Source organism: Hemicordylus capensis, chromosome 3, assembly GCF_027244095.1.
Source record: "Hemicordylus capensis ecotype Gifberg chromosome 3, rHemCap1.1.pri, whole genome shotgun sequence".
NCBI classification, from domain to species: Eukaryota; Metazoa; Chordata; class Lepidosauria; order Squamata; family Cordylidae; genus Hemicordylus; species Hemicordylus capensis.
In genome coordinates this window covers 277610139-277754317 of record NC_069659.1, presented here as the reverse complement: position 1 = coordinate 277754317, position 144179 = coordinate 277610139, and the positions used below count along the sequence as shown (strand labels likewise).

Genomic DNA, 144179 nt, shown 5'->3' with positions numbered 1-144179 from the left:
GAGTCACCAGTCTCCCTTCTTGCAGGCCCTGAAGTTTTCCCTATTGGCTGAACAAGTTCAATCCTGCTTGGCTGATGAAATCTGATGGGCTCCCATCCCAAAGTCTTACCACCCCAAGGCAAACAGCATCTGTCTTTCAATAGATGAAACAAAGCATCTGAAAGCATTGATTCCTGAACAGACAGCACCACTTATATCATGCCATAGTATAGAACTGTCTAAATAAATGACTTCATAGGATCAATACTGCAAAGCAGATACAGAGCCTGAAGAGAGGCAGAAGAGAGGGCACTCTTTGTCAAAGCTTTTATTGTTGTTTTGGCAATTTAGAAAAAACACCTCAGATACACTTAACTGTCTCAGGAAATGAAAGGAGTGCAAACAGCTGTAAAAAGGCAGTCCTGAAATCCTGCTTCATTATTATGTGAACTCCTTTCATCTTCGGTAACTATAATCATCCTCCTAGTAACTTACCAGTTAAAGCTGGAACTCAAGACATTCTGTAGAGCCCAGAGCACAGGCTGTTAACACTGAAACTAAGGAATATTGGTTAGCCAATACCAATAAAAGGCCATTGTCTTATACCTAGATGTTGGAAAGGATCACACATTTTAGAGCTACATCAACGCAGCTTGCCCCAAAGCTTATACAAGACAATTGGAATTTGAATTCTCTGTCAGGAACTTTAGGGGTTGAACAAATAGCTGGCCTGAGTTGGGGACCTAGACTGAAGTGCTACCTGAGACAATGAGACTATTCACATGACACGAGCCACCTGGGGTAATCCAAGCAGCTCATGTTGTTGTCTGGAGTGCTGGGAGTCCTTAGCTAAGCAGGGTCTGCCCTGGTTGCATATGAATGGGCAAAGACAATGGAATTCATCTGTTGGGGAAGCAGGCAAGCTTCTGCCTTACCCACAGACCTCTGCAAGTGGCAGTGTAAGGTCGAGTGCACAACCTCATTGTGTCTTAGGCCTAAGAGCTCTCTTCAAGTGCAGAAAGGAATGGGAATGCCATCAAATACTGTGATTTGCCAGCCTAGCAGTGTGAAATCTCTGTACTGGCCAAACCAGGTAAATACTGGAATCCATAGTGCTTGAAAACTAAGGTTGTGTTTGGACATAACGCCAAACCAGAGTCAAATGTGCCAGAGGTTTCAGTTTGTGGTCGTCTGAATGCATGAAACTACCGTTTCATTACCCAACCATGACCTGTTTTTTTTAACTCCAAACCTGAAATTGAACCTTTGGTTTGTAATGAGTTTCGCTGCCAAAACCTCAGGTTGGAAGGTGACATTGTGTCATCCAATTTCTGCTGCCACCACAACCTTGGTTTTGTGCGCAAGCTCTTCTCTGAGAGAGGCTGGCTCAGAGCAGCTCACAAATGTGTCAGTTCTAGGGTGGATGCATTTCTCACTGGCTGGCTGCCAGAGCTGATGCCCCACCCTCAGCTGTCTCCATTCTCTTACTGCCAGTGCTTGGCAACAGGGATGCCATGTCCCTGCAGTTCCCGGATTTAAAATGAAAGGCACGCATTGGTGGATGCCCACTTTCTGCTGCGTGTTTTGGAACTCGGGTATTCATCGGCAAGAAAGGGATATTCGAACAAGGTGGTGACATCTGGAGAATTCCCCAGTGATCCATCACTGTGGGGCTTTGTGAAAAAACACAAGAGCTCTGGCAACACCCAAGCATGCAGTGCATTCCACAGCACTCACGTTTCTATTGCCCTCACACGCCCCCACATCCTCCCATCATTAGAACAGGGGCCCCTGTGCTGCTGTATTTCCATGGGGGTGGCTTCCCTCCACACCAAAGTCCCTCCAGTCTCCTACCATTCTTGTGTTGTGCGCTGTGGGGGTTCTGGTTTATTAGACTTGACAAACGTGCTACAGTGCCGCTGTCCTAAGCTGTGTGTGTGATGTGTGATGTGGCTGTGGTTCAGGGGATCAGTGTGATATGCCAATGCACCCTTGGGCAGCAGACATCGGAGGCAGCCGGGCAGTGGATATTTGAAGAGACACAAAAGGAGGCAAAGCAGGGTTATCTTTTGTGCATTTTATTTAAGGAGGAGGTTTCAAGAACTGCAAAACACTGCCGGTTCCTGCAAGGGAAGAACTAGTGCTTCAGATGTGTTCAAGAAAGAAGTCCATCTATTAGGGGAGAGATGAGAGGAGGGGATGGTCAAGCGGTAGGGGAGGGGGGAACTGTGTTTGGTCAGTGGTGGCCTTCAAAGGTCCATGGCTTGGCTTTCCCATCCCACAGGCTATAATGTTATTTATTAATACCCTCATGTGAAGAGACCAGGTTAGTAACACACATCCTGCTCCTCAAAACCCCTGCTTTGGAAATCACCACCAGCCATGTAGTCCCAGTGTCCAACCACTGATTCACCATCCATGACTGGCACTGCCACTGGAACCACCACCAAGAGTGGTAGCAAGCATGACTTGTCCCCTTAGCTAAGCAGGGTCTGCCCTGGTTGCATATGAATGGGAGACTAGAGCAGGGTGGATTTGATTTAAATCAAACTGATTTAAATCATGATTTAAATCACGATTTAAATCACTAGCAGGGTGGATAAAAATCAAAAAAATCCGATTTAAATAAAAAAAAATCCTATTTAAATCAAAAAAATCCCATTTAAATAAAAAAATTCCATTTTTTTTTGATTTAAATTGGATTTTTTTATTTTTATCCACCCTGCTAGTGATTTAAATCGTGATTTAAATCGTGATTTAAATCAGTTTGATTTAAATCAAATCCACCCTGGACTAGAGTGTGTGAGCACTGCAAGATATTCCCCTTAGGGGATGAAGCCGCTCTGGGAAGAGCAGAAGGTTTCAAGTTCCCTCCCTGGCTTCTCCAAGATAGGACTGAGAAAGATTCCTGCCTGCAACTTTGGAGACACCACTGCCAGTTTGTGAAGACAATACTGAGCTAGATGGACCAATGGTCTGATTCAGTATATGGCAGCTTCCTCTGTTCCTATGAGAGCAGCCAGGTTGGGGGTGGAGGCAAGAAGGTCCATGTCAAGTTGTACATGAAGGCAGAGACTGGAGTGATGGTGGACCTCTGGACCTCAGAAAGTGTCCAGTCACAAGGACCAGTCACAGGATCAGTTCAGGAATGAGTCCATGTTCTATTGGATATCCCAGCAGATGGCACAGAGGGGATTCCAAAGCACAAGGGCACAGTGAAAGGAGAGACTCCAGCACCTAAAGAAGAAGTTCAAGGAGGTGACCACCCGCAACAGGATGTCTGGAGTGGAGACAAAGATCATGCTGCATTATGACCAGCTGGCATCAGTCCTCCTGGATAGGAGGGATGGGATGCCCAGGATCCCATACCCTTGGCCCTACATACAGCCATGCCCACGTTCATGGCTCAGGCCACAGAGGCTCCAAGTTGCTCTGGGGTACAAGGCCAACCATGTGGGGCTCCCTCCACAGTGCAGCACACAGATGGTGCTGCTGCCACTGAAGCTTCCCAGGGAGGCAAAGAGCGCAGTGCACCTGTATCCGTGCAGTTTGTAGATGCTGTGGGAAAGCCCCTCCAGTCTGGCCTGTACTCTATGGACTCTGAGAAGGAAGACAATGAGACACAAATAGGGGCCCTGCAGTACCTTACGCCCTCCCACTACTTTGACAAGAAGAACCAGGGTTCCCTGCTAGAGAGGGAGCATATTCAGAGTGCTACAGTTGACACAATCAGTTCCCTGGAGCAAACACAGGACATGTAGCAGTCGGATGGACTGTTCACACACAACCTTGCAGATGTGCTCTCCAGGATGGGCAGTAGAAGGACTTTTCAGGGGTTCCAGACAGCCCCCTTTGCTGGACGAAGGAGCTGGTGGTTCAGACAATGCTCTGATTAGCGCCACCTCTTGCTAGAGCACACACCTGGTGAGTGTGCATATCCCCTAAGCCCACAAAAGGGGGCGGGGGTTTCCAAAGGTCAGTTCTGTCCTTTGTGCAATGCAAATGTGATGCAATGCAACTGCACTAGGGATGTGCCCGAATGTTATTCGGTGCCGGTGGGGGTGGTACTTTAAGGGCAGGGGAGGGGGTACTCACCCCGGCCGCTGCAATTCCCGCACCAGCACTCCGTTATTTTTAAGCCCTTCAGGGCGGCAGCATTGCTTCCTGCCACTGAAGTTTCCCTCATTGGCCGGAAGTGGCTGGAAGTAGCTCCTGTTGCGTGCATGCGTGCGTGTACACCCATCTGCCATGCACGTGCATGCATGCGACAGGCCCACACCTAACCTGCAAATTTCCCAGCTTGGCCACTAACTCATCTCACATCACTTCCCACTACAACAGGAGGGTGTGCTGATGTGCACATTCCTCACCTTCAGAGTTACTTTGGGTGGAACCATGCACACTTCCCCCAGCTAAATCTGTTCAAATTCATTTCCCAAGATCCTTGGCCACAGGTTTTTCAAACCTGAGCTGATAGGGGCTGCAGTCAAGGAAACCTTTTGGATAGTGTCCTGCCCCATTTCCTCCCATCCCAATGTAGAGGACAGCTTTTACAGGGGGATTATTGTCTCTCAAGGGGGCAATTCTGCTCCAGACAAAACATCAACAGAAATCCACTTGCCACCACAGCAGATTGCACCTTTGGACCATTAGGAGGATGGAGGGGGTTGATTGGAGGACTTCCAGGGCCCCCATAAGATCCACTAGCACCCCCTTTTTAATAATCATCCACCCCACAGTGGGATCCCTCAAGACACACAGCACCCTACTTTTGTGAACTTCAAGTAAGAATACTTTCTGAGTTCATACATTTTATTGCATTGATATTCAATGAAAAATAACTATAACAATAGCTTGTAAACATACAGGGGCGGGGAATAAAATATAGTATATAACATCAGCTAATATTAAGACTGCAAACTGGTTGGCAAACACCTCCCAAATGTATATTAAGACATGGATTCATTTCTGTTTCTTTGTCCACACAGTGGCTTCCAAGTTTATGATGAGTGAAAGCTATTCGCCAGTCACCACACATTATGCTTTCCTGTGGGGCTGCTCACCTCAGACTGAAACATATCTACTGGGAGGATGAGCAGATTTGCTTAGATCCAACCTTTAGCTGTGTGTAATCTTTGTCCAGTGATTGCTTAGCCGTGCAGTGCTCCATCAGCAGGCGACAATTTGCAATGAAGCTGCAAGGAAGGAGGAGACATGTGCAATCTGAGGAGACACAGTCCAGACACAGCTTATCTGCTGTTTGGGAGAACTAGCATTGCTGATTATGTTTATTTGCAGGCAAGCAACATCATCACCATAAACCTTACATAAACAGTCATTGCAACTGAACCTGTCTTGATGTTAAGGGGACAGCAAAGGAACAGAAGCGTTTCTTCCAGCAAAGCCACCTTTAATCTTGATCACAAACTCAGTAACTACAGCTCCATCCAAGGAATTGCATGTGATTAAAAAAGAAAAATCAGAATTCTAGATTTCAAAGCAAACAAAAGGCCTTCTTGGCCAGTCCATAGCTGCAAGGGTCACGATATCTGTAGAGCAGTTGGCCATTATAGTTTTGATTTTATTGATAAATCAGTGCACATGGTACTTTACAGAGTAGCAAAAAACAGACCCTGCCCTGAAGACCTTCTACTCTCTAAATTCAGATGGAAGAGGAGAAAGAAGGTAGAGGAGACAAGGATACCAGAGGATGAACATGTTTACATGCTATTATACACACTTCGATTTCACATGAGCAACTTAAAATATTTCTGAGTACTCTCCATGTTGGTGTACATGTGCAAAAAGACAGGAATGTAGTTTTAAATGTGCTTGTATCGGGGGTTTTCAACAGATTGATGGCCACGCACAAAGAATTGCATTTCAGCCTACCTGCCTTGTTTATGCCTGTAGGGAGTTCTTCACATTTGGGTATGGTTCCCCCCCCCACCATTTAACCTCTCCTCTTCTCAGGGCATTTTTTTTCGATTCTACCAATGCAAGCTTCCTTTCCCACCCCACTTCTCTGCTCTCTGAGTAAACTGGCAAGATCAAGGGGAATTCGTGTAATTTTCACTAGTAACCAGGAAATTTCACCAGTCTACCTTCCCCCACCCCCGGACTGCCTCCACTATATCTTAGAGAGATGACTCTCCCTCCTCCCCCACTTTAGAAGGGCATGTATACAGGAGTGGTGGTGGGGAGAAAATGTAGGATATAACATCAGCTAATATTAAGACTGCAAACTGGTTGCCAAACACCTTTTTGACAAATAAATAAAAACTTGCCAAGCCATCAATGAAACCAACATTGCTTTCTCCTAACCTTGCAGTTGCATTGTAGACTTGGAGACTGGGATGTACTGTAAATGCCAATGGGATGGGACAGCAAGAAACCTGTGGTACTGCATCTGAGTGTCGTCTCCAGCATTATGGGCCATCATCCAGGCTAGACAAGTGGGAGCATATCTTTTCCCACACTACCTGGACTGACATCGCCAATAGGACTATTAGGAATATACAGACATGTGCCTTAGGGATGTGCATGAAGCATTTTGGCATCTCTAATTCCAGGCACCTAAATGCTTTGTGCTCCCCCAGCCCAATTGTTTCAGTGGGGGCCAAGCAGGCACTTTAAAAGGAGGAAAGCAGGTCTTAACTGCCCCATCCATTGCTCCTTCGCCACCCCACCACTGCCCCACCATGGCGCTGTCAGTAGTACTGCTAGTAAAGAGCCAGCATGGTGTAGTGGTTAGAGTGCTGGACTAGGACCGGGGAGACCTGAGTTCAAATCCACATTCAGCCATGATACTAGCTGGGTGACTCTGGGCCAGTCACTTCTCTCTCAGCCTAACCTACTTCACAGGGTTGTTGTGAAAGAGAAACCTAAGTATGTAGTACACCGCTCTGGGCTCCTTGGAGGAAGAGCTGGATATAAAATGTAAAAATTTAAAAAAAATAAAAATAATAATAATAAATGCCATGTGGCTGCTTCCCTATTCCCAGGAGTGTACGCGCACTGTGTCGACATACAAATAACGTCTGCACATGCACAGATGCCATCTGGCATTCACGTATGCACAGACGCCATTTGCATGCCGACACCACATGCACACACTGCTGGGAACAGGGAAGCAGCTGTGCTGCATGGCATTTACTAGCAGTACTACTGACAGCATCACGGTGGGGCAGCGGGGGGAGGCAGGGGAGCAATGAAGGGGCAGCTAAGACCTGCCTTCCTCCTTTTAAAGTGCCCACTCTCCACACACACCCCAGATATGCACAAAATGCTCCATGCACACCCCTAATGTGCCTATCAGACTTAGGATGTGTTCACACAATCACAAGGATTCTGGTTAAAAAGTTAATCGGGATTAGTGATCCTGTGGAACAGATTGTGAGAACCCAGGATTTTGTAGCAATTCTAGTCAAATAAGGATTCCTGGTTATCTACTCTGATTGAATATTAGTTAACCAGAGCAGTTTGACCAAGATTGTCCTAAAAGTTCTCACAATCAGCTCCGCAGGGCTCACTAATCCTGATTAACTTTTTAACCAGGATCCTTGTGATTGTGTGAACCCAGCCTCTGTAACCTAACTGGTGAATGGTGGTAAAAGTTGTATTAATTGAAGCAACAGGGAGGAGGGAATTCCCAAGTGATAATTAAAGCATATTAAAAGATATGTGTGGTTTCAGCCAAAGACTTTAATCCCATTGGGAACGCGGATTGAAAGCATTAAGCTTCACAGAAGAAGCAAGTTTTGACTCAGAGCTTACATTGTGGCTAAGGCACTGAGCTAGGAATCAGGACATCCCTGATCCATACCTTGCCTCTGCCAGGAATTCACTAGATGCCCTTAGGCAAGCTGTTCATCCCCTGCCATGTTCACAGTGTGGCCAGGAACACTCTGCTGACACAGTGCTGGCCGTATTTGCTGTCAAATGGGGGATGCGGCCCCGTTTGTGAACGAAGCCACACCCTCTGTGTCTGGCATCAGACACAGCAGCGTCTGATGTCAGAGGCAGGGGGTGTGGTGAAGGGCTGCCGGCAGGAGGAACATGGGCCACTGGCTTGCTTCCTCCGCCAGTGGTTCTACTGGGGATTCTGTTGATGTCCTGGTGGAGACTTGGAATAGGCAACATACCAGGGCAGTGAACACAAGCACCCCTAAGCTTCCTCTCCATTCTGTGTCAAAATCAGCCCCATTGGATATAAAACAGCTACGGGAGCTGAAGCGGAGCAAAAGCAGAGAAGACTGGAGCACAAGTGGAGGAGAACTCCACTCGAACCTGACGAGATATGACACAAAGCCCATTTAAAGGCTTCTGCTGTGGCAATGCATGCAGCAAAGAAGCAATCCTATTCTGCACATATTGCATCCGCAAGTTCTAAGCTGCGCAGCTGTGTGCGCACACCAGTGGCGTAACTAGGGAAAATGGCGCCCAGGGCAAGCACTGAAATTGTGCCCCCCCCCCCCCCGCCGCACCAGCACCCCACATACATCTGACTGACACACATGTTTCAGAAAACTTTTATTTTAAAAATTACAAAAATTACCAGTATCATACATGTGGTCAAGCTCCTATCTACCACTTCAGATTTATTTTTTAAAACTATCCAAATTGTGGGGCTATCATTAATTTGTTTGGATAGCTCAGGTTAAAATGCTGGAAAACGACAAATTTCAGTATGCTGGGACTCATGAAATCCCCAAATATTATGCGGAGTTGTACTTGGAAAAACTAAAAGAAGTGTCTGTCTAATTCCCTGCTATGCATTGTAGCATCACGATTACATAAGTTTTAAAAATAAATGGAGATTTGACTTTTCCCAGATACTCTGAAAATAATTAAATGATATGCAGAGTAAACTGAGTCACTGCTTGGAATATATTCTAGTATTTCAGAAAGACAGTAAAAATGAGAGAAAGAGCAAGAAACTCCCAGTGGGCTTTAATACTAAGGATTTCACATTGATTCAAAGACAAACTGACCATTAATAGCCATATTATTAAGACATCACATTTAACTCACTTATCACAAGAAGCAAAGTAAGAGCAAATGGATACAATCTTAGCTCATAAACTTCAGCTCAGTATTCACAAGCCCTTATTCTCTGTACATAGTGCCAATCTGAATATGTGTACAGTGACATATTATATTAATTTTTTAAAAAATTACCTGTAGCCCCTTCGGGGGACATCTTAAAGGCTGTGGGAGGTCTACAAAGTTTCCCCCTCCTCCCACTGGCCTCTAGGGCCTCACAGGCACCATTTGAGCATGTGCGGTGGTCATTTTTTAAAATATATATATTTTAAAAATGGCCGCTGAAAACAAAATGGCCACTGTGCATGCTCAAATGGCCTCTGCAAGGCGTGGCATGCCCTAGGGCCTCACAGAGGCCAATTGAGCATGCCCAGTGGCCATTTTGTTTTTGGTGGCCATTTTTTTTAATTTAATTTTAAGAAATTGTGCCCTCCCCTTCAAGTGGCGCCCGGGGCACGTGCCCCCCCTGCCCCCCATAGATACGCCCCTGGCGCACACACAATCTTCAACCCACCCACCCCCGCACAGAGATCCGGAAGAGCCACTCACTTGCCCTCTTGCCACCTCTGGCTATTGCTCCCCTGCTCCTCCCAGACAGTGCTGCTTCCTCCGCGGTGCCTGCTCCCCGCCCCTGCTGCCTTTCCCTGACACTTCTCAGACTCGGTATTCCTCAACTGAGGCTCCCAGTTGCTGCTCTCCCCTCACCTCTTCCATCTTTCCCCTGCTGCTTGGACTTGTGCAGCGAGATCAGGAGAATCGGCTCTGAGTCCTGCCACCTTTTCACTGCCGTCAGTGCTGCCACATGGGCTCTTGTCAGGCAATCAGAACCTGATGGGGTAACTGAAGTCAGAAGGAGGCTGTTTCCAGCACCCCTGCTGAGACAGCGGCAGTGTGGGGACCAGGGTGTTGGCTGCACTTCTTGGGAAAGGAAAGGTTGTGCCGTCGAGTTGGTGTCGACTCCTGGTGATCACAAAGCCCTGTGTTTTTCATGGTAGAATACAGGTGGGGTTTACCATTGCCATCTCATGGGCAGTATAAGATGCACCTTCCTATATCACTGCTGCCCAATATAGGAGTTTCCCATAGTCTGGAAAACACACCAGCAGGGATTCAAATCAACAGCTTCCTCCTCTCTAGGCAAGTTGTTTCCCCACTGGCAGCCCCAAAAGCAGCATCGATAGCAAAGAGCGAGCAACCCAGCAGCACTGTAGTGGGATGGGATTTCAGCCATTTGGGTGCTAGAAGCAGCCACCCTGTCCCTGCATGCTTCTTTGACTGGGCTTCCTCTCTTTCCCCTCTTTGGGGGGAAGAGGGGTTCTGCTTTTCTTGGAAATGATTATTTATATACTGCTTTTCAACTTCTCTGCCACCCCTTGCCAGAATTGTGGACCAAGCAGTTCACAAGAGAGAGAAAATTCATATGCCTTTGGGTACCCTCAGGGGCAATTTATAATAAAATTACCAGTTATTTAATGGCAGAAAATAATTGACCTTCAGTATGACTCCAAGAGATGAGTTGACTCCGGGTGACTCCTGCCTGAGATGAGTTGCCTCACCCTGCCTAATGGTAGACCTAGTTCTCACTTATCTCTCTAAGCTCCCCTTTTAATATCTTTCCCATCTTGAGAGCCCCTTCATGATTCTGTCCCCTCACTCCTTTTCCTTGAGCTAGCCTATGTTGCTTTAGCCCCTTTCAGTATTGCTTAAAAAATTCCTCATTTAAAACAAAAATCATGTGAAAATATATACAAACAAAATATGCCCTGTTTACCTGAATCGGATAACTGGATCACATACAGAACAAAAGTGTTCAATTAATTAACTAGGAAATATAATTGTAGCTGTTTTCATTACTTAAACATGAATCTTTAATAGAGTTTTTTTCTTTTTCAGAAAAATTCTGAATATAATATTTTAACTATTAGTGAGATCATTGTGTGTTAAAAATCTGCTGAGAACAATAATAGTTCTCAGCAGATTAACTAGTATATTTCCTAGTTAATTTATTGAAGGCTTTTGTTCTGTATGTGATCCAGTTATTCCAGATCTTGTCTACTGAGGGAATCTACTAGCACCATTCCTCAAGAATTATCAATTTTTGATAAGTGACAGAGAAGATAATAGAGTAGAGCAAGCAGGAGCCTAATCCACTATGGTATGGTTCTGCCAAGATAGGTCAGAACTAATCACCATATCAAGAAGATGCTCCTTTCAGAAAAGCTCAGGCAGAATAAATTTTGTCTTTATGGAATTTTAAGAGCTCAGCTTCAACCGAAAGGCTAGCATACTTAGTTTGGCACTATAAAGCTATAAATCAAATTTTATAACTAGAATGAATATATATATATATATATATATATATATATATATATATATATATACACACACTATTATAATTTTATATATAGAATAGGATTGTAAATAACACTTCTTTCCTTCAATGTATGTGTGCGTGTGTTTTGTATCTATAGTGGCACATAATAATGCACATGTGCACACATTGCCTTGATACTGCTGCCCAGAACCAACCTCATTCCTTTCACCAATGAAAAAACTTACAGGCAACACTGGTCCCCTCTTCTCTGAACTTGAATTTGAAGTGTTCATCATCCTGCTGTGATGCCTTTAATAACTTTTTTGCAGTTAAAATCTCTCAGATGTAGGCTGACTTGGACTCTACCGTTACTGCAGAGTCAGTGGTAAGGGTGCCCAGTAACTCCTCTTGCTTGATTAGAATGGATCAGTTTCAATTTGTGACTCCTGAGGATGTAGACAAGTTTTTTGGAGGTGTTCAGCCTACCACCTGTCCTCTGGATCGATGCCCAATATGGCTATATCATCTAGAAGGGAGGCTGTTAGAGATGGCCTAGTTGACATCATAAATGCTTCCCTGGGGGAGGGCAAGATGCCTCCATGTTTGAAGGAGGCAACTGTCAGACCTTTACCTAAGCCTGCCCTAGAGCCCTCAATGATAGAAAATTATAGGTCCATCTCCAATTTCCCTTGGTTGGGCAAGGCGATTGAGAGGGTGGTGGCGGATCGGGTAGTTTTGGAGAATACTGATCATCTAGACCCATTTCAAACTGGCTTTAAAGTGGGCTATGGGGTTGAGACAACCTTGGTCGGCCTGATGGATGATCTATAAGAAGGAATCGACAGACAGTGTGTGACTGCTGGTTCTTTTGGATCTCTCTGCAGCTTTCTTTACCATCAACCATAGTATCCTTCTGAATCGTCTGTAGGATTTGGGAATAGGAGGTACTGCTTTGCAGTGGTTGCATTCCTATCTCTTAGGCAGATTTCACATGATGTCACTCGGGGATAGTTGCTCTGTGAAATCAGAACTATTGTTTGGTGTCCCTCAGGGCTCCATCCTATCCCCGATGCTTTTTAACATCTACATGAAACAGCTGGGTGAGATCATATGGGGATTTGGAGCGGGGTGTTATCAATATGCTGATGACACCCAAATCTATTTATCCATGACATCATCATCATGAAATGGCATAACCCACCTAAATGCCTGCCTTCAGGCAGTAATGAGATGGGTGAGAGATAATAAATTGAAGCTGAATCCAAACAAGATGGAGTGTCATAATTTGAGGAATGTGATAGAGCTTCCTGTTCTGGATAGGGTTGAACTCCTCCTAAAGGAACAGGTACATAGCTAGGGAGTACTTCTGCACACCAGGCCATCTGGTGTCTCAGATTGAGGAAGTAGAGGCCAGTGAGGATGCTGCCAGGGAGGTGGCGAGAGCCAGGGGGGTGGCGAGAGGCACCTTTAAGTGTGAATTAGTAGGTGCTTACCTCCAAAAGCTGCTCCAAGCAGCGGTGTGCCACCTAGCACCCCTGCAGTGGGGGACGGGCTCCACCATTCACCTGGCCTCCACACATGCACAGAGGCCAAGTGAGTGACCAGCAAGGTGGTGCTGGCCACGCAAATGGCCTCAGGTGAGTGGAGGAGTCAATCCCCCACCTCAGGGACTGTTGGGCAGCATAGCGCTGCTCAGAGCAGCTTTCAGGTGTGGCAGGGTTAAACTCTGTCTATAAGTGGGTGGTGGTGGCAGCCATTGTTGAAACTACCAGAAGTACAGGAAAGTTTAAAGGGAGAAGCCTTTGTTTGGAAAGCATAGAAGGGATGATTCAGCATTTTTCTTCCCCTCACATGGGCTTGCTCTGAGACAAGGGGGCTATTCTCATGATTAACAAAAATTGGGCTAGGCTCTCTTAGCCCGATTTTTGTTAATCGTAAGAAGCACTGGGCTTGCAAGCGGTTCCTGAGCTAACCCGCTCAAGTAGCCCACCCCTTAGACCGGGTTTGTGGAGCGAGCACGGCCCCCGCTCCCCCCAGCCCTCCATGATGGAGACGGCAATAATTTGGGCAGCCAATCCAGCCGCCCAGGGCTCCCTTATACAGGTAGCTTGTATTTTTTGCAGATGTTCCAGTGTATCATCCCTGCTACTTTGTCATGCCTTTGTGCAGCTTTACTGGGAACAGCCTATATTCTGCGACAATATCTATAACAACAGCAACAACATTGACAATAAAATTCTGGCATCCCAGGTCCTTGGGAAGGACTTGATGTCTGGATAAAACAAACCAGTCAATAACACCTGTCTGAAAATAAATAATAATAAAAAATACAAGCTACCTGTAGCCAAAAATTGGTGGGACCATAAAACTGAAAAAGTTGAAGAAAATGAAGATGTAAAAATATTATGGGACTTCTGACTACAAACAGACAAACATCTGCCACACAATACACCAGATATAACTGTAGTCGAGAAGAAAGAAAAACAAGTCAAAATAATCGACATAGCAATACCAGGGGATAGCAGAATAGAAGAAAACGAAATAGAAAAAACAACAAAATACAAAGATCTACAAACTGAAATTGAAAGGCTGTGGCAGAAAAAGACCCAAGTAATCCCAGTGGTAATTGGCGCCCTGGGTGCAGTTCCAAAACAACTTGAAGAGCACCTCAACACCATAGGGGTCACAGAAATCACCATCAGCCAATTACAAAAAGCAGCTTTACTGGGAGCAGCCTATATTTTGCGACAATATCTATAATAACAGCAAAAGCATTGATAATAAAATTCAGCCATCCCAGGTCCTTGGGACGGACTCGATGTCTGAATAAAACAAACCAGTCAATAACACCTGTCTGACTGTGTAAACAATAAATAATAATACTTACTTATCTGAGTGCCCTAAGGAGAAGGCAAGAAAGGAGGCATCCAGACCTGGGAGCTTTTGTCTTCAGCTCCTGTAAAGGCCCTCAATGACCTGAGACAACACTGCTTTTTAAATCTTCTGTAACATGTTTATTTTTAATATTGATCAAAGCAGAAAGCTGTAAATAAATGCACCAAACAAGCAGAACAGGATAATACATGTGAAGTGTTTTGGACACACAAATGCTAAGTATTATTAATAAGCTGGTAAACCAGGATATGTACTATATCATGCCCAAACCCAAAAACATTAGGATCACTGGCCAATCTGATCTAGAGAAAATTCCTTCCTGATCTCAAGTATGGAGATTAGTCAATCCTTGAACATGAGGGGGGGAAAACAATGGCCTCTTTGCTCCAACAAGAAATGGAGCCATCTTCTGAAAAATGCTGGCACTAGAGTGTTTTATCTCTTTGTCTGTTCCTTTCAGTCATTTCATTCAGCACAATGGCACATCTTTTCCATTCAAAGGTTTTTCTGTCTTAGATTGTTCATAAAAGAATATTTCACTGGCAAGGAAAGGGAATGGACATTCCTTAAGAGGAATAATAATAAAGGGGGGTGGGGGCGGGAATGACATGAAATATTTTGCGATTCACAGGCAAGAGAGAGTCTTCAAATGCTGAATATCTGACAATGTGAACAGCAAGGACTTAAATTGTGTGATCAGATCACAGCGTCATTTTGAGGTCCTTTAAGGGGAAAAACCTGTTTCTCATTCTATAGCTAGCTATTCTTTCTCCCAGTGTTTCAGGATAAAAGAATGATAATTACTAGTGATAGAAATGCTGGGAAAGGTTAGATGTGGAGGTGATTGACAAGTCTTCCCCAAAAGCCAAACTTCACAGTCACCTAAGTGTGTTTTTAAGAGATGTGCTTAAAAGCAGGAGCACCTTTTCCTTCCCAAAAAAGCAGTCATGGGGAGAGCCTAATTGATGCCATGTGGCACATGGGAAGAACATTCATTCAGGGGCATAGAAAGGTTGGAGTAGGCCCTGGGACAAAAAATCAAGTTGGGCCCCTGCACTTCCTGTCTTCTTCTTCAGAGAAGCAAGAAGAGGAAAGCACAAAGCAAGCTGTCAGCCAGCCAGAGAGTGATAGATAGATAGATAGATAGATAGATAGATAGATAGATAGATCACATGTTTGAGCTCATTATCTCTTGAGCTAGGGCTCCAATACATAATTGTAGCTAACAAGAGATCCGGGGCTCCACTAATCTAAACATTCATACCACGGTTATATTCAGCAAGGTCACTCATGAATCTTTCAGCAAGCTCAGTGTCCAGTATCCTTGGTGCTGCTTCCTCTCCCACAGCTACTGACACAACCAATCCTGTATTAACACTCTGTATGAATGAACTGAGGGTTACAACGGTGGAATTGGTTAAGCAAGAATCAAAATAGCAGAAATAGCCTTGAGGGCTACATTACTGCAGATTCTCTTTTAGCTCTGCATGAGATTGTACACAGGAACCCAGAAGGTTGCTTATACCGAGTCAGACCATTGGTTCACCTAGCTCATTATTGTCTACTCAGTACTGGCAATGGCTCTCCAAGCTGGAATTTTTCTCAGTCCTGCATGGAAATACTAGGGATTGAATTTCTGCATGCTAAGCAGATGCTCCACCACTAAGCTGTGGCCCCATCCCTATGTACCTTCTCTATGATAAATAGTATTTTGCTACCAGCAGCTTTCCTTTTGGGGGGGAAAGTCTAGAAATCTAGACTGGTCCTGAGTATCCAGAAATCTGTGCTTCTACCTATTGACACTGTTTATGTTCCTGGGATGTAAACTGCTGGGGACTCCAATGATCAAACCAAATTATACTATCAAGGAAATGTTATGGGTGCTCCTCTCAGTATATACGTTGGTATATCTGACTCTGCCATAGCCTAGCAGGAGGATTCCTGTCTTTCTCTCACCCGGTACTTGGCATTTGGTTTGGGACCTGGATGGTGGCTGTTACACATGTATTAGATAAATCAAATGTTGATTTAAAAGTAGCTGATATTTTAAACTTTTTTTGTTACTAACCATTTATTAAACAGACATTTTCATAATATAGCATTCAAAATAATGCTCACAGTGTACAACAAAAATAATAATACATTGACTTAAACTCACCTTCCATCTTATTATGACTGTTCCCTCAAATGATACATCCAATTTAAGCCCACATTTAATACACAAACACACAATAACCCCAACATCTATGCCTTTCCCCCCCCCACACACAAAACAACAATCTTAAAAGAGAGGGAGGGAGGGAGGGAGAGAGGGAGAGAGAGAGAGAGAGAGAGAGAGTGCTGCAGTTACAGTGAGCACCAGTTTCCATGTGAAAAAACCACAATGATATAATTCTAAGATATTCTTCCAAATTCTTTGGAATGAACTTTTAAAATGCTTATATGCCTTATCTGTGTCACCTGTGTTTCCTAATGTTAGTTTCCAGACTGTGGCAATGTTACCACAATATGCCACATATCAGCTTGCAATGCCTGTGGCATCCATGAACAGCTGGCAGCAGGACTAGTTCTTCCACACAGTCGCATGAAGGGAGATGCAGCATCTGGCAGAAAATTTGGGGGCATCCGTCTTGCCCATCCACTCATTCACATGGCTGCTCTCTTCTGTCACTACTGGCAGCAGCACCGTGGAGATGCTCTAGCCCAGTTCTATGGACATCACTCTCCTCTTCCTCCCAACACATTTCCACTGCTGCCACCAAGCAATCACCAAGCCCTGGCAGCAGAACAGTCAGGTAAGGGGCCAGCAAGGAGCATTTGGTGCCTTGCCTTATGTATCTTGGGCTGCTGCTGGCTGGTAGCAGCATATTAATCTACTGCCACCTGCTTATGTTCTCCAATTGACTTCAGTAGGATTACTCTGGAGCAAATTAGGTATGGATTTCAAATTTGCAAGCACAGCAGATTCTGTGGTCTAATGTTGACTTCCACAGCATAATAAAACAAAGACTTAAAAGGGACTCAGTAGATCAACCGAATGACCACCATCTACCTGATAGATAACCTACATCTCTCTCTTTGCAGTTTAACTCCATTGTGCCTTGTCCCGTCCTTGGAGGAAAAGCTGAAAGTATGTGTGCCCCCTTCCCCCTCTCTAAGATACCTTACGCTTAGGTGGCATACACAGGCAACATAATAATGTGATGCTCACTCTAGTAATGCCCTTCATGGATACAATGAAGCACTTGACCAATGTGAACAGTTCAAAGGTTGCCATGATTTTATTTTCACAAAGGGCATCATATTATACAAATTGACAGTTATTTGCCAGTACTCCAGACAGTGTGTGTGTGTGTGTGTGCGCGCGCACACACACACACACACACATACGTGTAGCTCTCATCTCTGCTCACTCAACTTACACAGTCTGTTTCCAGCTGATCATGTTCCTTTGGAGGGCAAAGACATACCAGCCCTGCTTGCCAGGAAACATGTTAACCCTGGAAAATGAACAGGGGCCAGGAGCAGAATACCTTTAGACAGCCTTTGCTTTCAATAGCATGTTAAGCTGTACAGAAAATGGAAAGAATCCTACGCAGACAGTTCAGCCTTGAGAGGAGACAAACATTTATGCTTTTTATACCCCCAATCCTTCTTCTCTCTCATTTGCTCCTACAATTTCAGACTTGGTATCAATAGCTTTCCAAGGACACACTCATCATACTCGAGTCAATGTTTTTGGAACTGACATTTTCCTTGCAAATTCCAAGCAGGTACTTTCTCATGTTTGCCAGCCTGTGTGTGTGTGTGAAGGAGAGAGCGTGCACACTAGCTCCATGTAGTAAGAGCAGGTTTTTTAATGTGCCTCCCAAGGTCTTCATTCCTCACAAAGACATTTGTCAGTAGATACTTACTCATTGCTTATGAACAAATCCACGTCTGAAAACAGGTGGTGAAAGCTTAGATCCCCATGAAATTTCCAATTAAGTTATCAGACACAGCCAGGATTTTGTCTGCTCCTGCCACAGGATTTCTGATTTGATTAATCTGTTGACAGTTAAATCCAGGCAAGTGATAAACCAGACCTAGGTGACCACACCAAAGGCTAATCTGGGAATACTGATTGATTCCACTCATGCAATATGTGCTGGTTTATATAGATGGAGAAAATAAATCCTTCTGTTGTAAAAGGTGCTCTCTGAGATTCACTGGATTGCACAAGAGTGCCTAAAGATCGACATTGGCTTGGGTTTGGTGGAAAGTGATATTGACAGGATCCTGAGAGTGTTAGCTCTCTCTTGCTCTCGCTCTCTCTTTTATTTATTTAAAGCAGCTCTTTTTTGTTCTAGCCACCTTGGCTTCTAGTCCCCACCACCACACAGAACTGTTTGCTCTTCAATTAAAAACAAAATCTTTTGCTCCTCTTGTGCATAGAAGAGATGAGGGGATGTACACAAACTGAAGCTGGCCACAGGTAGCTTGCAACCATCTAGACTATATAGATGATCGTTTGAACCAGGTCAAAGTGGAACAGTGGTTGTACTGACATTTGCTGCAGAATATATTACTGAAACGCCCCAGTTCATTCCCACTTTCTCTACCAAGTGCTTCAGTCATTCAAAACACTCCAGAGAGCAAGTCCTGTTCTTCAGGATACATGTAAGTGCATTTCCCAGTAAATGTTGCAATTTTGCAGTAAATTCTGCTGGGAAAGGCACTGGATCTGCCTTTCCCGGCAGATCTGCCCCAAACATCTGCCCAGATATCTGCCCCAGATGTCACCTCCCATTAAGGGAACATCAGAAGAAATCAAGGTTTCACCCCATTCTCTCCTCCCATCATTCAGTGATGTTAACTCCCTTATTCTAGTACTTCACTGCAGTATTCTTACCACTACAGAAGTAAGCTATCACTGTACTACAGAAGTAAGCTATCACGTACAAATGCAGACTCTGTTGCCTTAGGGATCATTATGAATGAACTATTTTTTCCCTAAGATCATTTGCATGCTTTTCATTCAGAGAATTCGTCAAGAGTCCTTTTGCATCCTGACAAACATGACATGACACGATGATGAAAGCAGATACCCTAGATGGAACAGATGGGCAGAACTAGGTTCCATATGTACACAGAGATGAAAATTCTACCATTCTAAAAGATCCAGCTGCCGTTGTGGATCTCGAGTCATTTCAAGGTGTCTCTGAGGACTGTGAAGGCTAGAGACAAAGGGCTGCCTGAATAACACAAACAAGGGGAGGAGGGAGAGGCTTCACAATTCCCAAGCCATTGCTTTATGCACCACGGCCCATTCTATCTTTCAGCCACTACAACAGCCTCAACGGAACTTTGCTTTCTGACCTTTCCAATAATTACTTAACACTCTTACAGAACATATCAAAAAAGCCAGCCTTGCTTTGAAGTCACGATCTTTATCAGGGGGGAAAAATAGAATAAAATAAAACCAGCTCAGAAACATCTTGCTTTGGAGAATGAAAAGATGTTCCAGATAAAAAATTCATTAATCAACATTCCCCTGTCAGTTTACAAATGTGTTTGCCTGCTAAGCCTGCCAGCCAGCATATACCTTAAAGGGCAGAGCAGAAGGCATGGTGGGCCCAGGCTCAGCCATAACCTCCTGAAAAATGAACTCAGCTTAACTTTTATGGTGTTCATAATTATGTAACTCATTTTCCGATGTAAATAATTCAGCACCGATGAAAAGCACATCGCGGGAGTGGGGTAGCTGTCCCCTTGCTCATCCTAACGATAAGATATGAGTCCATTAACCTTTGCAAACAATCTTGGAGGGGAGAAATCCCTCTCTCAGGCAAGCTAAGCTAACCCTTCATTTCCAGCTGACATTTGTTTTATTTTTAATCTAGGCATTTGTCTAATTAAGGAGATAGATTGGCAGCTTAATTTTCATATAAACTCTTTAACATCAATGGGGTTGCGTTCTGCAAACCAAACTAGGATTTATTAAGGTAATAAAAGAGGCACTTCATAAAAATTTAAATGCCTGCTTCACGGCATCCTTTACATGGGTTCGGAGGGGGGGAAGCGGCTAAGGAAATCTCTTAAGCCGGAGAAAGGTATCTCCAGGGCACTTAAAGCCTTTGCAAGCCTGGCATCTTTGTGCATGTGTTTCCACATTTAACTGTATTTCCCCTCTGTCCCTCGAGAATGCAGCAAGACTGTGGATATCTGCCGGCTTTGCACCTTTTCATGCAAAAGGGTGCACTGGTTCAAATTAATTGACTCATTTGCAAGGGCCTCGAAGATGGCGATGGGAAGAAAGCAGATTAGATTCTCTCTCTTGTGCTGCATCATCTATTTACAACAATATAGTAAATCAAAACAAGAGGAGCCAGGACACATTTTCTGCCTGTGCCGCAGGAAATGATGGGGAAACTTTAATTGACCCCTCGAGAGATTGGAAGGAAGAAAAGACTTTCAGGAGAAGGCTGCATCTTGAAAGGCAGGGCTACGGTTTCTGAAGTCACATCTGAAGTCATCATTAAAGCAGGGATCTGCATGTTTCCAGGTGTCATGAAACCTGAATCCTCACTTGAGTGGTTTGTCAGAGACTTGGTATTTGTATTACAAGCCCGGATGCCTCGAATCTTTACAGCCCCACAAGTTTGCTAAAGAAGCGTTTCATTGCCAACAGCTTTTGAGTTCAAGAGTCTTTCGTAAGATCACAGTGATCTATTCCGGGTCCCTTCATTTAGATTAAATACCATCTTCTGGTTATGGCCTTACAACTGCTAAAATGTATTACCATTACCCTTTCACACTTTAAGTGATTTTGAGGATGAACTTTAAAGCAGATTCAGTATCCCTTAATGCACTTTGCCTATCTTCTGCTGCATATAATTAGGTTAGCTATAGAATGAGCAAAGGGTGGATCTTTCCTAATTTCAACATACATTCCCATAATCCTGAATTAATTGGTGAATGGTTTTCATTCTCATAACCACCAAGAAATATTTTGTCACCATTCCAACTTAGTGGGATAACTCATCTTCATCTATTATTTCTTATGCCTGGTTTCCAGTCTTACTTTTAAAGACAGATTATTTAGGGTGGGTTCAGAAGGGGGTTGGCTATGTCCTAATAAAAAGGAGGGGTGCTGGGTGTTTCTTCTGATGTATACTGTACTATTGCCTGGCCTTGTATTCAAGGGGCAAACCTCTTTCAGCAGGTGAAGCAGCATCAGTGCAGGATCTGGCCCACACTGTAACGACGATAATCGCTAATTGTTATAGGATAGATTCTTCAGGGGGAAAGGTGAGGTGTTATTGCTATGTATATACATTTGATTTACTTTATAGATCATATCTGTTCTTTAAAAATGTATGAGCTGAAATTCCTATATAATTCTGCAGGATTCCTCCAAATGAATAATAACAAATTGTATTTTTAGAAGTCATTTCTGTTGCATCATTATGATTTACCATAAATATTGGAGAGAAAGAGTCAGAAAGCATTGCCCTTTTAGACAGATATCCCAGAATTTATTTTAGCTTTATGGGTGGTGGGCTTCTCCCCCCACCCTTTTTCTATGTCATGCAATTTATGCCCTTAAAAACACACCGAACACCATTAGATGTTCCAACACCAGATGAATCAATTCTCCTTTCCTTTTAAGTTCAATCATCCCTCAGACAGCTGTGGTTATCTCTTAAAAACCACATTTCTCTACACTTATCTCCATCAGTGTGTACCTGCCTTCAGTCAGCAAAAGGCTGTAACAAAGCTATTAAAAGTCAATGCAGAGCACTGACAAGTCTGCAGCTGAGGTCACAGAAGATGAAAGAACAACAAAGGCCAATGCAGCATCAAACATCTGCTCAGATATAAAAACCATAATCACCTAAGAGGCTTCCAAAGGAAAGTCTAGACCAAGAACAGCCTAGATTAGTCTAGAAAGTCTAGGCCAAGCCTGGCAGTGGGATGATGACCCCCCACCCCTCAGTGTTTCTTGGTTGTCTCTTCAAGGCCCAGCATATTTATATATTGATTGAAAGGATTATCTAGATGTCTTGGGAACCCATGGCTCTCAAATCCCATTGCGAGAGAGAGAGAGAGAGAGAGAGAGAGAGAGAGAGAGAGCGCATCAGGGCTGGGTTATGACATGCTGAGGCCAATAAAGATTTATTTCGGCAAAGATGCAAAGAAAAATGAATAATCTAACAAAAACAGTTATATTGCAATAAGCCTATTTGCCTTAGAAATACCTTTGAATTGAAATACATTACGTAAAACTTGAAATTTAGTCTCTTCTTCTTTTTTTAATTCAGAAGCCCCTTATAATGTGAAGCACTAAACTGTAATTGACTTAGCTTGTGCCTAAATCCGGCATTGGGTACCATCCTTTCAAACTGATCTCAGGCCTGTTTGACTTGGATGTGGTTCACACCTGCACGTTTAGCCCTTGATCGACATCAGATGATGGTTGTCAGGTATGAATTGGCCTTTACAGATAAAACATCAGAGACAGAATATTCATGTCACCTAAAACATACTTGCAGTTGCGTCAGTCCACACATCCAGCTACCAATCATCAGGTCAAAAGAAATGAAGTGATGCACATGCCTGTGTGAACCAACCCTTGGTGTGCCTCGATTGTGTCTTCTGGCGCAATGTTATAAGATTCACTATCGTTATACGATTTATAACAATTATAAATTGTTATAATGTTAATATTATTAGATTGACTATTACATTAAGAGCACCTAATGGCACAATGGCTAACACAGAAATAGATATAGTGGGCATAACAGAAACATGGTGGAACAGTGAGAAATAGTGGGAAACTGTTATCCTTGGATATAAGCTCTATAGAAAGGACAGGGAGGGGTGCCTTGAAGTGGAGTAGCACTGTATGTTAAAGAAGGGATAGAATCTAACAAAGTAGAAAACCTAGGTGGACTGGAGTCCTCCACAGAAACCCTGTGGGTGACAATACAAGGCCTGAAAGGAAATGTGCTACTGGGGATGTGCAAACATGGCCACTTTGGATCAGGATGAGCAACTAACACAACACATTCACCACATGCTGGGAAAGAAAGCAGCCACTCCAAGGCAGACACGTGTGTGAATCATAACATTCATGACAGCTTTTTAAAAATTTTGAATATGGGGTGAAAACAAATGTTAAGCAAAAACAAAGAAAGGAATGGTTTATTTGCTGCCCACAACATAAAAAGGAGGAAGTACTGCCAAAGTGAACATATATTCATCAGCAATATGTTGTTGAATGCAGCATTTTTGCAGCCATGCACTATCCCATGGTAGCAATGGCTACCAATGGAGACACTTTTCTGTATGCAGTGCATCATGGGCAGAAACATAAAGCATCCATTGAATGGCACAGGTGGCATGGGTTTGCTGCATGATAAAAGGAAAGCTAGCTGAATTTTCCCTGCTTATTTTCAAAAGGTAACAGATCAGCTGAATGGGGGCTGGAAGGTAAGTAAAATGCTACCAGAACATTGATGCTGTTATTGATTGTTGTGCAGCCTTCATCTTAGGGTTTTAGCTGATGACGTGATCACTTTCAGCACCCTTGAAGTGGCTCCACCATTTGTGTCAAGTTGTGATGTGGGTACCTGGTGACTATATTGCGCTACATCTTGGACCAGACTCTGTGGAGGTTCTCTACACCCAGATTCTCAGCATGCTCATTATTTCATGTGAACTGAACCTTAAATCACCTAGAAAGTATTAATTGGCTCACAAAACTGGATTTTACTTCTCTTCGTTCTGTTAACAGAATGTCATAACACCACGTAATAATTAATGGTGTAGAAAGCAGAAGAAACGGGTGGGAAAAGTTCATTTAATAACAACATTCAAGTGTATAAAATGTTGGAAGTTAAAGGACTTTACGCTGTCTCTTTGCCTCAGACAGTGGAGGACAGATTAGTAAGTCAGAGGGCTAGAGAGTCAAGACATTGGTCATCCCTTCTCTACTGCTCTGATGCTATCCCTTTGAAATGTAGATTGCTACTCTTAGGGATTCAACTTCCTCTTCCTCTCTCTCTTCCCTACCTGGCCTCCTACCTTGCAACATGGCAAGCCTCTCTCCCTGCACCATATGTGCAGAGAGGATGCAGAATCCATCTGCATCCAGCTAGATAGATAGATTAGAGATCCTAACTCCTCACTTTCCTATCTAGAATGGAGTTCCTTAATAAATGCCTTTTATATTGATTTGAAACTATGAATTGGCTCCAAGTTACTTTACTCTCAGCATACACGCATGCCTAACTAAATTTCCACTGTGTTGTGCCTCTGTGCACTCTGCTATAATAAGAAAGGGATTCTCTCACCACAGAGAATTTCCAACATAAAATCCAGAGGGATCTTTTAAAGCTTGGAGACTGCAGTGAGGAGCAAGTTTTACCTCCACTTCAATAATGTGTCTGATGGCAGCCCTATGCTTTATCCTTTGGAGGCAAATTATTTTCAGTGATTTCTATGGGAGAAAGTGAAAGAGCTGTAATGAGGATTCAATTGATAATCAGACAAAACCTATCTCTACTCTCCAAACTATCAACCTTAGAGTCAAAGGAGGGGGAAGGTTTGCCTCAACGGCATTAGCCCTCCCAATTACACCTCAGAAAATGGAATTCAATATTTATCAATGCAAAACAATTCATAGTAGGGGATAATCTAATGATTAAATCATTAAGCCTTGTTAACAGCAGTGCTATGGCACAACGTTCAACCTAATTAAATGTCAAAAATATGAAACGGAACAATCCATGCTGTCATTGACTGGCATTCTGCACTGTAGCATGAGTGAGCAATAACTAGAAAAGAAGTCTCTCTATCCACTCCCGTTAAATTACTAACCACCCAGCACTGTAATCAAAGTTCAGAAATCATTAAATAGATAAACAACCAGGCTGTGTGTGTGTGTGTGTATACGCACACGAGTGTTAGTCACTGGGTTTCTGGTATAGTGTTTTCCACTCTCCTGTTGGAGATATGTGCTTAAGGGTGTGCAAAGAGATGCACTGCTCCCTTCCCACCCCACACAGAAACCCAAAGAATTTGTGTAATTCAGAGGTCTAGGGAGATTGGGGCCAAATGTCCCCACTCCTCAGATACTAAGGATACCAGTTTGGGGAGTGGGTGCAGAGTTTGCCTTATTATTCATGGTATCCTCATTTGCAGCCCCTTCACTGTCTCCTACAAAAGTCAATTAAGATCATTTGCTTTAGGCCTTCCAGATCCAAATGGTGAGAAAAGTTGGTATCTGTCTCCAAAAAAGTGGAAATAGAGGATGCTTTTCACACACAAAAAGTCTTAACTTTGCATAAAATTTACAAATTATGTATTGGTATTATATATGCATTTTTTAATAATAATTGGATAATTTGAGCATAAATACAGCTCGCCACTGTGAAGCTGATGACCAGATGAGCTGTGTGTCTGCTCCATCTGCGGTCCAGGTGCAGAGTTCTCAAGGCCCCTGCTTCTTAACCATTAATTCATCTCCTGGGTAGGTTTACCACACACACAGTCCTCTGTCCTCCTCCCCCATGGGTCACCCAGCCTGCTCTCCCCAGCCAGGCCAGAAACTTCACCTCTTGGCTTGAGGCATGGCAGCCAGCCTCTTTGCATGTTGGCACAATGGTTCATGCATGGTCTCCCACTCAACTGCTGTTTTCTATGACTACAAACATTTATATACAGCTTTTCAACAGAAGGCTTCAGAGTGGTTTTCAAAGAAAAATAAATAATAAGATGCTCCCTTGTCCCCAAGGGCTCACAATCTAAATAGAAATGCAAGTTAACACCAGCATCAAGCACTGAAGGAATGCTGTGCTGAGGATGGATAGGGCCAGTTGCTCTCCCCATGATAAATACAAGAGATTCACCACATTAAAAGGTCCCTTTTTTACTCATTTAGCAGGGGTAGCTGCTAACTGAGTAATGTTAGCTAGCTGCTAACTTCTCACTGCCACCACATAGAGGAAGCAAGCTGCACCTGCTGGGTCCACCTATCTGTGCTACTGCATCACGTGGTTCTGCAACCTGCCACTGAAGCAGAACCTCCACTCTGGCTTCCCCACTGGATGAATGGTCAGTAGGAAGGGGAAGGAGATGGAGAAAAAGAAGCTGCTCGTGAAAGCAAAGTGTTCTGAGTGAACAAAATGTTCCAGCTGCTTCTCAGAACTTCAGAAACCACAACACAGGCAAAAAAAATGTGCTTTGGTCTCCAAAATCTATATATTTATTTCTCCTAGGTGTGCCAGGGAAAATGCATCCCGGCAAGCCATCTGATTGGCTGGGGTGCAGGCCAATGGCGGCGGCGGGCTGGCCTGCTGGCTGGGGACTGGCTGGCACTGGGAGGCCGGCGGCGGCTGCGGAGTCCAGCAGCGGGCCACAGAACCAGCACTCGGCCCCTGCTGCGGAGGCGAGGCAGTGGTGGGCCCGGGTGCGGCGGCGGGCCGGCCGACTTGAAACAGATGGCACTGGGAGGCAAGCGGCGGGGCGTGGAGCCAGTACTCGGCCCAGTGGCAGGCCTGCGGGCCTGACTGCAGGGGCGAGGCGGCAGCGGCGGGCCTGTGGCGGAGGCTCCTGTGGAGCAAATACGCCTGTGGGAGGCCAGTGCAGGAGGGAACTGGGTGGCAGAACTTCTCTGTTTGCCACCCGGGAGAAGGAACAGTGGCGGCGGGGGCCTTTTCGGCCGGCCGCCACCCGGTAAGGAGGGCCTGGCCTGTGGCAGCGGAGGAAAGGTATTCAGTGCAGGGAGGGGAGGGGGAGGGCAAGAAGGAGGGGGAGGGGAGGACAAGAGGGAGGAGGAGGGTAAAGGGGAGGGGAGGGAAAGAGGGAGGGGCAGGGGGAAAGGGAAGGGAGGGCAGGAGAAAATTGGGTAGGAGGGAGGGCAGGAGAGAATTGAGTGGGAGGGAGAGGGAGGGAGGGAGGGAGGGCAAGAGAGAATTGGGTGAGAGGGGGAGGGGGCAAGAGAGTGGGGTGGGAGGGAGGAGGGAGAGAGAATGGGGCAGGAGGGAGGGGGGAACAGCCGGCCCCAAAGAGTGCACAGATGCTCTGTGCGAGTCGGCTAGTAGTATCTATTCCTCCTGAGCCAAAAAAGGCAATTAGTCCCCAAAATAATCACATGTTTTCTATAAAGGTCCCCAATTTGCAACACTAGTTTGTTTCCACAAGACAAGAGGTACATCATCTAATTAGGAGATCAGAGCTGCTCTTAGGGGAGGAGAACTGGTCTTGTGGCAGCAAGTCTGAATTGCCCCCTATGTTAAGCAGGGTCTGTCCTGGTTTGCATTTGAATGGGAGACTACAGGTGAGCACTGTAAGATATTCCCCTTAGGGGATGGGGCCACTCTGGGAAGAGCATCTGCATGCTTGCATGCAGAAGGTTCCAAGTTCCCTCTCTGGGAACTCCAAGATAAGGCTTGCAGAGACTCCTGCCTGTAACCTTGGAGAAGCCACTGCCTGTCCGTGTAGACAATACTGAGCTAGATGGACCAATGGTTTGACTTGGTAGACGGAAGCTTTCTACGTTCCTGAGGTGAGGTGGAGGCAAAACATCACTGCAGTCACTGATTACTCCAATGCCTGGGGCATGGATGTCCACAGGTATTTTTCCTGGGAAGAAAATATATATTTACATATACACAAACTATATGAATAGATAAAATGAACAAAAGGCTATGAAGGGGTGGGGGCAACTGTGGATGCCCGTGGTCTCAACAGGGAATGGGTTTTTCACACTCACCTCAGCATACCCCCAAATGCAGTGTGTTTCTTTCTCTTCTAAGGCATAATACTGGAATCTATGAATCTTCTGAGAAACCCTACCCTAAATCCAGTTGCCTTGTTTATGGAAACATATTACTTTTGTATGTTTTAAGACAAAAGCCTTCACATGTTATATTCAACACTCTTATGAGTGTACAGTGTACAAAACCAATGCTAGTACAACATTCATACAAATACATGTACATTTGTACAGACATCTGAACACTCATACAACATAATGTCTGAATAGGGCTTCAGATGCTGCTGCTATAGTAGAGAGCCCACCCTTGTAAAGATTGCACATGCCTCAGGATCATCCCAGACAAGTCATCTGCACCTCAGTTATCATTAAATGAAAAGAACTGTTATTTGCTGCAGAAGCCTAAAACATCCATATTCATGCCAAACACGAAAGAAATCTTGCCATGAAGCTTTAAGGCGTCACAGAGAAAAAATTAGGTTATTCTTGCCTCAATTGCTCCTTTTTTAAATAAGCAGATGCACAAATTGTCATAGCAGCCAATCATAGCAGCCAATCATCCAACAGGCTGCAATATCCATTGAGGTAAAATGCTGATGGGAAGTTCAAGCTGTGTCGACAAATCAAACTTTAACATGCTTTGTAGCTGATGGAAATAGTTCAAAACACAGCTAGGAGGCAACATTAGAAGGAGAGCATACTTTCTTTTTTAAAGATTTCAACGTGATTTTCTTTTTCTTAAATCAACATTGTGAGATTAGTATTGTGGTTTGTTCACACATTTAGGGATAGGATTCAGAGTATGTGACCCAGTTCTAAGGAGAAATTACTATACACAATCTGACAAGCACAGATATTTTGGAGAAACCCCTTTTATGCCCAAGATATCTATACATTCTAAATAGAATCAAAGGTTGTCATGAGAGTATGCTGGATAAATAACATCTCAGGAAACAGCATTTGTGCTTAGGGGACTATTTCCTACCAAATGTCCCAATACACTTCCTTTCAGACAAATAAACACTTCGTTAATGACAACACTTAGATGATTGTTAAGTAACTTCATCAGCATGATGAGTAGTCATCTCTTTACCTGCTCCAAGAGCTTGTACTAATTAACTCATCACTTGGAAAGATGAACATCAAAGCTCATTAGATAATCATAAGCCTTAGGCCTTAATTGGTCCAGAAGCTGAAAGTAAAATGCTACTTGTTTTGAAAGGTAGAATTGGGATGTGCATGAATCATGTTTTGAGACACAGTTAGGAACACATCCCTGCCCCTTTAAAATGGAGGAGAGCAGGTGCATACCTGTTCCTCCGCCACTCACCACCACTTCCTGAATTGGTGGAACTCCTCTCAGCTTATCTTCACCTGCCAGCAGCACTCTCCCCCAGCTGCCCCCATGCAATGCCAGCACACACATGGCCTCCACGCATGCACAGTGGCCATTTGTATGGTCAGCAATCATGGTGAGCAGTGGAGGAACAGGTATAGATAAAAGCACAGCTACAGCAACCAAGAGACAACATGGGTTCTAGCCAGATTAGCCTCAGCATTCCCAAGTTGGATGGATCAAACTACAGTGACTGGTCATTTTAGATAAAATTATATCAGATGAGCCAAGGATTTGACAATGTTCTAGAGGAAGAGAGATCCAGTCAGCAAGAAGCAGATGCATGGAGACTTTGGGATTCTCAAAACAAGAAAATTCTTGGAGTTCTTGGAATGCATGTAAATCCAAAATTATATACGCATTTTATGGGCATGGAATTGGCCGGGGAAGTTTGGAAAAGGCTGGACGAGCTTCATAATCACAAGAGCCCCAATGATACAGTTTTTCTCATTCAAAAGCTTTGCAACTTAAAGCTAAATGAGAGACAAAATTCCACTGAACATATAAGCCAAATCCAGGATCTGGCAAAACAGCTCAATGACTTGGGCACAGATCTCAACAAGGCTGCAATTGTGAAATTCATTTTAAATTCATTGCCTGAAAGATATCAAACCTTTAAAATGGCAATTGAAGTATCAGTTGCAACTATAAACTTGGCTGAACAGTTTTGTAGAATGCAAGATATGGCTTCTTCTGCCCCTGCAGATCATGTTACAGCATTTCACTCAGGCAGTACAGACAAAAGGTGCTTTCAAGGTAAAAGTGAAGACCATTTATATGCTAATTGCCCTGCAAAGCCTGGGAGAGCTGTTGCTAGTAGAGATAAGATGAAACCAGAGACAAAGAAGGTTAGGCTTCCTGGTGTTACAAGCCATCAGAATTCCATAGCAGGAGGAGATTCTCATACACGGAACTATCAAAAGGGCAGACCCAAGCCTAAAACTTATAATACCATGATTGAAATCAATAGGGATGCATTTTGCATAGACTCTGGAGCTACAGAAAATCTTTTGAGAGATATTGGACTATTTGCAGAATTGGATAAGGACTACAAAGTTCTCATTTTTCTTGCCGATGGAAAAAGGGATTCTGCTCAGGGGGAAAGTGTTGCAAAAGTGCATTGTAAACTACCAGATGGACAATGTGTGGCTGTTACTATTGAAGATGCATTGTTTGTACCATCATTGGAGTATAATTTGATTTCTGTGAAATATGGAACTGGAAAAGGATACAAGGTTGAGTTCATTGGCAAGCATTGTTATATTACAAATGGAAATGATTTGATTATGGCTGCAATTCTAAGAGAGAGTGGATTGTCTGAACTGGACTCTATAAATGAAAGATCAAGACTAGCAACAGGGTTCAATCACAAGTCATGTGACCTACACTGGCACTGATGCCTTGCTCATCGTGACATTAAAGTGATTTATCAGGTTGAGAAGAGGGAATTAATTAAAGACTGTAAAGTACAGCCATGCAGAGAGGCTGCATCCAGATATAACTGTTGTATTCGTTCTAAAGCTGTGAAGCCTACCTTTCATAGGAGAGAGGAGAAAGAGTCACAGCGCCCCCTAGAGTTGATTCATAGTGATATCTGTGGTCCGTTGGAACAGAGCACAGGTGGCAATCGCTAAATACATTTATTGATGTTTTTACAAGATTTGCTTATTCTGAGAAGGAAAAGTCAAGTGCTTGAGAAATTCAGAGTATGTTGCACTGATCAGTACAAATTTGGAGGAACGCCTCAGAGACTCAGGTCAGACAATGGAGGTGAGTACATGTCAAATCACATGAAAGTATTCCTAAGGGAAATGAGATTTCACATGAAACTACACCCCCATACATATTAAGGATACAGAGTCTTTAATATTGAAACTGGTGATATTGAAATTTCAATGTTGTGTACTTTGATGAGAGGCAAAGGCCAGTCAAAGATGAAGTGCCAGAATTTGAGCCAAGGATCCAGATGAGAGAGGAACCGGGTGAGCAGACTTTCATACACTTCATGCCAGCCAGTGAACCCCAACCAGAACCAGATTCAAAAGTAGTTACAGAGGCTGAGCCAGAACTGAGGTGCTCACAGAAACTCAACAAAGGGGTTCCATCCAGGAGCTTATCCTATATCACCAAAAGTGAAGAATTACCGGAACCCTTCACATGGCAAGATATTGAAAAGATGCCAAACCATGAAGCTGATAAATGGAGGAAAGCTGCAGAAGAAGAAATTGAATCTCTGCAAGATTCAAGACATGGACACTTGTGGAACTACCAGCTGGAAGAAAGACTGTAGGATACAAATGGGTCTTTAAAGTCAAACAAGATGCAAAGGGGGGTGCACAGCAGCACTACAAGGCGAGGCTAGTAGCTAAAGTATACTCATAAATACTATATATGGTGAAAACTATAATGAGACATTTGCACCAGTCATGAAACACACTTCTATCAGGACAGTATTCAGCATATGAGCAGCCAGAAAGATGAACATTGATCACTTGGACATAAAGACTGCCTTCCTACTTGGAGAAATTGAGGAAGACATCTTCATGCAGGAAGCACTAGGGATCTGCACGGAACCAGATGGGGTGGTTCGAAGATGGGAGGGTCGGACTTTAAGGGTGGGGGAAGGTGCACTTACTCCTCCCCCTGCTTTTTCCTCACCGGAGCTCAGTTTTTGTAAAGTTCTTTGGGGTGGCAGTGGACCTCCCTGCTGCCCCATCCCCTCTTCAGCCAGAAGTGGCCGGAAGTACCTGGCGCCTGTATGTGTGGCACGCATGTGCAAGCACTCGCGTGCGAGCCCACCCAACATGTGCGCATGCGTCAGGTACTTCCGGACGAATTGGGGACAGGACAGCAGGGAAGTATGCTGCCACGCTGAAGGACTTTACAAAAACCAAGCACCGTCGGGGGGGGGAAGCAGAGTGAGCCCTCCTCCCCACCGCTGCCATGCAAGCTTTCCTCCTGATATTCTAGCCGCCCATGTGCACCACTGGGGGTTGAGGGGGAGGCGAGCAGGCCTCCCCCGCCAACCCGTGGCAGAAGCAGCAGGTGGAGCGGGAACAGTCACTGAGCCGACCATCCAGCTCAGCAGCCTCTGAGAACTGAGGCGCTCCAGTGCACCTGTCCAGTTAGAATACAGTGTTGCAAGCCCATGATATCCAGGCTTGATCAGAGGCCCTGGCTATGAAGATGCTGTTCTCATTTGGTGCTGTAAGCAACTACTAAAATGTTTCACAAGTCTTTCCTCCAAAGTTGGTGAAGCTAATAGGAATTTTTTCCATCGAGCTGGAGACTTGAAGTCAATAGGAGAATAATCTCCAGACCTAACCTCGTGCCCACTCTTTCATGTTAATAATTACAATTCGGTACGATGCCTAGGGGCATGCTATTTCACGGACATGATGCCTCTTTGCTTAGTTGAGCTATTTTCTTTCTTTCCCACTTAGTAATTTACCGTTACCTTTGCCAGGTAAGCTCCCCGGGGTTTCTTTTCTTCAAGCTCTTGGGTACATTTCTAATCATCACAACCCCCTCTGCAGGGGGCAAGCCAGAGGGCTATTTTATAGTGAGCAACAGTAGTTTGTGCACAGAAAACTGTAGCAGAGGGAGCAGGATGGGAGGGGGTACCTAGAGTTCGGGGAGAAATAGAAGCAACCATTTCTTTTGAGATGAAGCAGCCTGTCCCACAGCTGGTGGGAATGTTTGAATACATCCCCCTGCTGAGCGAGCTCACAGATTTTGAAATATATTTGGCTGGGATTGCGAGTAGGACTGTGGGAGGAAGCACCAAGTTTAAAGCAAAGTGATGACATGAATGGTGAATGTTATCTTTGCTCCTTTCTTTTTAAAGTCAGACAAGAAAGAATAATTATGGTGGTTAGGGTTTTTTTCTCCCCTCTTAGCACTATCTTTGATTAAAACACTTTCGCCGGAACCTCATTTGGCAAAAGATTTGTTACAGAAACATCAGCAAACAATTAACTTGATAAGATCTATCAAAAGTAGGGATAAGCTGAACTCCACCCAAATCCAGCTAGTCTCATACCTCCCACTTTCTGCAGAAATAACTCCAGCTGTTACATGCCCTTACCTCAGGAAAAGGCAGAACAGAAGAGTATCAAAATGGCACTTATATTATTATGAGCCATGTTATCGTGCTACTCAATTCGCCTTTTAGTTTTGGCATAGATTAGCTAAAAGCAATGAGTGTTGACTAAAGGCCATTCAAATGCAGCAGATCGCCTGGGTCATTTGTATGGTCACCATGCAGCCAAATTCTATGCCTCTTTACATAGAAAAGAATTCAATTCATTCCAATGGGATTTACTCCCTAGTAAGTGTGTACGTAGCTTGGGAGTGCTCCTGGACCCAAAGCTCTCCCTTGTTTCTCAGCAGAGCTTTTTAATAGCTTCTGCTGATACATCAGTTACGTCCATTTCTAGAAGTGAATGATCTTAAAACAGTGGTACATATGTTGGTAACCTCCAGACTTGACTACCGTAATGCGCTCTATGTAGGGCTGCCTTTATACATAGTCTGGAAACTACAATTGGTACAGAATGCAGCAGCCAGATTGGTTTCTGGGACAACACTAAGGGACCATATAACACCAGTTGTGAAAGAACTGCACTGGTTGCCAATATGTTTCCGAGTGAAATACAAAGTGCTGGTTATTACCTATAAAGTCCTTAACAGCTCGGGACCAGGCTATTTAAAAGAGCACCTTCTTTGTCATGAATCCTCCTGCCTTTTAGGATCTTCTGGAGAAGTCCAAATACAGTTGCCAGCAGTTCGTCTGGTGGCAACTCAAGACCGGGTTTTCTCTGTGGCTGCCCCCAGGGTATTGGAATACCCTGGGATACTGGAATACCCTGGGATACTAGAGAGGAACAGCCAATGGGAGCTGGGCAGTATCCCGTTTGGCAAAAGCCATCCATTAAAGTGTGAGGCTGCAAAGAATTCAAATAAAACAGAAGGGGACAGAGCAGAACCGCATAAAGAGCAGACGGGAGCCTGTGCCAGCAAGTCAAAGAGTCAAAAGAATAGCATACATCAGGGGAGAGATTCAGTGTATAGGTGCTTGTATGCCAATGCCAGAAGCCTCCGAGCCAAGATGGGTTAGCTGGAGTGCTTGGTTGCTAATGCAGAAATAGTCATAGTGGGCATAACAGGAACATGGTGGAACAGTGACACTGTTATCCCTGGGTATAAACTCTATAGAAAGGACAGGGAGGGGTGCCTTGGAGGAGGGGTAGCACTGTATGTTAAAGAAGGGATAGAATCTAACAAGCTAGAAAACCTAAGTGGACTGGAGTCCTCCACAGAAACCCTGTGGGTGACTATACAAGGCTGGAAAGGGAACGTGCTACTGGGGACGTGCTATCGCCCTCCGGATCAAAATGCTGACAGTGACTGGGAGTTGCAGGAGGAAATCAGGGAGGCATCAAGGAGAGGCAGGGCTGTAATTATGGGTGATTTCAACTACCCACAAATTCACATTCAAGTCAGGACAAAGAGGTCAAATTTCTAGATACGCTGAATGACTGTGCCCTAGAACAGTTGGTCATGGAACCGACCAGAGAGAAGGTGACCTTGGACTTAATTCTGAGTGACACCCAGGACCTGGTGCGTGCTGTCAGTGTTATCAACCCTTTAGGGAACAGTGACCACAGTGCCATCAATTTCAGCATACATGCGGGGAGAGAATCACCAAGGATGTCTAACACAGATATTTTGAATTTCAGAAGAGGAAACTTCTCCAAATGAGGAGTATGGTGAAAAGAAAGCTGAGGGGGGAAATCAGGAGAGTCACTTCGCTCCGGAGTGCATGGAGTTTACTCAAAACCACAATACTAGTAGCCCAGTTAGATTGTATACCCAAAAGGAGGAAAGGTACCACTAAGTCCAGGAGGATGCCAGCATGGCTAACGGGTACCGTCAAGGAAGCCATAAAAGGGAAGAAGACTTCCTTCCAAAATTGGAAGGCCTGTCCAAACGAAGAGAACAGAAAGGAACACAAACTCTGGCAAAAGAAATGCAAGGTGACAATAAGGGAGGCAAAAAGAGAGTTTGAGAAACATTTAGCCAAAAGTATCAAGGGGAATAACAAAAACTTCTTTAAGTACTTCAGAAGCAGGAAACCTGCCAGGGAGGCAGTTGGACCATTAGACAATGAGGGAGTGAAAGGGATTATTAAGGAGGATATGGAGGCTGCAGAGAAGCTGAATGAGTTCTTTGCATCTGTCTTCACGGCAGAGGATACTGAGCATATACCTGTTCCTGAACCAGGCTTTTTAGGGATGGAGGCTAGAGAGCTGAGTCAGATAGAAGTGACAAGGGATGATGTCCTAAACTGTCTGGAAAAACTGAAACCTAACAAATCACCAGGGTTGGATGGCATCCATCCAAGAGTCCTCAAAGAACTCAAATGTGAAATTGCCGACCTCCTTGCCAAAATATTTAACTTATCCCTGAAATCGGGCTCTGTACCAGAGGACTGGAGAGTAGCAAATGTAACACCGATTTTCAAAAAGGGATCCATGGGCGATCTGGGAAATTGCAGGCCAGTTTGCCTAAAGTCCATTCCAGGCAAATTGATGGAAAGCATCCTCAAGGATAAAATTGTAAAGCACCTAGAAGAACAGGCCCTGCTGGGAGTGAGCCAGCATGGCTTCCGCAAAGGTAAATCTTGCCTCACCAACCTTCTTTGAGAGTGTCAACGAGTGTGTGGATCAAGGTGATCCAGTTGACATAGTCTACCTGGACTTCCAAAAAGCTTTTGACAAAGTTCCTCATCAAAGACTCCTGAGGAAACTTAGCTGTCATGGGATAAAGGGACAAGTACATGTGTGGATTGCTAACTGGTTGAAAGACAGGAAACAAAGGGTAGGTATAAATTGAGAGTTTTCACAATGGAGAGAAGTAAGAAGTGGGGTCCCCAGGGATCTGTACTGGGACCGGTGCTTTTTAATTTATTCATAAATGATCTAGAAGCAGGGGTAAGCAGCGATGTGGCCAAATTTGCAGATGATACCAAACTCTTCTGGGTAGTGAAATCCCAAACGGATTGTGAGGAGCTCCAAAAGGATCTCTCCAAACTGGGGGAGTGGGTGACAAAATGGCAAATGCGGTTCAATGTTAGCAAGTGTAAAGTGATGCACATTGGGACGAAAAACCCCAACTTCAATTATATGCTGATGGGATCCGAGCTGTCAGTGACGGACCAGGAGAGGGATCTTGGGGTTGTGGTGGACAACTCGTTGAAAGTGTCGACTCAATGTGCGGCAGCTGTGAAAAAGGCAAATTCCATGCTAGGGATCATTAGAAAGGGGATTGAAATTAAAACAGCTAACATTATAATGCCCTTATACAAAACTATGGTGCGACCACACTTGGAGTACTGCATACAATTCTGGTCACCACATCTTAAAAAGGACATTGTTGAACTGGAGAAGGTACAGAAGAGGGCAACCAAGATGATCAGGGGCCTAGAGCACCTTTCTTATGAGGCAAGACTACAACACCTGGGGCTTTTTAGTTTAGAAAAAAGACTACTGCGGGGAGACATGATAGAGGTCTATAAAATCATGCATGGTGTGGAGAAAGTGGAGAGAGAGAGATTCTTTTCCCTCTCACACAACACTAGAACCAGGGGTCACTCTATGAAATTAATTGCCAGGAGGTCTAGGACCAACAAACGGAAGTACTTTTTCACACAACGTGTGATCCACTTGTGGAACTCTCTGCCACAGGACGTGGTGACAGCCAACAACCTGGATGGCTTTAAGAGGGGTTTGGATGACTTCATGGAGGAGAGGTCTGTCAATGGCTACTAGTCGGAGGGCTGTGGGCCACCTCCAGCATCAAAGGCAGGATGCCTCTGAGTACCAGTTGCAGGGTAGTAATGGCAGGAGAGAGGGCACGTCCTCAACTCCTGCCTGTGGCTTCCAGCGGCATCTGGTGGGTCACTGTGCGAAACAGGATGCTGGACTAGATGGGCCTTGGGCCTGAGCCAGCAGGGCTGTTCTTATGTTCTTATGAATATGCTCCCTGCTGAAATAAGAGCATCTCCTTCTCTGTTTGTTTTCAGAGAGACCCTCAAGACTCTCCTGTTCTCAGAAGCTTTTAATTAGAATTTTAACAATTTTAATAATTTGTTTTATATTGTTTTTATCCTGTTGTATGAGAATAAGTTGTGAAACTCACCTACCCAAACTGAAAGTGGAATATGGTTCAGGTTATCTTTAAAAGGAAACAGTCTGGGATTTTTAAGCTAGCAAATTAGTTTTCAAGAGCTTCCTGACAGACAGAAGCAGCTTTTGATATTTCAGGGTACTGATGTTACTCTGGTATTGATATGTGCTTGATTTCACATCCCCATAATGTATGCTCCTATGTACATCAGGAATATTACAGAACACTATCAGTATCCAGTAATTTTCATCCAAAAGAAAATTGATCCTGCAAAACTGTCATGAAGCTCTCACTACTTTCAGGAGTAAGAATTCCAGTTCTCGAATGTGCTTTCCCTAAAGCTTATTGTGTGTTACAGCATTTTCCAAAAAGAGATCATGAAAGCAAAACTTAAAAACTAAGTATCAGGCACACCCATTTGGACTGATTAGATACGCTTTTGATTCCCTGTTCGTGTTCAACTAAGACCCATCCCAGATCCCTAGAAGGAAAAGAAATCTAAGCTGGTTGTAACATTACAATAACTGCAGGAGTAACTTTTTATTCAGTGCACACAGTACACCAACACTTGCCATTTGGAAAATGACAAACAAGAAACTCCTTAAGATCAATATACATGTGCAAGATAGGCACAACGTTTGCTTGTTTTTTTTATTGAGCCTCCAAGCTAGATCAGGAGTGCAAACGTGCAGGATTGCGGAGGGGTGGGGGGTGTTGATTTGTATAAAATAGGAGCTTTTGTGAAAATGCAATAAAGAGTCCTCTGGCAACTTATGAAATTACAAGTCACCCGGAGCCTATGAGATAGGGTGGAATACGAGCTTAAATAAATAAATAAAATGCTCCCTTATATCATCAAGCATAGTTCACGTATGCCAGTACCAAAAGATTTTCACAGAATACAGATAGAACCGAAACAGTGAGTCACTGGTAAAAGAAGGACCCCTTGTGGTTAGAGATTAAAATGAATGAACAGATGCTAGAAAGCAGCTTCTGCACTGTTTTGCTAACTAGGTTATGATTAAATGTTTTTTGAGAGAGGATGCTTTAAAAGAAAAATAGCAGTGGTGCCCTTCACATTATTATCTTGATGCTTATGATGAAGAAATCTAAGAAAGGTTATGCAAATATTTCTATGAAATGTCAGAGGTTTTCCACTCTGCGGCTTGGGGCTAACCTTCAAGTGTCTGAAGTTCCTAACAGAAGCTCTTATTATTACAAACATTTATATACTGCCTTTCAACAACAACAACAAAAAGTCTCAGAGCATTTTACATAGCAAAAGGAGTGAAAAAGTAGTCCCTTATCCCAAAAGAGCATTCCTAAAAAGGAATGCAAAGGAACACTAGGAGCAGCCACTGGAAAATATTCTATGCTGGGATGAATAAGGACAATTGCTCTCCCCCTGCTAAATATAAGAGAAGCCGTATTTTAAAAGTGCTCATTTGTCCAGTTAGCAGGTACACAAAGTGTGTCAGGGGGTGGAGTTGAGGCTCAACATATGATCAACGAGAGAGATTAAATCCATCTGCTACATATCTTGATGTGCAACTTTAATGTCTGATTTCACTGATAACCATATGACAATCATCTCTCCAGTGGCTGTTGCTGGTGTCTATCTTATGTTTCTTTTTAGATTGTGAGCCCTTTGGGGACAGGGAGCCATCTTTATATATTTTTATTTTTCTATGTAAACTGCTTTGGGAACTGTTGTTGAAAAGCAGTATATAAATATTTGTCGTATCTGTTTCGTATCTTATCTGGAATTATATGTTGGGATAAACCAGCAGATGAATCTAAAGAGCCGGGGTTGAAGCTCTCCTGTACAGTTTTACAGGGAATGCATCAGCTCAAGTTTCCTGTATCTCCCAGAAGTGTGCGGAGCCAAGATGGCAACTGGCTATCAGCTCAACTCCCGAGCTCCTGCCCACATTTGGGCTTTCTCTCACTCCTTGGGCATGCCTTCCAAGTGTTGGAAGTGAAGGACTTTGCGCTGCCTCATGTCTCAGTGACAGGGGGGGACAGACTAGTGAGTCAGAGGGCTAGAGAGGTCAAGACATTGGTCATCCCTTCTCTACTGCTCTGACACTATCCCTTTGGTATGTAGATTGCTACTCTTAGGTATTAATTTACTTATTTCCTGCCTGCCACCTCCCCCTCCCTTCCCTTCCTTCTCCCTTGCAACATGTAAGCTCCTCTCTCCCTGCACCATGTGTGCAGAGATGCATCCATCTGCATCCAGCTAGCTAGATAGATTAGAGATCCTATCTTTCCACTTTACTATCTAGAATGGAGCTCACTAATAAATACTCCTTATATTGATTTGAAACTATGAACTGGCTCCAAGTTATTTTACTCTTAGCATACGCGCAAGCCTGGGCAGACTCCACTGTGTTCTGCCTCTGTGCACTCTGCTCTATTATTTATTTATTTATTCGATTGTTATACCGCCCTTCTGAAATGGTTCAGGGTGGTTTACAATTAAAAACAGAAACCATTAAAACCAATAACAATTAAAACAATATTAGAAGGATATCTCTTACCAGAGAGAATTCCAAACACCAAGGGCATATCCCCACTCCGGGGGAGAAAATGATCTCGCAAGAGCCCTGCCAGCAAGAGCCCTGCTGATGACAGTGGAGAACGAGTAGGGAAGAAAAAGCAACTGAGGATTGATCTTTCTCTCCCCCACAGAGGCGGCGACAGGAGACGCATTTACTGTGAGTACCAAGAATAGATTCACGGCCCTGGCCATGGATTCCCCCTCCTCCGCACCCAAGGGGGCTACTTCACACAAGCCGACATCTCTGAAAGCAGATATAAATCAAACTACAAAGAAAGTGTCTCATCAGAGGGCCGAGCAGGGAAGTTCCTTGAAGCAGGAGTGCAGGGATATCATAGCACCCGGCCACATACGCTATACCCTGGCTGACAGCTCTCCTCCTCACCCCAGATAGACTGGTCATGCCACGGGCTCCCCAGGCCCTCTCTGCAGTGCCCGCCCACTCATTGCTAGGGACAACTTCTATGATGGAAGAACCCAAGCCAGTCTACCTGAGACAGTGAGCACTCAGGATTTCCCAACTGATCTCCCTGGTCTGGATCCAGGACAGTCGACTTCTGGGAAGGAAGTGTTGGATCAACCAAGTACCTCACTAATGCCCCCAGGGCCAGAAGGATGGATACCGGTAGATGCTCCCCCTCCCCATCTCGACAAGAGCTCCAGTTCCCCAGCTTGACCACTGGAGATTATCTGTTTCCTGCACAGTTCTCCTGTCCAAATTTCAACTACTGCCTCGACCTCATGATATTCCACAGACCAGCATAAGATCAAGGTCCTGTCGTGGAATGTGGTTGGGTGATTCCGCTGCAGAGATGCAGACTGCACCAATTCCCTCTCCCAATTCAATATAATTTTGGTGCAGGAAACCTGGACAACAGATGACCTTGCACTCAATGGATTCCACTCATACAAAGTGGGGGCGATACCTGGGGCAGGATGAGGGAGACTTAAAGGTGGACTAGGGGTTCTTGTGTCCACTTCCCTGCATGCATCAACATCACCCCTCACTCCGCTCAAATAAGCTACTTCCCCTGGGCCCTAACCTACTGCTGATAATCAATACATATTTCACATCGCAGCGTCGGAAACCCGAAATCAGCACTGCATGGGCAGAATTCAAACAATACACAGACAAACTCTTGCTGGCCAACCCTGATGCCCTGGTGGTGTTGGCTCAAAAAATGCCAGGCTGGGGCCTGATAACTACACACTATTTTCCCAACACTAGCTCCCACCACCCTGCTTGGAGTCTGAGCACACACCCCTCTCTTGCTGCACAAAGGACCAAAGATCAAACTATGCAGGTCTCTGCCTTGCAAAATCAACTGCTAGGCTCAACCTCCATATATCAAATGGCACTTTTGCAGAGGATCATCAGGGAGAATGTATGTACTTATCTGACTTTAAAACAAGTACCACTGATTACTTTGCTGTATCTGGGAATCTGCTACCTTTTGCTGAGAATTTTAAAGTTGTCCCTCACCTGGACAGTGACCATTTCCCGATCTGCCTTCAACTAACATCTCCCCACTACCAGATTCACCTGGGGGCTTGCTCCCCCCTCCCCACAATCTTGCCTGCTGGACAAGCCAGGTGTCACGCCAAATGGACTCCCCAGTTAGATCAAATGATGAAGGAGCTGCTAGCTGAGGAAACCCTACAGAGTTACCAGCTAGACCTAACATCAGCGGATCCCTCATGTGACCCCCCTGGAGACTTATGAAGCCCTAGTCCATGTGCTACAAAAGCATCTAAGCCATAAGGCCAATTCCCCCCTGCAAATCTGCCTGTGCACCCGTCCAAACCATGGTTTGACAAGTTGTGTGTTGATGCCAGGAAAGCTCTTGTTTCTGCCTACCATATCCACAAATCCAACATGAGAATCAGTGCTGCAACAGCCATCCCATGCCTCCTCAACCTTAAGAAGCAATATAAACACCGACTGATATGCAAGAAGAGAGAGGCAGTGAAGGCCACTTGGTCACGGATCATTCGAGCGAGCAGAGCAAAGGACTCAGCTCTATTCTGGCACATCACAACCAACCATATTGGCAATGGCTTGACCCAGTTAGTCACCCATATCCCATCAGAGATCTGAGAAATGCACTTTAAGAAGTTGTACGAAGATCTCACTGAGGAGGGGGCTCCCCTCTACCAGATGTGGAGGACTTGCCCGGGTGGCCACCGGTCTCTACAGCCAAGATCAAGTCTCTCGTCTCCCAAATCAGAGAGGGGAAGGCCCCTGGGGAGATCTCCCTCCACCCCACAAGAGCTTTTAAAAATAATAGAGAGTGGTGGGCTCCAGTCCTGGCCTCGTTTTTCAGCCATATTGACACCCATGGTTGCATTCCCTAGGACTGGGGGTTGGCAATTATTGTACCCATATTCAAAAAGGGAAGAAAGGGTGACTCCGCCAACTACAGGCCCATCAGTTTGCTCAACCCCATCCGCAAGCTTTATGCTAGACAACTGCATGAAAAACTTAAGGACTGGCTAGACCAAGGACTGGCCAGACCAAATCTGATTGCAGAGGAACAAGCTGGTTTCTGCCTACTTTACCTGATCCCTTCATGCAGATACAACCCTCAAGGTAAGGTGCAACCCAAAAGGGCACCTCACAAACCCTGTCCCGACACACAAGGGAGTTCATCATCAATTTTATTACAGCCATTGGCCAGCAGAAATAGAAATAAAAAACTTATCCAATACAACAATACTAAAACACAATAAAACAAAATACAGTCATTCATAAAAAAAATAGTTTAAAAAGCATAAACAGCTCCCACAGTTAAGCACTTAGTTGAGATCCACAAGGGAGTTAAACAAGGATGCATCCTGGCCCCGTTCCTTTTCAACTTTTTCATCAATGACATGGTGAGACATCTTAGTAGCCCAGACTTTCACCCAGGGGCATAGCAAGGTTGTAGTGGGCTCAGAGACAAGATTTTAAAATGACGCCCCCCTCACTGAACCTCAGCTCATGAAGTAAAGAAATCTTAAATGAGGCTGAATAGTGGTAACAAAAAGCATTATATCTATATCTATATCCTATATCTATATCTATATCGACATCATCCTAAATTATTTTTTTTAAGGTTTTGTAAATTGTGGATGATACAAGTCATTTAATGGTCCTAGAGAAAGACATGCTGTTCTGGTAGCTCCAGGTCTTAACACTCAGATCAATTTCGGAGGATGAATACAACTGAAGGAAGTCCAGGAGGGTACGCGGCTGGGGGAGTCAGTTATGTGACTTGCCTCTGGGGGCCCCCCAAGGCAGTGGGCCCCCAGACAACTGTCTCCCCTTGCCCTATTATAGTTATGCCCCTGCTTTCACCCGTCCTTCCCCACCCCAAGATGGCAGATAGAAGCATCTCCTCCCTGCTCTATGCCGATTATGCTACAATTCTATCTAGCACACCAATAGGCCTCAGAAGAGCATTGGCAGCCCTAGCTCAGTACTGCATAAATGATCAACTAGAAATCAATTATTTTTTAAAAAAACAGTTATGGCTTTCACCAGGAGACCTAGGACTCGCCCCTGGAGTAGAAACAGCCACTGGATCGAGCAGGTCACCTGTTTAAAATATCTGGGAGTGGTCCTGCATGCCTCCAGCTCAAGAAAGACCCACTGCGACCATGTCACCCTCATTGCACAGAGGACTTCCACCACCATATTAAAATTCCTACAGACCAGAGGGGGACAATAGATACCTGCTGTGCTCAAATTATTTGAGGCCAAGATGCTGGCACAACTCCTCTATGGGGCCCACTCTTGTGGGGGGCTCCAGTCTTGCCCCTTTGGAGCAGGTGCAAACCAAATTTCTAAGAGCGGACTTCAAGTTCCTTGTCGTGTCTCAAATGCCACCCTACACTTGGAAACATGCATGATTAAGGTCGAGGCCAGAGTGTGGCTGTCCATTCTTAACCTCTAGCTTAAGCTATCCCTCAACCCTCAGGGTTTGGCTCCTCTGACCTTACAGGACAGTTCTTCTTGGAAAAGGGCTGTGTGGTCTAAACTGCCACTCCCGGGTTTTCCTCCCCCTCTCCTACTTGCTATGGGCCATGATCAAGTGAAAACAGCCATCAAACAGAGGATAATGGACACGAAGCACCAGGCTGTCCTAAGTAGGGCTCCAGCCTTCCTATCCCTGGAAAGCCTCAGATACTTTGACTCCCCGCCACATACCTGTCACAGTTAGAAACCACAAGCCACAGAAGGATTTTTACCCTCACCTGCTGCCCCTGTGGCACTGGGGAGGAAGAAACCACAGAAAATGTTCTTCTCCTCTTCCCCTTTTACAGAGACACTCAGGCTAAGCTTATTTCTCCACTGCTTCGCAAGTACCCTGGCCGCCCAAACCATATCTATACCCGGGTGCTGCTTTCATATGAAGTCCCAGCCTTCACATTTAATACCGCCAAGTTCTGTGTGGCAGCATGTAAGATCCATCTTACATCGGACCATGACGACCAGGCCTTTCCCTCCCATCAGCTCTGCATAGTTTTGAACTGTGATCTGTGCCACTATTTTCTAGCGCTCCTAACATATATATTCTGTTCTAGTCGCCACTTTTTCATTTTATATATTAGGATTTTAATAATTTCATCACTCCCTGCAAAAGCAGAAGTTTTTAAGTATCATATAATAGAATAGCTTTTAATACTAGAGTAATAATTTTAAAGTAATGTAGTTTTATGGTTCCATATTTAGTGTCTTATTTATTTATTTATTTATTTATTCGATTTCTATACCACCCTTCCAAAAATGGCTCAGGGCAGTTTACACGGAGAAATAAACAAATAAGATGGAACCCTGTCCCCGAGGGGCTCACAATCTAAAAAGAAACATGAGATAGACACCAGCAACAGTCACTGGAGGTACTGTGCTGGGGGTGGATAGGGCCAGTTACTCTCCCCCTGCTAAATAAAGAGAACCACCACATTAAAAGGTGCCTCTTTGCCAAGTTAGCAGGGGTTATGCCAAGTTAGCAGGGATTATTAGTATTATTCTGATTTTATAATACTGTATCAGAGCTTAGTAGTAGTTTTATAGTTTTATTTACGATTTTAGAGTAGCTTTTTTTTAGTAATTAGGGCTTACAATAAATATCATGCAACAATTATAGTTAATAGTAATTTTAATGTAACATGACTTCATAATTTTTCTTATGACCATACCGTTTCATAATTGCTTTTAATCATGCTGGTCTTGGACCGTAATAAAGATGATTGATTGTGTCTCCCAGAAGAATAGTGGTACATTTTGATGTGATTTCAGTGGCAAGAGTATTGTGTTTAAATTATCGGAATCGAGTGATTTTCAGATGCCTCCAGAATGGGGAGTTGGGAGCAGTATATCAACTGCACATCCTAGAAGATTTGATCAATTTCATCAGCTGAAGTAGTGAAAGGATCTTGTTCTGGTACCTAGAAATAAGCCATGATCATGAACAAGCCCTAAAGCTACAAGCTCCAACCCAGTCTGTCACACATCTCCATACACTGATAGTGGTCCAAGATATGGATGTACAACCCTTAGGGTTTTTTTTTAAAGAAGATATTAGAACTTACTTTTTTAGAGAGTCTTTTTAAAGTCTTTTATTACAGCCTGATGGGTTTTTAATTTTAATTTGGGTTGGTTTTAATTTGTTTTTCTTCTACATTGCCTGAATTCCGTTGTAACATGAAACCAGAATTAAATGGGCAGAGGTTGGGACTCCATTATGTCCAAATTCATAAAAACACGGTTTTGAGCCGAGAGTGACCTGTGGTTTTCCTCACTAAACTCCTGTTTGAATCTCCAGTTTGCACAAAGGTTTGAGAGGCAAACCTTTGTGCAAACTGGAGATTCAAACAGGAGTTTAGTGACTTCCAGTTTGGCTGCCAAAGCATTTCATCCAATCCCGGGTGCCATCATAAACACAGTTTCATGCCAGTTTTCAAACTGCAATCATAGAGACCCGCTCAGGAACACGTCTGCTCCATGCCTACGGCGCTTCTTGCTGGCTGCCTCTCCAAGCAGCAGCCCTGCCTCTCCTGTCACCTATCCAGCTATGGAGTTGCCCGGCAACAAGGATGCTGCCACATCCCATCCCAAGCTTGTCAGCCTCTTGAACGGCACAGTAACACAGGGGCATTCCCTCTTTCCACTCTGTCCCTTGCTCCCCCCACCTGGTAAGCAGGAGAGAAAGAGGACAGGATGACAGGACGGACACTTAGAATTTTGCTCCCCAAGAATGAAGTGACAATGATGTATTTTCACAAGCACAAACACTCCAGGTGCAACATAAGCAGGGCACCCCATCACAGCACTGGGAGGAGAACAAATAGCTGTGGGGGGGTACCCGGGTCAGGTTTAAAAGGCAGCCCCAACCAGGGATTCTCCAACAGTCAAGTTCTTTTTTTTTTAACAGAAAGGTTGGGGAGGGGGGCAGCCCCTTCCCCTTTGGGGGTTTGTGGACCCTAGATTTACTCATGAGAAGGGTGGGCAGCAGGCTCACAGTGAAAGGAGTGATTCCTCATATGCAATGAGGATAGATGCTGGCCCAGAGCGGGCTGTGTTCGTTCAAGAAAGTGCCATGTCATGGGGGACACCACTTCACAAGAAGAAATGTCAGAGGGGAGGAGAAAGAATTACTGAGCAAAATTGCTAATATGTGATGAGAACACAACCTCTTTTCCCATGACCTGCTCTCTCATGAGAGTGTCAGGCCATTAGAGCTCTATATCAAGTCAGGTTGCTGTATGGAGGAAAGCCATGGGAATGAGTACCCCGGCAACTACTCTCGCTGTCTTGGTGACGGCCGCCCAGTAGCTGTCAAAGCTTGCCCCCTGCCAGTCCATCCACCCATCTGGCCATGTGCACCCTTGCTTGTGCCCTGAAATGACAACCTCCCTCTCCTAGGGTCACTGGAAATTGGGGTTCTCCTATCCCCTGATTCTCTGTACTGGCAGATCTGCATACGGTGCAACACTGAACCAAACTCAGGAATTTTGAATGCGTTTAAAGCTCTGTCCTTGAACCTGGTACCTCCCACCCAACCATCTGTGCATGTGGCCAGGCTCTGACACATGGGTTGTCTAAATCTCTTTGGGGTATGTGTAAGGCTTCACAGGGAAGGGGCGAGGGGTTAACACAATTCTGTTCTATCTTTTGCTATGGAGAGTTGGAGACCCCACACAATAAGGGGCCTCATTGTTTGGTTAGCTCAACTCATGAGCATGCAGTCCCATGGGAGACCTAGGGCTTGCAGCCCCGTGGTCCTCCCCAGTAGACTGGCACTCTAATGAGCGGGATAGCCCACTAGCAGCAAATTGGCAGTGGAGCATGAGTGTGGTTTGGACTGAATGGACCGCTTTGACAGGCTGATCCCTCTCAACAGCATCCTAGATCACAGTAGGACAGATCCCCCCCCCCCAGGATCCTTTGTAGGGGTGTGCACGGAACCGCGGAGCTGCGGTCTGGCACTGGGGTGGGGGGTTCCATTAAGGGCGGGGGGGCTTTACTTACCCCTCCCGCGTTTTCCACACACTGCCGCCGTAATTATTGTAAAAATTGCTCCTCCGATGGCTGTTCCGATTTAAAAAATGGCTGCCCCTTGAAGCCCTGGCCCCCTGCTGCTGCCTTGAAGCCCCCTCCCGCCCCCTTAAATCTCACCCCGGGCCCTTAAATCTCACCCCGATAACTCTTGAGAAGTGGGTGGGTGGCGGGGAGATGTCTTCCCGCCCCCTTCCCTGCTAGGCTGCAAAAGACTTTAGGAAGGCTTCTGCGCGCGCATGCGCAGAAACCTTCCTAAAGTCTTTTGCAGCCTAGCAGGGAAGGGGGCGGGAGGACTTCTCCCCGCCGCCCGCCCGCTTCTCAAGAGTTATCGGGGCAAGATTTAAGGGCCCGGGGTGAGATTTAAGGGGGCGGGAGGGGGCTTCAAGGCAGCAGCAGGGGGCCAGGGCTTCAAGGGGGCAGCCATTTTTTTTATCGGAACAGCCATCGGAGGAGCAATTTTTTCAATAATTACGGCGGCAGTGTGTGGAAAGCGTGGGAGGGGTAAGTAAAGCCCCCCCTGCCCTTAATGGAACCCCCCAAACTCCCCACCGAACCAAAACCACCCCATGACTGGACCGGTCTGGAGGCCTTTAGAATGGCCTCCGAACCGGTCCGTGCACATTCCTAATCCTTTGCCCTCCTTCATATACATATCCTTTCCTAGGAAGTCTGCATGTTCTCTTCCCTTTCCTGAGTAATGGTGAAATATTCCCCCCAGACCGCCGCCCCCAATCATGCTTGTGCTGGACTATTTAGGTGCAGCGCTCTTTGGAGGGCGGTGGTGCCATCACTGGCATGCCATGGAATTTAAAGGGATTTAACTGCCCTTTCCATGCTAAAGGTGGATGAGTGTCTCAAAAAATCCACAATTGCACATCAAGATCATGGCCTTTCACAGCCATGAATATGCTGACATGCCAACTCTTTGCCCACAGCCTGGCTGTGGAGCTTGCTGGGATCAGCCTCAGCAGCTGAGCAGCAGCGAAAGGCTCCCCTCTTCTGGAACCAGAGGTTGGTGGACCGCAGTTGGAAGAATGTCTGTGGTGAGATTTACAGTTAAAAATTGAAACCACGGGTTCACCAACCTCCAGCTTCATGTTACATCTGAATTCAGCCATTGTGTTTCTTTTTTTTTATTGTGTTAAATTGTATATTAGTTTTATTATTCGACTGTTGTGAGCGGCCCCGAGCAGTATTGTACAGGAGGGTTAGGATATAAATATTTTGATGATGATGATGATGATGATAAAAAAATAGCTTAACCCATGCAGAGCATATGCATGCTAGTACTTGATTGCTCCCCTCACCCCCGCCACAGCCCCCTCACCTCAGAGATCTCTTCTCCAGCAGCTGAGCTGCATTCCTGCTCGTCCTCCTCCATCGGATTGATTCCATCCGCCTCACCCCTCTTGGTCAATCCTCCATCTTGTTGCTCCATCCCCCTCACCCCTCTTGGTTGTGGCTGTGGCATTGCCTTCACTGATTGGCCAAGCCACAGCCCCCTAAACCCACAGACCTCCCCACCATCACCCAAGCCCTGCTCCTGCTCCTCTCCACAGGAGCAGCAGCAGCAATTGACTGGGCACTTCCTCACTGCCACCACTCCCATGGCTGCTCATTCCCCTCAGGACGCTGACAAGCCCAGGCCCAGCCCTCACCCTTCCTTCTTTCTCTCTTCCCCTCCCTTCTTTCTCTCTCTCCTTCTCTCTTTATCTCTCTCTTCCTTCCTGAGTTAACAGCTCTTGTTCATTTTGTATCCTCATCTAATTCTCACAGTGGCAGCCTCCTTCTCCTGAAGGGGCTCTTTCCTCCCTTTCCTCTCTTTGCAGACCCCTGTCCTCTCTCTCTCTCTCTCTCTCTCTCTCTCTCTCTCTCTCTCTCTCTCTCTCTCTCTCTCTCTATCTATCTACCTACATATATATATTATTCTCTCCTCTGCAATCTAGCACATCTGCCAACCAGCAACAGTTGCTTCTCCAACTGATCTTAACCATGGTGCTTCTACTCTGTTACCTCCGACTGGTAAAATACTGTTTGGGTGGGGCTTCACACATACATCCTTAGCTATATATATATATATTATATATAAATATAATACTAACACTAATACCAGTACTACGATTGATGATGATGATGATGATGGTGATGATGATGATGATATATCATCATTACCCCTGCTAACTTGGCAAAGAGGCACCTTTTTAACGTGGTGATTCTCTCTCTCTTTTTTTTTTTTAGCAAGGGGCGAGTAACTGGCCCCATCCACCCCCAGCACAGTACTTCCAGTGACTGTTGCTGGTGTCTATCGTATGTTTCTTTTTAGATTGTGAGCCCTTTGGAGGCAGGGCTCTATCTTATTTATTTGTTATTTCTCTGTGTAAACCGCCCTGAGCCATTTTTGGAAGGGCGGTATTGAAATCAAATCAAATAAATAAAAAAAATATGTCAATCTGCATCAGATGTGCCCATCAAGTTGAATAGGGGCTGAATTAGTATCTTGGTGAACAGCAGCTGTGCATGCAGATCTCCCTATAAGGTAACCACGTATATTCAAAACCTCTAAAGGTAGACATAATTACTTCATAAGAGTAGCCCTACTCATATGTACATTATGTTGGACATGTTTACAGATGTCTGTGTGCAGGTACATGTTTTTGTGTGAATGGCAGTACATGCATTCATTTTAAAAGTGAACCGGAATGCAGTCCCCCTCAAATGCAGGGCACAGATGGGACATGTGCGATTGTACATACATTGAACATAATGGATGACATTATGCACACTGTAACAGAGACGGAAGACTCTGTGTGGGGGCTTCAGTGGACTCAGAAGGTAGCCCTAATGCTAGTGAGAACCAGCCTTAATGCAATCAGCACTACTGCTGTTCCTGCCATTTGCGACAAGATCCATGATGTACCCACTGTAGCCCTGACATGAAGCGTTCCAGCTCCATTTCCATGTGCATCATGTCAGCCAACATGTGAATAACTGCACATGTGCACAGATCTGTACATGCATACACTAGCTGATGGGGGGCAACTCACTTTCGCCATTATGCTTATCCTGGGGTTGTTGCAGACATGCAAGCAGCCCTGATGCTGTTTAGAACCAATGTTCTCTCTAATTTTTTTTCTTCTGTGTGTGGAATGAGTTTTGTTCTGTGTGGCAGTATCAAAGCAGTGTGTGCGCACATGCATTCAGAGTGGGGCCTTCCTGATTCAACCTGAGTGGGATCTAAAATTAACTGAGCGGACATCAAAAAATGTGTGAGCGTGGATACACGCTCACGCCTTAGAGAGAACACTGTTCAGAACCAGCAGTCCTATCGCAGCTTTTCCCATCTGCCACAATGAGAGAGACTGCAATAATACTGCATGTGCAACTGCTGGTTCTCAACAGCATCTGGGCTGCTTGTGACTCCGTTACAGCTCTGGGGTGGAGCATGACTGCAATGATAGGCTGGACATCATATTAGCCGCCATATACAGATTGTGCATGCATCAAACATAACATGTGAATGGGGCTATTGTGTCCAGAAAAAAATAAGAGCACGTTGAGGCTGTTCTCATGAGCAGCCAAGCCTGGGCTTGGCTTCTCGTGAGAACCGCTGGGATCCACACCAATCCCAGCAGCCCTTTGGTGCCAAACCCAGTGCCGAAGCCTGGCTCTTAGCCAAGGTTAAGCCCAGGTGTCGGGATTGTGTGTCAGCACATGCTTATGGGTGCCTAGAGCACCCGTCCCCTGGGGGAATCCCAGGTGCACCACACATGGCATGTGGTGCATTGTGGGATATCTGGAGCCTGGGGTGCATCATCCCAGCCTCCATAGCTCTGTGCTGCATGGCATAGCACAGAGCCTTTTTTGTGCTCATCTGTGGGGGGAAGGTGAGTTTGAGCAGCCTTTCCCCCAGCCTGCCCACCCCCATGCACCCCTTGTTGTATGAATGGCCCCACTGTGCTTCTGTATTATCAGTGAGTCAAGTATCTAACAGGCTATCCTCCTGTTCCTCAGTCGGCATTGCACATTTATTGTTTAAAAACACAACTCTCTTTAACACATATTCAGCATCTTCACTTCTGTCCTTAAGCCGTGTCTCTCACACACGATCCCATACATAAGCAATACGTTAGAGATGTTGCTCCCCTTTGTTGTTTCTGAGGTCTTGCTAGTCACTGATTATATAAATAAAACATATATGTAAAGGTCTACTAGCAGCCTTGTTGATTTGGTTGTACGTAGGGCCTGTTTATTTCTTCCTCTCTTTCTTCACTGGGGAAAGAAAAAGAGCTGGAACATTAAAAATAAAAGCCAATCTGCTCTTTGATACACTTCCTTTACATTAAAACTGCATCAGGCTTCCGCCTTGCTTTTAACAGCCTCCATACTCTGCTTCTGGGACTGAGGCGTTGGCATCTCTGATGAGCCATTAGATTTACACTTGCCAACTTTGTTATTTGAATTTTAGAAAGTTCTGCATAGTTATTGGGTCTAGGGCTTCAAAGGGTTTGCAAGACATTGAAGTAAAGCTGGTTTACATATTTCCATTTTATGAGCCGTTCTTCCCATAGGAACCATACCCCGCTGTTCTCTTGTGGATGACCAGCTTGGCATGTGAAAATAGTTGTCACCACCACCTATTCTGAATGCTCCTAGTACATACACACAATATATTTCCACATATTGTGCTGTTGAAAGGCAGAGACTTGCAAGAGACAACATATTTCACTTTTCTGTCAGAGAAAAGTTGTTATAAACTATCCCTGGCACTGCACCTAGGGACAGCCTGGTACCATTGTGGATACATACTTAAAATCTCTCTTTATGTCCTTTAAGGACTTTAATGCAAACAGGCTCAAGAAAGAGGGGTTTTTTCCCCTACCCCCACAGTTTATACTTATGGATGAAGTAGGAATTCTAAGTCATTTTAATAACTGCAATAGAGAGCAAGGGGGCAATAATTCTACCAAATTAATTAGCAAGGGGTACAATTGTATAATTTTGTGAATGTGGCAATATAAGCCTGACAAGATCACACCTGACGAGATCATCTGAGGGGGCTCTGCTCCGGGTGCCGACAATGAGGGAGGCTAGGTTGTTGTGCACTCGGGACAGGGCCTTCTCTGTTGCTGCCCCCAGGCTTTGGAATGCTCTCCCAGTGGCCATTTGCTCCTCAGACTCCATCACAGTTTTTAGAAAGCTGGTTAAATCTTGGCTTTTTATCCAGGCCTTTACATGATTGTTTTATTGCTGCTTCTGTGTGTTTTTATCCATGTATAGTTTTCTGTATTTGTATATTATATATTTTAATATCAGATTGTTTTTATAGTTTTAGCTAAATACTTTTAACTCATTTTTATTATATGTTTTAACTTTTGTAAACTGCCTTGAGATTGCTTTTAATCAAAGGCAGTATATAAATCTAACAATAAATAATAAATAAATGAATAATAAGCACGGTACACAGCCACCTCAGTGCATATCAGCTGCCAGCACAACTGGGTCTGTTCACATAACAGCCACCTCTGGGTCTGCAACTTCAGTGCCCAGGCATACTCTCTGGGCCCAATAGAAACTTGTAACATAAAACATACACACATATGCTTCCTTGTCTGTTTTGAAAAATGGGAGCATGGGTTGATGTTCTATCAATCAGCCTTCAGGACTAGCCACATTCAGACATCATCCAAGAAGGCTGCACTCATGTAGAACCTCGGAAAATGAGGCATAAGTCCCACCTAGTGCATCCATCACTCTCCCCTACTGGGCAGGTACATCAGACTCACAGCCTTCATCTGAAGAGGTGAAAGCTGTAAGCATGTGTGCCTTCCTGTGATCAGGAGACTGGGGCAGATGATGCTTGAATGAGGCTACTGATTCTCACTGTTACTTGTTCTGTTCCGACACTACTTTGATTGGCTTCAGCACATTTCACAAAATCTTACAAGATTTCTGCATCCCCATGTACAAATAAACATATAAAGAAATCAATCCCATTACTGTGGTTTCAGTCTGGGCTAGGCTCCCATGAACCTTCAGTGCCCCACTGCAGTGTACCTGTCCCCCCCCACCCCCACCCCGCCATGCTTCAGTCTTGCAGATTCTTCGTAAGTGGTTGGAGGCTTGATGAATGAAGCAACCTCTTCCTCAGTTAGACTTCTTATAGCATGTAATAATCTTTTACAGACGTCTACAATATTCAGACTTCTTGATGCATGTAATAATCATGCTGGAATCAGATGTTACCACATCTGTGTCTGATGTTAGCAACCACCGTTGTTCTCTTGGAGTGATAAACTATGATTATAACTACTTCATGCACACACTGTCTTACAACTGGCCACTGTGACTCGGATTTATAGTTTTTACCAGCTCAAACATTTCAGTGGCTAGGGGTAAACGTGACTGAAATTGCTCTCCTCACACAGGGCTCTGGGTCTGAGAAGTAATAGAGCCATGCACTTTATTATGCCCATCCCAGTTATTGCTTGTTTGAGTTTGATATATAGACAGACAATACCTGGAGTACTGGCTCTAAATTTCATAGAGGTCCAGTACTGGATCAAAGGTAATAGGTGATTCCCTTCTCCCTTTGCAAATGCAATATTATGGCTGCTGAAAATGAAGAAAAATACATTCTCAAGGAAAGGCTGACTGCCTGCTGCCTTAAAGCATGAAACACACCCCCTGCCCAATAAAGGGGGTGTTTTTTTAAAAAAAATAAATAAATCTGGAGATCTGTTTCCTGATGGAAATGGAGGGCCTCCTATTAGACCGTGAGGTCTAATGAACTATTATTGAAAACAATATAGATGACGGGAAACATGATACTTTAAAAGCTCTCCTGCCCATTGTGGCTTAGCCAATTGCTTCTGAATGCCAATGCAACCACTTGAGCACCAGCAACCAGGCTATACTGGATGTGAAGCACATGTCCTTGTCAGTAAGAGAGAGGCACTTAAAAACCAGAACTAGATGATGTCTACTCTCCCTCCCCTGAAATGAAGGGCCAATTCAATAATGTTCACAGTGGAGGATTGCATCGCCCACTAATAGTACAAGAGAAAGTTAATAGCTTGCTCAAGGACATACCAGTGCTCTTGCCACTGGAAGGAGAGGGACTTCATACAATTGGCCAACTAGTTTTTAGTGATTTATTGTTTTCCAGCTGCTTCATTTTATTGTTATATTCTGTACATTGTTTTTAATTATTGCTGTTTTTCAGGATGGCATGCTTACCATCCATTTTATGAACTCTGATAAGAATGGATGGAAATCCATTAACTAAGTAACATTAACTAACTAAGTAACTCAATAAATTGTTGGAGATGCGGCTCCTGATGGCATCGATTCTTAGCAGCAGCAACTCTATTGACCACTAGGGGCATTAGGGGTAGCAATAGCCAGTAATGGCATTCCCCCTCTGACCATGCTTTTTAAACTCTGATTCCCCTTTGTTAGGCTGATAGTCTCAGGTTTCATTCTCTCACCTGAGAGAGACTTCCATCTTCTCCCCTTCCCTCTTCCTGTATGAAGCTAGCAACCAAGCATATAGGTCTTATCTATCTCCCTGATGAATTTCCCAAATAAACTACTTTATTTGGAACGCTTAACACCATATCTCCTCTCCAGACAGTATCAATTAGTAGTGCTCTCTTACCTGTGCACTTCTGTAGCTGGGCAGATAAAGAAATCTCCCCTCCTAAGCTGTCTAATAGGGCTAAGGGCACAGTGAACCCAGTGAATCTAGTAAACCCAGAGAAAGCAGAGAAAGCAGACAAAAAGACACAGTATGTAAGTGGAAAGCATGCTTGATGGGAAAGGAATTCTAGATAAATGTCAGTAAACATTTTTGCCATGAAGACTACAGCACAGGGACAGGTAGTGATCCTGAGGCTTGATGGATTTCATTTTGAAACATGGTTATTCAGAATAGAGTCCTTTTTCACGGCTCAGGAACTGCTAAGCATCCCGGAGGAAGACAGACCTGAAGCAGCTGAAGAACAGGCAGCATGAGATGCCAAAAACAGAAAAGTCTACAGATTCATCTGCTTTCATGTGAGAGACTCAATTATTGTACATTTGAGATTGACCAGGATAGCTAAAGAAGCTTGGGAGATTTTAAAACACCTGTGTGCTAGTAAGACAACTAGTACTAGCATTGATCTGATTGTGAGACTGTGCAATATTAAACTCAAGGAAGGACAGAGTTTAACTAAGCATGTTAATCAAATTATGGACATTTCAAGAAGAAGTGAAAGGGGAGAGGAAAAAATCCCATATAAAATAATTATTGGATTTATTCTGAACAGTCTGCCAGAAAGGTTTGATGTGATTCATTGTATTTTGGAAGCAAAGGAAGAGATTGATTTGGAATTTCTGATTTCAAAACTTCTGGATTTTGATATGAGAGATGCAGTCTCTAGTGAGCTCTCTGACTAAAAGAGTTATAGTGTTTCATACCAAATAAAAGAGCAAGGTGTTTTGACTGTGTAGGAAGCCCAGCCATTTGCAAGTGAATTGTTCTCAGAACAAAGACCCTGGCCACAGTAGACCTGCTGGAAAAAATTCCAAGAGGAATGACTCATCACCCAGAATCTCCCGACAGCAGAAACACAGAGCTAAAAGATAGTAAAAGAAAAAGCAGAAAAGGAATATGAGTAGACTCAGCAATTTTTGAAATGGTTGAATCTGCTGAAAGTGATGATGAAAGAGGTTACAAAAGTGATTATGGGGATTTAATTGTTGATAGTGGTGCAACTGCATGGCTGATTCAAGACAAGAAACTGTTCAGTGAGCTTGACTTGAATTATAATACCTCAATAAGCCTGGCAGATGGCAGAAAGATTTCTGCAGAGGGAAAGAAAAATCAGATGCAAGCTGCCAAAGGGAAGGAACATAACCTTGAAAACTGAGGAAGCTATTTATGTCCCTGCACTTGAAAGCAGCCTAATTTCAGTCAGATATGGCACATGGTGAGGCTATAGTTCAATGGTTACATCATAGACAATTAGGAGTTGTTAATAAGAGGTTCTTTAAAGGGAAGTGGCTTGTATGAGATTGATTGCATTAATGAGAATGTCAATGTTGCAAAGGGATGGCTGCATAAACAATGTGAAAAATTATATCACCGAAGATTTGCACATAGAGACATTAAAGTAATTTCTCAACTTGAGAAGGGGGATTTAGCAAGAGGCTTGAAAGTTCAGCCCTGCAAATACAATGACTCACCCTGTGTCTGTTGTTGGAAAAGTGAGGGAATTGAAGCATTCACCAGAAAACAGAGAAGGAGATTCATAGTGATGTATGTGGACCAATGCAAGTTGAATGATCAGAAAAAACAAATATTTATTGACTTTCATTGATGACTACTCCAGCTACGCTTTTACTTATATGATAAAAGAGAAAAGTCAAGTTCTGGTGAAATTTAAGGAGCTTGTTATAATAGTGAACAAGTTTTGCAGAAAACCTTAGAGTCTAAGAAGTGATAATGCCCGTAAGTTCACATCAAAGTAAAGCCTATTACCAAAGGGAATTCGGCATTCAACATGAACTAACTGTCCTCTACATCCCACAACATAATGGTGTGGCAGAAAGAAAGAATCGTTCCTTGTTAGAGATGATAAGGTGCGTGTTGCAGGATGCATAATTGGCAAGCAAATTTTGGGGAGAAGCAATCATGACTGCCAGTTGCCAACAGAACAGACTGCCAACCAAAGCAACAGATGCAAGAACTTTTGGGGCAGATGTGAAGAAGGCATACTTCCTGGATATACACTAGGAATACTTTCTGGATATTCGCTAGGATATACATCATAATCCTTGATGTGGCCACTGAGACAGTGGGAATATGCAATATAGTATACCTTGATGAAAGACAAAGCCCAATCACAAGTGAAGTAACAGAAACTGGACTAGAGATCCAGATGGGAAAAGAATCCAAAGCAGAAGAAATTCCCATAAGCCTGGAGCTAGCCAGTGCACCAGAAGAGGAAACAGAAGTTGAGCCAGAAGTGAGATGCTCACAAAGACGCAACAAAGGGTGTTTTCTTTATGAGACTCTTCTACATGGCCAGAAAGGAAGAGGTCTAGGAATCCTGCACATGGGAAGAAACTGAAAGACCGTCAGCACATGAAGTTAAAAATTGGAGAAAAGCTGCAGAAGAAGAGATAGAATCTCTGCACAAGAATAAAACTTGGGCACTTGTGGGACTACCTGCTGGAAGAAAGTCAGTAGGATGGAAATGGGTCTTCAAAACCAAAATATAATGTAGAAGGGGACATTGCGTGCTACAAAACCAGATTAGTAGCCAAGGGATACTCTCAAAAGTATGATGAAGGTTATGATGATACATTTGCACCTCTCATAAAGAATACTTCAGTGAGAACACTTCTCAGCATAGCAGCAGCAAGAAAGATGCAAGCTAGATGTGAACACTGCATTTCTGCATGGAGAAATAGAGAAAGATATCTACATGGAGCAGCCACCAGGATTTGAAGAACCTGGAAATGAGAGGCTTGTATGCAAACTCCAGAAAAGCATCTATGGCATGAAGCAAGCTGCAAGAGCATGGAATGAGAACCTGAACCAGATGTTACTCAAGGAGGGGGTCATGCAAGGAAAAGCTAACCCCTACCCTATACCCAATATTTAAAAAATGATAGGTGGACTTACATTTCGACTTATGTTGATGTCTTGATCACTTGCTGTGAAAAGAAACAAGACAAGAGATAGTGGAGCACAGGAACAAAGAAGTAGAAGCAGGGATGGAGCTACCATGGTGCAGGGGGATTCAAAGAACCCGGGCTGCTGCATCCAGGGGTCACACATAGCACCCCAGAGCCACACCCCTTGTGTCTGAAGCAAGGGGCATGGCCATGTTAGTAAATGGGGCTACACAGCCCATTTGCAAGTAAACTTCAGCAGGCGTCACATTAGCAGTGCAGCCAGGAGTGCCCCTCCCTGCTTGAAAAAGGCCAGGCTGGGTGTCCAATGCTGCAGTGTGGCCAGGAGTACCTCTCCCTGCTTGCAAAAGCAGAGAGATGCATTCCTAGCCAGGCTGGGAGTCCAGCACTGGCTAAGCTTTTCGAAAATGGAGCCACGCACAGGGAGAGGCACTCGCAGCCGCGCTGCAAATGCAGCACTGGCCAAAGCGTACTTACAAACAGGGCGTGTGGCCCTGTTTGCTAACATGGACACAGCCCCTGCAACAGGAGGCGTTGCTTGGTTGGTGGGGGCCTCTGGTGGGTAGGTTGGACCAGGCATGCACCAAGGTAATTTGGGTGACCAGACCACCCAGCCACAAGGCCCCCCCCCTGCACATGAGCCCCCCCCAAACCTCCTTTGAGGGGCCCACCCTGCCAAAGCTCCATGTGTTTTTTTTTTAAGTCTTACCTTGGCTGATGGAGTGGCTGCGGGTGTGGGGAGAGGAGCAGTCTTTTTCCCTTCTCCCTGGGCTTGCAACAATCACGGGCTTGCAACGATCACAACTGCGCAGGCGCACCTCACAGTTGCTTAAAGACGCTAGCCAGAAGAGATGGGGCCAGTGTCTCTCCTGCTCCCACCTCACAGCCACTGTGGGATGGTGGGGAGAAGGGGAAAGGACTGCTTCACTCCCCTACACAGTCACCCCTTGGCCGTGGTAAGACTTTAAAAAAAACGGAGCTTTGGCGGAGCGGTTGAAGGGTGGCTCAGCTGCTGGAAGCCCCCAGCCCCAGCCATTTGAAGGCTCCCCCAGACCTTGGAGGATTGGACCGGGTCCCCAAGGTCAGGGGGTTATTGCTCCGCTGGGTCGGAAAGGGGCTGCCAGTGTCCTTGCTCCGCCACTGAGGAAGTAAAAGAACTAGGAAGCACTTCCTATTGTTTTGGCATTCAAATAAAGGAACTCCTAGAATACCTGAAACTGACAGAAGCCAAAGAGGTCAGTGCAGTCATCCCTTACCAACCACTGGTTTCCCAATCAAAGTTTTAAGTATCTGAGACTGGGAAATTGTGCCAGGTCTCGCCAACTGAGACCTGGGTATCCATGGTTTGATGAGATTATTTGGCAATTGGGGGGTTCACAATTTTGGGGGGCTTGGGGGTGATTTCTGGAGATTCAGAGGTGATTTGGGGGGCTTGAGGTAATTTTGAAGGTTTGGGAGTGATTTGGGAGGGTTCGGGGGTGATTTCTGGGGGTCCGCCCTCACTCTTCTTGCTAACTATGGCTGATTCCGGGTGGGTTTTGGTAGTTTTTTAGTCTTTTTCCCCCCTTTATTTTTCGGTCTTTCCCCAACTGTGATTCTCCAACCCCATTTCCAATGCATTTCTGTTGCTTTCCAACCATGAATTTGCCAACCACAAGATTTTCCCGGAATGGAACCTTGGCGATTGGTGAGGGATGATTGTACACCAATGGAGACAAACTTCCTGAAGCAGGTTCAGGACAGTGAGCCATTGCCAGACAACAACCTATACAGAAGGGTTATTGGGAAACTTCTGTATAGAGCAACAGTCACAAGGCCAGACATAGCTGCAGCAGTGGGAATTCTGAGCAGAAGAGTAAGTGCACCAACCAAGAATGATTGGACTGAAGTAAAAAAGCTGGGAAGATATCTGAAGGGTACAGTACACTTCAAACTCTTGTTACCAGCAAGCTGTAACCCCAGACTAGTGGGATACATGGATGCAGATTTGGCTGAGGACAGAAACGATTGTAAGTCCACAAGTGGAAATTTGTTTTTCTTGAGGATGGAGCCATTAGTTGGACTAGCTGGAAGCAGTCAATTGTTGTGCTTTCATCCATATAAGCTGAGTACATATCAGCTGGCCAAGCATGTCAAGAAGCCACATGGCTATACAAGTTACTGTTTGACTTTGGAATTGTTGAGCCAAACACAATTGAGATGTTTAAGGACAACCAAGGGTGCATCCAACTCTCTCTAATGGAAAAGAGAACACTCTCTCAAACAAAGCACATAGATGCAAAGCACCACTATGTTCAAGAGGCACAAGAGAGTGGGCTAGTTAAGCTGAAGTATTGCCCAACTCAAGACATGTAGCAGATGGGCTGATCAAGCTGCTACCAAGAGACCAGTTCCAGATTCTTCAAGAGAAGATGGGAGCTGCACAAGACCTTGAGAAGGGGTGTTGGGAGATGCAGCTCCTGATGGCATCGACTCAGCACCAGCAACCCTATTGGCCACTAGGGGCATTAGGGATAGAGATAGCCAGTAATGGCATTCCCCTTCTGGCCACACATTCTTTACTCTGATTCCCCTTTGTTAGGCTGATAGTCTCAGGTTTCATTCTCTCACCTGAGAAAGAGAGATTTCCATCTTCTCCCCTTCCCTTTTCCTGTATGAAGCTAGCAACCAGGCACATAGATCTTATCTATCTCTCTGATGGATTTCCCCCAAAAAACTACTTTATTTGGAACTTTAACTTCATGTCTCCTGACAATATAAATTAGCAGTGCTCACTTCCCTTGTAGCTGGGATAGATAAAGACATTTCCTCTCCTAAGCTCTCTAACATAAATAAACCTCTTTTCTCAAGCATGAGTCTTAGGGACTACCATGTGACTTATGATGATGTCAGTGTACTTAGAACTGCAGCTTTAAAATCACGATTGATTGTATGGGCACCAGAGTAGGAAGATTAGGCTGATCTTGGGAGGACAGCTCAGGTCTTATAGGAAGCATTTTTAATTAGGGCTGGGAACCGATTAAAGAAATATTATTAAACATATTATATTTAACTAACTGATTGATCAATTGATTGATTGATTAGAACTTTATAGTTTGCATATGAATAAAAACAATACTTTTGAAGAAATATTTCATTTGAAACCACAAGTTCTTTGCGCTTATTATCTCTCTGTCCAAATTATGTAGCTTCCTTTTGCACAGGTCATATGTGTTTATTAGGGATATGCAGAACATTTCAACAGTGAAACATTTTGACTCAAAATGGGCCATTTCTAGTGTTTCAAGCTTGAAATAGAACATCCTTTTAAATAAAGGGCCTGTTTCAAGCTCAGAGCAGAACTCCATTCTGAACAAAACATTCCAGCATTTTGAGCACCATTTTGGAGGCCTGTTTTCCCCTTGCTGATTGGTTTTCTGGTACTGGCATCCAATTGGCTTGCAATCTCCTTGCTTCTTGGTTAGCTTGTTATCATACAAATAATGTGTTGTCTTGGGCAAGTGTGCCCCCATTGGCAGGGAGGAGGAATGGGAACGCAAAAGGAAACATTTAAAAATGTATTCAAAGGGACTGGGGGGCAGAGAGAGCCATTATAGTGTCCCTCTCTTGAAGAAGATGATATATCAGGATAGCAGGAAGCAAGGTTTGTTTTTGTGGTTTTATTTTCTCAGCTCTGAGTATAATATGCTGTGCTATTGCTGCCATAACTCTCTAGTTTTGCTGGATCTTATTGAAAAAGGCAGAACTTGAGTGCTTTCCTTCCTTGACTTGTGGTTTGTTTTGTTTGTGAGATAGTGTTGTGGTGAGAGATGGACAATGGCAATTGTGTGTGTGTGTGTGATATTTCTTGGTGAATGCTGTGATAAGCTCCATGTCTGGCCTTGAGACTACCTTGTGCTTCACTCACTGCTCTGGACTGCTCTGAAATCTGCATTGCAAGGTGTTGTACTCAGTCAAAATGTGACTGAAGATGTTCTGGTTGAGCTTATGGCTATGATTGCTGCTAAGTGAGGGTGCTGCTGTGGCAACTGTTTCAATGCACAGAAGTAACTTAAGGAGCAATAATTGAATGTGAGACAGCAACTTGCGCCCATGATGTTACTGCAACTCAGGCACTGGGGCTGGCAGTGGGTTCTGGGTCTGTGATTCTTTTTTGGCCTTTTAAAAATTGTATTTAAAATGTGTGTTCTGTTGGGAGGCAGATTCCCTTTTATTGTGTGCTTCTGGGATGTTTTTCAAAGAAGGATTACAAAATGCACTGCAAATGCAAATTGCAGTGCAAAACTTGTGTGTGCCCTCTGTGAGTGCAGCTTGTTCTGGCCATAGGAAACAATGGGGAAATTCAAAACACACCATTGCTCCCCATGGGTAGCTCCTAGGGACACCACCGTGGGTTGGGTGGTAAGGCATAATGGGTGCTACCTAGCACCAAACCTACAAAAGAAATGGGCAGGTAGGTGATTTTTAACAATTTTTTTAACCTTTCCCCCAAACCCATAGGATGTGTTAAAAATCACCCACTGGCCAATTTCTTTTGTGGGTTCGATGGTAGGTAGCACCCATTACGCCCTACCACCCATCCCACAGTGTGGATAAGAGATATTTTTGGTAGTCTAGAATCTCCAGACTACTCCCTAGGAGGTTTTTTTAGTAGTCTGGGAGAGGTCTGAAACCTACCTGTGAAAACAACATGTTTCCATCTTTCATGGGCCCAGTTCATACAGAACAGGAAACCAGAGGTCCCTTCACCTCCAGTTCCCAAACCTGAACATACAAACCCAGGGAATTGCAGTTAAATTTAAAAATGGACCTGTAGTTTCCCTCCCTAAACTGCATTTGTCACCTTCAGTTGCCTTAAGATTTCATTGTCCCAGCCTCCAGTTTGCCTGTGCCAAAGTTACATATTAATGCTGGCATGCAGTTTCACTGCTCTGAAACTGTAGTTAAGAGAGGAAGCTCCTCCCTCGCTCCGGCTCCTATTGGCTGTGCAGGCTGTCCTTCAGGAAAGAAGGAAGCCTGCACAGCCAGTTCCCCTGCTTCTCTGCAGTCTTGCTGACTGCAGAGAGACTGCTCTCCCAAACATACAGACTTGAACAGGAGAGCGGGGGAAGGGGGTGGGAACTACGGGTCCATTGGACCCACGATTTCATGTTAAATCTGAACTGGGCCATGGTTCAGTCTCAGAGTTTCATGAGTCAGTGAGGCCCAAACGGCTTTATATTTATAGCTGAGAGGTAGGTAGGGGTGTGTGTGTTTGTGTGTAGATTATTAGTTCATGAAGATTATTGTTCATAAGTTGATTCATAACAGTGGATTTTCCTTTTATTTTGTGTAGTGTAGATTTCTTTTGGGGGCCTATAATGGTGCTTTCCCTTATCTTTTCCTAAAAGCTGATCCTCCATTCCCTGTCATCATACAGTATGTCTGCAGACGTTCTCTTGGAAAAAAAATTTGGCAGATGCAAGAAGTGAAGTTCTTATCTCAGTACCCAAGGAAGTTACACAAGTTAAACCAATGGCACTGAGATGAGGAAAACATACCCTGGAGAAATGAATCATTGATAGAAGACCCTAAATATTAATAAGATACAAGAAGAGAGGATACTTCAACTTTGCACTTAGCCCAAGTGCCAGAGTAGACTCAGAGTGGAATAGAAGCAATAGAAACACTTTCTTGCCTGCTTCAAAGCCATTCAGAGTTGCCTTTGTACAATGAACAAATGCAGGTCTCTCATATGTGGATTGGATTATTTATTCAAATCTCAAAAGCAGCAGCAGCACTTTAGCCTGAGATAGGACTCAAATCAGAACTGCAATTCAGAATGCACTCTGGCTCTCTCAAGGCCTGGTAAGGAAAGGAAAGCAGCCTATGAGCAAGAGCAAAATGAAATCAGAAATAACTGCAGAGTCTCAGGGTACGTCCGTACCAGCTGGCACTCGAATCCATCTCAGATACACTTTGATGCAAATTCAACTGCCAGGCCCACTCACTACCATGTTCTTCAGCCTATGAAGAGCCCCTGGTGGCGCAGTGGTAAAACTGCCGCCCTGTAACCAGAAGGTTACAAGTTCGATCCTGACCAGGGGCTCAAGGTTGACTCAGCCTTCCATCCTTCCAGGGTCGGTAAAATGAGTACACAGAATGTTGGGGGCAATATGCTAAATCATTGTAAAACCCTTAGAGAGCTCCGGCTATAGAGCGGTATAGAAAGGTAAGTGCTATTGCTATGATCAGCTCATGCTCCTTTTTCTTTTCTCTACAAATGAACTCAAACATGAGACCTGCACGACCGTCACTTTCTGCATGCCAGTGGTCTGAGTTCAATTTCTTCTATGTGAATTTTTTAAAATTTCAGAATACAAGGAAAAGTAAAAAAGGATAAGTAGCACAGCACAGACACAAGTTTATCTGTGCTAAAATTAAAGTATCATCAATAAGGGGAGATCATTTATTTCCCAAAGGTTTCTGTTTATTGGTTGTTATGTGTTAAAGAGTTTTGCCAATTTGGCCAATTACTGGTCTTAGATAACCATGATTTCAATGTTTGCAGATTGAATCCACACCATTTGTATTTTTATAACTGCTAGTAAATTCCATATGGGTCCCCTGGCATGGTATGACAGCACATGATACAGCCAACATGCCAAGGAGGTCTAGGTCTGTCCAGCATCTGGATGCTAACCACCCGGGAGCCCCATATACCTCTCATACCTTTCATGATATAAGAAAGGCAGGATACATACATACATACATACATACATACATAAGTCTCCATTATGTTCAGGTTGTACGTGTGACTTCTTGTGCTCTCATATCAAGTAAAGGCTGCTATACACTGCTTAAAGGAGCTCTAAAGATCTTCTGCATGCATGGAGCTCTAAAGATCTTCTTTCACTCCTTGTGGTACATTAGCCCTTTTCACACATTATGTTCAATACATCTACTGTCTGTGTACATTTGGATATATGCACAGATCTGTATGCATGCATTTACATTCAACAGAGGCACTGTAGTACACTTGCTACCTGTACTCTGCATTGGGAGGGGGGGTCTGTCCCCAGCTTTACTTTTAAAATAAGCACATGCACACTCATTCACACAAAAACATGTATATGTGTACAGATTATCCACACACAACATAATGTATGAATAGGGCTGTAGCCATTTGACATGAAAAAGTGCAAAAGGGAGTGAATCCTGTCAGTAACTTCACTGGATTCATAGATACAAACAAAAGTGTATGAACATATGTGAAAAACTACATGCATACAGATCTGTGTACAAGGCATACAAATTGTACATGCAATTAATATTATGTGTGAATAGGGCTTAGATTGTTTGAAGGTTTGGAGAAAGTGTACTTGTGTTAAGGGTTGCTCGGCAGTGTATCAGGAACCTGTAAAAGTAGGACTCGCAAGAACCCTACACATGTACACTTTTGTCAGACCTTCAAACAATGCACACATTCTTTCTACCCCGACTGAACATCTGAAAAGCCCTTTCCTGTGTTTCTTTTGGCACTTGACTGGCTATTTGTGTCCTAGACCGTCAGATCACAAGCATGCTTATTTACAGGCAATCCATCATCACTGAGAAGCCCAAGGGAGAGAGATTGTGCTAAGCAGATTCTAGCAGTTTGCTTTTACGATCATGACACTATTTGAATAGGACTTTATTTGCTTGTCAAATTACATCATTTTTAGATGTAAACTTAATTTCTAAACAAAACGTGTAAAAAGGAAAAAGGACTTCATGGTTTTCAGAGCTTTCGTAGCAAGGAAGTCCCTTTTTGATGAATGGCCTGGCCTGCTAATGAGGCCCAGGTACCAGATTAGCAGTAGGGGGAGCTCCATGCCTGCCTCCAGCCTCACCACTCTCCATTAGCAGAGGCAGCAAGCCATACCCTACCCTGGTGGAGGCAGTGGTAGTGCCTCCACCACTATGCTGCCTGCCTTCCTCCTCGTTCTGCTCCCTGGCTTTTGAAAGGAAAAGGCTTCTGGGATGGAAACAGAGCCGGACATGTGTAGGACGCACCACACATCATTCCACTCCATGACCTGCCCCCTGAAGTTTCAAAAGATGAGCAGGATGAGCAGGAAGAGGAAGTGTGGGGGGCACCGACTATCACCAGGACAGGGGGAGATTGGGATGGGAGAAGGGAGAATGAGGCGTGGCATGAGGGTGGAGGGCTGCTGGTGTGCACTGCGGGGCCGGGGGGCAGCAACTTGCCAAATAATCTCAGGCACTATGGAACGAAGATGCTGACTCAAATTGAGCCAGTACCTGCCAGAGTGAGTGAGTGAGGGGGGGGAGAGGGCGGCAAAAACTCTATTTTTACAGAATGTTCTAGATTTGGTTCTTGATGTGGTCCACACAGATGCATTCCCACAGATTAAAACCTAGAAGAATTTCTGCAGAGCCAATACTGTGTGGATATACCTAACCCTTAAAATTACAAAATAAGTAAGGTCATATTGTTTAATGGTACCAATATTTTTGTTGTTGTTGTTTTAGTGGATAAGTGATAAATGGAGAAAAAGAAAGTTCCTCTGCACAAAGCACCCCTCCCCCATTATATCGGGATTCATCTGTTGCAACCAATTTGGAAAACTTTTAATGAGAGAAGAAAAGCCAAATGAATTTTTCAGTCCGAGTTGTTTTGAATGCCTCTGGAAATCCCCAGAGGATGCAGAATAGCAAGGAGATAGGCCCTAATTTTAATTGTATTAAAATTCTTCCAAGCTAGAACACAACCATTAAAAAGCAAGTTAATTAAAAATGCCAACACAGTTCCTTTCATACCCTGTGAAGACTCTTAATGTGTTTTCCCTCCTGTTGCTAACTTTTCTTTAGACCCAAATGTCTCCAAACAACTTATGCTTCCAAAAAGCTCCATTCTTTGTGCCACAGACGTGAATGGCTTCCATTTATTTCTGAGTTATAAAGGGAACGTGCTGCCATCTGTGATGCCACTGAGAAGCAAAACCTGTCCCGCTCTGACACTGGGGTCAAAATGCCTCCAACCCATGAAAGAAAGAGGGTACAATTAGGCACACACTGAGACAGACCCTGTTCCCACCAAGAAACTGGGGGCCCTTCTGTTGACAGGTTTTACCTGATTAAACCCCTTTTACTTCCTGCCATAGAAGCCAATGGTGCTGATTTTTCTAACAAGAATCCTGAATTTATTTATTTATTATTTTTTAAATCTCTGCTTCAGCACTTGGGAATGCTAGAATTCTACACTAAGACCATTTATTTAAGGGTCTATCTTGGGCTGATGATGATCTATATACTCTCACAATGTCTGAAACCTCCTTAGTGGGGCATTTTTAATCATGTGGCAGCTTCACTTTCATACTCCAAGCTCCAGTCTGATTAAATCAAGATAAGCTCCTTGTCTGGAAAGTGACAGGTTTAATATGAGTGTTATCCAACATGGGCATTACTGTTACAGGAGAAAGATCATTCTCTTCTGCTAAAAATCACTACCATGTGGTTGTCATCAGGGACAGTTAGGATGATGCCCAAGAACAGAAACGGGACATGTTATGAAATGATTCAGTCACTCTCATCTTCTTAAGGACTGCTGGCAAATGACACCAAACCATCTTAGCAGGTTTTTCCTTGAGTAATGCTTGCATGGAATACCTTGTTTTAGGGCCATGTCTTCATTGTTCAGTATTTCATTATTCATGCAAAGTCACAAGAGGGTGTGACTTGCATCCAGGGCTGCTGGCTCAGTAACCCTTCTTTTCATTTAAAAGAAATACCCAAGGTGGCTTACAACAATCTTTAAAAGAAATTTAAATTTTAAGAAAGTGTTAAAGTGAAAAAGGACAGGGTCCCCCCGCCTTCCGTTGAAGCCTTCCCTCTGCTGTTCTATAAAACACCAGAGATCAGATTTGGGGGCTTCCTGCCAGCCCCAAACTTGATCATATTATTGTTATATAGAACTTACATTTATATACCGCTCTATAGCCGGAGCTAAGTGGTTTACAATGATTTTAGCATATTGCCCCCAACATTCTGGGTATATAACGGGGGTGGGGGCTGTTCTGGGGAGTGAATTTTCTTTTCTTTCTTCCGGAACCATCCCCCCGTATAGTGGAGGGAGAGATTTTTTATTTTTAACCTTTTCCACACATCCCCTCACCCTCTCCTTTTCACACCAGATACTCACTGTAAGTTGTTAGGACCTGAGTGGGCAAATCCCTTCTCTTCATTTTCTTTCAAATGACACCCTCATATTTCATGATTTAGTTACTCTCAGCCAACTCAGAAGGCTGCTCTAATTGTGGGTGCCTTAGAGCTCTTTTTTCCTTCAGTCCCCCAGGGATAATGAAAACGACCCAAAGAAAACAATGGAGAAATCTAGGATTTTAGTGTAGCTGTGATTGGGTGGCAGCAGTGTGTGACCTTACCTTCCTTCCTCCTGCAACAAAACGTGGTTGCCAAATCAGATTTTTTTTCTTTCTAGACAATGAGGTGCATTAGAATTTTCTTATCTTATATTCCATTAAGGCCTGGGAAGCTCATGGGGCCAATTTGTGAATCTTTATTCTTTTTAATTTATAAATATATATTTCTACACACCTAGGGAATCCTCCAAGCTACAATGTATGCCAATGGCACTGGGATGAGGAAAACATACCCTAATTGTTACATCTCGTGACCTGCTCAAGTTGCTGGAAGCTGGCTTCTTTTTCTCCCATCACAGAATTATGGGGTTGAACACAACAAGAAAGAAGTATTATGTTTATTGGCACTTGGCACTTAAGAGGTCTTGCTTGTGGGGAAAGAAAAAATCAGCAGAAACATGGTCCAAGCAATGTACAATATTCACTCAGACACTAAAAGGCCATTGACATATTGCCTTTTCCAATGTGGATATTAAATATACCTGCCCAGGAGCCTACACCCTATTTCAAGAAGTGGGGGGAGAGATCAAAAGAGTGGAGTAGTCACTGCCATACTGCATTAGCACACTTTTGCAAATGCAGATATTAATATTTGTGTCTTAAACAGTTTTACATGAAACAGCCTGCAGACTTGGCAAGTCAGGGCTAGTTTTTGCAGGCCTTGTGAATCACATCTGTTGAAAATCGTGGTGTTTCAGGAGAGATTGTAGGTGGTTATATGAAAGTCTTGTCTATGGTGGTTGGTATGTGAAGGCAATTACACAGACACAAGTCATCACTTGATGGCACAGTCACTGAGATCATCCACACAATCAAAAACTGTGTTCTACTCAGGTTTGGGAGCTGTGTGTGCTCCCAATTTTTGGTTGTGTGGAAGCAATGTAAGAAGAAAACCTAGGCAGAAGTGATTGTGTGGAAGCAAGGTAGGAGGAAAAGCTGGTATCTTTTCCTACCTTGCTTCCACACAACTAAAAACTGGGAACATACACAGCTCCCAAACCCAGGTTGAACACAGTTTTTGACTGTGTGAATGATTTCACTGAGTGATAAGCACATGTGTAACTCTCCTTTAGGTACATTTCAGCTAAAATGCATCAAAGCTAGGCTTTGAAATCTTTCAATATATGTCCATCATGAATACTGGTTCTCAGAAAACCTAGCACCTATACAGATGATCACACATCTGCTGTTGATATGTGGCAACATTTAAAGATTGGTTCTCTCACTCCCAGGTAGCTTGATCTGCTGTAAGAACTTGGGAATTCACATAAACAAATACAATAATGAATCCAGAGAAAGTTCTCACAGTGACACTGCACCACCCCTCGGGCCCATCCTCTGCATCAGAGATGGATTTCATAGCTCCAGTTTTATTTTGGTTCATCTTTAAGAGGTGAACAAAAAAAGGGGGGGCAGTATCTGAAAACACAGAGCAAAAAAGGGGAAAAACCAGATACTGCTGTACAAATGGTGTGATGTAACCAGTATATATCATATCTTAATATAACTTCTTTTAATCTATTAAACCATGTTGCAATGCATTACAAAGTTTGCAATAAGCTAACAATGTGCAATAATAGGTCTAAATCTTGTTTTGTATGTCTCTTGAGAGCTAAATATAAATGTCCAAAGATAATGCTACGTACAATGTGCTGGATACGCAATATTAAATACTACTTAAAATGACTGCAGAGCTAATAGTTGATGAAAATGGCTGCGAGTTCTAATGACTGGAAAACAGGTAGCACTAATACTCTGTTTTATTTGTGAAATAGGCTCTTCTCCAATGCCGCTTAACTGCTCAAGAGGACCAGAAACTACAGGTCCTCAAAATTACAAGAAAATAGCAGGAGAATCAGTAAATAAACAAACACTGCAGCCTTAAGTGGATTAAGAAGATTATAGACCACAGACCTGTATTAATAGTTTTTGACTGTAATTGAAGAAGTTACACGAAAGAGAATATTAGTGCTACCTGTTTTGCAGTCATTAGAACTCGCAGCTATTCTCATCATTCATCAGCTCTTGCTGATGAATTTGCAGCCATTTTCACCAGCGATCAGCTCTGCCGTCATTTCAAGTAGTATTCAATATTGCATATCCAGCAAATAGTATATAGTATCATCTTTGGACATTTATATCTCTCAAGAGACTTACAAAACAGGATTTATACCTATTATTGCACATTGTTAGTTTATTACAAACTTTGTAATGCAGGTTTAACAATAACAAAAAATATTAAGATATATACTAGTTACATCACACCATTTGTACACCCGTAGCTGGTCCCCCCCCCACCTCCCGCCACCATTTTTAAGAGGAAAAGAGATTGAGAATCATGAAGGAAGAAATGTTTGCACAAACCAGCTCCACCTTGCCCCTGCTCTCTGTCCCCAATCTTTCTGATCATTACGAAAGCATTTTCACATTCTTCTTCACCACCCACCCTCAGGCTTGGTAGCACTGACTAGATTATTGTGACGTTGAACCAGTCCTGCATTTGCAATTTTAAAAAGAAATTACTTTTTTAAAAAACCAAAAAGAACACTGCTGTTAGTGCATTTTGGAGATTGGCTCTGTTTCCCTAATGAGCCACTGGAGAGCTTCATGTCGTCCTTGTCGTTCGAGTTCTGCCCCGACAACTTCTCTGCATTTTTTGTGGTAGTCATTCACCCAGTCGCACTAGGAGGAGGACAGAAAGGGAAAGGAAGTGTTTGCCAGGAAGACAAAGGAATGTGCTTTGATCTCCAGCCACCATAAATGGAAAAGAAAAGGGGTATAATATTATTATTTGACTCCTTGCAGGGGCCTTCTAAAAAGCTCAAACAGTTAACCAACCGCAAACCTCATCTATGAGGAGCTCTTGAAGCAACTACATAAAATACTCCAGGGGTTCCCAACCTGTTCAACTCCAGATGTTGCTGAATTACAATGCCCATCACTCCCAGCTACAATTTATTGTGGTTGCAGATGATGGGAGTTGTAGTTCAGCAACATTTGGAGTACTACAAGTTGGAAAACCCTGCGATAGTCTGTTGGGGGTGGGGGCTGGTTTTCCAATGGTATGTTCAAGGATGGGGTCAACAGGCAAGAATGGACATAGGAAGCTGCCTTATACTGTGTCAGACCATTGGTCCATCTAGCTCAGTACTGTCTACAATGCCTGGTAGTGGCTCTCCAAGGTTTCAGGCAGGTGTCTCTCCCAGCCCTACCTGGAGATGCCAGGAAGTGAACTTGGGACCTTATGCTTGCAGTCATGTAGATGCTCTTCCACTGAGCTATGGCCCCAACCAATAAGGGAATATCTTACAGCGCTCACATGTAATCTCCCATTCAAATGCAAACAAAGCCAGACCCTGCTTAGCAAGGGATAATTCATGCTTGCCACCACAACTCCAGCTCTCCGCCCCAAATTTCTGAGAAGCCCAGAACACTCAGAAATTACATTTAACTTTGGATACCCATACTGATGCATCAAGATAAAAATATTCAGCAGAGTATCAGCAGGGATGATTTTTTTTTTCTTCAGCTGCAAATTCATAGCATCTCTGATAATGGCTTACCTACCTTACAGAGTGGTTGCAAGGACTGCAACAAGGCAGGTCATTTGAAGCACTTGGAGTACTCAAAGGCGCCACACAGATACTAAGTACTATTATTATTATTGAATATGTGCTCCTTGGTAGAAAACTATTCCAGCACTCCCACTCTGAATGAGGTAGTGTCAGCTGGATTGTTTTTCCATGGCTTGAATTAGATCCCTAGAAACTACAAGTGCAACAATACACATCAGTACCCTGGTAAAAACCTTTGGAATTCCAGCCAGTCTCAATTCCTGAAAATTCTGTAAACTTTAAGTTCTTTCTTTCCATGCTCCACCCTCCAACTATTGTGCTAGGGGCAGAGCCTTCCTGTCAAATTTGATTTAAAAAATACAGCCAAAGCTGTCATAATTATAACTATGTGCTGGGATGGGTACTATCGTTCTGACCAGTCCTGTCTGGAATGAGGGCAGGAAAAGGATTTGAAACTCCCCATAGTAGAATCTTGAGCAAACAAGACAGAGTTTATTCTCTCCCTTACCTCTTTTGGGGTCAGCAAATGAACATGTATCATTTTGGTCTGGATCGGAACCAGGGTCAAGGGTTCAAAAGTCAGACTCCCTCTGTTGCTGAAATTGTACTGTGAAGGAAAAACATCCTGTAGACAGGGCAAGCACTTCTCTCTACAGATTCCACATAAAGGATGCATTTAGGATGGGTTTTACTAAGCAATTCTGAACATGTCATCTGTTTCTCTCTCTATAGTACTTGCCTTTATCAGACAAGTCATCAGGAAAGAGAATTGTCCCTGATGCACAAAAGATTACTTCTAATTGCTCTCCCCACTAGACCTTTTAGCTGAGTAAACCAAAGTGAAGGAAGGGAGTATGATAAGGGAGTTCAAGGTGTAGTGGCATCTAGGCCATATTGCACCAAATACTACAGTATTTCAAGCATTTGTTTCTAAGCTGTCAATTGATTTGTGCATAAAACCTTCTGTCAGCAACCAACTGACACCCCAATGTGAGGTTTAGGATATTTCCCAAAGTCATGTTTTGCCTCCAAGAGAGGCAGCAAGAGCCTACTGGGAGAGCAGGGGGAAGACTAGCAAGGGAACATACTTGCATACTGAGAGAAGGAAACTTTGCAAGAGGGCCGCATTCTAGCACAAAATCCAACATGCCACCATTCAATTGGCAGGGGAAGAAAGAGCAGCGGTTTTGGCAAAGCAAAAGAGCATCAACCTGCATTCCGTAGATGAGAGTAGAAGCCTCTCTTCAGGCAGAGCATCCCATTCTGAATTAAACTGAACCAAAGAAGCCCATCTTCAAAATAAGGCCTTGAAGGTGGAAGAACACCACAAGATCCTTGCTTCTCATTTCCTCCTTCCCATGGTAGCAGTAACATCCCTCAGAACCTGGTAGTCCTCATCAGCTATTTTGAGCCATGGGGAATTTGGTATGGATGCAACAAAAACATGAGGCATCATGACCTGCATACTGGACAACTGGGAGAGCTCAGAGTAAAAATACTCATGCCCTGATAATCAAACTAGATGGGATGGGGGAATATTGTGTCTAAATTTATTTATTAGCCCCAGCATATTTCTGGATCACTTTTTTCATAAAGACAAGAGGTCTAGGCTGAATAAACAGGGATAATATATATCTACTAGCAATGGAAGTACAGAGATACCCAAAATTCTATTATGATTCCCCTCAGCTGAAACAAATTTGTATCGGTTTTACAAGGTACATGTGGCCAACTTAGGCTCTCAGTGGAAGCTTCAGTGATTCAGACACTCTTCTTTGGGAGTATAACTTTTCTACCTTCTGCCTTAAGACATATAAATACAATAAGTAGCCTCTTTTTGAGAAAAACTTATTTGGTTTGGAGACAATGTGTTCATCCAGTCCCTCTCATGCTTCTTTCTTGGAGTAGCTTCTGTCCCAGGAAGCACACAAAATGTATTTTAAAGGGTAGGGGTGGGGCAATTTATATTGATTGTATGATCTGCTTACTAATGGTTTATTAATGGCCTCCAAGTCATTGGGGTTTATTGGTTTCAGGTGCACTGAATGAAACCTCTTACTACAAACTCAGCCTTTTGGCTAAGATCAAGTGTAGTAACCCCTAGCATTGCTCAGCAGGTGTTATACCCACTGACTGGCTTTGAGAGGCTACCACGAATTACTTCAATGAATTCCAAAGGGCTAGTATCAAAGATCTATGTTATACTGCTGTCAGAGTCATGGGGCATGCTTGAGGAGTTAAAAACTGTAGGGAACGGCAATTAACAGAATGAAAGTAGGGATGTGTCTGAATTGTTTCAAGAGCTCAACAGAGAGTCGTCAAAACAATTTGGACTGCCACAGTCAAAACATTCAGCAGGGGGCAAACAGTGGCTTTAAAAGGAGGCCCACAGGTCCCTATCTGCTCCACCGCCCCACCGAGGCACTGTCCGTTGTCTCTGTTCTAAAAAGCCCTGGGCCATGTGGCTGTATCCCTGTTCCCAGCTGCACATGTGCAGGCATCAGCATGCACATGGCATCCATACATGTGCAGGTGCCATTTGCATGGCTAGCAATACCATGGCTAGCATGCTTCCTTTTAAAGCTACTCTTCTCTGCTGCCCCAGGGAAGCAAGAAACGCTTTTTGAAAATCCCTGAGACCATATGCACTCGGGTCACTCAAAACAAAGGTTAGTATTATATTCATACTCAGAATTAAACGGCTCATCAAGAGGCCTAAGGTTGATGTGGGGAGGTGACCTCAAGATTCAAATACCAGGCTCCAAGTGGGATACAACAGGGTAGAAAATCTCTCAAAACAATTTCAGCAAGAACATGAGAAGCCACACTCAGATTACTACATGGATGACCTCTAACTCCTGTGAGGTTTTGCAACTTTAGCAGAATGCTCTCTCCAAACTGTTAGAGAGAATGTCAGGACCATGGGACTCTTATGCATTTATGGGGGAAGTGCCCAGAAGTCAGAACATATTGGAGATTTGTCTCCAGTATGATTTCAGATGTAATGATGCAGATCATAGCACCAGATCTTGTGCTTGTGTTGCTGTTTTTAAAGTTAGCCCACTTACGCCTCAAAGGTTTATGCGTCCACCATCTTGAATTGGGGTGGATGACATCACAACTGACACCACTGGGGCACTCCTATGTGTCCCTACAGCTGTAGCAAATTTGGTTCAAATCGGTTAGGTGGTTCACAAGTTAGCCCACTTGCACCTCAAAAGTTTACATATCCGCCATCTTGAATCAGGATGGATGACATTATCACAAACTATGCCACTGAGGAGTCCCTATGTGTCCATACAACTGTACCCGATTTGGTTCATATTGATCCAGGCTTTGCGAAGTTGATGGGGTGGGGCACACAGATGGACACATGGAATGCTGGGTGATCTCATAAGCCTACTGGAGAGTGGTCTAAAAACCTATTCTGAGGAGTATCTCATACTGCTTCTTTTCACATCCACCAAGATTTAGGTAGTAAAGAACTGGAAACCAGAAAAGGGCTTCACAGTATCAGGATGATTAGATAGGGTTTGGCAAAATGCTCTATCTGAAAAACATATTCATCAAAGAAGACTAGTCAATGGTCTGGTAAAATAAGACCTCTTTATGGTAATATAGCATCCTTTCAATCGATACGTTAGAATAATTTTATTCTAATACGTAGAATATTTTTTTAAATTTTTTTTAAGTAATAGAATAATTTCTGAATAAAGATCAGAAGCCATTGATCAGCTAAGTGTATGGGAGGATATCCGTTCGTAACTGAGATATATGCGACGCTATTCTACTCCTCCCTTATTCTTTATTAGTATTAACTGTCTGAAAGGCATGTATAAGTTCATTATCTGTCTTATTAAAGGCACCAAGTGATACTGTGCAGTCTCTCATAAACATGAAGGACCCACCACACTGCTGTGCAATTTTAAAGGCAGTCCCGAAGATATAGTGACCACTGGCTGCTGTGGAATGCTTTTAAAGCATTTCCAGGAAGAAGTACAGTGTTCCTGTCCAATGAAAAGCAACAAGGTGGCATTACTCTTCTTGGGCATGCTTGGGAACCACTCACCTTCGTTTTGGTAGGAATTACAATGACCACGTTTTCTATCCGGATCCCAAAAGAACCATCTTCATAATAACCAGGTTCTGCAGGAGACAGAGAATTATCAGGAAACACTTCCAGATACTTTTCCCACAAAAAGCAAAATTTCCAACAACCTTAGGAAATCTGTGGTATTGTCTAGCTTTACTGCTAGTGATGTGCAAAAAATTTCGGGCACAGAACGATCTGTGCCCGAAACGAGCAATTTTGGGTGATTCGGGTCCGAACCGAATCACCCCCGATGTCCCCCGATATTTTTCGGGGCGGAGCCAAAGCACCCGAATTTCGGGGCCGAAAAATTCGGGTGATTCAGGATGACATCTCTTTGAATTTCCTGCCTTTTTGCATCCATTGATTTGAAGGCAAAAAGGTCTGAAGTGATGTCAGCCCGAATTTTGGGTCCCAGGGGCAAAATAGTGGGGTGGGGTGGTAGTGCCCAATGGTTGGAGGCTACCACCCAAATTTCAGGGGAATTGGGCAAAGGGCTTATTTTGGGGGAATTTTTGAAGTTTTAGTGTCTTTGTGGCAGTTCGGGGGCATAGAGTGGGATCTGGGGGGAAAAGAGTGGGGTGGGGTGGTAGTGCCTAATGGGTGAAGGCTACCACCCCAATTTCAGAGTGATTGGGCAGAGGGCTAATTTTTTGGGTGGCCCAGACACTCGCTCTGGGCCACCCCAGCACCCCCCAAGTGCACTTATGGGGCTGCTGACACCTCAATGCTTCTCTATGGGGAAAAACCTTAAAGACGCGTAAACTTTAACAATTCCCCAAAAATCAGCCCTCTGCCCAAATCCTTTGAAAAAATTCAGGTAGCTTCCTTGACCCTACCTGGCACTATCACCAACCCCACACTGCTCTAGGCCACCCCTCTGCCCCCCGCGTGAAGCTATCCATTTGCTGACACCTCAATGCTTCTCTATGGGGGAAAACCTTAAAGATGCGTAAACTTCAACAATTCCCCCAAAATCAGCCCTCTGCCCAATCACTCTGAAATTGGGGTGGTAGCCTTCACCCATTAGGCACTACCACCCCACCCCACTATTTTGCCCCTGGGACCCATTTTTCCTTCCCGAATCGATTCAGATTCGGATTTAATCCGAATCGAATCAGGGGTGATTCGGGTGGCCCAGATTCGGGCACAGAACAGATCGGGGGTGATTCGGTTCGGGTCCCGAACCGAATCACCGAAAACCCGAATTGCACACCCCTATTTACTGCTTAATAAGCCTAATGATCTGGGGGTTGAAAGAGATTAGGAAACTTCATTTCCCACCCAAACACACAGCAGTACCTATTATGGCTTGACCACAGAAGCCACTCTGCTGAAGTAGCAGCTAAAAGAGAGCTGGGGAGAAGGTCCCAACACTGATAAGAGAGAAAAATGGTAAATTCAATTTTTACTCAGCGACACAGTCACAGGCACAGCAGTGTGGCCTGACAGCATCCCAAAATTTATACAGTGGACAAGAGGTACTGTACACAAAATCAGCTCTAATCCACACATATTGAGGATGAGGTGCTGTTAGCATTGTGGCCAAGAGACAGTGCTGTGAACTAGAAAGCCCCAGTTCAAGCCTTGTCTACTACTAAGGCTAGATTATCTTAAGCACCATTTCTCAGCCCCAAATCTACAATAGGAGGACAATGCTGTTTTTAATGCGCTTGAACTGCCTTACAGGGTTGCTGTAAGGACTGTTGAGATAATATTATGGAAATATTCCAGAAGAAGCTGAAAACAATCACCCAAATGGTCTTGACACCTGAACCCTTAATATTTTACTGATAATTCTCCTTTCCCCACCAAAGTACGGACAACGAAATGAATATATACCATCAGAAACAATCATCCCAGCTTCCAGAGGTTCATCTGCAAAGGTTTTGTAGCTAATGCCACATGGACCTTCATGGACATTTAGGAAAGCACCAACTCCATGTCCTGTGCCATGCAGGTAATCTAAGCCTTGATCCCACAATGCAGACCGGGCGAAGGAATCTAGCAGGTGACCTACAAATTCCAAAAGGAAGGTAGATGTACAATATATTAATAACCTGATCAAAGGCAGAATTAGACGCTCTTGTCTTCTTAGGGCCCCACACTCAGAAAAGTGAAATCATAAGGTAGTCCTATAGTATTCATTAGAGATGTGTACGGAACCGGTTTGGTGCTCCCTTTCTGGAGTGCCGAACTGGTTCCATGAACTGGCATTCAAACTTGTTTGGAGCGGGGGGGGGGGCTGCTTTAAAATGACAGGGAAGATGCTGCCTACCTATCAGCCCCTGCCCCGCCACTCTTCCCTGCTGGTGCTCTCCAGAAAACCAGGCACGCTGGGCTATGGCAGGGGGAAGAGGCCGAGTGGAGGCTGACAGGTAGGCAGTGCCTTCCCTGTCATTTAAAGCAAAAAAAAAACCCAAAACCCTCCATCCTCCCGGGAGTGCACAGACCAGTTCTGTGCACATCCCTAGTAGTCCTTTCTATGCTGCAGGTTCTAGAACAGGCTACATAAATATTCACCGATTCAAAATGCAAACCCTCTTCAATCTAATAAACTTTGCTAACTGTTCTAACAATGTTCCCTAAACCACATAAACTCAGCCACACTTAAGTCAGTGGAAGCTGATTAGTTCCAACTAACTTGTACCACTGATTTCCATTAGATTCTCTGGACTGGGCCCAGTGTCCACATTACCAAAGCTTCCATCCTTGGTTTTGAATGCTGTGTCAAATAAAAATATAGAAAATGGAAAGATCTCACTTGCTCACTCTCCTCCTCCCTCACCTCCAGTTCTCTCCACCTTTGCAACAAATTACAGGATTTACTATAGAGTTTTATCTTTTGTCACTGACCATAAATCCATATATGATGTTAGGGGAATTAACTATCACTTTCGCATTTTATATGTACAAATGAATTTTTGCCCTAACAATGCTGGTTGCAGAAACTTAGAATGCATCTTGCAAAGAATAGAAATCTGATTTGCAGAAACCACACACCCCAAATTCTACCCAATAATGACAAAGGAGCAAGTGAATAGGAAAGGCTGTAGTGGAATTACTTCTCGTCTCCATTTCAGCTGAAGAGGAAGAAGTGAAAGTAACCAACCTTTGGTTCCATTGGGGAATATGGCTGCACTGACTGCTATGTGACCCTTCAGCACATAGGTGAAGCACTCCTGCAAGGAAATGGAGCACTGTGAATAAACGGAACAGGGATGGAAAACACCTGAGCCACAGATAAGTTGCAGCAGGAATTGTTTTGTTTTGGTTTCCACAGGCAGAACACCTCTAACCTCGCTGTTGTTGTGCCATTCACAGGTATGGAAAAAGCCGAGAATGTGTCTAAATATTCTGAAATATGTCTAAATGGTATACGATAGCAGCTGGGAGACTGAGCTATGAATCAGGATTTCCCAGGTTTGAATCTCATCTCTTCCATGAACTCACTAGATGGTCTAGGCAAGCCTGTCTCTCTCACCCTCTCTCTCTCTGATTCCCAGCTGCAATATGGGGATAAACCTACTGACTTACCTTACAGGACTGTTGTAAGGATTAAAAGGTAAAGCTAAAGTGTGCCATTGAGTCAGTGTTGACTCCTGGCGACCACAGAGCTCTGTGGTTGTCTTTGGCAGGATACAGGAGGGGTTTACCACTGCCATCTCCCTCGCAGTATGAGATGATGCCTTTCAGCATCTTCCTATATTGCTGCTGCCCGATATAGGTGTTTCCCATAGTCTGGGAAACATACCAGCAGGGATTTGAACCAGCAACCTCTCGCTTGCTAGTCAAGTCATTTCTCCACTGCACCATTAGTTGGAGGTTGTAAGGATTACATAGAGATAATTAACATGAGTTAAAGATAATTAATATGAACACTCAAAAGTGTTATACAAATGCCTTTTATTATTAAACAGAATTCCAGGCCACTTGACTCAAATTTGCAGCCTGTTCTGATGAGCAATGCCACAGACCGTTGTTCTGATGCATATGCAGGGAGAGTGGGAGAAGAAAATGAAGGCAACTTCTAGCAGCGACCAGGGCCTCATCATTCAGCCTAGATATCAGCCCTATCCAGACATTACATTGTACGTGTGTACAGGTGTTTGTACACCTGTACATATTTTTGTGTGAATGGCTGTGCATGCTTTCTTTTTAAAGGGAACCTGAGTATAGACCCCCTCAAATGCAGGGTGCGTACAAGAAGTGTACTCTTATTCAGCATGTGAATAACTGTACGTATGTACAGATCCGCACCTGTGTACACTGTGCACAGTTTGTATTTGTCTTGATCATGACTGTGTGAATAGGACTACGGACTGCACTACTTCCGTTGGCTGCAGAACAAATGTGCATTCCGAGCTTCAATACCCTGCCAGGAGAACATGGTGCATATCTAGCAACAAGGAAATATTGGGATAATTTTACTAAGGAAAAGATGGAAGTCATACCCCAAAGAACCAGAAACCAACCTGCCAAATCATTAATTAAAGCGAGTCAGATAGAAGCTGTTGCAAAGGAAAAACAAATTCTCAACAAGGTCGGGCATGGACCATGGCCTAACTGGATCAAAACAGTCCTCCTTTTGGCTTCCAGATGTAACTGAACAAAGAAGAGAACTTTAAAAGAAAAAAAGGATGCCACTCTTCCGTGATGGATGGACAGCGAGACCTGGAGCTGGACTTGCAAGCACCCACCTTCAGCTATGCTGGGATGGACTGCCTTGCCTGAAAGAATGTAGCCACTTCTAAATAAATGCCTCCTTTTGAGGCTGACATCCATAATGAGTGGGTTAATGGGGAGACTTTGCAATGAATCTGGCCTATGATATCACTGTTGATAGGTAAATGGTTCTGGGTGCGGAGGTATCAGCAGCCATGGCAAAGTCCTCCAGGACTTTTAAGAGGCAGCTTGACATCAAGTAGGAGGACTCTGTTCTCACCAAACCTGCTGCAATCAGTGAAATCTGCAAATATACCCATCTATTGCATTTATGCCCTCTCTACACCAACCACGGAGGGTCGAACTAACAATGAGAACTGAATTATTGCATACCTTTTCATATGCCGTTGGAGTGCCAAAATGCATGGTCCTTGTCACGTCTGTAGTTCCATCCCTTCCAAAACAAGACAGCAAATCACAATTTAATTATTTTTTTAAAAGGAGCTGGAAAGATCAAAACTACCAAAAATGTTTTGAGGAATAGCTTGTTCTTAATACTACAGCCTAATGAGAGTTGGCAATAGTTTAACATTATTCAGGCATTCAGAAACCATATACAGTGAACATGATTACAACGCCAGCTGAAAGCCTTGCCCCTGCAGTCTAGACCCCAAATATAGAGTTTGTCTGCAGAGACAAATGCTGTACCAAGGGGGTTATCATCCCCCATGATCAGAAGAACTGTTGGGGCACCAGAGGGAGGATTTCTCCCCAGATGCAGGATTTGTCTCTACAGACAAACACTACACTTGTGGTCAGCATGGGGTGGGGGCAGGGAGTGGAGGAGAGGCTACATAGCAAGTTGGCATGGTGGGCGGGCGTCTTTCAGTTAGTATTGTAACCATGTACACTGTACATATTTAATAAACATCTGAATAGAGTTTTTGTGAACTTTAGATATGACTAAACTAATAATAATGAGCAACCCTGATCTACAAATCTACAAACCCCTGTACAAGCATAAAGGCTCCTGAAGAATTTAATAATAATAATAATATAAAAGTGAATAATGTATTTAAATACATCTGAAGCAGGGCACCTATCAGGAAGGTAGTCAGACTGTTAGATAACAAGGATGTGAAAGGGATGCTTATGCATAATATGGAGATTACAGAGAAGCTGAATAAATTCTTTTCATTTCTCTCGCCACAGAAGATATAGGGTAGATATTTGTGCCTAACCTGATTTTCTCAGGAAGGGAAGAATTGAGTCAACTAGAGGTGATGAGAGATGATGTTCTAAGGCATATCAACAAATTAAAAATTAACAGATCATTGACCCCAGGTAGCATCCACCCAAGAGTCCTTAAAGAACTCATATGTGAAATTACCAATACTCTAAGAAAAATATGTAAATTGTCCCTAAAATCAGCCTCTGAGTCACAGGACTGGAAGGTAGCCAATGTTACACCAATTTAAAAAGAGGATCCAGGAGGGATCCAGAGAATTACAGGCTGGTTAGCGTAACATCTTTCTGGATAAATTGGTGGAAAGCATAATTAAATATATAATTATTTAATAATTATGTAATATTTAATAACAAAATGAAACCTTGAAAAGAAGAATCAAAGTGACTTCTGCAAAGGCAAGTTTTGCCTTACTAACTCATTGAGTTCCTTGAGAGTTTCATCAGGCATGTAGATAGAGGCATGTAGATATATACACTAGCAATATACATTGCTAGTGTATATATGGACCTTCAAAAAGCTTTTGACAAAGTCCCTCACCAAAGAATCTTGAGTACACTTAGAAGTTAAGGCATAAGAAGTAACTAATTGAAGAATGAGAAGCAAAGGGTAGGAAGAAATTTTTTTTTCACAATATAGGGGAGTAAAAAGTGAGGTTCATCAAGGATCTGTATTAGGATGGGTACTTTTTAACTTCTTCATAAATGACCTGGAATCAGGAGTGAGAAGTGAGGTGGCCAAAACTACCCGGGACACTAGACTATTCAGTATAGTGAAAAACAAAGCAAAGAGCTCCTAAAGGATCCCTCCAAACTGGTTTAGTGTAGATAAATGAACTGTGATGGACACTGGGACAAAAAATCCCACCTTTACATATACACAGATGGGGCTCTGAGCTGTTGCTGACTAACCAGGAAAGAGCTTTTGGGGACATGGTCAACTCAGCATATGTCATCTGTGTGGGTGGGTGGGGAGGCAATTTCCATGCTAGGGACCATAAGGAAAGGGATTATTGTGATCATATAGAAATCTATGATACAGTCCCATTTTGAATTCTGTGTACAGTTCTGGTCAGTGCATCTCAAAAAGAAGGAGCAGGAGCAGCAGCAGGGAAACTTGCCTTATGAGAAGATGCTACAATGTTTGGGGATTTTTTTGTTTAGAAGAAAGGTAATTAAGAAGCAGGCATGACAAAGGCTTAGAAAGTTATGCATGGTGTGAAGAAGTGGATAAAGGGAAATTTTTCTCACTCGTGCACAACATTCACAACACTAGAACCAGAGAGCTGCCTGCTAGGAGACTTATGATGGACAAAAGGAAGTACTCTTCAAACAGAGCATAAATTAATCTATGGATTTCACTGCCACAAGATCCAATGATAGTAGTTAGGATGTAGTTTAAAGTGGCATTAGACAACTTCATGGAGGATAAGTCTGTCAGTGGCTACTGGTTTTGATGGTTATATGCTACCTCAGATTTAGAGGCACTGTGCCTCAGAAAATCAGCTGCAAGGGAGAAACGGTAGGAGAAGGGGCATGCCTTCATCTCCTGCTTGTGGGCTTCCCAGAAGCATCTGGTTGGCTGCTGTGGGAAATAGAATGGTGGACTAGATAGGCCTTGGCCTATCCAGCAAGGTCTTTCTTATGTTCACTGAGCTGCTATTGCATTACTAAGAAGTAATACTGTGTGACAAGATTCTCTGGAAACACAGACATGAGGACCTTGTACTTTCTTCAATTTCCAGAGTTTAGGAAAGGAAAGGGGTGTTCCACTTAACATAGCAAGGAACTCCAGGAAAAGAGAGTGAAGCTCAAAGTGCATTAAGAGCTGACTGATGGAAGTTAACTGGACAGCTAAAGAAGGAGAAACACTCATGGAAGGTAGAAGAGAAGAACAGCAGAAGTGACTGTGGCAACCATGGGCTTCTACATAGAATGGCAAGGCATTTCCAGACTGGTGGCTAAAGACCAGTGGTGCACATGATTTCCCTACCCCTCTGGGATGAAGTATCAACTGGAGCAAGAGCTCCCAAATAGCACTCCAAATAGTATGGCTATATTTCCTGCCAGAAACTGAACCAGAAATACATTTTACTGTTTGGCGGGTTAGCCTTTTCAAATTGCAACTTCAAAAATCTTGCTAATTTCCTATGTTTGACTTGCTCTAGTCAATACACACTACATCTCCACAAACTGTAAGGGCACTGAAGTGATAGTAAGTCGAATCTTTAACTTCAGATCAGAGAACATTCATTTGTTGTAACCAATATATTCTGCACCCCTCTGGCTCTTCTGGCATTGTTGTCTTTGGTCACTCGATGCCATGCTGTTCAGAAAATTTAGGTAGAGAGGATCTGGCTCCAGTGTAAAGGATTTTACAATGTGACCTTGAACTCTCTGCTAGCTCTGTGGTTCTACAAAAAGGTTTTCTCTGGAACCTCAAATTTGAGAAATGGTCAATAATTTAGGTCTATAAAAATTTGGAAAGGAGAGCTGGTCAAGCATGACTTGTCCCTTTAGCTAAGCAGGGTCCGCCCTGATTGCAAATGAATGGGAGACTAGAAGTGTTAGCACTATAAGATATTCCCCTTAGGGTATGGAGCCACTGGCTTCTCCAAGATAGGGCTGAGAGAGATTCCTGCCTGCAACCTTGGAGAAGCCTCTACCAGTCTGTGAAGACAATACTGAGCTAGATAGACCAATGGTCTGACTCAGTATACGGCAGCTTCCTATGTTTTTCCTATGATTTTCAAGAAAAACAGAACAAACAGATTATACAGTACAGCATAGGTAAGTTTTCTTATGTTGATCTCACACACAAAAAATGGTGGAGCAATGTCTGTCAGCCCAATAAAAATAGGGTTACTTGCGTCCTGCAGCTCTGCATAAGTAGCAAAGACACAGAACTCAGCATTCTGAGAAAGACTGCTGAGAAGACAGACTTGGAAGCATGCAGGCAAAGCCTCAGAAGCCAGCACGATTTTCAATAAAATAATGAACATTTGTATAGTGCTTTCAAATGTCCAAAATGCTTAACATAAATTATCTGGCAATCCTTACAAGAATCCTGTAAGATCAATAATCTGCATTATTATCCCTATACTGCAGCTGAGGGTGAGAGTGAATGGCTGGCCTAAGGCTACCTACTGAGCTCATAGCAGGGGTGAGAGGTGACCCAGAGAAATCCTGATATGTAGCTTAGCCATTAGATTATATCAGCTCTCCATGGTCTGTGGAAGCTTCAGTACTCCCTAACCCCTGTCCCTTCCCAACCTCAACTAACCAGAACGGAATACAATATCGCTTGACTTTAGACATGCAACAGAATTAAACTTTGTTTGATGTAGAAATTATTTCCTCTCTTTAGACTACCATAGAGTACACACAGCCTTGAATAAAATGTGTATCTTCCACCAAGAATGTCTGTCTATAAATTAAGAACAATAGCAAGTTAATACTTTTTTTTAGAAAAACCAACTGAAATGTCACAAAGGAGGAAGCAAGTTTTCAAGTTCCATAGAACTCTTCAGGCTGGATGTGAAGGAAAGCAACACAAAGGGGAGCAGAGAAAAGAAAGAAGAAGCATGCCATGATGAAGAACCCCAAAAGTTTGCAGTTTCTTAGGGTGAAAGGCAAGAGCATGTTATGCAGACTTTCAGCACAATTCTGTTTAAACAGAAGAAAATACCACTGAGTCCAAAGCCCTACTCAGACATTATGTTGTGCCTGCATTCAGATATTATGAGGCCGTTCTCATGTGCAAGCAAAACCGAGCAAACAAAGCCAAGCCCAGTCTTAACCATGTGCAAGAACTTACGGGATCGTGCTTGATCCTGGCGGTGCCTTGGCGGCAAACCCGCTAAACCAGCCACCCTCTTAAATGGGGATAAGGGAGCTAGTACTCCCTTAGTCCTGTTTTTTTAATCATCTACCAAGCAGCTGGGGCTTGGAGACTGCAGGGCTCCTGGCCAGTGTTGGAGGAATCCCCATAATGCATTGTGTTGTCATACAGTGCATTATGGGAGTTCTGAGGGGCAGGGTGATATGACCCGGCCCCTCGACCCTTCTCACTGCCAGAGAAGGCAGCTGCACGTCTGGGTGTGCAATCTCCATACCCAGGCCAGAGGCAATCGTCTGTGGGGAGGTAAGCTTTTCAAGGCTTCTTCCCTGCTCTCCCTGAAGCCCTTTTTCTCCAATTGTGAGAAAGGGCTCTGTGTCTGCACACTCATACATGTTTTTGTTGAATAACTGTACCTGCATTTGTTTTAAAAGTGAACCTGGGTACAGGTCCCTCAAATGCAAGGTACAGAGAGCAAGCGTACTGCTGTACCTGTGTTCAACATAACATGTCAATACCTGTACCTGTGTTTAATGTACACAGATTGTACAAGTGGTGAACATAATGTGTTAATAGGGCTGAACAGGGCTTTCTTCCAAGTAAGTGTCCATAGGATTGCGGTCTTAATTAGAAAAGACTGTAAAGTGCAAAGAAGATTCAAGTTGAACCAACAACAACTACTGAGATGAAGAAACAATGGCATTCCTCTATTATTATTATTTTTTAAAGAAATGCCAGCAGTTACTGTAATCTGTTTCCAGCACTAAGTGAACATACGAGTCCCATCTATAATTCAGCATTACTTGTTCAAGTAGCAAGTGCTTTGCAGCCCTTATCAGCTTCCCATGATTTTAGTCTAGTTCCTGTCCCTGCTCAATGGGCTGAGCATATTGGCCCAGGAGACCTCTTTCAACTCTATGGTTCTGCAAATCATGATGCCTTTGTTCAAATATCCAAGTGAGCATGTGCACCATTCTGCGAGAAGTCAGATCTTTGGTAATCTGAATAACCTGAAAATTCGCAAATTAATGCATGTTTTTGAAAACAAAGAGCCCCAATCCAAGCAGACGTTCTCCTCAAGTTCCACACAATGACATTAATGGGAGCCATGCAAAAACATGAGAACTTTCCAGGTGGATGATGCCCAAAGTCATTCCTATAAAGCCAAGTCACTCTGCCTCAGCACAGGACATCAAAAACACTCAAATTAAATTTGCAAAATTGGCCAATGCAGCCCTGCTGTCCACAAAGTCTGGTAAATGTCATGCGTGCCTCACTCATTATATTCAAGTGGCAGCTTCGCATAGTAACATTGAGGGAGCCAATAATTAGGCTGTCGGGGAAGAAGGATCTCATTGTACATGTCTTATCAAAGAATGTTCACACAGTTCCCGTCCAAAGACCCATTTCAAATGTTGGTTAACAAAACCACAAGAACTCTGAAGAAACAATTTCCCTAAAAGGGCAGATTGGGTCTGCTACATTCCCTGCTGAACAAAACGCTTTTAAATCTACCTATAGTTGTTCATTAAAAAAAATGAAAACGTAAGCAAATTTTCCCCCCTTTGTTAACATAGCTATAAAAGTCTTGGTGTGTCTACCCTGGGGACCAAAGACACTTAAAAACTATGAAGTTAGTACAGCCCAGGCACAGGGAAGCAGAGCTTTTCTTATATGCTTCAAGCTCAACCTAGCTGTAAGAACAACAAAAGAATTTAAGGCAATGTCCAAACTACACTAAAGTATGAAAGACTCCCATTGACTTATATGGAAAGAGATTTCACCCACAAGGCTTTAGAATTACCTTGACTGGGGCAGGCTAAGTGCCTCTGACAGGTTTGAGCAAGATTTCTTCATTCATCTTTTAAGGACTGTACTAATGAATACTAAATAAAGAAAAGTACATCCCACCTTTTCTAATTAAACATTTTTCAAGGCATCTTGCAGAAAGAGGTTAAGAAAAAATCATTATACCACAACAATTTCAGATCGGATTAAAAATTAAAAGCAATGCTATTAATGGAGCCTCAACTAGAAAACAAATACTAATCATTAAAAGCTTGGATCAGCAAATCTTAGCTGGGAGTTATTCGCACTTGGCTTCAGGCTTCGGGTTAAATGTGGATCGAATTCACCGTGAAGTCCACTCGTGGCATTGAGGGAACCAACCCCTCCCCTCTGCTCTCGGTTTACTCTAGAAACAAGTACACATGGCAGACAACAGTGTTTTCCTTCCTACCCAATGGGAGTGAGGAGAGAGAGAGTTCCCTGCAAAGATCGATCTGCATTTGTGAAGAGAGCATGCTCTTATCATGCTTATGATTTTACGTCAGCGCCTCTCCCTGTTTGCTCTGGCATTTTCAGAGAAGTAGCTTAAAAACAGCATTTTAAAAACCTGGACATACATCAAGATAAGTTAGAGTTCACATCACAAAGCCCGATTTGTGTGTGGACTGGGTCCAAGGATCTTGGCAGGAGTTCGGGTAAGTTTTGCTGGTGTGTGCATGCACACACACTCTCCCGAATGAGATTCAGGGTATAAGCCTCATGTATAAAACCTCCTAGGCACTTAAAATTTATCACAGGAGGTACCAGGCAAGAAGCCCTGGGAAGAACATTTCAGAGCCAGCGTGCAACCACACAGAAGACCCTTTCCCCAGTAGCCAGCTCCCTAACCTAATTGGAGTCCCAAGAAGGGCCTCCAATTATCATTGTAACTGGTGGCCAGGCTCCTGTGGGAGCAGGCAGTCCTTTAGAGCAAGGTAGGATGTGAAAGAGCCAATGTGGCCTTATGGGTTGCAGGCCTGTTCAACTTAGGCCCCCCAGCTGTTTTTGAACGACAGCTTCCATAATCCCCGGCTACAATGGCCAATAGCCAGGGGTTATGGGAACTGTAAGCCAACATCTGCAGAAGGGTGGAAGTTGAACAGCCCTGGAACCGTTGGTGCTTGAATAGAATCAGGGAGACCCATATTCAGATCCTGATTCAGCCATGTTCATGGGCCAGTTACTAGCTCTCAGCCTAACATACATCACAGAGTTGTTGTGGAGGATAAAAGGGGTATCCCTGAGCTGAAGGGCAGGATATAAACAGTGATCTTAATGTCAAGTGAGAAAAACAATAATGCCACTCAGTTTCGTTGATGCTTACAGACTGTTGTAGTCTCTTAGATGATCCAGACTAAGCAGGACTCTGTTGCTAACTGGGTGCAGGTTTGTCTTGGCAATGGTAAACAATACTCAATTGCGTCACTTGTTTTATCTTGTTACAAGGAAAGTATTACTTTCTTCATATTACAGGTGGCGGGCTGAGAAGAGGGAGTGGCTTGCCAAACTGTGAGTTCATAGCACAGGGCAGATTGAGTTGGGGACTTTCTGATATCCAGAACTTTCTCCCATAGTCCCTGCTGTGAAATAACCACCTAAGCTGCACAACAGGTAGGCTGCCTCTGTAGTACTTTAATCCAAAGTCCTTACCACCAAGAAATCAAATTGGCACAGAACATGGGGGAAATCAGTTGTTCCTCCAAGAAAAATTCAATTATTTCCCCTACTCCCATCCAGGGTTGTAAGGAAAACCTTCCTCTCATTACAACCCATAGTGAGTTAATAAACTTACAGGAGGGAGTCTTATTATGCTGGCAGGACCCACCCCCACATTCTACACACATTCAATTGAATGTCCTCATGGTGTTTACAACTGGAAAAGCAGGGCACTCAGCTGCAGGGAGAGAGTTCTATGTGCAAACAACTGCATAAATATGTATTGGTTTAAAGTAGAGTGTAAGCTGCAGAATCCATTTATTTTGCAAACTTACTTATACTGAGCACCAGAATCCAGGAGGTAGATCTCATCCGTGGATAAAGTCCGATTTGTCTCGGGAGCTGGCCTATCAAAGAAACAGCAGCATTTGCCTCAATATTTTACAAACCCTTCACTGAGACCAACAAATTTTTAAAAAAGACATCATTGCAAGTTACTTCTTAAATTATGTAATCAAATGAAACATTAACTTTGGACTAAGTGTATTTGTTCTTAGTCAATTTTCCACACACAAAATCAGAAGAAAAGTCCAATTAGATCAGTATCATGTGCTTCAGATATGCACCTAGTACACTGAAACCTATGGGATTTTGTATGGCATTGCCATTTTTGTTGATGGAAAAGCACTTGCAACAAAAATCAGGACAGCAAAAAAGCTTATTACCCATTTCTAGCCAAATGGGCTGAAAATTCGAGAGCTCTCTCAGCATATTCATGTCTGACTCATTGAACTGGTTCATGTGGTCCTATTTTGCGATCCTGTTCTTGTGATCTGGCCCTGTCCTCCATTTTTTACAAGGCAAGATGTGACACAAGTGTTATGAATATACATCATTGTGCAAATAAGCCCAGTAAGTGATGTTTTAACTCCCTCAAAAGAAAGTATGTGTGGGGGAAGACACATAATGTAATTTGGCCCATACATATGTTGCACCATATGTGGCGGGGGTGGGGATGTGCACACTCGCTACTACATGACACATAACAAATCCCAAACTAGGTAAATGAGGACATCAACTTTTCTAATTTTAAATTCATCACAGGAATTACTTGCACTTCCACGAAGGGAAAAAAGAATGCAAGTGGCCCACATCATAGAGCTCTGTGGGCCTCTTGGAAATAGCCAACACTTCAAAGAAATGTGTTAATGGTGAATAAGATGCCTGGACATGGAAGTTTCACTTCTTTAATATTTAACAGCATTTTCATGGGTTTCAATTCCTGCCCTGAAACTTTGAATTGTTCATCAAAAAATCAGGAAGCAAGATGGGCAACAGTTGATTTAAAAGGAGAAGCTGTTTCATGCAGGTTCCCAGTCTCAGAGCTGAGCAAGTCCTGAGCAAGTTCTTAAAAAGGGACAATTATTTCATATATGTATGTTCTGTGGCAGCACATAAGCTCATTCTTCCACAACTACACCATCCCCAACTGTTCATCAGAAGGCCCTGATAGATTTCAAAAGCCTTGGAGAGCAGGGACAACTAATTTTCATGAAACCTGCTTGGACCTCCACCTGCATGTGTTGATGAAGAAAAACCTTCTTCGCTGTTTCCACCACAACCAAGTCATCAAGTCAGACCTACAATGTAACCTAATTCTCTCTTTGCCTATAACTATGAAGAGAATATATGGAATGAGCTAACCATGAACTAAAATAGGTGTCTGAAGTTCTTATAAGCCTTGAACAGCATGAGACCATGTCTGATCCCAGGGAAGGGATCTGCCGATAGAAACCACATCAGCAGCTAACAGGAGTGAACATTTCCTCCTGAAATATGAACTAAATAGCTAGGTACTATCATGCTGATTCTTTAGGCTCTTCCAACTGTGTAGTCAACAGATAAGCACAAGGAAGATTTTGATCTTACTTGTAGTGAATGATGGCACCGTTTGGGCCTGTGCTTGAAATGGTAGCAAAGCTCAAGTCAACGAAGTTCTCTTGCTGGCTGAAAGAAAGAAAGGACTTCATGAACAAGGGCAGCTGAGCCACTAGAAAGTAAATAAAGCGTGCCGTCGAGTCGGTGTCGACTCCTGGGAACCACAGAGCCCTGTGGTTGTCTTTGGTAGAATACAGGAGGGGTTTACCATTGCCATCTCCCGTGCAGTATGAGGTGATGCCTTTCAGCATCTTCCTATATCGCTGCTGCCCAATATAGGTGTTTCCCATAGTCTGGGAAACATACCAGTGAGGATTCAAACCGGCAGCCTCTGGCTTGCAAGTCAAGTCATTTCCCCGCTGCACCTTAGGTGGCTGAGCCACTAGAAGCAGCCAACAGATCTTCAAAGCAACCATCTCTTGATCAGTACCCTTGCATGTCCTTTCTCCTCTCTTTAACTCCAAATCCCAGCTGGACTCGGATTCTGAAATATTTAGGACCACTACAGCAAGGAGACAGACGGACTTTGAATGCCTAGAAGTTAAGGCCAATGAAGCCCTTCATCTGCTGCTGAACAAGAGCTCAGCAGTAAATAAAACGTCATCCATGATTAAGTGCAACAAGGCTACTGGCCTTGCATATGCCATCAATTTATGCCTGGGTTGAATCATCTGGGTCAACACTTACTCATCTTGTTCTGGACAGACATGCAGTTCATATCAGCCAAGAACTGGAAGGCTGGGGATGAGAGCAGCGGTGACCCAAATTTGACCAAATACAATACATGGCTCAGACACAGAGTATCAGCTCTAGGACCTGCCATACTGATGCACAGCTGATTTCCTGGCCAAGCTTATCAGTCTGGTCTTCGACGCAGACTAGAGAGTGCACAGACTGGATGAGTGGGCCATTGGGACACAGAATACTACAGAATTAACTGAGCCTAAAAAGTGTAAGCTGTAAGTGATGTAAAGTGATGCATATTGGGGCACAAAAACCCAACTTTCAAGTGTCAACTCAGTGCGTGGCAGCTGTGAAAAAGGCTAATTTAAATTGTGAGCCCTTTGGGGACAGGGTACCATCTTATTTGTTTATTTGCTTATTTATTTGTTATTTCTCTGTGTAAACCGCCCTGAGCCAATTTTGGAAGAGTGGTATAGAAATCGAATAAATAATAATAATAAATAATTCCATGCTAGGAATCATTAGGAAGCAGAGGCACTCTTACCACTGGACTTTGGCCCCAAAGTCCAGGGCCTCCACAGCCCCTTGGGGGCCCCCAAATCCTCTTTAGTCTGTCCTGGGTGGTGTGGTATGTGCCCTCAAGAACCTACGTGTTAAAAATGATGCTTAACTTACAGCGGGGGGCGGGGGGTGCTCCAAAGACCTTTAGGTCCAGGCTCCAAAATTACGTAGGTTCACCTCTGTTAGGAAGGGGATTGAAAATAAAAATACTAATATTATAAAAGCCCTTATACAAATCTATGATGTGGCCACATTTTGAATACCGCATATAGTTATGGTCCCTGTATCTTAAGGAGGACATTGCAGAGCTGGAAAAGGTGCAGAAGAGGGCAACCAAGATGGGGCCTGGAGCAGCTTCCTTAAGAGGCAAGGCTACAGCTTCTGGGGCTTTTTAGTTTGGAAAAGAGGCAACAGCAGGGAAACAGGGTAGAGGTTTATAAAATTATGCATGGAATAGAGAGAGTGGACGGAAATAATTTTTTCTCCCTCTCACAACACTATGAAACTGAAGAACAGGATATTTAGGACCAACAAAAGGAAGTACACAGCACTGTTTTAACGCAGCACATAATCTATGGAATTCTCTGCCACATGATGTGCTGATGGCCACCAGCTTGGATGGCTCTAAAAGGAGCTTGGACATATTCATGGAAGACAGTTCTATCAATGGGTACTAGTCTTATGGCTATAGGCCACCTCCAGCCTCTTTATCTTTAGAGGCAAGATAACTCTAAATACCAGTTGCAGAGGAGAAACAGCAAGGGCATGCCCTCACCTCTTGCCTGTGGGCTTTTCAGAGGCATCTGGTGGGTCACAGTGTGGAACAGGATGCTAGACTAGATAGGCCTTGGGCTTGATCCAGCAGGGCTGTTCTTATATTCTTAACCAAGAACCAGTTTCTTGTTCTCAGACTCATCTGGCAGAAAGGTAGAGTACCAAGCAAGATTGAAAATGGGGATAAGGCACCTGGCAGAGAAGAGTTTGTGCCTGTCTTTTGACATAACTTTCTGCAGTTTCCCAGGAAACAGAGAAATCCAGGAAGACCTTTTGATTTCCCAAAAATGTATATAAAAACAGCAGTGATTGCAAAATCCATTTACTCTCCACTTTGGTCTTTTTCTTACCGACGAAACTCCTCTGCTTTGTCTGCAGCTGATATTTCGGTAATGTTGCTTTTGGTAACCTAACAGACAAAGTTGTCTTAAGTTAGCATGGCAAAAGATAAAGGAAGAACAGCAAAACATAGATGGCCTAGTTTCTTCCCCCTTTTAGGCCACTGACCGTCTCTCCATACTATGCCTAGATACTTATATCAGGGCTCATTAGCTTGTGTGGATCATGGCATTACCAGTAGCTGAACCATCAGCCTTTCCTTTTTTCTGTTTGTCTCCCTTCCAGTCCCCAAGCCTGTCCCAGTCAAATAACCCAGGTGAGAAGCACCTCATCTCTCCTTCTGCAATTTTTTTCCAAGCCACATTTGTGCAATCTCTTTTTTATAAAGATTGAGGAAAGGTCACCATGAGGTCACCTTTGGTTATCTTATTAATCACTCCCCCCAACCCCTCATCCCACACGGAACTAATCACAGAAAATGCAACTTTAATTTTCAGTGCCTGAATTTCCTGTGGTTGTATCTTCACCAAGGAGTGACACTAAGAAAAAAAAAACTATAGAAGAACAGGAGGGGGAAAGGCCATCTTGTGGTAATACTGTCTCACAAAACTTCATCATGTAAACGTACAGCTTGCTCACTATCTGCCACATGGAAAACAGGAGGCAATTAGTGTTGTCCACAGAGCAGGAGGCAATTAGTGTTGTCCATATACCACCATGACAGTATATGCAGCCTCTTCTTCCTCCATATACCAACAATAGTCCACCAGCCTTCTCCGATCATTTCCGGTAATTGAGAACAGCATCAAAATCCTTCTTCCTTCTCAAGATGGAAACCTGTATAACTAACCTTCCACCCAAAAGTCTAATAGAAATCTCTCTGCTGCTTGATTTAGCGGCACATGGAAAGTGGGCCCTTATAAAAGTAAATAAATCAGATAAATGGTCAGAAATCTGGGACAACATCCTTGAACTATTCTTAAAATAAAAACCCCTCTGATCTACCCACATCTACTGGTGCAACAGTGTATATCCCTTCTCATCTTCCCTCCCTCCCCTTCTGCTCTCCATCTCCCTCTTTCTCTCCTTTCTCTCCTCATCTCTCCCCAACCAGCGCTGGCTTAGGAAGGGAAGGTTGGTCTCGGGGGCGGGGGGGGGGGGGGAGACTGGGAAAGATGTTTGTAAAATACAAAATGTCAAAAAACCATTAAATTTTTAAAAAGAAAGAAATCTCTCTGTTCTTCCTGTAACACCTCTTCTAACACATTCTGCTAGGACAAAAATAGCTGCTAGAAAGCTTATGTTCATGCAAGCTTGTACTATACCTCCACTTTATTTTATTTACTTAAAGCCAATATAAAAGCATACCTCCTTCTCCAGCCAGTTAAATAGCTCACATAGAGCAACTGCATCTTTAATCTGTTATTAATATGGGAAGAGATAAAAGAAGGTAAAGAGATTAGTGAAATATACAGATCTGCAATCATGCATCTGGTGGTCTTGAAGGGAAAAATTGGACTTAAATATTTTTAACACAGAAATATAAGAGTCAGTAGCAGAACATTAGGGAGAACCGGGGGTGTCCACAGGACTTTTCCAGGGGTGGGGTGGGGGTAGCAAAGCCAGCAATCTAATCCCCCCGGGGGTATGCCCCATTGAATTCAATATGATCTGGCTCAATCCGGGGGGGGGGGGGCTGCTTCAAGTGAGAACACTACTGCAGAAATGAGTAAGATTCATAATCAGTAGTTCAATAAGCAGAATACGGCAACTTTCATGAACACAGCAAGTCACTTACATGTGCTTTTCTCATGCCTTCAGCCTCTATTGGATTCTTCACAGCTTTAGCAATACAGATAGGAGTATAGGGGCTGAGATAGCGGTGATCCTGAGACAGAAGGGGAAACATTTTGACAAGAAGCCCAGCAGTGCGATAGACACAGACCACCATCAGGGTCAGCATGGTAGAGCTGAGGTTGGGTTGCCAACTAGGGACTTCTATAGAGGACATGCGACTATTGGGGGGACCAAATGACTTTGTTTGCATGTGTTGTGGTGTCCGAAGTTCTGAGGAGCAGCTGAAACATTTTGTTCACTCAGAACACTTTGCTCTCATGAGCAGCTTCTCTTCCTCTCTCTCCTTCCCCTTCCTGACCATCCATCCACTGGGGAAGCCAGAGTGGCGGTTCTGCTTCAATGGCAGGTTGCAGAGCCATGTGATGCACGAGCACAGATAGGTGGGCCCAGCAGGTACAGCTTGCTTCCTCTATGTGGTGGCAGTGAGGAATTAGCAGTTAATGAGCTAACTTTACTCAGTGAGCAGTTAGCTAACTAACTTTACTCAATTAGCTGGCAGACAATCGTAGAAAAGGGGTTAAGAGCGCACTCGCTCTCCTAACCCCGTTTTGGAGGGTGGCTTCAAGGCGCTGCCCCCAGGACTGGGCCAAATCCCAGGAGTACATGTGCATGCAAAACCAAGCTGGGCTTCCTTAGCCCGGTTTTGCATGCACATGTGAATAGCTTCATGGCTTACTTTGGTTACACAGTAGCAGGCAACAAGAGCAACCTCTTTCACACAACATACAAGTAGTTAGAGAAAAGTCCAGTTGTTAGAGAAAAGCTTAAATTAAGTGCTTGAAGCTTCTGCAGGAGGGAAATGATGATGCAAGACAGCTCTTGTGCTAACATGCATTAACTATCTTGGAGCAACACAAAGAACAGTTAAGAGTTATGATAATGGTTTGTGGTTTGCAGACTTTCTACCTTGAGGGGGTCCTTTTTATATCACCTTGACCACTGCAGAGTCCCTGTATATTTGTCATGGAACTCCTGCATTTTGCAGAGGATTTTGGAGAACATTCCAAGGCACATGCTTATTTGACATGAAGTGCTGATCAGGCCCACCACTGCTCTGCATAAGTCAACTGACTGTGCCAGGAACACATACAAACAACATACAAATGCCACAAAGTGTGTGGTAGGCAGAATGGGTAGTAACAGACAAGCTGTCTTCCAGGGCAACTTGTCTCCACTACTGATCTGCCCAGTGAGGATTCCTTCATACGTCTCCAATGAGCATCAGGGTTCCTTGAAATAGAACTTGAAAACCACTGTACTGGTTAATAAGGGAGTCCCTTTTCTCCTTCTGGGCCCAAGAGCAGCCTATGACATCTTCTGTCTGCATAGAAGGAAACACACACATTTCTGATTCTGAATCCCTGGATTATCCACATGTCTCCTCCTCAAACCTAGCAAGGGTGACATATCCTGCTAACACTCAGTCAAAAACTTCCTCTTTTCTATAATTCTGCTCCGAATCGCCTAAGCACTTACACAGCTCCAGGAGACAGTCTATTTGAATTGCACCAAATGTCTGCATCTAGTTATGCCTGGAGGGCCTCCAACTTCATGGCAGCTATCTCACGAGTAGGACGCACAGTGCACCTCAAGTAGCACTAATGCTGGCTTCAAAGCACCTTCTGGATTGCACTGGAACCTTTTCACACATGACACCAGAAGCATGGGAAACCCCTCTCAAGCACTACTTGAATGTAGGAGTATATGCTCCAACGTAGCACAGAAATGCAAAAAAGAACTGTTTTAAAATCAAATGTATGTTCTAGTGCATCTACGTCAGAAAGACATCGGAGAGGAGAACTGGACAAGCATGACTTGTCCCCTTAAGCTAAGCAGGGTCTGCCCTGGTTGCATTTGAATGGGAGACTACATGTGAGCACTGTAAGGTATTCTGCTTAGGAGACGGAGCTGCTCTGGGAAGAGCATCTAGGTTCCATGTTTCCTCTCTGGCATCTCCAAGATAGGGCTTAGAGAGATTCCTGCCTGCAACCTTGGAGCAGCCGCTGCCAGTCTGTGTAGAAAATACTGAGCTAGATGGACCAAGGGCATGACTCTGTATATGGCAGCTTCCTATTTTCCTAAGGCAGTAAATGAAAAAAGCCTCCCATGTGATAAAAATAAGGGTAGGTTGCACTCCTCCTTGCTGGTGCCCCCTCCCCATGGGATCCCAGAAGAGGCTGCTGTGTTTCACTCCTGCCCAACCTATAATGAAGCCTCTGCTTTCTCTGAACAATTCCCAGCCCTACCCACAGGAAGCAGTGGGTTTTTTGTTTTGTTTTTGCTGCAGAAGCCAATTTACACACATTCCTGCCTTATTTCACATTTGACAATCTTTTGGAGAAATTGTTCTAATGAGTTAGCTATTTCCTCCCACCATAGTGGGAGACAACCCACTGAGAGCTTGGCTTGGCTTTCAAAGCTGCTTTCCAAGAGAGGACAAGGCCTGCATCCGGCACCAGTGGGACTGCGCATGGGCAAAGCTGAGCTAGGAAACGCTGGCTGCCCTGCCAAAACATACAAACCTTGGGGATGGCCTGGGTCAGGGCATAGCTGGCTTTGTCACAGAGCCAAACCTTCTCATGAGAAGAGAGGGTGTCACAGATGGATTTCAGTACCGTCAGGATGGAGTCATACGGCAGAACTTGGATGCTAAACTCTGCATCCTGAGCAGAATCCAGCAACAGATGCTCCCTCACCCCTGGCTCTGCAATGCGGTCACCATCAATAAACAACCTGCAGGAACAGATTTGAGGAAGAAAACAGGATGAGGCGTGTGGGATTCTCCAGACCCAGCTTCAGGTGCTGCCAAGGCTAGAACAGGGAACTCGCAGCTCTGTGGACAGCTGCCCCCATTTGGTGAGCCACCAGCACTACAGGCTGAAGCACCTTCAGATGGTAAAGGAGGTCCATCACCTTAAGTGGCACAGCGGGGAAATGCTTGACTAACAAGCAGAAGGCTGCGGGTTCGAATCCCTGCTGGTACTATATTGGGCGGCAGCAATATAGGAAGATGCTGAAAGGCATCATCTCCTACTGCGCAGGAGGAGGCAATGGTAACCCCCTCCTGTATTCTACCAAAGAAAACCACAGGGCTCTGTGGGCGCCAGGAGTCGAAATCAACTTGATGGCACCCTTTACCTTTAAAGGAGGTCCAGGCGCTGTCGTGGTTCCACCCACCCAGACTGCCCCTTGCCTCTCATCAGGAAGGGATATAAAGGACTCTTGTCTCTAATGGGACTCTGCCTTCGCAATAATAGTCTTTCCTAGCTCTCAGCTTGTTTTCTGGTTCTAGCTCCTAAACGTCCCCTCTAGGGTTTGGCTCTCGCTTAATGCAGAAGAGATAATGAAGGAACTATGGGCAGGTTCCTCTTTTCAGGGCAGGTTCCCAGCGCTTTGTACTGAGAACTTCTTACTTATCGTGCTGGGACCTAGAAACAGAAGTTGCAGCACCTTTTCTATGTGCTCCCACATTAGTTTTTGATTTTGTAAGCTCTTCAAGACTCAAACCCATCATTATTGCTTAGTGACGCGGCTTCAGAATGCAGTCCTTACATTGTGGGCTCCAAAGTTTATTTTACTCTGGAAAGGTAGGTACATGAGGCAGCTGCAGCAGCAGCTATCACACCATCCTGGGACTGAGATGCCTGAACATTTGCCTTCTTTCATATGATCCTGTTGGCCCAGACAGCTCAGCAGGGAAAGCCCCTCTGCAGTTCCCACCACCGTTGCCAGGAACACATGCCTCTGAAACGCCATACCCTGGAGATCCGATTCTGCCACCAAATTACACGTTTCCCCACCACCAGGCCATTGGGTCTGGCTGTTGTCTGTTCTCTCCTCGTTTCTTTCTCTAGTAGATTGTTGTATGCTACCTTTTGTTTTTACCTCATTATATTGAATGGGGTGTTTTAAATACTTGATGTTGGCTGCCCCAACTTATGTCCTTAGTTATGGAAAGACAGAACATAAATGAACAAACACACCTTAAGGCTCTACACACAATCAAGTGTGTAGAGCTGAAAGGGGTTCCGCAGGGAGAGCGGGCTTGACCTGCTCTTCCCACAGAAGATCACAGAACCCTCCTCGGACGGGCAGATCGCCCGGCCAGATGAGCAACGGCTTCACTCTGGCACTCCCACTCCCAGCTGACACACGCCCAGCAGCTCCGGGGGTCGGGTGAAAGGAAGTGTCGCTGTGCTGCCCCCTGCCCCCCGTAGCTCAAGTATTGCACCGTGCAAGGGCGCGGTGCATTCCTGGAATCCCCCATCCCTGAGTGTTTCCGCCACGGCTGCAAGCAGCCATGGCAGACACACACCGAAAAAACCAAGGTTAACGGAGCACTCGCTTAAGGGGGTGGCTCCATAAGCAGGCTTGCCGCCACGGAGCCACCAGGCTTGCCCACAAACCTAGTGGTTCTCATGAGCAACCAAAACTGGGCTGGGCTCCCTTAGCCTGGTTTTGCTTGCTCGTGATAATCGCCTCCTTGTGTCAAACAATGAAGTACAGTTTAGGCAGCTGCATCACTATGGGAGGAGAGCTGGTCTCGTGGTAGCAAGCATGATTTGTCCCCTTTGCTAAGCAGGGAGGTCATTCACACAATTTTTTTTAAAACCCTGTGTTCTATTTGGGTTTGGGAGATGTGTGTGCTTCAAATTTTCGGTTGTGTGGAAGCAAGGCAGGATGGAGTCCTGGGTAGCTTTTCCTCTTACCTTGCTTCCGCACAATCACTCCTACCCCGGGTTTCCCTTTTACCTTGCTTCCACACAACTGAAAATTGGGAGCAGACACAGCTCCCAGCCCAGGTAAAACACAGATCATGCGAATGACCCCTAGTTTGCAGGTGAATGGGACCCTACATGTGAGCACTGCCAAACATTCCCCTTAGGGGATGGGGCCATTCTGGGAAGAGCATCTTCAGGTTCCAAGTTCCCTCCCTGGCATCTCCAAGATAGGGTTGAGAGAGATGCCTGCCTGCAATCTTGGAGAAGCCGCTGCCAGTCTGTGTAGCCAGTACTGAACTAGATGGACCAATGGTAGGCTTCCTATGTGCCTATCACATCCTGGACTTACTTGATGGAACCAAACAGGATTATTGCTACAGAAAAATCATTGTAAAAGTCACCTGCTAACTGAGGAAAGAGACACCACCTTCAAAGTGGTGATTCTCTTATATTTAGCAGGGGGAGAGCAACTGGCCCTCTCCAACCCCAGCACAGCAGCCCTCCAGGGGCTATTGTTGGTGTCTACCTTATGTTTCTTTTTAGATTGTGAGCCTTTTGGGACGGGGAATCACCTTATTATTTATGTTTCTACGTAATCCACTTTGCAAACTTTTGTTGAAAAGCAGTATATAAATAGCAGTAGTAGTAGTAGTATCTTCTCTTTCTGAATAATAAACAAATTAGGACAGCAAATGGGGTGAGTGGGAAAGAGAAACAACAACACTGAAATGCTTTAATATAGATGGTTGTAAATGTATCCTCACATCACCTGACTTTTTAGAATGATGCATTTATCAATCTAGCCATGCAGCCCAAGTTCTTGGGATGTTTTATAAAATTAGGAAGGTGATGTTTGTTTTTTCCACTGCTAAACTCAAAGTAAAGGGTTTTTGTAGAGATGGGACTTTAATCAGCTTCCCTTCTCTCTCTCTTTTTTCTTCTTTAACAGAAAAATTGTTATGAGAAGTGGACATTATGGAAAATGAGGATACCTCCCAGAACTGCACAAAACAAACTTGCAAGAGAACTGCCTTGATGCAGTTGATTTTAAAAGATGGGAAGTCTTTTAGTCCCAGAAGCCAATTTCTTAACAAAAGGTCTGTTATCTCATCCATGTCAATGAAAACAGCAACAAAGTCATAGTTCACATCACCTGATTGTATTAGTCCCTATGATGGCATACGCAAAAAAGACCGGATTGTAGTCTACGTCAGAGCCTCTGAGATTAAAGAGCCCTAGAAAATAAAGAAAAACTCAGTATTACAGACTGATTAAAATTCAGCATTGTTTTCCCCCTCAGAAAAGAAAAAAAAACCTTCATCGAGATGCACTGCAAACTGGTGAAATTCTACCACTTCACTTGGCAATAAAAGACTTTTACCACAAGATGGCACTAAAAGCATTGACTACAAAATATCAAAAGGAAGATCTTTCTGTTACAGGAAAGAGAGCTCATATATGCATTTGCTCCGTTTTGTTTCTTCACATGAAAATGTGCTTGTATACGGCCACAAAGAAAAAAGTGAACCTGTCTTACACAAGTACTAGGAGGATATACACCTTAGTGATTCGCAACTGCAGTAGCTTCAAGAAGCTGCCATGACTACCAGAATAATTGACAAGAGTATATGTGAAGTACCTATGTAATGCCAGTTCACATGATCTCTCTCCTCACAATCATGAACCCAAATATGGTCAGAAAGGACTGCATGGAGAAGAAAACGTGTGAAGTGACATATAGATGTCTTCATTTTAAATCTTTCAAATTGTGGCAAAACATGTTGGGCAACATCCTGACTTAACAATCCAATTGTGGAAGGACACAGCGCAGGCAAGTTCCGATACATAGGGAGCTTGCATTCTAGACTAGCGTGCTGGCATAATGCTGTTGTGCTACCTTAAAGGTAAACTGCAAGGATGTTGTGCAAAGAAGGAAATATCTGTTCAGTGCTACTCCTTGCACTAGTAATGTTGACACTGTGTGCAACATTCATTCTTCAACCTTGTATATGTCCCAGAGAAGGTCTTCCACTCCACAACATCGCAAAGTTCCAGAGCCTTCTGGAATGAGTACAACTTTGTTCAACGCACAAGCGCAGTACTGGTCAAAATGTCAGCTGTTAAACCAAACGGGATTTGGAAGGCTGTCATCCAAATACTGAAACCTCTTTGGAACCACAGAACGGAGAGCTATCACAAAAAAGGCTCATGTAGGGTGACAGGAAGTCATTCAACAGAGAACAGAAGCTGCTTTTGTTAAAGGGTGAAAAAAATCACCAGTTCTTCTGAAAGACAATGAAACAGAAGAACAGAACAATCAAGGGCAAGACCCTCAGTTTCTGATCTGGCAGCCCAGCCTTACTCATAATTTGGCTTTGAAGACTGCTTCACAAATGAGATTTTTCTGCATAAAGATTAAACCCATAGTAAAAACTGTGTAATCTGAGAGCCATGAGGCCCGTTCAGGCATACTCCCCTATAACATCCCAGAGAGTGTACTTGAAAGCTTCACCTCCCCTCCCTGTTCCACACTTACAGCATTTGTCTGCAGACAAATGTTTTGGATGTAAATCGTGTGTTGTCATAGCTCCTACCAGAGCCAGATGGGGAGGGCGGCGTTCAGTGGGGTGAATCCTTGACTATAAGGGATTCACAGAAGGCTGCCACCATCCACTTTAGTTTAATATGGGACAAACCACTCTCTCCATATAAGATTCCTTGGGCTGAGGAAGTGGCAAAACCTTCCCTAGAAGAGGCTGAGCATTCCTAGGCCTCCAGAGGCATGTGACTAAGGCAGACCCAAAATGAAGGGTAGCACATTTTCCAACAAAGGTTTATTATTAGATTGAAAGGAAAACAAAAAAGTATGCAATAAGAACAATTGTCTCTTCATAGAGCAAATCGTAAGAGAGAGAGTTTTCATTAACCAGGCAACTCAGATTCAAGCAATACAATGAAGACAAATAACTTCCCTCACACGTCTAACTGAACTGGTCTCTATCTTATTGCTCACAGGCAGGGATCTTCCTGTTGTCTCCAGGCTGTGGCCTTCCCATTTCCCCAGCAGCTTCTCAGCCAGCGGCTTCCTCAGGGCATTCATAGGACAGAAGAAACTAAACTCTTTTCTTCTACTGGTGGCTGTGAGTGTAGTTCCCGCCCAGTCCTCTGGATTGGTCCTTTTGTTTTGATTTCCCCAGGCTTTTCCTCTTATTAGGAAAGGCCCACCCTCGCAGCAGTTACTCTAAGGAACGCCTAGTCCTCTCTCAGTCCGTCCCCTCACTACATGTGTACAGGGATGATTTGATGAACCCCACCCACCATGTGATTATAAAAAGTTTAATTCTGTGCTGAGAGGGAGAGCAGGATGTGTACACTCAAATCTCTAATTGAGTCAGGGCGAGTCAGAAGTATTGTCCAAAGCTGCCCAAAGATATTGTGCAAGAGATCTGTCATTTAACAGGCCTGCACAATTTTCTCATATCCAGCTGCATACAGATCACTAGCCAGACGCTGAACAGGGCAAAGAAACAATGATGAATGAAACTGCACCAAAACTAGTACTTACATGCCACTTCATCCAAGGCTGTCACCACAAACCAGAGGGCCTTCCTTTCTGCCATTTTTGCTCGCAGAGCTGTGATCTTGTCTTTCCAGCTGATCCCTGCAACATGGAATGACAGTGAAAGTTTGCTCCTGCGGAATTCTCTGGAGCCAAACGTAACAACATCATTTGATCAGTGTAGAACTGATCCTGTGGTAGCAAGCATGAATTGTCCCCTTTGCTAAGCAGGGTTTGCATTTGGATAGGTATGTGAGCACTGTCTGCTGTGAGATATTCCCCTTAGGGCACGGGTGTCCAACTATGACCTCCAGCAGCGTTTTTGGCCTACAACTCCCATCATCCCCAGTCACAGTGGTCAGTAGCCAGAGATTATGGGAGTCATAGATCAAAAACAGCTGGAGGGCCACAGTCGGACACTCCTGCCTTAAGGGATGAGGCTGTAGCTCAGTGGTAGAGCATCTGCTTGCAAGCAGAAGGTTCCAGGTTCAATCCCTGGCTGGCATCTCCTGTTAGGGCTGGGGAAGATTCCTGCCTGAAATCTTGGAGAGCTGCTGGCAGTCAGTGCAGATAATACAGGGCTAGATGGACCAAGGGACTGATTTGGTATAAAGCAACTTCCTATGTTTCTATGCTCCTATTTATTGCCAAACTCACCAGTCATTTACCTCTTTTTAAAAATTATTACAAAAATTATTATTCATCATGACAAAATGTGTCACACTATAACACAAAATTTCAATTACCCCTCAAATTAAATAATTAAAGAATTCCTTTAGAACAATTATCCCTAACTCTCACAGTATCTTACTACTAATTAAATCTAGCAAGCACAGAATCCTCATCTTACATGATGTTGTTCCAATAACGTATAAGCTCCATATCCATCCAGGAATCTTATCCTGTGCAAACTCTTTAACACTTTTTAAATAACATGTCAATTTACTATTAAGGCAATATTCCAGATTTTTATTTTTTTAAAACCAGTCCTGAAGAAGTGGAGCCATCTGCAATTTCCATTTCACTGTTATGCACACCCTGGCTACCCAAAGCATCCATCTATCTATATATTTATTTCTCCTAGGTGTACCTGTCACTAATCCCATGCGTGGCAGCTCTTGCGAGAGAGCTGCGGATTAGCGACGGGGACGGGAGGAGAAGCAGGTGCAGAGGAGAAGCGGCTGCTGCCAGGCTGGCAGACGGCTGGCCGATGAGAAGCGGCCACTGCCGGGCCGGCAGATGGCCGGCTGAGGAAAAGTGGCCAGCTGAGGAGAAGTGGCAGCCGGCCACTGAAGAAAAGCAGTCTGGCCACCGAGGGAGAAGGGGCTGTGTGTGGGGGGGAGAAAGAATTGAAGATGGGGGAGGAGCTACAGGGAGAACTAGGGGCGCAGATGCTCTGCGCCAGGTCAGCTAGTTTATTTTTATTTATAGATACAGAAAACAACATATGTTACACACTTCGACAAATATTCCATGAAGATGATTTCATGAGTACATCTTCATATAAGGAAGATTATCTTCCTTGGAGATAATCATTCCGTAACTTCAGGAGAGCCTTAAAGATGCACCTTTTTAGCCTGGCTTTTAATATGTTTCTTATTTGATTGGTTTTCAGTGTAAACCACCCTGAGCCACTGAGGGGAGGAGAGGGGAGAGAGAGACAGGCGGGGGAGCCGACAGCACCCAGCTCCTTTGTTCCAGCTGAATTGCGACCAACTCCCCCAACTGCAACCAGGGACCATCTTGCGCTGAGGGGTGGAGGAAAGAAAGAAGCGAGACTAAGGCCCATGTAAAGATGTAAATGTGTGGCTTGATATATTGTTCTTTATTCAAGCTTTTTGTAAACTACTTTGTGAGGTTCGCCTGAAAAGCGGCATATAAATGCAAAATGAATAAATAATCAATCAAATAAATAAAAAATAAATAAATCAGTAGTTTTATGTTTCTCTGTCTTCCCCTTCTCCATTACCTCTGGCCAATACACAAGTGAACAGGAAGTCTGCTGAGATGGTCATATCAACAATATCCCTAAATGCATGGTTGGGATCTTGCTCACCTGTGTAGCTCAGGTCCAGTGTCATCAGGGGTTTGCAAGGCCGTGGTGGCCGATCCACCCATATGACATCAATCAGATTGTCTTTGACTGGCACAAGGGCATGGCCAGCACTTTTCAGAACTTTGGACATTCTCTTCCACTGATCTGAGAAAGACAAAGAAAGAAGAGTACTTTGGGCTTAATGAGAAGGGTGCTGGTGAGGAGCCCGTTTGCTAGATGTCCCCATGATTCGACAATGTGTAAATAGAGCAAAAGGGAACTGCAACATGAGTAGTGTGATGCCGTAACTAACAAGTCTGGATACTGCCCAGCGATTTCTGTTATCTTCCTCTCCCAACTCCCAGCTACTGAAATACTTTTCTTCAGCACTTGCTAATGCCCATCACCCAGCATAATACAACAGCATAATACATCTGATAATACTACATAATACAACAGATAATTTGCTACTGTTTAAGTGTGTCCTCAAATCTGCTTCCCCTTCCTAATGTGAGGGCCAGTCTTGAACAGGCAGGTGTGGAGGAATATTATCTGGCTCCTGGGACTGTTTCACTTGCCCTTGTATACCCATTGTCTCTCATTGCTTACAAATTCGCCTCGCAACAAATAACTGGGGGAAGAGGAAAGACCCCAACCTTTTAAAATGTTGCAAATCTTTTGCAAAAGGCCACATTTGTGCATATTAACCTAATACGTAGATTTCTATTTCAAAATCCTTCTCTGAGGCATTGGAATTTGGGTTATGTTTTAATACAGTATAGAGATTTGGATATCCTGTCAATTTCCTCTTGAGAATGTATGCTGGTGCAATGCAGGTCAGGAAAATCTAACTATTCACACAAAATAGGACAGCAGAGGGGTAAAACTAACCTGCTGGGATAATGAAAGGATCGACTCCAACTTTGGAGCCCTCGGGGAGCACACTCACAAGCCAGTCTTCCTGTGTGGGAGTGTCCTTCAGTCCTGAAGGCAGGAAGAATATAAAAGAGATTGCAAAGATTAAAGAAAAGGACACAAGCATGGAGGCCCTAATAGCAAGATGAATTGGACAGGTAACAATTAAATATCAACACACAAATTTGTTTCCAAATCTAAGGATGTGAAAACAGTCGGACTCAGAGCAAGACTGCAGAGCCAGGGGTGGAATACTTAAGGAAAGATATTATTGCCACATATTGTTACTTCCCCGCACCACACTCCTCTGTGGTTCAGAGTGGGCTGAAAATAACAGCAGCAGGATTTGAATGCCTTCTCTCCAACAGAAATGATAATGCAATGCAGTTTCTGTATGTCGAACTATTCCAATTTTTTCCTCCCAGATTTAGGGTTATACATTTAGAATGGACTTCTTGCATGTACAATGCGGCTGGCTTCATTTTTTGATTTAACTAACATATTATGGCTTTGGAATGCTGGGTGCAGAATTCGCAGGGTCTAGAAATGACCAGACCCTCCGCCAAAGAGCTGCTTCTTTGAAAAGGCACTAGAGCAGAAAGTCACAAAGCTGAGTCGACACTTTTACTGGACTGCTGTCAATCAGCTCAGGATGCATTCAAATGAATCCCATGAGGTACTTGTGGAGGGTTTATACAGGAGTATGAGAGTAGCTACGTTTGAATTGTTCACAGGAGTTAACATGAGTTTTAAGAATGCTGCTTTCTCCTCACTTTCAAAGTCATGTGTGACCTATCCAAGAGCCATTCCTTGCTTTGCTTCCAACATGGAATCAAATTTTCTGTGGTGGACAAAGTCATGCCGGGAAGGAGAAAAGCAGGCCCTGGATTCAGGTGAACAAAATGTACAGCTGATGGAGGAGGATTACTCCTCTTTTAAAAGAAGTGCATACTTCTATTCCTTCCTTCCTTCCAAAAGTTCAAGAGTAGGGATGTGCACGGAGCGGTCCGGGGGCCATTCTAAAGGCCTTCAAACCGGTCCGGACACAAGGCCAGTTCAGCGCCAGCGGGGTGGGGTGGGGGTAGACCTTTAAGGGCGGGGGAGGGTGTACTTACCCCTCCCGTTGCTTTCCCCCCACCGGCGCACCTGTTTTTTAAAGCATTTGGGGCGGCAGGTTACCTCCCTGCCGCCCCTTCCCCCGTTCCTCGTCAAAAGGCTTCATGAAGCCCGACTGCACGTGTGTACATCACGTCACAGGCGTACGTCACGGACGCACACATCTGATGTACGCATGCACGCGATGCATGCACACGCAGTCAGGCTTTATGAAGCCTTTTGCCGAGGAACAGGGGAAGGGGCGGCAGGGAGGTACCCTTTCACCACAAATGCTTTCAAAAACAGGCACACCGGTGGGGGGAAGCAGCAGGAGGGGTAGGTACACCCTCCCCTGCCCTTAAAGAGTCCCCTTACCCAGTGCCAGACCGCGGCGGTGCGGTTCTGTGCACATCCCTATTCAAGAGGGCATTATTAGTTAAAAAGCATGCTTGCTCAACTGAAGCAGGGCTGCACAACCGACTCTCCTGCAAATGTTGGACTACAACCCATATAATCCCCAATTACTGGTCATTGTGGCTAGGGATGATGGAAGTTGTAGTCCAAAAAACAGCTGGAGGGCCGAAGTTGTGCAGCTGGTGAACTAAAGTAACTATGGTGTTGAAGTACGGACAAGTATTAGTGTGTGCTCCTACACACCCATCTTCATGAGTGTCCAGTTGGTATCCATTTGCTGGGCAGCCTGAAGAAAGTAGCGCCCATCTGTCCACATAGCTGCATATTGCTCCGTTACAATGGCAGTTCCTGGCAGATGACAGAAGAAAGAGTTGGTTAGGATGAAAACATACATATACTCTATACAGACACAGAGTAAGCAGATCAGGTCATTTAATTACCAAGCCTGTTTCAACACATGGCCAATGTTGTGCTAAGTCATTTGAATAAATACACGGAAGAAATACTGATCAGACTGGGATTAATTTGCTCCAGGAAGTCTCAAGCCGAGGGTAAGCTGCTGGAGTTTCCTTCGTTTAAAAAAACCAAAACAAAACCTGAGCATGGCCTCTCTTTGCTTCTAAAGCACTCACCACTTGTTACATATTTAAGAAGAATACTGAAGTTTTCATCAGCTACAGTTGCTTTTCCTTCCCCTCCCACAGTTCAAACTGCTTCTTGCCCTTTACACCATCTGGTGCACACTAGATATGTTTGCAGGAGATTCTTATCATCCAATGTGCCACCAAGGCTCTCTGTTCTTCCTACCGGTCTCCATTGCAGCCAACAGTAATGGTTTGTGCTTAGGCATGACATAGGCTACACTTCCATTTGCAGAGGATGCCACTCAGCCTGGTATTACCCCACCTTCTGGCCCCAGTTTCCTGACCAGAAATGCAGTAGCTCTTGCAACATACTAGCTAGTCTACCAATAATAATACTGGTTAAGCAAAATATATACTGTAGGTTTCTAAACATACTCCTGCTGTGAAAGGAAGGAAGGAAGAGCACAAACAGAGAAAACAACCAAACCTCATTCACCCCACATGCTAAGGAGAACATAATTGCCATCTGGTCAATTCCCCCCCCCCCTTTTTTTAAATCTTGTTAACAAAATTAAAAACAAAATATCATAAAGAGCTTAGCATGCATATACCCTGCAATTTTTGTTTATTGAAATATTGGTCTTTAAAAGTAGTCTCTTAGTTAATACTGAGTATTTGAAAAGGAAACAAATTCTGTGCATACCATTCTAGAAAACACTCTGCGTATTGGAGTGGGTGAAGAACATCATACAGAGGCGAGGAAGCAGAGGGTTTGATCAAAAGGCCATAGGGGATCAAACTGAACAAGAGAAAATCAACATGACACCTCTGTAGAACAGCAGCAAGTGCCATTTGGGGATGTCATGACAGCCACATAAGATCAAAGCCTTGGGAACGGATAGGACCCATCTGTTCCATGTGGTTAAACTACAACCACAGCATTGCTAACCAAAACAACAGCCCCCGGCCAATAGAGCAAAGAGGCACCTTTTAAAAAGTGGTGATTCTCTTTATTTAGCAGGGGGAGACCAACTGCTCTATCCATCCCCAGCACAGCATCCCTCCAGTGGCTGTTGCTGGTGTCTATCTTATATTTCGATCGTGAGCTCTTTGGGGACAAGGAACCATTTTATTCATATCTATGTAAACCACTTTGGGGACTTTTCTTGAAAAGCAGTATATAAACATTCATTGTATTCGTATTGCATCCATAGTTTGGGAACTAACTCGTGGACTTGATTGCTACTTATGACACATTTTACAGTAACAGACAAACATAGTTCTACAGAACAGGGAACTTGACAATCCTTGCCTGTGATCTCAGTGGCACAGCTTGAAATGAAACACAGATCTCTTGGCTGCAGTTTAACGCTTTTAGCAACAGAACATGCTATCTCAGTGCAAGATAAACAAGGGTTTTCCCCATTAACTCTGTTTCAGTGCCCAGCAATTTTGGACGCAAAAAATGTTTTTAAGAAGATTGAACTTGGCTAACCAACATTGTTTAGCACTAATCCCTGATCTGCCAGACTACAAGCAATCTGTCTCCACTGGCCTCAGAGAGAGAGAGAAAGAAAGGCAAGTCATGATCTTTGTATGAAATGGTTCACAGGATTTTTCCTCTACTGGAGGGTCATCTGGGGGTCGGCAAAAGCTCATTACTCCACCAATATTATATCACTATTCCAGCTGGTGCAGATGCTGAAATGGGAAGGAACAACTCAAAATCCTTCCTTCGTGTTTCTCTTTCTTCTCTCTCTTTCTTAACAATGTTAATAAAGCTAAGAGGTTCACATCTCGCCCTAAAGAATTTTTTAAAACGTACGTTAATTCATTCAAAATCTATCTATTTAATTCTCTTAGGTGCACCCATCACTAATCCCATGTGTGGCAGGGAGAAGATGGGCGGTTGGCAGACAGGTGAGCGGCCCCAACAGGTGGCTGGCTGAAGCGGCTGCAACCGAGGAGCGGGCCCAGTAAACGGGTGGCCATGAATGGTGCCCACGGACGGCAGGCGGGCAGGCAGACGCGACCAGCGGGCAGGTAGCCGCGACCGGCCAACTGTAGTGGCTGCAGCGACCGATGAGCGGGCCCAGCAGATTGGTCGCCGCGAATAGTGGGCGGCAGTGACTGGCAGGTGGCCAAAGCAGCAAATGGCGGGTGGCTGAAGCAGCTGTGAATGGCAAGTGGGCCCGGCAGGCAGGCGGACGCAGTGGCTGCAGGCGGGGGGAGAAGAAGAGGGTCGGCTGGGAAGATTGCAGTAGGGGTGGAAAGCAAAAAAGCGGCGGGGGTGGGGGGACTAGGGGTGCAGATGTTCTGAGCCGGAACAGCTAGTTGTTTATTAATCTTTTACTTTATACTGTATCTTATTTTTATTATTTTATTAATGTTGTTAATTGTTAATAATAATGATATTAATTGTTAATAATAATAATTTTATGAATAGTATTTTATTAATGTTGTGAGCCTCCCCGAGCAGTAGTGTACCGGAGGGGCAGGGTAGAAATATTTTAAATAAATAATATTTAGATAAATTCTTAGCTCTCAAACGGCACAGCAAAGATTTTCCAGAAGGGAGCTGAGCAGCCTCACATGCCCACATACCACCCAGCAAAATGCATTAGCAATGTTGCTATAGGCCTAAGGGCATAGCAAACACTATGGACTATACCGAGTCTGTGCCAAATGTGACTGAGCCAATTGTCTGTTCTCTGTGGAGGAGAACTGTAATGGCTTGACCCTTTAAAATGTTATACTCAGCAGCAGTCAAACTGTTTGACCAATAACTCCCATCCCTCACCCCTCATTATATAACAACAAAAATATGTTGGGCTCACATCTTGCCCTAAAGAATTTTTAAAAACGTACATATGTTAATTCATTCAAAATTATAAGAGAAGCTGAGCTTAAACTGCAATTAAGTAGGGGGTGGGAAATCTATCACTTGGCCATATGTTACATTGTGCATGTATTCATTTTAAAAATCAACGTGGGGACTGAATCTTTTGAAAATGTGAAATGCAAATCAGGACTACTGGGGTATGTGTGTTGAATGATCGACGATCATGTATGCTCCACACAAATTGTGTACTCATTTAACGTGATATATGAATAGGACTCCTGATTTCCCCTATAAACCTTCTCTATGGATGTACAATATGAACATATGAAGCTGTCATATACTGAGTCAGACCATTGGTTCATCTAGCTCAGTACTGTCTTCACAGACTGGCAGCAGCTGCTCCAAGGTTGCAGGTAGGAATCTCTCTCAGTCCTATCTTGAAGATGCCAGGGAGGGAAAATGGAACCTTCTGCTCTTCCCAGAGTGGCTCCATCCCCTAAGGGGAATATCTTATAGTGCTCACACATCAAGTCTCCCATTCATATGCTACCAGGGTGGACCCTGCTTAGCTAAGGGGACATGTCATGCTTGCTACCACAAGACCAGCTCGCCTCTGCTGAACCACTGTTTAAGGATAATCCATTAAATGAATCCACAGATATATTATGCTTTGTTGTAGCACCATCATGAACTCTGAAAGATGTGAGCATATTTCAACATATGATGCCACATTTGCGTTCACCCAGTACGCTAGAACTGCGCAAATTAGAGTATTGGGTGAGCATGAATGTGGCCAAATGGCTTTTCAAAAGATCCAGTCCCACATTGATTTTTTAAATGAATGCATGTAAGCCATTCACATATACTGTACATAAGTACAATGTAATATAATATAATATAATATAATATAATATAATATAATATAATATAATATAATATAAACAGCCCTAGAGAAGCAGTAGAAGTGCAAATCTAAGTACATGACAATTTTATTTTTGTTTTTAAAAATGTATGTCATTGGCTGGAAGGTAGTGCGTGCTTATTTTCTCAAGAGTAATATTTAATCAAACTGCTAAACAAGACAAGCAGAAGCCTCATATAATGCATCAACTGCTCAGCTGTATCACTTCAGACAAGAGCTGGCTCTTGTATGTATGGAGTATTTTATGTAGGGAAACATGCACATTTTGATCTCTCCACTTGCAATCTGAAATAGTTCTGCCCAGCCCCGAAAGACACATAACACATGAGCTTCTGCTCATTAACTCAGAACACTTTGTAAACAATGGTTTAAAAGTTTCTGCCTTCACAAAGATTATCTCCATGTAGTGGGAAAAAGAAAAAGTGCTGGCAACCATATCCAGACTGGATTTTTTTTTTTTAAAGCCGCACTGCAGTTTAGCAAGTCTCCATAGTTATTGGGGTAGTGGTGGTGGAAAGGTTCACACTGAGGGCCCTGGTCTTTTGAGAAGAAACTTGGCATTCAATGCCAAAGAACTGTCAGATTACAGGTGTCAAACTCAGGTCTGGAAACATACCTGCTGAGCCATCAAACCCGCAGATGAACTCTCTTCGGCAGTCACAAGGTGCAATGTACTCACTCTGGAGAAAGCAAAATGAAGCAAAAAGTGAGCTCAATTATAAACAACAGCACAGGGGCACTCCAAAGCAACTGAAAATATTGGCCAACGTGATGCATAGTTCAAATGCCCCCATTAGAACAGCAGCACCACTGTTGCAGAGCCAAAAGCAGCGGCAGTGCTGTAGAAAGCCAGCAGTAGTGCTACTAGCATTACTGTATTCATTCCCATTACTGCAAATGGGGGAAACCTACAGTAACACTAGCAGTGCTATCACTGGTTCTCTACAGTACTGCATCATGTTGGCCACTAAGATTAAGTTTGCTCTCCTATTGGGTGTTCTTTCAGACACAATGGGGGGGGGGGGCACTTAACCCACACTTAAAACCACTCTTGGTATGTTCTTCATGGGATATCTTTAATGTTTTTAAGAATACAGTTCTTCTGCTGACACATTTGTCTATTTCTTTACTTATTAATTATTATTATTATTTATTTAAAATATTTATACCCCCGCCTCTCCAGTATACCACTGCTTGGGGAGGCTAACAACAATAAGATAGATACAAAGTAATGAAATTAACCAAATTAAGTAAACAAGTTAAAAGTCAGGCTAAGACCACAATCAGAACTAAGTTTCAAATTAAAAGTTACTTTAAAAGCTAAAAATTGAGTATTATAAAAACTAGAAACTAAAGAACCTACCAGATATAACCAAAGATGGAGCATTAAAAAGCCTCTTTAAAAAGATGTGTTTTTAATTGTTTTTTAAAAACACTGAGTGAGGGAGCATGGCGAAGCTCTTCAGGAAGGGCATTCCAAAGCCAAGGGGCCACAACTGAAAAGGCCCTGTCTCTTGTCCATGACAACCGGATCTCTGTTAGTGGCAGGGCCATGAGTAGGGCCTGAGATAATGAGCAGAGGGCCCTGGCAGGTTCATATGGGCAAATGCGGTCCAACAGGTACCCTGTCCCCAAGCCTTGTATAGCTTTAAAGGTCAAGACCAGGACCTTTAATCTAGCCGGGAAGCGGACCGGTAACCAATGACGCTGCCGCAGGATGGGTGTGACACTCATGAAGTAACTTGCACCCACAAGCATCCTTGCAGCAGCATTCTGCACCAGCTGAAGCTTCCAAATCATCTTCAAGGGCAGCCCCATGTGAAGCGCATTGCAGTAGTCCAATCTGGATGTTAACAAAGCATGAGTGACTGAGGTCAAGTCCAAACTGGTGCAGATGCAGCTTCCACTGCAGAAGGCAGAACTAAATGATCACCAGCTCCCTTACAGTCTCATGAAGAAATTATGCAAATTAAGAAGTATATAATCTTAAATTATATTTAATCAGATATTATGATAATCTAATTTTGGTACTCCTTTAAACCAACACAGATCAGAAATGTTTAAAATGGCAGTTAGCACTAACCCCTGCGTGAAGCCAAAGTAAGCAACACTGGTATAAAAATCAGACGATTTACCTTTTTCTTTAAAAGTTTTGCACTGACAGAACAGCAACTACAGCTTAAGCCATGTAAAATAAGCATCAAGGCTTTACATGGCATGTAGCAAACCTAGTGATGCATAATAAGCAGTTTTCACATCCATTCAGCTCTCTGCATCAAATAAACCTGATCAACTTGCCCAGCAGGAAAACACAGCACACAGTGTGTTTGCATTTCTTCATTCCCCGAAGAGACACAAAGAATCCTGCAGGTCATTTTCCTGGATTCACAGAAACATGTTAAAAGAGTCTAGCAAGTGTAACCAGAGCTACAGAGAAGCAGCCTCAGGCAGGAAGAGAAGAATGTGTAGCAGCTGCAAACAAAAAACAAACAAAACAAAACAAAAATCCCACACCTCTCACCTGAAGCAACTGAGTGTGGAATAAGTGCATGCATGCTTTGTTTGTTCACTGCACAAAGACAAAGGACACACTGCACCAGGACACTGAGGGATTGCTCTCTTCTTACCACACAAAAGATTTTGCACAGTTGAAGAAGCCAAGAGAATCTGCTTTTCACACCAGCACAAGGTAACTAGTTGCATTCCATCTAGTTGCCTGTACTCTAAATTCCCTAGATGAAGATGGGCAAATTCACAAGACATGGCTTTGGGCAGCTTTCTTTTACCGTTCTTTCATTATGCTATGTATTGTCTCCACAAGAGGGGACACAGTGGTTGTTGGAGCTCTCCGTCATGGGCTCGACTTTCAATTCAACAGGCTACTGAACACAAACTTTAAAAATAAAAAAAAGAAGAAGGTCCAGTCACATATTTGTTATTTATTTGAAACATTTCTTCTCAGCCATTTTCAATCCAAAGGCTCTCAGAGCTACTAACAATAATTAAAAACACAATTTAAAAAAATTAAAGCATACAAGAAAGAACAAATAAGCCAATATCAAGCCAATTTAAAATGCAATCTAAACTAAAAAAATCTAAAAGGTCCAGACACCTGGCACTGAAGAGACAGCAGACTCTATACTAAGCAAGGTCCCCTAATGGTCCCGAGTCAGGGTGCTGCTACTGTGAAGACCTGACCTTGACACCCTCTTCACCTATGAAGGAAGGTGAGGAGGCCCAAAAAAGGGCTTCTGGGGGTGAACTTACTATCTAGGCAATTTACAACAGAAACTAAGCTTACAGTGGGTATATTGTATATAACTCCTTCAGCAATGATTTTTCAAACTATGTTTACAAAAGAGCAAGTCACTACAGGTGGAAAACAGCCCTGAACAGATCTGCTGTGAGAGGGCTGAGCTGCCCAACACAGGGCTGTGATATCTATGTAGGTGCCACAGCCCTTTGCCCTGTTGAAGGAAGCTGAGCCTCGCAGAGTTTTTCTTTCCTGTCTGCAGTAAACTTGCTCTTTTGTAGCCATGGGTAAATAAACACTTGGTGAAGGACTCGACAAGCTATACCCACTACAAGCCCAGTTTCTGTTCTAACCTGTCCAGATGTTGAGGCACTTCACATGATGAGTGTGAAGCATCAGATGGGGTTTGTGCACACAAGCAGTCGCTCGTTGCTGGGCGGCCGCATCAGCCGCCCAGATGACCGGTTGCTCCAGTCGGATGCTCCCACGCCCGGCCGTGGCTCTTTGGAGCTCCAAGGGAAGGGGAGCACCGCCATGTGGCGCCCCGGCCCCCTGAAGGCACTGCATGAGTGTGTGGTGTCTTCCTGGGGTCCCCCCTCCCCTCCCCTCCAAGTGTGTCAGCCATGGGGGGCTGCACAGAATCAAAAGGACGAGGTTAATGGAGCGCTTGCTCCGTTAACCTCATTTAGGGGTAGGGTTTTTTAGGCGGGCTAGCCGCCAGGGAACCACCGGGCTCACCCGCAAGCCCGGTGGCTCTCATGATTGCTCAAAAGTGGGCTGGGCACCCGTAGCCCAGTTTGGAGTAATCATGTGAATCGCTTCATTAACATAATCAACTCTCATGGGCTGTTAGTTAAAGCGGTTCGTTTTAACTTCTATAGCACTGTTAAAGTAATCATTTCAGAAATGTTCTAAAAGGAGGATGAAGTGGGAGCAAGATGTTTGTTGCAGCCAGAACCCCGAGATGCGGCTCAGGTGCAGTTTCAAGGTGCTTGAGTGATGGAAAACCTTTTCGTTCTTGTGATTTCTACCTGTGGCACTCAAGATGGAATGGCAGCAACTGCCAGTGGTGTTAAGGATAGAGGCAAGAGAAAAGGCCATTGAAGAAGCAGGTGAAATGAAACAGCCACCCAGTCCCATCCCAATACCTGATGCCTGGTGAGGAAAAACATATTTTCAGAGAGGTAAAAAAATAAAAGCAAATGCCCACATCCAGCACTAAGAGGTTTTAATTTGAGGAAAGGCACACAATATGAGATGGGAATTGTGATCCTCCAGTACTTGGTTTAGGCCTAGCTGAAATACACTCCAAGAAAATAATATTAAAATCTGCAGAGTAACCCAAAGTCTGTGCCATGAAAAGCAAAATTCAACAACCTACATAAGTTATGCAGATTAAGAAACATGCCCTCTTTTGTTTATTCTGCATCTGCTAGTCATGGCAAGGGGGGGAAGTAGTATTAGCCACATCTCTCTTGAGATTTTCTCAGGAACTGTCAACACATCCAAGCCTAACTTTAGAGGGGCCATAACTCAGTGGCAGAGAATATGCTTTGCAAGCAGGAAAACCCAAGTTCAAACCCTGGCATCTTCAGGTAGGTCTGAGGAAGACTCCTGTCCAAAATCCTAGAGAGCTGCTGCCTGTCAGTGTAGGCCAGGGGTTCCCCACCTTTTTCAACAAATGTACCTCTTCTTTCGCAAACCTTCAGTTCAGGTACCCACAGAGATTTTTACTGAGAGTGTGTGTGTGTGTGTGTTTGTATGTACACACACAAGTGTTACAATTATGACACAAACTACTCCAGTATTGGCTTACATCCACACTAACTTACTCATGAGTCCTCCCACTGAAATTAATGGGACTCCAATTAATAAGTAGTCCCACTGAAATGAATTTCAATGGGAGTATTCAGTGTTAATTTTCTGAAGCCTGTCAGTCAGGCTGAGCAGAGGTGTATGCTTGAGCTTCAGCACGAAGGCAGCCAACCAGTAGCAGAGGAGGAGGATCATCACCCTCCTCCCTCACCTTCTACAGCAGACATATTGCTGAGGACACATCAGCTTCAAGCTGATGATCCACAGAATGGGAACGAATAATGCAGCTGCAGCATAGGGAGACAGGAGGGCTCCGGGTATCCCCTGGGAGTGCTTCAAGTACCCCTACAGCAGGCCTGCACAACATAAGGCCCGGGGGTCAGATTCGGCCCGCAGTGACTATTTTACTGGCCCCCAGGTACCCTGCAGCAACAAGAACTGGAAACTGCCTTATAGCACCATCCTGTGCATGCCTTCTCAGAAATATGCTCCACTGGTGTGCCATGCAACTCCCGTGTTACTCTCCTGTAAGCATACCTAGCATTGGAGACTGAAAGCAAAAACAATTTAGGGAGAGGAGAGTATTTGGCATTTGTTTGGGGCTGGCATGCACTCTAGGGGCCCCACTCATTAAGCAGGGACAGGACCTATTCTCTGGCCACTACCCTTGGTTGAAACTATGGGTCCATTGACAGGGGGAATAGATCCAAAAGTAACTAATCATATTTTTACTTTTAATGTAATAATGTGCTTAAAACTGACCTCGGCCCCTGCACGCCAAGTTGTAGATGGTTCCAGCCTACCAGGGCATTTGAGTTGTGCAACCCTGCCCTACAGGTACTAATATCCCCCATTGGTATTTGTACTGTTCTCAAACATTTTACCAAAAAAAATTAAACTTTTATAAATGAACATTATTTTGTAAACTACCTCAGGGGATTTATTTTATTTTTTTAGAAAAGTAGTACAGAAATATTTAACACACCTACATGTACACTTTTCTTTGTGCATTCCCCTCCCTCCAGTTCCAGGTTTTTTTTCTTCTGTCTTACATGTCTATAGCCTGTTCAGGCATTACAAAAAGAGGGGATGCTGTACTCATGAACAGCATCCGCGAGAGCGCATGCTGAAACCCTGCACTCAAACGCTCTCCCCCATTGTCCATGGTTACAAAGTTTGTCTGCAGAGACAAACACTGCAAACTTCCAATCACAGGGGAAATCTGTTCAAGTTTCTCTGCAGACGAACACTAACTATGGATATCAGAGGCAGAGCTTCCAAGCATGGAAGTGGGGCTTCACAGAAAGTTCTTGGAAATGCTGTACACAAGTTCAGCACCTCTGCTTTTTATAGCACTGAACAGGGATGATATCCTGGCTCTTCCTGCCCTCCCATCAATATCCTTTCTTTTTTAAAAACTTTTTAAAAAAGGAATATCTTGTACAACCAAGAGGACTTTCTTGGGGTGGCAATCCATTTATAGAATTATCCCCTCAGGGAGGCTCATCTGTCATTTATGCTGTTGTCTTTTTGGTACCAGGTGAAGACCATTTTATTCACCTGTGTCTTTAACATTGTTTTTAACTACAGCTTTTAATTTGCTCTTTTTCTTTTATTTTTCATGATACTGTGATTTTATTATTTTTCTGTTTGTTGCTTTTTTTGTAAATAGCCCTGGAAACACTGTGGAAACGTAGTACAGAAAATTTGAAAAACCACCACCACAATAATAATCTATCCACTTTGCTTATTTCTCAAGCTTCTAGCTTTGCCAAAAGCACAGGAAATTGCCATCTGGCCATGCCTCCTTAAAGGATTATTGCATAGAGCCACTCTTAGTTGGAAGAGGTTGCTTTGGCTTCCTTTCATACTACACGAGAGATAGAACAAAATATCCCAAGGTTAGGAAACCTTAACCTTGGGTCTTTTTAACAGGCATTCCATTAGCAGAAGACAATTCTACCGAATCCCATACCTGGTGCGCATCTCCTGAGGGCACGATGTAAGCTTGGATAGGCTCTGGGACATACTTGGAGCTTTTCATTGCCTGCTGCAGCTGTTTAAGCAGCTCAGTAGTAATCTTTGGAGCCATGTTCCTATTAGAACAACAAGCAAAAAAAAAAAAAGTCTTACAATCCTACAGATTCTAGATTCAAATTTTTCAAATACCAAACGAGAATCCCAAGTTCTTCAACCAGAAATTGCAAGTGAGATTGCTTGCTTCTCTGAACCATCTACCTCACCAAATATATTCCTTATCCTGCAGGCAGTCTTGGCACAGTACACCTTGCTTCTTTCTGCTCTCTGCTGGTTTCACATTAGCACTTACAGACCTTGCATTTGAACCTTTGAATTGTTTGGCGGGGGTGGCGGATGGGTGGCAGATTGGAGGAAGTACTGTGTAAGAGAAGCAATGAGAAATGAAAAGCAACAGATGCTTTGAGGCATTAGAGGATGATAAGGACATAGAAGATGAAGGAAACCATTTACAAGCTGCTGTTGCTTTCAGCCATGGAGAATGCTCTTAGAGCCAACCACTATTGCTCCATACCTTCTCTCTTACTGTTGTTTGGCAGGAACAACCAGTAGGTCCTTATAAACCCCTGTTTCTCAAAGGCTGTTCCCTGAGCCAAAGAAAACATTTTATTTTTGATCGGGCATCCCAAGTCTCCATATGCCCTTTCCAAACGTACTTTATTTTTTAAAAAAACCAAGAGCAGTCGGCTCTACTGCCAAGTTAGTGCTGGGAAAAGAGACTCAACAGAATCACCATTTTAGGCCCAACTACCTGTGAAGGAACACACTGTCAAATGCAAAATGGTGCAATGTACCATGTCCAGTCATGCAGCAAGCTGAAATGAGAGTTAGGCATTGCCAAATACTTTTAATGGCACTCCCCTCTTCAGAAATTAGGTCCCAATCTCCTTTAAGAGATTATAATCCACGGAAACCTGTGTCATACAGAAATTAAACCTCTAGAACTTGCACATTATTTTCTGTGTAAATTAAAACAGGTAAATGCCTTGGTGCAAGAGGTTAGCAAGGAAAGATTTCTAGTATATATAATTTTATTCATTCATTCATTCGATTTCTATACTACCCTTCCAAAAAATGACTCAGGGCAGTTTACACAGAGAAATAATAAATAAATAAGATGGATCCCTGTCCCCAAAGGGCTCACAATCTAAAAAGAAACATCAGATAGACACCAGCAACAGTCACTGGAGGTACTGTGCTGGGGGTGGATAGGGCCAGTTGCTCTCCCCCTGCTAAATAAAGAAAATCACCACGTTAAAAGGTGCTTCTTTGCCAAGTTTGCAGGGGTAATTGTTTAAAGGCCACTGTAGACAATACTCTGAGTAGCCAACCCTAAGAGTGTGGAAAATGATCATCAATGCAACTTCTCTCTCCACCCCGTGCTCTGTTGCCAACTCAAACCTGGACATCTCATAGTAACTGCTAATCTTGTTATCTTCTCTAATTTCATTTATCTTAATCAAAAAAAGAGAGAGTTTTTGTTCTACTATTTCTCTATGCTCTTTACACTCTTCTGCCTCCCCCCCCTCCTGTTTTGAAACAGTTATAAAACATACAGTTTTTAAACTGTATGTTTAATATTATTAAAACTATACAAGGGGTGGTTCTGGTAGAACACGTCCCTGTGCAATTAGATGACAATGCAACAGCTTTCTCTTATGACTGACATGTGTCCTTTATTGCAGAACATGACTCCACAAAGTACAAGTATGTTCATCCCACCGTTCCAGAGAATCTCATATTTACTATCCCCTTGGGCTCCACTTATTTTCTACAGACAATAGTTTCTACAGACAATAGTTTCAGCAAGTTTCATTATGACAGCCCTTAGGAGCTTAGAAGAAACAGAAAGAATGTATTATTTATTTTTCTATGTAAACCGCTTTGAGAATTTTGTTGAAGAGCGTATATAAATATTCATAGTAGTAGTAGAAAGAATGAGCACAACAAAGTGTTGTTACTCTTTTTGAATATACACAAAATGGAGTCATTTGAAAAGATAAGGTCCGGTTCCTCTAAATAAACCATTTGTGGTATCAATCCCATGGGAAACTGAGGTATGAGCAAAGCACATTTCTAATTTCCACAAAGATACCTACTAAGATTAACTTGGTTAGCTTACTTCCATATCTGTAACTCAGAATTATCAGCACACTAACTATACATCCTCAAATGACTCAATTGCCCTGGAGAACTGAGGTTGTCTATAACTATTCCAGAGCTGACATGATCACATGGAATATTCAATAGAAAAAACCATGAAGACAAATACTCAGATTAATCAATGGTCACATCTGCATAATTAATTTGGCATTCAAGTGATGGGTATACACCCAGATGCATGAATTGACATGGGGTGTGTGTGTCACAGACTAGCATGTACCTAATGTCAGAACTGCCCTTGTGTAAGTTGGTACACCACTCTAAAGCCTGCTTCAGATGCACTTTGATATCCTGGTTTGTTCCGACTATAGTTAGTTAACAAACTGCAGTCCTCTGAATTTTTATAGAATGAGGGGCTGCAGTTAGCTCTTAAAATGGAAGCAAAAGCTTTCACTTTCCTCTTATCACATGTGAAAGAGAATGAGAGGGGAAGGAACACGCACAACTCATCACTCCCTCAGTCTTACTGATGTCGTGCTAAACCATGGGTCATTAGTTACTTCTGAACCAAGTCTAAGTTTCCTTCAGCACAATGCTGTCACTGTTCCAACCAGAAACACATAATTTTGTTAGGGTTGAGATATTCCGAAAGGAACAGAGTTTCCTACCCATTAAGAGCTGTTTTTCACTCCAATAATGTGACAAGAGGTGATATGGCTATGAAAATTCTTGTTATGCTGTTTCAGAAGCCCTTTTGGAATATAATCACCTTACATCTTGTATATGTGGTAGCTTTTTCCTAGCCTAACGATAAACCACCACAGAATCTCTGCATTGCATTCCATTCCATTTGAACTTTCATCTATGACTTATGATGACCATGAGACCAGTGAAGCCACTGCTGCTTGACAGACATTCAATACCTTGCCTGCAAAATACCACTCCACTGTTTTTCCACAGTTATTGACTGGCCAATGAAGCAGAAACTGCCTCTGGCAGCCAAAATTCCATATTTAACATGGGGTAACCTACAGTCAAACCATAGCACATTGCCAATCAATGTGACAAAGCAGATGCAAAGCAAAAGCAGAGTTACGGCTATCTTTTATTAGCTGCAAAAATGAATTACCATTCTAAGGGCATTTCACAGGAAAGTCTGGGTCAACCTAGACAACATCCAAGCCCAGCAAAAATAAGGAAAGTTTCAAGAGCACACAACTCCTTTGCTCCTAAGTTATCCACTTGCGTAACTTTCTGGTTTTTGTGACTTTTTACCACTTTTGCTTTAAGAAACCACCCCATACATCATCATGAATACATCAAACCACCCCATGCATCATACATAGTTGCTGTGCTAATAATTCACAATTACAGCACTTCAGAATTGCAATGCATCTTACAAGCATATTCAGAGAATGGGTTCACTTTTAAGGGACAAACTAGAAGATGTCAGAAGAGTCGTGATCAGACCTTCCATAATCTTTTCAAACATAAAAGCAACTGGACGTAATTGGATTGGGGCCATGACACTAGAAGAGGGGGCACAACCTCCTCCATAACATACACACTATTTTGCTGATCTGAATTGCCCCTCCCCCAAGCTGCTAGGTGCTACGTGGTGGTGGTGGGTGAAATATGGTATGTATAGGTTTTCCCCAAAGTAACAAAAAGCAACTTCAGGATGAGAAAATGGTATGGGGGGAAGGTTATGCCTCCCACACACCAAATTCAATTTTGCCCATCTCCCCTCTCCAGCACCTGCTTTTTCCTTTGGGGGGGTGGGGGGACACCATGTTACATTGAGTTTGATCCTATTAGTCTTTACAACACCTCAAGGGCCCTTATTTTTGTTTTCTCAAAATTTTCCAAAGAGCCACCAGCAGTCTGGCTAGACAATACTGGGCTATGGCTTCAAGCAGGCTGATGCTCTTCCCAGAGCAGCCCCACTCTATGTGTGTAATCCTAATCCTAATCCCAACTGTACAGTAGCTGCGATCCTAAACACAAGGAAGGAAGTCCTACTGAATTCAGTTAAACTTAATTTCAAGTAAACATACCAAGGATCAAACTGAGCTGTTTTGCTTTTTTCGTGGACAACTAAATACCAGGAATACAAAACTTTAAATTTTTTAAAAAATGAATCCAACGTACCATTCCTCAAAAGGAACAGGACTCTGAATTTAAGACAACCTCCCAATTTCTAACATCAAAAAACTTGGGGGGAGGGGGGACTAGTCTTGAATTCAGCTAAATACAGTATTTGCTCTCAAAGCCATTCTTTTCTTTAGAAGCATGTTCTATATCCCAACAGATTATAGGGTGGGAAGTAAAAGTACTTCCCATCTTTACTATCTGTACCATGGCATTTCTGTGTAAAAAGCTTGGAACAGGTAGGAAGTGTCCCCACTCCATGCTCATCCTTTGTGCAGAAGTGAACTCCAAATTGGGGGTCATAGCTCAGTAGTAGAGCATCTGTTTTCCATGCAGAAGGTCTCAGGTTCAATCTCTGGTATCTCCAAATAGGTCTGGGAAAGGCCCCAGTCTGAAACCCTGAGGAGTCATTGCCAGTCAGTGCAGACAAGGAGGACCTAAACAGACAAACAATTTGATTCAGTCAGCCTTCACATATTCATGCGTGACTAGTGCTGTTCAACCTCTATGAAAAGGTTGCTGCTCTTTCCCTCCCTTCCTTTTTGTTTGTTTCTTTCATTTTTCAAATATATGTACCACTGTTATGTACCACTGTTCCGTGGTCATTTATCTCAAACGACAGGCACAGCTGGAGTTCTATCAAAGTTGACAGAAAGCACCTCTGGCCATCGCCTCAACCTGGGACACCAGAGAGAGGTCTGGATTCAGGACCACTTCCAGATTGCGAACCTGTTCCTTCTGGGAAAGCGTGACCGCATCCAGAACCAGCAGATCAAAATCATCTCCTGAATTCTGGCCCCGCATAATAAGTACTTCCATCTTAATTGGATTCAGTCTCAGTTTGTTATCCCTCATCCAGCCCATCACCATCTCCAGGCAGGAATTTGGGGAAGTTATACGATGAATACCAATACAATACGATGAATATTTATATACCACTTTTCAACAAAGTTCCCAAAGCGGTTTACATTGATATAAATAAGTAAATGGCTCCCTGTCCCCAAAAGGCTCACAATCTAAAAAAGAAACATAAGATAGATACCAGCAACAGCCACTGGAAGGACGCTGTGCTAGCTATGGATAGGACCGGTTGGTCTCCCCCTCCTAAATAAAGAGAATCACAACTTTTTAAAAATATGCATCTTTGCTCAGTTAGCAGGGCCATGCCTTCTCCTGATGATACATTTGGGTGTCATCAGCATTTAACACCCTGCACCAAATCTTCTGATGATCTCTCCCAGTGATTTCATGCAGATACACACGTGGACAAATGTGTTGGTACCCCAGCACGAAAAAAGAAGAACCCACAATTGTCTCTGAAATAACTTGAAACTGACAGACGTAATTGGCACCCATCATTGTTTATTCCACATTTAACAAAAATCAGACTTTGCTTTAGGGTTTTGATGCAACAGAATATTTCAAATAACAATACAAATGAAAATGGCATGGACAAAAATAATGGGACCCTTAACCTAATATTTTGTTGCACAACCTTTAGAGGCAATCACTGCAAAAAAAGCAATTCCTGTAGCTCTCAATGAGACTTCTGCACCTGCCAACAGGTAGTTTGGCCCACTCTTCCTGAGCAAACTGCTCCAGCTGTGTCAGGTTTGAAGGGTGCCTGCTCCAGACTGCATGTTTCAGTTCTTTCCATAGATGTTAGATAGGATTCAAATCAGGGCTCATAGAAGGCCACTTCAGAATAGTCCAATGTTTTGTTCTTAGCCATTCTTGGGTGCTTTTAGCTGTGTGTTTTGGGTCATTATCCTGTTGGAGGATCCATGACCTGCAACTGAGACAGAGCTTTCTGACACGGGGCACTACGTTTTGCTCCAGAACGTCTTGATAGTCTTGAGATTTCATTGTTCCCTGCACAGACTCAAGGCACCCCGTGCCAAACACAGCAAAGCAGCCCCAAAATATAACTGAGCCTCCTCCATGTTTCACAGTAGGTATGGTGTTCTTCTTTTTTTGAAAGCTTCATTTTTTCATCTGTGGACATAGAGCTGATGTGACTTGCCAAAAAGCTCCAGTTTTGTCTCATCTCTCCAAAGGACATTCTCCCAGAAGCATTGTAGCTTGTCAGTATGCATTTTAGCAAATTCCAGTCTGGCTTTTTAATGTTTTTCTTTCAACAATGGAGTCCTCCTGGGTCTTCTTCCATTGAGCCCACTGTCGCTCAAAAAGCAACCGATGGTGCAATCAGACACTGGTGGACCTTGGCCTTGGAGTTCAGCTTGTATCTCTTTGGAAGTTGTCCTTGGCTTTTTGTCTACCATTCTCACTATCCTTCTGCCCATTCTGGGGTCGATTTTCCTCTTGCAGCCACGTCCAGGGAGGTTGGCTACAGTCCCATGGACCTTGAACTTCTTCATAATATTTGCAACTGTTGTCACAGGAACATCAAACTGCTTGGAGCTGGTCTTATAGCCTTTGCCTTTAACATGCTTGTCTATAATTTTCTTTCTGATCTCCTCAGACAACTCTCTCCTTTGCTTTCTCTGGTCCATGTTCATTGTGGGACACACGATGATACCAAACAGCAGAGTGAGTGACTACTTTTTTCCATTTAAATAGGCTGAATGACTGATTGCATGATTGGAGACATGTGTGATACTAATTAAAGAAAGCAGCTAATTTGAAACATCACTCTAATCCAATTATTTATTATCTTTTCTAGGGGTACCAACAAATGTGTCCAGGCCACCTTAGAATATCTTTGTAGAATAAGCAATACTTTATCTCTTTTCCCACTTGCTTTGCTTTACTCGATGGCATATCAAAGGCATGCAGGTATACATGGGACAACTGCTTTTCATTTAATCACTTTTCAGGAGTCATAAAACACTTTTTCAATGAGCTGTAAGTGTACCAACAAATTTGTCCACGTGTGTATTAAAAAGCACTGGAGATGATATGGAGCCCTGGGGAGGGATACCATATAAAAGTTCAGATTTTGAAGAGCAACAGTGTCCATCACCATCTGGAATATGTACGAGAGGTATGAGTGGAGCCACTGCAAAGCAGTGCCTCCCACAACCAACCTCGTCAGATGCTCCAGAAGTATACTATGGTCAATAGTATTGAAAGTCGCCAAGGGATCCAAAAGGACCAACAGAGTCACACTCACTCTGTCAATTCCCAATTGGAGATCATCCATCAGGCCAACTAAGACAGTCTCCATCCCACAGCTTGCCCAAAAGCCAGTTTGAAATGAGTCTCGATAATTAGTTTCCTCCAAGATTCCCTGGAGCTGGGAGGCCACCACCCTCTCAATTACCTTGCCCAGCTACGAAAGGTTGGAGCCTATAGTTCTTAACTCTGAGGGATCCAATGCAGGCTTCTTCAGAGGAGGTCTAATGATTGCTTCCTTAAAGCAAGGAAGCACCCTGCCCTCTCTCCAATAAGCATTTATTATATCTACCAGGCTTTCTAAAGCAATCCCCCTGCCAGATAGTACAAGCCATGTCAGACAAGGGGTTTTTTTTCCTGGGTGGTCATTTAGTCCAATGCCACGGTATCCCCAAGGGTTCAGATAATCTCAGTTACCTTGAAGCACAAATCATAATGAGGCAGAAAGTTTAAGATCTCCCTGCCATCATTTGGTCCTCTGATATTTAAACCTAAAGTAAGTAGAAATTAAACAAGTTTTCTCATCATTATAAAATGCAGCTTCTAAAGCACTCCCTCTGAGCTTCCAAAACATTGAAGCTATTACCTACCCGTGTAGTCTTCCTAACAAATCTCAGGTTTTCTGGCCTTTGATACTGCAAATGCTACTCAGCTCTTTACTTGCTCTTACTTAACTCAGCAGAGTCTGACAAAGCAAAGGGCAAAACTTCATAGATTGTGACTTTGGACAGAATAACATCTCTCTTCCCACAATGGCTAATCGCACAATAACGATCATTGCAGTGATAGGATTGTTTCAATTCACAATAGCAAAACAGAAGCCAGTGTGACATTGGGATGGTCTGGAAAATACTCCAACCAGCCCAATTCAATGCATGGGGGAGGAGAATGGGCATGCATTCCCCACCATACACACACTCAGAACGTCGTCATGTGATCACATGGGGTGGTGATTTCAGATTAGTATTTGAACCATTTGTAGAGGGGCTATGTGTGGTTTGGCACCAAGGCAAGTGGCAAAAATAAAAATCATGTTTTCAAAGATCAGTACAAACCAGCCCATTGTGTATAGAGGGTTGTGGATGGACTGGGAGACACAGGTTCAAACAGCTGCTTAGCCATGAAGCTCAAGGACACATCACACTTTCTTAGCCTATCCTACCTCACAGAGCCGCTGCAAAGATAAAATATGAGAACTCCACATATACTGCTCTGAGATCCTTGAGGGAAGGATGCAAATGGGGTAAATAAAAACATGCCTACACACATAAGAAGCATGTAAAGAGGGACTGATTGATTGATTAAGTTTCAAGTTTTAACCCTGCTGGGTATCTTAACCCGATTACAGTGCCAAAATACTGCAGAGCTTTGATGCTGGCACATTATAAAGTTTTACAAACTGCAGTTCTGGAAGGGAGATATTTAAAAATGCCCTATAAAGAACATTTTTGCCACTGTAATTCGGGAGATATCAAAAATATGGCTCATGTGTTCCTTTATTGTCAATTTTGCCAAAATTTCTGGCACAAATATATAATTCTTTTTATAAGTTGTCATCCAGGTCGTGCGGATTCTTTTTATCTTCATTATCTTCTAGCTGACCAGAATGATTTTATAACTTATGATGATGTGGCTACATTTTATTTGGTAGCCAGCAAGATTTGCCAGGAGCTCATTACAAACTCAATTTAGCGGTTCTGTTTTGAGGTTTAACTTGCTAATATTATATTATAACTTTTATGGTTTACTTCATTGGGCTTCAGTGTGTATGTATTTCTATTGTACAGCTCTGTGGTTTAATTATTTGATTTTATCTGAAATATCTAAGCCTGAACACAAACCACCATGCTGTCCAAAGCTCACCCCTATATTTAAGGACTAACTGACCAACAACAAGTACTTTTTAATTTGCTCACACTTTTATAAGTAAGAGAAATATAGTGGATGTTTTCAAAATTATTTCATATTTATTTACAGTTCAGAGGCTACTAAAGATTTTCTTAACAATGAAAGTAAAACAGCAATGGGACAGCAGATAGTTATGAAACTCCCCTTCGCTACAGCCAACACTGAAGACATATCTGCTTAAAGGGGAAATTTTAAGCATACTAGGGGTAAACTGCAGTGTTTTCACTTTCTCTCTCAACCATGCCTTGTGTATGAACTATTCTGTATGTAGTATTAACATAGAACTGCACATATTCATTCAGAAGTAAACTCCAATACATTCAGAGGAGCTGGTGATGTATTGGGGTTGACTTCTGAATGAAAATGCATAGGATTAGGATTAGGGGATGCATTCTACAAGAGATTCACACACACAGTGGCTCGTTAAGAAAGGAAGCTATAAAGCTGCTATTTCTTTCCAATCTGGAAGTCCTACAATGATTTGATTTTTAATTACTGGATGGAAACCAGGGTCCAGCTACTCTGACGTGGCTTGTTTGCTTTCTTTGTAGACCCCCTGCAGTGCATTTGAAGATCATGCTCTAGCTAGCTCCCCTACGTTGTATCTCCTTCCCTTCCCCAGAAGGCTGAAGGGATTCTTTGGCGTGCCTCTCATCCCGGGCTCACACGTGCATGCAAACGCGTCTGTGCCAAGAGCACCACTAAACGATAACGCTTGGAACGTCTCACCTGGTCTTTTCCTCCCCACGCACTCACTTCAGTGCTTCCTGGAGGCTGCCATACAAAACTGACGTCTCAAGCCCCGTGAGCCACCGAGGCTGCAGATGGGGCGGAGCCTCTCGGAAGCGATTTGCTCACCAAAGTCTCCTTCGCGCCAGCGCTGAGCGACGTCAGCACGGCTCCCATTCATGTGCTCAGAGGAAGCCGGCAGGAGGCGAGCGGCAGGCTTTGATCTGGCTCGGCTCCTTTGCGACTTGGACGGCACAGCCGAGGTCACGGCTGCGAGTCCGGGTCTTTAATGTTCTCCTGCTGTGCTTGTCCTTCGGCTTTTATTTCAGGCCAGTCTGGTTGTATTCTTAGCAGCAGACTATATACAAGCCAATGACCGTTAATAAAATATAGCATTTTTAAAAATGGGCGTGGGGGGGGGGCGGGAGAAAGAGGAAAGGGTTTTAATTTTTTTTTTAATGAACTATGAACTCGTAACGGTTCCAACCTTTCCTCCCACCCCTTGTGGGGCTCCTGTGCCTTTAACACAGGCACAGATGTAAGTGTAATTGAACTGATTAAGCTTTCCCCACCACTGAATTGCTATGCTGCCCCTGTTGAATTTCTACCTGTCACTCTAGGCAATGGAGGTACCTTTCTGAAGCAATGACTTAAGTGTGCTATAACCTGCCCAGGGAAGTGTGGGAGAGGGGATAAAGGGAAAGAGGTCTGTGTATTAATTGCTGTGCAAGGATAGTGAGTGTTCTTGTTGTTTTTAACTCTTGTAAAATTGTTGCTTGCTCTTCCTTCAAGCAGCTCCTCCAGCTGGTATTTATATTAGTTAAATATATATACCTTGCTTCTCATTCAAAGATTCCGGTGGCTAACACCCTGCAATAAAACAGTAACATGATTAAAAAATCCACCATAAAAGTTAAACAAAACTAAGATGAAGCAACAGAATTAAAACCAACCAGAGAGAATAAAATGTCTTTCCCTGACTCCTAAGTAAAGTAAAGTTGTGCTGTTGAGTCAGTGTCAACTCCTCGTGACCACAGAGCCCTGTGGTTGTCTTTGGCAGAATACAGGAGGGGTTTACCACTGCCATCTCCCGCGCAGTATGAGATGATGCCTTTCAGCATCTTCCTATATCAGTGCTGCCTGATATAGGTGTTTTCCATAGTCTGGGAACAGGGGTGTAACTATAATAGGGCAAGGGGAGACGGTTGTCTGGGGGCTACAGCAGGCTAAAATTGTATAACTCCATATCACATTAAAATAGTGTATTTCTCATATTAACTTGCCTGTCTATTAAAATCTTCTTTGGTACCTCAACTCAGAATATCCCTGTCTTCTGAGGTGCCATGGATAACAATGAGAAGCAGGGCCTTTTCAGCAGTAGTACTTCATCTCTGAGCATCCACGCCTTCCTTGAGTTGATATTAATTTGCCAATGGTATTTAGGAGTCATAGCCACCTAATGGTGCAGCGGGGAATTAACTTGCCTAGGGAGCAAGAAGTTGCTGGTTTGAATCCCAGCTGGTATGTTTCCCAATCTGCTAATCTTCTTTACACTGCTGTTATTTGCTGCTTTATTATTTCCAGGACTTCTCTAATTTTCCTTGAATCTAGGTGGTATTTTTGGATCAGATACTGTTTGGTGTTTTCATTCTTCAGCTTCTTGTCTTTCATATCTTTCAATTTACTAGCATCTGATCTAATCCTGGTGATTTTATTTTCTAATCTAATCTTCCATTTAGGTGAAGTACTACTTTCTTTTTTTACAGGTCCACTGATCTTATATCCGAGCTCTTGTGTTGTTATTGTTGCTGCACTGTACATTAGTTGGTTTGTTTCTTGCAAATTATTGGTTATTATTTCTGCAAGTGCAGCATTTATATCTTTTAATGCCTGAGCAAGTTGTTTTTTGGCAACTGTTTTTAGAGCGTGTAGTCAAACCCTGGTGGTTGTTTGGTTCATGTGCTTAGTTATTTTTTGCTTTAGTTCTTGTTGCTTTTCTGTTAAAACGGCATTTGGGTTTTTGAGGTGAAGGCAAAGGGGAGGTTGCCTGGTTTTGATTTTGAAACAATTCAGCAACAGTGGCATCCTCTATGTCCAACACCTCCTCCACCTGCGCCTGAGCAACTTCTTCAGTTGTTGGTAATTCTTGTTCCATATCTTGAGCCTGTTTTGCTCTTTGCAGTTCTTCCAGCTCAACTTCTGTGAATACTTTATTTCTTATTACTAGCTGACCTGTGCAGCCGCCGCCGCCCTGCGGGGGCCGAGTGCAGCCACCGCCGCCTCGCCTCCGCGGCCCGGCCAGTCCCGCCACCTCGCTTCCGCGGCCGGGCCCAGCCAGGCCAGGCTACCTCTCTCTCTCCTCCCACCCCCCGTCTCCGGCGGGGCAGAGTGCGGCCGTCGCCACCAGCGGGCCTGGCCGGCCCCAGAGTGCCGCCGCTGATGCCGCGGCCGGCCCCAGAGTGCCGCCGCCTTGCCTCCGCGGCCCGGCCTGTCCCGCCGCTCGCTGGGCCCCGCCACCATGGCCTGGCCTGCCACCATCGCTCTGGGCCCGCCGCCTCGCCCCGCCTCACGGCCGGGGCCGCCGCCACCTTGCTGGGCCCACCGCCTCGCTGGGCTCCACCGCCGCAGCCCTGGGCCCGCCGCCTTGCCTCCGCAGCCGCCCAGCAAGCGAATTCTCCTGGGTGTGCTGCCAGCCAATCAGGCGCCCCCTGCAGCCCAGCCAATCAGCTGGGCTGCCGGGACGCATTTCTCCTGGGCACACCCAGGAGAATTATATATATAGATGAATCTTCTCTTGTCTGCTAGCCTTTGTTCTGTTATTTCTGTATCTGGATGTTTCTCTTTCCAAATTTGGTACATTCTTTTAAAATAACCTAGTTGGACTAGACTTGTAGTAGCAGATCATTATTTCCTTGTTGGCATTTTTTGTATATTTTTTTCGGTTAAGCGACGTTTCGTCCAGTAACCTTGCAGTCTCCAGCCCTGGTTGCTCAACTGAAGATCCTGAGTCCTGTTGCCCACTTGCCACCAGATGTCCAGGGACTCCAGCACCTGGCGTGGTCCTTGTTGACCCAGGTGACGACCAATCTGGTATAGATTTATTAAAGTTACGTCTCACCATATTGTTGATGGGAGAGGCACTCTTCGTCTGGCTCCTCTGGTGAGACCTGTCCAGTATGGTTGGAACTCTGGCATAGCTCTCACCTTCCTCAGAGCACGCAAGCCCCACAACCACGCCAAGGTAGTGCCTCACTGGGGGATTATTATTATTATTTATTTATTATATTTGTATACCACTCAAATTGCAAATCTGCACGGTTTACAACAAAACAATAAAAACAAGCACTAGAACAATTTAAAACATAAACTATTAAAACTTAAAATCATCAAACTATTAAAACAGTATCTAATTAAAAGCCTGGGTGAACAAATGCATCTTGATTGCCTTTTTAAAAGTCGTAAGAGATGGGGAGGCTCTTATTTCAGTTGGGAGCACGTTCCTAAGTCTCAGGGCAGCAATGGAGAAGGCCTGTCTCTGAGTAGCCACTAGACAAGCCGGTGGCAACTGCAGACAAACCTCTTCTGATGATCTCAATGGGCTGTTCATAGCGAATAAGATGTTCTCTTAAATACCCAGGGCCCAAGCTGTTTAGGGCTTTATAGGTTACTAGCTGGGCCAGGTGCAGGGCATCTCTGCCTCTAGTTCGCCACCGCCATTCCCACCCACCCCCCGCCTGCCCGCTGCTGCCATCGTTTTCCTCCTACCCACCTCTTCCTTCTTCCCCCCATCCACCCATACCAGCTGTCATTTTCCTTCTCCTGCCTGCCAGTACTGGTGGTCTTCTTCCTTCTTCCCCCTGCCCACCTGTACTGGCCGCCTTATTCCTTCTTCTCCCCACCCACCAGTACCGGCCGCCGCCTTCTCCCCACCCACCCGTACTGGCTGCCTTCTTCCCCTCGCCCATCGCCTTCTTCCCCCTGCTTACCCGCCCGTTGCCACATTCTTCCACCCGCCCATCGGACAGCTGCCACCATACACCACTCTTTTTTTCCTGCCTGCCCACCAGCCGGCTTCCGCCACCGCCATTTTCTTTTTCTTTTTTCCCACCCATCCCTGTCACTATCTGGCAGCTGCTTGCGAACTCTCATGACAGCTGCAACACATGGGATTAGCGATGAGTATGCCTTAAAGAAATATATATAAAGAAGATAACCAAGACTTTGTATTTTGCCCAGAAACTTATCAGCAACCAGTGTAGATCTTTTAAGATAGGAGTGATATGGTTTCACCAAGATGACCCAGAGACCAACCTGTTGTAAACCCGTCAGGCTAATCTAAAGCTATCTATCAGCAGCCAGAGTGTGAAGTAGGAAAAGGGTCAAAAGGAGAATGTCAGAGCCAAGCAGTAAGCAAATTCCAAACCAAAGCCAGTCTGAGTCATCACAATATCCATTCAGTCAAACCAAGTCCAAGTCGAATTCCGAAAGCAGGATACAAATGGTCCAAAGTCAAAACACAGTCAGAACAAGCAGGAGCACAGCTGGGTAGCTCACCAAATCACAACATTGCTTCGAGTAATGCGGCTGAGGCGGAGCCATCTTAAATAGGCTGAAGCCATGTGCTTTCAATCATGGGTCCCTGACTCAGCAGCTCTTCTTGTTAGTTGAGCCGTTCTGCGCGTGCATTTCCTTATCCCCTCCTGTCTCTTCAACTGACGCCTCTCTACAGCTGAGATCAGCTGTGCCTCCTCCACAGGAGCTGTCGTGCTAGGCTCTGTTTCTTTTTCAACATCCCATGAATTGGTCCCACTTGCCTCTGCAACTTCTTGCCTTTGAGGTTGCTGTACTTCCTCCTCCACTGTCACACTGCCTGTCTCCTCCTCATCTTCGGAGTCTGATAACATGGCCATGACACGACCTGGATGCCGCATTCTGGACTAACTGCAGTTTCTGGACTATGTACAAAAGCAGCCTTACACAAAGCGCATTGCAGTAGTCAAGTCTGGAGGTGACCAGCAGATGTACTACTGTTCTGAGGTCATTTATCTCAAGAAATGGGTGCAGCTGGCATATCAGGCAAAGTTGATAAAAGGCTTTGGCCGTTGCCTCAACCTGGGACACCAGAAAGCTTTACACACAGACCTTCTACCCCGAATCTACTTCAGAGGAGAGTGTGTGTGTTCGCACACCAGCCAAACTTACCCTGAAGTCCCTTCGAGATCCTTGGACCCACTCCACACAAATCGGGCTTTGTGATGCAAATTTTAGCTTATCTTGATTTATTTCTGGATTTTTAAAATGCTGGTTTTAAGCTACTTTTTCTGAAAACGCCAGAGCAAATAGGGAGAGGCACTGACTAGAATCATTAGTATGATAAGTTCTCTTTAGATGTTCTCTTTAGAAATGCAGATATCGCTCTTAAGGAAGCTCTTACTCTCCCCTGCCCCCAGAGCAAATAGGGAGAGGCACTGACTAGAATCATTAGTATGATAAGTTCTCTTTAGATGTTCTCTTTAGAAATGCAGATATCGCTCTTAAGGAAGCTCTTACTCTCCCCTGCCCCCGCCTAGAAGGAATACACAGAGCATGCCATGTGAACTTGTTTCAAAACAAAATCCAAGAGCAGAAGGGAGGGGCTGCTTCCCTCAATGCCGCATGTGTAGTTTGAAGTGGCTTCGTTCAACATTTACCCCGAAGCATGAAGCCATTTGTGAATAACTCCCTGGGAGAGGTTTGTACCCAGAAGCACCCCCAGACTGCATAACTGTTCCTTCTGGGGAAGTGTGACCCCATCCAGAATGGGCAGATCAAAATAAGCTCCCGAGTTCCAACCCTGCACAATAAGTACCTCTGTCTTATCTGGATTCAGTCTCAGTTTGTTATCTCTCATCCAGCCCATCACCGCCTCCAGGCAGGCATTTAGGGAAGTTTTGCTTTCTCCTGATGATGTTGACATGGAGAAAAAGATTTGAATGTCATCAGCATATTGATAAGCTTTATGAGAGCTGATTCACTTTACCAGTGTACCAATGGTACTATGTAAATAAGTATGAGCCAGATTCCAAAGAAGTGTATGACTAGTTTTCATATATTATGGGCTTTGGGGGTGGTATTTCACAAGTTAAACTCTTGTTTTAATGAACCTGAGGTTCATTAACACCCACCCAAGGAGTCTACTATGCCACATAGCAATCCTCTTTTGAAATCGAGGGACTTTTGAAAGCAATTTGTGGTATGGCGTGGCAGTCTGCCATTCAAAAAGAAGTCAATAATATCACGGGGCACACCCAAGCTGTTGGACTCACCTGAAGTACCTATTTGGATCCCAGCCAAGATGTGAAGGGGAGATACATAGCTCTAAAGACACCGTGGACAAACCAGGAAATCACAGTCAATCACAGCTTCCTGGTGTGCTTCTCCAGTTGTCTGGGGGTACATGTCTCCATATTTTACACGCCTATCATAAGAAACACTAGTATGCTTGAGGGGATGTGCATAATTGTGAGCCTGCCTTCACTCCTACTTCCAAATAATCTCAGCAGGTTAGACCAGATGTCTTTTTAATACCAATGTCAACAAATTCTTTGTACCTGTAGATGCTTTCCTCCTAGGGCTTACAGCAGCTTAGGGGGCATTTTTGACTGAGTTGTGGCATGAGGGGAAAGACTTAAATACCCCCCTTGCCATGGTCATTTTAGGGGAAAATAAATACACAACCTTTTCAGCATCACGTCCGATTTGGTCCCAAATGCCCCAGATGCTTCCTAATTTCATTTTTTGGCATGTCTTTGTTTACTCAAACATTTTCTTTTTAAAAAATGCATAAAAACCATATTGCTTTCCTCTACATCTGAGCAGATATTCAAAACAAATGAAGAGTTTTCAATTTCATTCCCTCTCTCCCATCCCGTATCCATTCCATATAGTCTCCAAATGACAGGAGTAATTACTGCAGAATCGGATATCTTTTCTTGGATTGCCCCCTCAAGTGCAACAGTTTGCCAGATTATTTAGCCTTTAGCACAGGTAGCTTTTCATTCTAGCCCCTTTTTAAATAGCCCCTTTCAGAGTGGTGAAGGGGGCTATTGCTATAGAACTGTAAAACTGCAGTGACTGAAAGCAAAAGGATTTGTGGCAAGGGATTTTTCTTGTAATTGCTTCCAGGTTAGAGCAAGTTTGCTAGAGTCCAGGGTTACCCACAGGACTTGCAGTGTGGCTTGAAGAGTAATATAATCATGTGGCTCTCAGCAGCCCCCAGTTTATAACTGCCAGGGGAAGATACAGCAGATCATCTGCTTGGGTTTTATTGCTAACAGGCTAAATCTGGGAGGAATTTCCCTTCATCCATCAAGCAAGCAGCAAGTGCATGAGAATTTTATTGCTGTGTGATTGTGGAGTTTGATCCATTGATGCCTAGGGGAGGCTTTTGGTTTGGTTTGGTTTTTAAATTGACTTCCCTTGTAGTCATAACAAAATATTATTGAAGAAGTTATATACATGTATGAACTGTACTTTTCCAGAATGCTTTTCTGGAATTCTGAATTTTCCAAAATTGGACGTGCAGGTACAGTTAAAACCAGGGTCTCTGTTACCAGAGGAAAAGTATCTGGTGACTTTATTGTATGCACCTGAAAATATTGGAAAATTGAATCCACAGCCATAAGTATGAGTCGTACTGACAAACCATGAGTTCAATCTAAGATTTAAACCAGAAGTTCCATTTGAGAGGTATAGGGAAAGAGTCAGGACTATATAATGAAGAACAACTGACTGGCAAGAAATAGGATCTTATTGTTCCCTTTTTCTATGGGCTACTAAAAAGTTCAGAGATCACTTTAGACAGAGAAATCTGGCACAGTGCTTCCATGTCAGACCCTGGTAGCCTAGAGTGAATTAAACCAGATTTCAATCCTCTGCAAGCAGGATCTGGGGGGAAAGGACAAAATGACATGCTTTACAATAGCAGTGGGTCAGCATGCTTTCTGATCACTCAAACCACCAGGCAGGAAGCAAGCAATATATTTACAGCTCTTAAGCAAAAACAGGAAGCAAGTAATGCCAAGTGGCAGACAATTGAGAGTGAGGGATTGCTATTGCTATTGAGGGATGTGATTTGGATCCCATGAGTAATATAGCTTTCTGACGGTAAAACATAAGAACTGGAAATAGTGGCTTGCAGCCAGACTAATTTAATGGGACTAATTTCACAAGTAGTCTCATTAAAATTAATGGGGCACCTAGATCACATTCCTGACTCCCAGTTGTCCTGTTCAAAACACTAGTTGCCTGGTGGAACTTGTGCTGCAGAGAAGAGACTCTTCCTCAAATGCCAATTAGCTGTGAAATCTAGGAATTTTGCTAAATAACTGTGGAACTCAGATTGTGAATGCTGAAATTTCAGTGGAAGAATGGAACACAGAGGCTTATGCCTGATATATCCTCCAACTCAGTTTGTATTATTCTTGTATCAAGAATACAGGTGAAACTCGGAAAATTAGAATATCATGCAAAAGTCCATTAATTTCAGTAATGCAAATTAAAAGGTGAAACTGATATATGAGACAGACGCATTACATGCAAAGCGAGATAAGTCAAGCCTTAATTTGTTATAATTGTGATGATCATGGCGTACAGCTTATGAAAACCCCAAATCTCCAATCTCAGAAAATTAGAATATTACATGGAACCAATAAGACAAGGATTGAAGAATAGAACAATATCTATTCCTCTGAAAAGTATACAGTGTACTGTGCTTTTTTGGCCAGCAAACTCGCCTGACCTGACCCCATAGAGAATCTATGGGGCATTGCCAAGAGAAGGATGAGAGACATGAGACCAAACAATGCAGAAGAGCTGAAGGCCGCTTATGAAGCATCCTGGTCTTCCATAACACCTCATCAGTGCCACAGGCTGATAGCATCCATGCCACGCCGCATTGAGGCAGTAATTGCTGCAAAAGGGGCCCAAACCAAGTACTGAATACATATGCATGCTTATACTTTTCAGAGGTCCGATATTGTTCTATTCTTCAATCCTTGTCTTCTTGGTTCCATGTAATATTCTAATTTTCTGAGATTGTGGATTTGGGGTTTTCATGAGCTGTACGCCATAATCATCACAATTATAACAAATTAAGGCTTGACTTATCTTGCTTTGCATGTAATGCGTCTGTCTCATATATCAGTTTCACCTTTTAATTTGCATTACTGAAATTAATGGACTTTTGCATGATATTCTAATTTTCTGAGTTTCACCTGTATGTGGAGTGGTGTGAAGGCGGTGTTGATTGGTGGTGCAGATGTGCAATAGGAAAGCCTTCTCTTTCTTAAAGGTTGTGTGCTACCCACCATTACTGATCAACACACACTACAGGCCCTTGTAGTCATAATGCCAGACCTGTAATAGGAGTCTTGAGCATGAGAAAGTCTGCACAGTTTTTCCTTGACTTAGCATAATTGGCTGCTATATAGATTTAAACCCTGCTCTAGACTTCAGGCCTAACTATATACAAATGTATGCAACAGAAGCCAGATGGCTGATTTTTCAAAGGAAAAGCACCTTCACAGTGCTTCGGAATTGAGAAAAGGCAATGGAGGTTTAAGTCCTTCCCACCATCATTTTCCCACCATCATTTTTCTTCTCTAAATTTATTTGTTATTTAAATTTATATACCACCTTTCATCATTTGATCACAATGATAAATCCCTCTCCTGAGGCTGCTTTTCTCTGGGAAAAATAGACATCTGGTTTGTGTTACATGCATTTGCGAGTAACATGCAGTTCTGCCCTGTATCAATATTGCATTAAGACTATCACTTAAAATACATTTCTTCTACACCCCCACACCCTTTGCATTGTGACTTATCCTTATTCCCACTCCTCTGATTTCTTACTTGTTTTGTGACCTTGATCTTCATGTTCCAGGGAAATGTTCAAGCCAGCTGGGCAAATGTGAGATTTTATCAAAGCTTCTAAATTGTTGCAGAATAGTAGCAAGCCACTAGGATTAACAGATAGCTGTATAAACTCCTTAACATTACACCGCTTCCTCAAATGTCTGCATTGTCCATTGTTCAGAAGAAAGTTGCAATGTCTCTCGTACATCAGATTCTTTGAAATAAGGATATTTGTTCTTCTCAGGACAAGGAGAGTTGGAGATGATAAATTGACATCATCCTCTGAGTTGGCTCTTGTGGCTTGTGTGTGTGTGTTCTTTGTCCCTGTTGTTCATGGAGATCAGCAAAGTAGGCAATATTTTTATTGCAGCAGCTTTGAATGATGAAAAATAAAATGTTTTAAGTTTCCTACAGATATTCTCTCTGTCTTGCACAAAAAGCACTGGCTGACATCTAGTCTAACAAAGCACCAGTGCTTCTAAAGAGTTCAACTAACTCAGCTCCACTGCTCATGCAGCAGAGGAAGGGGAAATTTGACAACCTCCCCCTCCCCAGTAAGCACTCTGTGACACACAAAAATATGGGTTATGCAGCCTTCAGTGAAATATATTTGAATGGCACTGAGTGCTTCCAAGGAAAGGGGAGGTAGTTGAAATTCACCCCCTCACACAGACTCCAGTGCAGCACTAGTGCTACACCATGCTACCAAGACTGCACAGAAGCTATAGGCTAGGTGCTTCAGCTATGCATTTGGGCTTAAGTGGGGGAAATTAACTCAAATAACAGTCCTGACACAGCATTAATTTAAACAAGCAAGGGGTATTGGAAAAATGCAGAGACTTAATTATGAGTTTCAAAGCTTTATTAACACAAACTTGGGGAGTTACAGCAAATAAGAGGGAGTTTGGTTAAGATTCTTAATAAATTGCCTGGGGTTTCACAGAAGGTTGTCGAAAGCTTGGTTGGAAATCTTGATAGAGTGCCTGCCTTAGGAGAGCTGAGAGGGATGTTAAGAAGAGATGGGAGGATCCCAGAGAAAGAGATAGATTTGAGTTGGAAGTTTACGTATCCTTCCTAGTGCATGTTCGGTGTGCAAAGTTCAGTCTGGTGATTCCTCAGGATTAGGGAGCATGGCAGAGTTTGGAAGGGGGGAAAGAGGCAAAAAGCAGCAGTTGTAGCTAGCTGTGTGAGAGTCTGTCATGTAACAGATTCTGAACCATGTTGTCTGCCAAAAGCAGATATACCAGGTTATCCCTGGTATATTGGAGCAAGACACACGTGTCCATTGCTAGGTTAACCTAATCCGTACAGGTGCACCTTCTATGGCTGTATAGAATGGCCAAAAGAGACAAAGACCATTTCAAACTATTCATGATTGTTACTTGTTTGGTGAAATGGTTTTATGTTTGCTTACTTCATCGAAACAGGGCGTACCAGGTGGAAAATGCAAATCTTTTGTTTATGATTGAGCTCTCCTCTTTTTCTTGCCAGTCCTTGCATTTACTCTGAGGGAGAAATGGCTGTGTGTTTGCTCATTTCTGCTGAAGCACTCAAGTTCTTATCAACAGTATTCCTGCCCAAGATAGGTTTTAATGGTCTGTTAGCTGGCATGCTCTGAAAAGATCAGTCTGTACACCCTTTGCAGTCTATTATCATGAGACCTGGAGGCGTGTTTCCAAACGCTGCCTTTGCTAATGACCCAATCATGCCAAGAGGCTGGGGCCTCGTGGGCTGAACATTACTGAAGGCTGTTAGCCTGTATCTTGGTGCTTTTTGAGATCATGGAGAGGGGTGCATTTCTGTGTGACCCCAAAATAGTGTTATTGGCAACAACCGGTGCTTCTCCCAGAACAATTATGTACCATTAGTCTGGAAGTCAGCCATTGTTTTCCCATTTGGTGTTTCTTTAGTTCTGGTAGACCTAGGTAATTCACCCGTAATGGAATTCCATATCACATATAAGATTTTGAAATTGTTTTGAAATATTAATTAATTAAGATATACATATCAGGTAGTATAGAAATATGATAGATAAATAAATAAATGAATGAATGAATAATAGGATATCACATTCTATAAGATAGGCAAACATACTCTCATTTGCAGAACAAGTGAGGAACAAGAACCTTAGCAGGTCTAAAAGTCTCATCGTGTTCATCTGAATTAGCACAATTGTCATACTTGTAGCTTGAAATCTAATGCGTTGTAAAGGGAGCATATATCACATCACCACCAAATTAGTATTAAAAGAGATGGAAGGCAGTCAGAGCCATTGTGGTACCTGATGAAAGAAATCCATATGGTGCATCTCATGGTGGTGAAAATGACAACTTCCTGTCCCTTAGCAGTACCCAAATAGCTGCCACATAACATCAACCATGTCATCCAATCTAATAACAGAGAAAGCCCTGCCCCCCCACCAAAAAGGTTAGTGCAGGTTTGCAGGTATCACTGTTGCTCTTATAGTTCCCAGACTTACTCCCCTCCCCTGTCCTGGCCAGAGTTCCATGACAGCCCTTTCATGTGGTGTGGCAAGGATCAGGCCTCTTTACACCCGCTTTCATGGCTGCTGTATTACTGATGGAGCTTGATCCTGTTCTCAGTGCTAGCATCAGGTTCAGTGGTGTCCTTATTGACACTAGGAACCAATTACCTGATCTAAAAGCTGCTATGCTCATATAGAGGCTCATGGGAATAGGCCATTAGCTGGCACAAACTGGATTGTGGAACTCATTGTTTGTCTTCAACTTTAAGTACCTGAACACTCCTATTGGAGGCAATAGATCTGCAAGCACAAGTGTACAGTCAACCCTTGCCAATCATGGTGTTACTGACCACGGTTTTGAGTATATGCGAATGGGAAATTGTGACAGGCCTTGCCAACCGCGACCTGAGTATCCACGTTTGGCAAGGGGTTTGTTTTGTTTTGTTTTGTTTTTGTGATTTTGGAGGGGTTTCAGCTATTTTGGAGGGTTCAGAGGTTCGATCTGCTGTCGCTTGCCAATTTAAAATGTCTTTGAGTTATTTTGAGGGGGTTCAAAAATGTCCAGAGGTTTGATCTGCTCATTCTTCTTGGTGAGATTACAGGATTTTTTTGGTGATTTTTAGAAATTTTTTGATATTTTCCCCCTTTATTTTTAGGTCTTTTTGTGGTCATGGTTCCCCTAACCCCATTTCCAATAGACATTAATGCCTCGCCAACCGCAAATTTGCCAACAGCGAGGTTTTGCCAGAACAGAACCCTAGCAGTTGGCAAGGGATGACTGTATGTATAAATGTGTATAAGAGCCCATTCATTCTGCACTCCTGTTTAGATTGATCAGAATGGACATAAATAATGAGCATGACTGTAAATGAGAACTTTGGAACGCTTGCTAAGATTAATGTTCTTCCTGGAGGCCTGTTGCTATATTTGAATAATCCATGAAGAATAATTTAAACACCAGGGAGTGGGATGAGATTTCCAATAAACCTAAGGAAGATTTAAAGCCAAGTTCTGGGCTTTTAGGACCTTGACCATTCTAAAACTATCCTCTGTACTAATGTAAAATATTTAATAATTAATTTATCAAACATATTCCATTTAATTATTCAGGATAGAAACTACTACTTGAAGCATGTTGATCCTCTCTGTTGCAACTTCATTAACATGACCATACCTGTTGGCTCACTTCAAGGACAATGGAGAAAGATATACTTTGGCTTTGAATTTGGATAAAGGTATTGTACTTTTTCCATTTCATTTTTTTTAAAGCCAGGATGTGACATCAGAAGAGGCTAATGTCTGTCATATGTCAAAGGATGTTATCCTTTTGTTATCCTCACCCATATCAGGAAATAAATATCCTCTTATCAGTGTTCCTAAACGTCACATCTTCATGACCCCTCCAAATCTCATTTCCCACTTTCTGAAGCATATATATTTTAAAAGTGTATTCTAATCTTATCTCTGCATCTGATGCAGTTCACTTCCAAACACTACCCTCCAAAGTCAATAAGGCAAAAAATACATTTTGACCATCTTTTTCAACAAATGCTGGGGAGAAATGTCCAAGAGGATTTATCCCCTGGCAAGGCTATATGTCTATTTATGTCTGTATCAATCTGACATTGGGTACAAAATATAACATCCTGAGAATCTTAGCTTTAAGGGTTTTTTAAGTCCTTATGGCAGCAGAGCGAGAAAAATCTAAAAACATGCAACCAATGATATCACTAGTGATAT

General features: G+C 43.8%; 1 protein-coding gene across 1 annotated transcript; it reads right to left on the bottom strand.

Annotated features, from left to right (window-relative positions):
• Positions 1–69114: 69114 nt before the first annotated feature.
• XPNPEP1 (X-prolyl aminopeptidase 1) lies at positions 69115–130174 on the bottom strand. The gene is made up of 20 exons (XM_053309943.1): positions 130059–130174; positions 119971–120091; positions 113544–113607; positions 108823–108927; positions 107047–107139; positions 106177–106320; positions 104127–104222; positions 101715–101796; positions 98363–98573; positions 95782–95871; positions 95352–95402; positions 93995–94053; positions 91617–91694; positions 90023–90094; positions 81515–81575; positions 79569–79638; positions 78299–78472; positions 76436–76512; positions 72875–72973; positions 69115–71473 (listed from the first exon to the last, which is right to left on the bottom strand). Exons 2-20 carry the CDS (start codon positions 120085–120087, stop codon positions 71345–71347), a joined length of 1872 nt encoding a protein of 623 aa, XP_053165918.1. The 5' UTR covers positions 120088–120091; positions 130059–130174; the 3' UTR covers positions 69115–71344.
• Between the last annotated feature and the right edge of the window lie 14005 nt (positions 130175–144179).

Coding starts and splice junctions, on each gene's coding strand:
- XPNPEP1 (XM_053309943.1), bottom strand. CDS start 120,087: ATGGCTCCAAAGATTACTACTGAGCTGCTTAAACAGCTGCAGCAGGCA. Junction 94,054..95,351: donor TTAACTGGCTGGAGAAGGAG/GTATGCTTTTAT, acceptor TTTGTCTGTTAG/GTTACCAAAAGCAACATTAC. Junction 71,474..72,874: donor ATTTGCTGACCCCAAAAGAG/GTAAGGGAGAGA, acceptor TCCTCCTCCTAG/TGCGACTGGGTGAATGACTA.